General features: G+C 40.0%; 1 protein-coding gene across 1 annotated transcript; it reads right to left on the reverse strand.

Annotated features, from left to right (window-relative positions):
• Positions 1–26,372: 26,372 nt before the first annotated feature.
• LOC140201969 (rho GTPase-activating protein 11A-like) lies at positions 26,373–89,087 on the reverse strand. The gene is made up of 13 exons (XM_072266841.1): positions 88,869–89,087; positions 74,666–74,754; positions 70,814–70,910; positions 68,854–69,107; positions 57,430–57,593; positions 47,903–48,049; positions 45,627–45,698; positions 40,246–40,342; positions 37,338–37,435; positions 36,495–36,624; positions 35,271–35,376; positions 33,390–33,534; positions 26,373–30,046 (listed from the first exon to the last, which is right to left on the reverse strand). The coding sequence occupies exons 1-13, from the start codon at positions 88,980–88,982 to the stop codon at positions 28,362–28,364; spliced, it is 3,198 nt and encodes a 1,065-aa protein (XP_072122942.1). The 5' UTR covers positions 88,983–89,087; the 3' UTR covers positions 26,373–28,361.
• Between the last annotated feature and the right edge of the window lie 15,195 nt (positions 89,088–104,282).

The following is a 104,282-nucleotide window of genomic DNA, read 5'->3' on the forward strand; positions in this document are numbered from 1 at the left end:
TCTACACAAAAGTGCCGTCAATCATCAATGATCTGGGCTACTGCCTGCAACAATCGTATCAGATTAACAATTTTATTGTTCCCATGTGCTCAACATATGCCCAGGATGCTGATCGCGATGGGTATTTATATGGTCTAGTGGAGCCGTCATTAAAAATGTACTAAGCATGGTCGAACCGTTCTGAATTACGGACATTTGACGTTCGATTATGACCCTTGTATAATCGTAACCAAATGGGTTCTACAAAAAACGTAGAACTCGAATTATGCAGATCAATAATTTAAAAGTAAAACGACTTATACAAACGACTTTTACTTTTTAACTTGTATACAAATATTTTGCATTGTAACGCTCTGTCAAAGTCAAGTAATTAAAATGTTTTAAGCTATATACATCAATTAGTTGAAAGCTCTGAAGCTCTTTATATATTAAATTGGTGTATCAGTTTTGCAATATGGAGAGCTACTAACAAGTGTATCAGAAAGAGTAAGTATATGGAGAAGTATATTTGTAAAATAAAGTATAGTATATTGTGCATTTAAAGTATTAACCATGTGTAAATTTACAGAGGCTATCAATAATTCTGGGATTAGGAAGATTTTTCCAATCAGTGGTATGGTATGAATTTTATATACACATTTTGGACAGAGAAACACATAGATATATTTTCTTCTAGTTTTTTTTATGTAGTACAGTATAAGTTAGCTGGAGTTGGCAGCAAGGCAGCTGGGATCCTGGTGAATGGTAGGGTCAATATTTTAGTTTAGAAGAGAAACTAGAGTATATGACAGAGGAAGAAACTGGATAAATTGGAATAAAATTAGAATTAGCAAAGTAAATAAAGAAAATGAAAATTGGATTAAGAAAAGAAATTGGAAGTCAAAGCAAAAAAATTGAAACAACTAAAATTTAAAAAGTTCTAGCAACAATTCACTAACTGCAAGAGTGAAGCATCAAAGTGTGTGTGTGTGTGTGTTTTGCTTGCTTATTTTCTGAGACTCCAGCATTGAGTAACATGTTAAGACTGTAAATTGCTTTATTAACAAGTCCTTATCACTCAACATTTTCAACTCTAACTGACTGTACACCTGAACAACTAACCAATGGTGGGAAAAGTCATAAACTCACTGTAGTTACCAAGACAAGATGTTCAGTAAAAATTCGTGGAAGCACAATCTCACCTTTGATACAAAGGTTACAAGGAGAAAAAGGTCATGAAGGAAGTGTGGATTGCACTGCTTCTAATTTCAAATTTTGGAAAAAAACAATCAAGAGTTTAAAACTATTCATAGCAAATAGAGACAGTTATTACAGGTTAACCCGCATTAAAGTCATTCAGTAAATGGAAATTCATCCTTGTAGAATTCAGAAATCACTCCCCAAAGCATTGTGATACAGAATAAAGTATGCTGTCATGGAATTTACATGGGGAAAAGTGAATAAGGTAAACACACATTTGTAAACTTGTGATTCTTGATGTACATGCAGATGATACAGCTTCACAGTGCAGAAAATCATGATGTTTTCCAGGAAGGCACATTTTGGACAGGGTTGAGAAGGAATTCCATGAGTGTCATGAATCTCTGGAATTTTGTACCCAAGGCATCAGTGCAGGTTGAGTCATCGAATATTCATGCTTTCAAAGCTGGGACAGAGTTTTGAACTATAGAAAAAAATGAGTTTTACTGAGGATCAGGATGGAAATTTCAATTCAGACTAAGATCAGATCAGCCACAGATTCAGTGAGTGATGAATCAAGCATTCTTGCTTCTAGTTTATATGTTTTTATGGCAACCAATAGAGGAAGAAGAAACTGACTCTGAAGCAATAATTGATAGAATTTGGCAATTCATCGCTAAACAGGACAGCCACTAATAGTGACTATGCTTACAACACCATACAACACTATTATTAAGCATAACTGTAAAACTGGTATTGGTTTATTATTCTAACATGTACCAAGATACAACAAAGAAATTTGTTTTGTGAACCATTCAGACAGCTAATGCCATACATGATTGCATCAAGGTGGTAACAGGAATACAGAATTCAGGAAGTATTGTTGCAGTTACAGAGAAAGTACAGTTCAAATAGACAAATAGAGTGCAAGGTTCACAGCGAAGTAGAGTGGGAGATCAGGAGTTCATCTTTTGGTGAATGAGAGGACCTTTCAAGAGTCTGATAACAATGGGATGGAAGCTCTCCTTGGCTCTGTTTGAACTTACTCTCAAGTTTTTGTATCCTCTGACCAATGGGATAAGAAGAGAAGAGAGAATGACTGGGGTGGGAGGGGTCTCTGATTATGTTAGCTGTTTTCCCAAGGCAGTAGGAACTGATGACCAACATACTTGTGCTTTGCAATTTTGTTTATATCGCAAACTATCTTTATTAATGAGAGAAACCATTTTCTGGATGCAATTCACAATGCAATTTCTGATTAACAGAGGAAGTCTTATAGTACACAGAGTTTGTAGAGAGAGTGCTTGTAAACTGAACTTTCTCCTGCATACTGATATATCCGTAGAAAGTGTAGGATGAATAAAATTCTCAGAGAAGCCAAGTTTAGAATACTGATAAATGTAATTGAACTATTTTGTATGACCTATTTGCATCTTCCCTCTGAGGATATACAGTAGATTCCGGTTAATTGGGACACATCAGGACCTGTGCATTTTGGCCCAATTAACTGGTTGCCCCAATTAGCTGAGTTTTACGGAAATAGTTAAAAATGTATAAAAAAGACGAACTACCATTTAACTATGTAACAAATTATGTATGTAAATAAAATGCAGAATATATTAGAACATTACCAAAATTACTACAGTACTATAAAACTCTGTATTAGTTCCTACAAGTTACTGATGGAGGTATACATTCAGTACATGCTGACAGGTTCTGTTTATTGACTGTAAATGAACAAAATCAGCGCAGAAACCTAGTGCAGATAGTATACTGACTTCAAACAGTGCTTCCGACAGTTGGATCCTCTAAATCTGCATTTCAATTGTAATTTTCAAGATGACTGTCAATGCTTTCAAATATTTTGAAGTTCCTAACTTGTTGAAGTAGTGAAATCATTTCATTTTCACTCCCGGCCATTTTTGGCATCTCCAAGCCTGAATGTTTGAAGCCACAGTGAGCAAAACAGTTCTGAATTGTCTTGCTGTTTATTACTCACCGAGTATCAGTGACAAAGTTCACTGCTTTTTTGAACACAAATACACAAGTGATGCTATTTAAAAACTGTGCACTCCAAGCAGAATATAGTGTCTAACTGCAACACAATGCGCACGTGACTGATGCTAGTTTAAAATGTTCAGCGAAGTTCTCCTATCCCATCTAAGTGGCATATTGTCCCAAATAAATGAATGGAATCCCATCTATTTTCTTGATTTGTTTTTGTTCTTTAAGAGATAAGTAATCAGATGCCCTGCTTAACTGATGCCCCGATTAACTGGACTTGAATGTATTCCTTTTTTTGATACATTATTCATCGATTATGTGTATTACAAATAACGTTATATACATTGGTTGATTGGGATGTAGAAACTTTCAGTTTTTTAATACATGTTTCACACAAATATTTCATTAAAAATGGTAGCAGATTCAAGGATATTTGTACTGATGATTGATTTGGTCACCTGCACTCCTAAGGGAATTCATTATTATTTTCTAAACTACTGGTTGCTAACAATGAAATATGTTTAACTCAAGCAATGTGGACTTCTAATGGCATTCATATTCATTTGTGCCCGTGAGTAAGAAAACAGATATACAAGTTAAAATTATTATACAGCTTGTTTTAAACAGTGACCAAAAGGATTTCGCTTTTTTAAAAGACACCCAAAAGAATTCAAAGATTGGTTGCATCATCACTTTTTAAATTTCAAATAAAAAGGTTGTTATATTTTCGACTTGCAGACATAAAGATATGTTTGGTGAGTTACTGGGCGTTATTTGTGCAAAACATGCAGTATACACACTGCTTTAACTCTCCTGATACTTTAATAATTCATATTTATTGCTCTGACAAATGAAATGCATTATGGCACATTGACAGGAAACAGTGGTAAATAACAGAAAGTGGTAAATACTGTGAGACTGAGCTGCATGTTTTAGTGAAGCAATATGGGGAATATATAACTTAAAGTTTCTTAAAGCAAAAGGACACAATGGAGAGCTGCCATTTGATGCAAGCAATGTAATAAATGTGAGTGATCGCCAAACCTTTTGCTGAATACTGCAGAAAAGGAACTATTGATTTTAAACATGTATTTAAAAATCCACACATTGTAAACACCAGTATAATGATGACAATGTTTCTTCACTATCCCCAGCCTTAACATTGTAAAGAAATTGGATTTGATATTCATCTTCTTCCTGAGAAAGGAACCAAAGTATGGTTAAACTTTTCCAGTACTCTTTCTTTCTTACTTATTTTATTTATTTATCAATTACTTAATTAATTTATCTATCTATATATACTTCAGTTTATTTATTAATTTATCTGTCTATCTATCAATGTATTGATTTATTTCGAACTGCAGTGCAGAATAGGCCTTCCAGCCTTTCAAGCGGCACTGCCAGCAACCCGCGATTTTGCCCTAACCTAATCACAGGCCAGTTTACAACGACCAATTAACCTACTAATTGGTACTGTACATACATGTCCACAAAACAATTATGTATAGAGTCTTAGGCTACATCCACACTAGACCGGATAATTTTGAAAACGCCATATTTGCGTAAAAATAATAGGCGCCCACACCAGGCGTTTTTGAAAATACCTCTGTCCACATTAAAAGGGATATTTGGGTGAATCTCCTTCTACTGGGCATGCGCAGGACACACAGAAAACAAGCGAAGACGAAACAGTATCCTTGGTGCGCGTTTGTCCAGTTACAGACTAGAAAAACTTAAAAGGAAATTGCCAGATGAAAGACTTGGTGCACGTTTGTCCAGAAACATTTCCTACAGCCATAGTCTCTTCACCGATGAAAGGGACAACAGCTACAACTAAATGCAATAAGGCTTGTTACTGAGCAAAAGTGAAATTTGCTGTTAACCTCATTTGATTGCCTTTACTTTTGCCATGTCTTTCTGTATTATTTTGTTGTATTTACATGTGCAATAAAATGAGTTACTGGGCAAAAGTGACAATTGCATCTATTGTATGTTTGCACAAGCAGTATGTTAATAAAGTACCTTGTTAAATGTATAAAACATGTCTGCATCAGTGTTATCTTGTATTTCCATACAATGTTACATTAGGATGTTACACATCTATTGTCAGATATTGTTGTTGTGGTGTTGGAGGTTGCGTTCAAGAAAACAATGAAATGTCGCGCTGCCGCCACCATTTGTTCTGGCACGTCATGATAGCGTTTTTTAATTAGCAGGTTACCCTGTACACACTACAATGGCCAACCAGTGGTTTCAGATTTACACACTCTGGAGAGTGTTTTAGAAAAGCTCCATTTTCAGGGGAGGAAAATGCCGTTTCAGTGTGGACGGAGGGTCAAAACAAAGAGAGAAAGCTTTGGTTATGGATTTATCTCGTCTAGTGTGGATGTAGCCTTAGTGTTTGAGCAATGTCCTCCAACATTTCCCCTCTCTACTGCTTGTACATTGCAATGGCGATGCAACATAAAGGTTTTTACTCCATTGGATGTAAGAAATAAATACAAACAAATAAATAAGTAGATAGGTACATCTTTGGACTGTGGGAGGAAGCCAGAGCACCCAGAGGAAATCCATGCATTCCACAGTGAGGAGATAGAAATTCCTTACAGGGGACGCTGGGAATGAACTCTGAACTCCAACAACCCGAGCTGTAAAATAATGTTGTGCTAACAGATATGGTATTGTATAAATATATATCTTGAGATATATTTTAATGTGAACTCTGAAATAATGAGCAACAAAGCATATACTAGGGGTGATTGATAAGTTTGTGGCCCAAGGTAGAAGGAGTCAACTTTAGAAAACTTAGCACATTTATTTTTCAACATAGTCCCCTCTTACATTTAGACAGTCCAACATAGTCTCCTCCTACATTTACACACTTAGTCCAGCGGTCGTGGAGCATACAGATCCCTTCTTTGTAGAAGTTGCTGTCTTGGACCTCCAGAAGTGGTCCACAGCATTGGGTGATTGATAAGTTCGTGGCCTAAGGTAGCAGGAGATGAGTTCTACAGCTGTCGTTACATGCACATACAGTGCAACTCTTTGAGTGATTATGCAGAAAGTTTGAAGTTAATAACTCATCTCCTTCTACCCTAAACCATGAACTTATCAGTCACCCCTGCTGTGGACCACTTTCTGGAGGTCCAAGACGCCGACTTCTACAAAGAAGGGATCCGTATGCTCCACGACTGCTGGACTAAATATGTAAATGTAGGAGGGCACTATGTTGAAAAATAAATGTGCTAGGTTTTCTAAAATTGACTCCTTCTACCTTAGGCCACGAACTTATCAATCACCCCTCATATTAGACAAGATATTTAACAATAAAATCATAAAGAATAATGTACAATCTATCTATCTATCAATGTACTGATGTATTTAGAACTACTGTGCAGAATAGGACATTCCAGGCCCTTCTACGATTAACACATCAATGCGTTTAATGAAATACAAATTATTAAATCGGTCATGTAGGTTTACACTCAATGATGATTAGCTTACATTTGGCAAAATATTTCAACTTGTTTGAGTGGTGTTGGTCTTTTTAGTGACATATAGAAATTAAGCCCACACAGTCAGTCAGTTGGGACTTATTTCTATGAGTTCTGAAGTGATTGAGTGATCTTTAGAGGGTCTGTGCTCTCCTTTACAGATAAAGTGGGAGTAGTTTGGTAGGACAATGGATGGGCTGTTTACAGATTGTCCCCTTTCATTTTGCTCGAAGACTTGAGGTGCGTTTCAGATATCCTTCCTCCATTTTGAGGGACTCTGAAAGGCCTGTGGAAGTTGCATTTGTTTAAGTAGCCTTTCTGAACATGTATGAAGCATCTTCTCCATTATCCTCAAAATCCCTTCCTATGAGGAACTCAAAGTAGGTACTTGATTGTCTTGTGACAGGGGTGCAAGCAGAGTGTCTCATGCACCAGAATTGTTCAAGCGGGGTTACTGCCTTGATGTTCAGGAAGCTGATCTAGGAAGGACACCAATATTGGTTCTTCTTTCCTGCCCATGGATTTGGAGGATTATGTGAAGTTAACATTGATCATAATATCCCAGTGCCTCAGTTACCGTGGGTGGGTTTTCTGTGTCTTAACTGCATACAGGTCAGAGATGAATCAGTGGTACTTGGTAAACTAGGAGCTTACTGCCAGGCTCAGAACGTTACCTTTTAAATGATCTTTTTCTCATTTGGTCAGTGGTGAATTTTGTCATTGATTCTGCCTTCACTGTGAGCTGGCTCCTAAAGGTCTTCATTATTGTTATGTGCAAAGGGGGTATTGAGATGTTGTGTGGTGAGGACAGATTGGTAGTGATCTTTTATGTGGTAGACAATCAATATAGACCCATCCATTTCTCAACTTTGGTGACGGAATCAATGATGACTTGAAATGCATCACCAACTGTCCATAAACAAGCATGTCTGTCTTTGGAGTGAAGATGATTAACTTTGAGCAGTTGCCTGAGGGGGCGAAAATTATTGTGTTCAATTTGGGACAGAGTACTTGTAAGAAAGTGTGCAGCAGATGCTAAATGGTGTTAAATTTCTGAGGAAAGGCAGGTTTTTGGATGATCCTATTTAGCTGATTGAGTTAAAGGCATTTTGCTATATTTTCCATGTTCTTTTTGCATTGTGAAAATCTTACCCATTTTGCCCTTCGATGAGCAGAGTCCACATTGTGATTCTGGGAGGAGTAATTCAGCTACTGGGAAGAGGATGTTGAGGATCTTCCTCATGACAGACTACATGCAAACACCATCCCCATCCTTCGAAATTTAATATGCCATGCCAAGAGTTCCCTGGCATGATGTTCTGTCCCAGGCTGAGGGAAATGAGATCATGAAAATAATAATTTGCCACATTTTAATCTATCGTGTGGGATTTCATCTGTTCTGTTATTTTTGAACTGTTGGGTGGCTTTTTCAGCTTCTCATCAGGCCAGACCAGCATTGAGACAGCGGCAGATGTTGGATAGAGGGTTGAACTCAAAGTAAACTCTCTGGTGAGCAGTAGCACCCACCCTGACCTTGACAAGTTCTTCTCCATTCTTGGATGATTGCGTGATGGACATTAGATGTTCAGATTGCAAACAATTTTGACAACACTTGGGTATTCATGCACATTGTGATGGTTATCCTCATTGCAATCCTCTCCATCAATAAGTCAAAGATGGTGCATACCACGTTAGTCAGACACAGGAGATTGTGTGACCTCATAGAGCATGCTTAAAATCAACCCCCTCCATCCTCCAACTCCAAAATTATCCAAGTGAGTATACAGCAGAATTTATTAACTCTGATCACTTGTTCTCTTAATGCAGATCAACACAACATCATGGGCTGAAAGGCCTGTATTGTGCCATACTGTTCCATGTTCTTCGTTCACTGAGATCACCACACTGTTACGTTACAAGTCATCCTTTTATACCAGGGACGATTCTTCGAAGGGGGCCCAACTATTTTTCTACACCCAATCAAGATTATAAAAAATTAATTACTGTACATTTTCGCATTTTATTTTGTAATGTATCTCCATGCACAAGTACTGCAGAGTATGTCCTATTGGAAACAAAACATACAATTGTACACTGCCCGAATCAATGCCTGTGGACTACAGCAGAATAAATAGATGCTTTTCTCTCAATTAGCTACAAGGTATAGATCACAACATTCAGTAACTTAGTAAACATAACCTTTTCTCCTTGGAGTGACAGAGGGTAAGAGGTGACCTGATAGATGTGTTCAAGATAATGATAGGCATTGATCGTGTGGATAGTCAGAGGCTTTTCCCCAGGGCTGAAATGGCTAGCATGAGAGGGCATAGTTTTAAGGTGCTTGGATGTAGATACAGAGGAGATGTCAGGGGTAGGTTTTTTACACAGAGAGTGGTGAGTGTGTGGAATAGGCTGCCGGCGACGGTGGTGGAGGCGGAAACGATAAGGTCTTTTAAGAGACTCCTAGATGGCTACACGGAGCTTAGAAAAATAGAGGGCTATGGGTAAAGCCTAGGTAGGTCTAGGGTAGGGACATGTTCGGCACAGCTTTGTGGGCTGACGGGCCTGTATTGTGCTGTAGGTGTTCCATGTTTCTATGTAAAACTGAAAATGGGAATTTTGATAAGAGCTGACAAATTGAAACTGGAACTTAATCACAGCTGTTAGGCACAGCAAGTTGGAACACAAAGAATTATTTTGTCGCAGTGTAACCAGCGTGAGAACTTTTGAAGGCGGAAGTGCAAAACAGACACAAAACCTGTTCTCACCTGCTACATTTCACACTCACGTCCACCCCCCACCAAACCTCAAGGCTAGAATAGTGCCTTGCAAAATTTCTCCTATGGAGAGATCTGTTCATTTGAACAGATTTAGGTGGTTAATTGCTCAGTGGCTGCTCCCTCTATTTCCATTCCCAGTTGATTCTCTGTCATTGTAATTTTTCCCCCTTGGTGATATTTTAATTAGCTAAGTTGCAGGCTGCTCGTCCAGATGCAAGAGTTAGATTACAATACCTCAAATCCCACCACAGTAGTTACCAAATTTTACTTTAGACAATAATATGTTTTGGTGGCGGGTGAGAGGATGGGTTGGGGGGGGGGTGGAGTGAATTAATTTTCATAATCATGACCATAAAAATCATTTAACAAAACCATGTGGATCACCAGTATTCTTCAGAGGACTGCTGTCTGTCACATGAATGCTGAAGCACCATCTCAGCTTCCTCTTGAAATCCCTACCAACCAAGAACCCAAATTCCAGCCGAAGCAATCACTGCTCGTGAAATGAAAGAAAATGCCCACGTGCACTGAATCCAGTATCAAGACCTTTTTTAATACTGAAGACATATTATTTGCACTTACTAGCCCATTATTGTCAAGTTGAACATTTTGTTGAAAATTTTCTCCTGTGGCCAGAACTCAATTCATAAAAGCATGCAGACATGGTCAAGAGGTTCAGTTGTTGTTCAGAGCAAACATCAGAATGGGGAAGAAATGTGATGTAAGTGACTTTGACCGTGGATTGATTGTGGGTGCCAAACAGGGTGGTTTAAGTATCTCAGAAACTGCTGATGTCCTGGGATTTTCATACACATTTCTCTCTGGAGCTTACAGAGAATGGTGCAAAAAAAAACATCCAGTGAGTGAGAGCTCTGTGGGTGAAAACTCCTTGTTAATGAGAGAGGTTAGAGGAGAATGCCCAGACTGGTTCAAACTGACAGGAAGGTGCCAGTAATTCAAGCAACCACATGTTACAACAGTGGTGTGCAGAAGAACATCTCTGAACACACACCTCGAACATTGAAACCCATGAACATACACTCAGTGGCCACTTTATTAGGTACAGGAGGAACCTCTGAGTGAGTGTATGTTCTTCACTATTCTATCCACATAGGAGAGAATTAGGTCATTCGTCCTGTTGAGTCTGCTCTGCCATTCCATCAAGGCTCATTAATTTTTGCATTTAACCCTATTCCCCCAGTAACTTTTGATACTCTTACTAATCAAGAATTTATCAAAATCTATTTTAAATATAGTCTGTGGTGGCCAGTGCGATCATATTTGCTGTTGTGTGCTGGGGCAGCAGGCTGAGGGTAGCAGATACCAACAGAATCAACAAACTCTTTCGTAAGGCCGGTAATGTTGTGGGGATGGAACTGGACTCTCTGACGGTGGTGTCTGAAAAGAGGATGCTGTCCAAGTTGCATGCCATCTTGGACAATGTCTCCCATCCACTACATAATGTACTGGGTGGGCACAGGAGTACATTCAGCCAGAGACTCATTCCACTGAGATGCAACACAGAGCGTCATAGGAGGTCATTCCTGCCTGTGGCCATCAAACTTTACAACTCCTCCCTTGGAGGTCAGACACCCTGAGCCAATAGGCTGGTCCTGGACTTATTTTCTGGCATAATTTACATATTACTATTTAACTATTTATGGTTTTATTACTATTTAATTATTTATGGTGCAACTGTAACGAAAACCAATTTCCCCCGGGATCAATATAAATATGACTATGACTAAATGACTTAGCTTCCACCATGTTGTGCAGGAATAAATTCCACAGATTTGCCAGCCTCCAAAGTAGGGGTTCCATACCTGGGTTCCATGGACCCCTTGCTTAATAGTCTGGTTCACAGTATAAAACGTTTGGGAGCCCCTGCTCTTCACTTCCGTCCTAAAGAAGCATCCTTCTATTCTGAGGCTGTGCCCTCTGGTTCTAGACTCCCCTGCTATAGGAAACACCCTTGTCAGAGCCACTCTATCTAGACTTTTCAATATTCAATAGGTTTCGATAAGCCCCCCCGCCCCACTGTCTCCCCAGTTCTTCTAAACACCAGCAAGGACGGGCCTAGAGCCATCAAATGCTCCTCATACATTAACCCTGTCATTCCCTGGATCATTCTTGTGAACCTCCTCTGAAACTTCACCAATGCCAGCACATTTCTTCTAAGATAAAGGGCCCAAAACTGCTCACAATTCTCCACATGCCATCTGACTCATGCCTCATAAAGGGTCAGCATTACATTCTTGCTTTTATATTCCTGTCCTCTCAAAATGAATGTTAACTTTACGATTGCCTTCCTTACCACTCACTCAGTCTTTAAGTTAACCTTTAGGGAATCCTGCACAAGGACTCACGAGTCTCTTTTTCACCTCTGATTTCTGAATTTGCTTCTTGTTTAGTACATAGTCTACACCTGTAGTCCTTCTACTACAGTACATAACCATACACCTCCCTACACTGTATTCCATCTGCTAATTCTTTGCCCATTCCCTTAATCTTAAGTCGTTCTGCAGTCTCCCTGCCCCATCTACCCATCTTTGTATCATCCACAAACATGGCCACATTATCAGACAAATGTCGACCTCGGCCCTTGGTCCCTACTGTTCATCAATATTTCTTATTACCCTACTATTTATTGTATATGTTCTACCCCTAATTGACTATCCAAAATGTAATTCACAATAATCATTAAAATTTTGTTTAATCTTTTCTGACACTGGTCAGTTTGTATATCCATGTATCAATTTAGTATGTTCCTTATTCTTTCAGTTCAAATCAAATGCTGTAGACTGTGTTTGTAAGTGATTTACTAAAAAGGTCCCCAGATTTGCAACATAGGTGTAACATTTCCTGTTTCTTCTTGCTGTGGTATACGTTTGTAACCAATGGAAAATGTTTTTTTTCGTAACTATAAAATAATCAGCATGCTGTGAAGTATGAAACAGCCTCAGGGAGAGAGGAATCATATCAGTTTGTGTTTTATGGTTTAATTATATATACAAAAATAGTTTTTTTAAATTGGACTACTTTCTCATCCAACATTTTCAATGTACTTTTGCCAGTTATTTTTCCACATGATTTTGAATCAGGCTTGTTGGTACATTTGAATTTTGTTGACCTTTAAGTTGGTCTCTACACACATTATTTTCTAAGACCATTTTAATTTTTCCTGTTTGGGTCTGCCCCAAAATTGGCAATTTTCTACCTTCCTTAATTTGCCCCTCAAAGTTAGAAAAGATTCTTTTAGAATAGAATGAATAATCAGAGGAGATTAAAATTCCTTTTGGGATTGTAAAAAAAATCCTGCAAAGGAATGCCTTAAAACCATTCCCCTTGGATTTAGCAACAGAATCAATGTAACTAAATTCAAGGAGTAATTTGTCTGTTTTACAATGGGTAGAACCTTGACCAATTTCAGTATCTGCAATTTACAGTTCGTATCATCAGACAATCCTTGTGTAACGCTCCTGTCTTTGAAAGTAAACAGTGTGTTATGCCCATAAAAGTAAGTGCTCCACTTAAATATGTTTGTGGCCGGTGTCACTGGAGAACATACCTAAAAAGAAAACAGAAATGTGTATTATTATGCTCTAAGTACAATACCAACATAATTAATGAAGGGATTTTAAAATAAGCTCTGTTGCATATGTGTTAGAATTATTTAGAGAATCACTGCTCAATGTATAAATATTGATTTAAATAATTGAATTTGATATAATTTCAAGGGTCCAAACCGACTTGACAGATACTTTGCAATTTGATGAAAATCTAGGTTTGCAGATTACACCAAAATTATTGGTGTGGTGGACAGTGAAGAACGTTGTGCAAGGTTAAAACAGAATCAAGATCAACTGGGAAAATGGGCCAAGGAATGGCAGATGGAATTTAACTTGGACGATTGCAAAATGCTATGTTTTGGGAAGGGAATTTACAAAGTTTGGCAAAGCCCTGGGAGGTGTTGTAGAACGGAGACCAGGAGATAGAAGTACAGTGGATTTTGATTAATTGAGCCAACAGATAATTGGTGCATCCACTTATTTTGGGACAATTCTTAAAGAACAAAACCTAATTGAGAAAATGGTCAGGATTCCCTTTGTTTATTTGGGACGTTATGCGACCCGATTGGGATAGTGGACTGTTGCTGAACAGTTTCTAACTGGAGTGATTTGAATGCACTTGCATGGCAGTTAGACAGTTCACTATGCTTAGAGCAACCCATTTGTAAATAGCTGCATGTATTTGTGTGTGTTCAAAAAACAGTGGGTTTTGTCACTGATAATTGGCGAGATATAAGCAGTAAGACATTTTCAGAATTGTTTTGCTCACTGTGATTTCAAGCGTTCAGGCTTGGACATGGAAGAAACAGCTGGGAGTGAAATTGAAATAATTTCACTACTTCATTAAGTTAGGAACTATGAAGAATTTGAAGGTATCAACAATCATCTTGAAAGTTACAATGAAAATGAAGATTTGGAGGATGCATTCGTCGAAAGCATTGTATGAAGGCAGTCCATTATCTGCTGTAAGTGTCTGCACTGATTTTGTTTATTTAGAATCAATCAAAAGAACAGGGCAGCATACACTGGGTGAATTCCTCCATCGCTAACTATTAGGAAACAATACACAGTTTTATAGTACTCTGGTAGTATGGGTAATGTTCTAATTTGTTCCGTATTTCATTTAAATACATAATTTGCTACACATAAACCCTTCTCAGGCTTTCAGCTGTGTCAAGGTGTCAATTTAAACTGATGTTTGGATGGCAGTCTCTGCCTGCTTCATAAAGGATGATGCCTAGGCATGTTTTAATGGAGTGTACTGCAAATGCATTTCATATATTCTAAATGTTTTAAAAATCTTGTCGATTGTTTTAGTAATCAGAGATCATGTAATTTCATCTTTAAAGCAGTTAACTTGACTTTAACCTTTCAAAATAATGCATAATTACATTGTTCCATCTGGAATCCATTATTAATACAAAATTACACAAGTGTAGTTATTCTTATTGAAAATATTTTGTAATCTCACAGTTGCTGCCCCCTACAGTAAATTATGGATGTGTACAAGCTGCAATCTGCATGTATGGCAAAATTGATGTAATAGTCTGCTTAGGTTCATTTCAACACTGGTCTAAAAAAGGTACTGATATTCTATAAAACCTGTTTTTGATTATAATAAGCCAATACTGACAGCAAAGAAAAACAGAACATTGCTACCGATGTTGTTTAGTTACATGCACTGTCTTACAGACAAGGCTTTCAAAATACTCCCATTTCTTAAATTTATATCAAATCTAACGTGTTAAGGTGCAAGACTAGGCAATGTTTGAAGTCATTTCAAATCAAATGTGTGGTTCTTCAATGGATTGTATTTCTGCCAAAATCTGAAAAGTATTGTCTTTTTCTTTATTTTTCAAGCACTTTTTTCTTAAAACAAGTCTTATGCAATATGTCTAAAGTTGTTAAGAGCTCCTATGAGTTGATTTTAAATTGAATAAAATTGACTTTTCAATGAAAGGTTCCTAATAAGTTCTCATTAGGTTACCTTCATCAATGATTTTAGGAACCTGAATAACTGCAAACCTGAGCTTTGTTGCTATGCATTTACAAGTATATAAAGCATTATACCTGAGTAATAAGTTGCTAAAATGTATGTTTTAAAGTAATACAAATACCTTAATTGTAGCCACAAATGCCTATTACCCTGTACCAACATATTAATACTGAATGCTACTAATACAAATTATCATAATGTAGCAAGGACAGAAATGCTGGAGAAATACTCAACAGGTCAGGTAGCATCTACAGAGAGAAGTGTAGTTAATGTTGTGGGTGATGACCTTACATCAGAACAGTACAGAAGCTGGATGTCATCACCTGCCCTTCATTAAACATTAAACACCCTGAATTCTAGATTCAGGATGTTTAATGTCATTTCCTGTACACAAGTGTAAAGTCGAACAAAATCTGGATCCGATGCAGCACAAAAAGAAACACAAAAGATAAATATACAATATAGTATTACAAAAACACAATACACATAAATACATAAGATAGCTTATATACATAGATTGATTGGATGGCCATAAGGTGCCACTTGGCACAGGAGTATAAGTACATAAGGTGACTGACAGGAAATAATAAAGCAGTGATGCTTGGGGCCATGAAAGGGTGGATTAGTATGAGGAGGGGTTGATCAGCTTTACTGCTTGGGGAAGGTAACTGGTTTTGAGTCTGGTGGTATTGGTGTGGATGCTACATAGCCTCCTCACTGATAGGAGTGTGACAAGCAGTCCATGAGCAGGGTGGGTGGGATCCTTCATGATATTACTGGCCTTTTCCCAACACCTTTCTGTACATACAGTATGTCCTTGATGGCAGGTAGGCTGGTGCTGTTGATGCATTGCACTGCTTTGACTACCCGTTGTAGAGTCTTCCTGTCCACCACAGCGCAGCTTCCGTACCAAGTAGTGATGCAGCTTGTAGTATACTCTCTACTGTGCTTCTCTAGAATGACGTGAGTATGGATGTGCCAAGTCCAGCTCTCACTCAGCCTCCTCAGAAAGTAAAGGCATTGGTGAGCTTTCCTGACTCTGTAAGATACGTTCTGGGACAACGAGAGGTTGTGCAAGATGTGCTCTCCCTTCACTTGCAGTTTCCACTGCTATGCTACTGACGTAAAGGAGGGTGTGAGCGCTGAATCCAACTGAGTCCAGCATTCGTACTGAAACCTATCTCCTGAGGGATGGGACACACAATAAAAGGTTATCTTAGCTAAGTTTTGTATTTAAGTATAGATTTATTTCAATTAGATAATCGTTGTTATATGTGAATGTATCACCGAACTACCTTTGTAACCCACTTTTGTTTTTAACATATTCTATTTGACTACAAGGGATGTGTCAAACATAGAACATGGAACATAGAAAATTCACAGCACATTATAGCCCCTACAGCCCACAATATTGTGCCAACCATGTAACCCACTCGAGAAGCTGTCTAGAATTACCCTACAGCATAGCCTCTATTTTTCTAAGCTCCATGTACCTATCTAAGAGTCTCTTAAAAGACCCTATTGTATCCGCCTCTACCACCTTCGCTGGGAGTGCATTCCCCGCACCCACCACTCACCCATTACACGTCAAGCCACACAGTTGTGCTGGGACCTTGGAGGATGCATCAGCAATTGCAAAATCAAACGAACAACCATTAATTTACTGTAGAATTATCAATGAAATTTCTCTAAGCTCCATTGAACTTTGAAAGAAGTCCTTGGCGGAAGGCTTCGGGTTGCGCAACTTGAGGCGTGAACTCTAGCGGTGCTCTGGTGAGCCCAGCTGCAGGGTGGCGGACAGAGAATCTCCAGCACACCCCACTTCTCCACCACACAGAGCCATCGCAGGCCGTGCTTTGGACTGAGCTCCACCCAGTCCATTGTTAGACCAGATTTATTTGATAAATGTTTCCCCCAAAAGTCATTGATTACTAACTAGTTGTGTTCCAGTACAGTGACACCAGTTGTACTGATGAAGGTTAAAATGCTTTATTGACGATATACTGATTGTTCATTTAAATGGAAACTAATTCCATTGTTCTTTTGTATGGTTTTTGCTACCCTAAACCTTAGTGGCGTTACAGGCCCCAACTAGCTAACAAACTTGTATGGTTTGTTTTTATTCCAACAGTCTCTCTCTGGGAACAAAGTCAAGGCTCAGCCATCTGAAACTTTACTAACCAGAAAACTATTAATTTGCATTTAGGAGTGAGCACCCTGGACATCAAGTTCGTTGGCATATTTGATTAACTGCTGCTTGCCAAGTCTGACACCTGCTGTATTTTGATCTATTTTCTTTCCTTTCCTCTTTCTTTATGTGCGTCATTTCTGAAGTGACTATTTCTTATTCTGCTTCCACCATTGTCACAGGAAGGTATCGTGTCTCCCAAAAGTGAATATGTGTGTGGGGGGTGAGGGTGGGTGGAAATGGTAATTATTGATCATTATTTAACAATTATACCTGGAGAAATTCATTTTTGTTCTGATTGACCTCAAAGCCAATCATTTTTCTGTTGCATGTTCTCTTAACCATCCCTGCTGTTTACCTAGCTTCTCTACATGATTAAACTCGGTAAGATTAGTAAGTCTTTTTCCTGGATCGCCTTAATAGCCATGACCAAAAGGACATCTAAAACCGTTAACAGTATTCTAACAATGGTTTAACCAGTGATTTTAATGACTTACTGTTAACTTTGCTTTTGTACTCTTTCCCTTTATATGTATTGAAAATGTTCCACAAACTTTGAAAATGTATGCATTTAAGTGTTTGAGTCTCTACACTTTTCAATTCCTTTTAAAGTTATAAATATAAATTAATCATTTCCTTTTAATCTTCTCAGTGTTTTTAGGACTAACTTTCAGCCCACTGTATTAACCTGGCTGACTTCCAGAAATTATAAATTAAACTGCACTCACTTATGTTATTTTTAAGCTTTGATCAGGCCCATTAGCCAAATTTTAATTTTTTTTTCATTCTATTTCTCTACTTTATAACAACAGTTGTCTCAATACTGCTATTTAAATCAGTTCCAGACTGGAAAATGCATTATGTGCTGCCTGTTTTACTGTTCTAAAACTAACTTCATATCTATGCTGACTCAACTTTGTCAACAAAGCTACCATCAGTATCTTATCAAATGTTTTGGAATATCCATACATCAACATGCTCTGCAGTTCCTGTTATGGTAGGACTTGGAAGATAGTGAGAAACAATTTACCTCTTTGTGCTGTGTAGTGTCATAGAGAGATGCTACATAGAAACAGATCCTTTGGCCCATTGAGTCTGCACTGATCGTCAACCACCCATTTTACATTAACCTATACTAATGCAATCTATATGGTCACAAGGTGAATGTGCAAACTCCACACACACACACACACAGAGACACAACACCCGAGGTCAGGATTGCACATATGTCTCTGGCATAGTGAGATAATATCTCTATGAGCTATGCTGCTCATAAATGTTCTTAAATAACCCACATCTTCCTAAGTAAGATTTCACTTTATCTTGTTTTTCGGATGTTTACCATCTAGTTACAGTATTTGGAATTTTACCTTTTTTTAAACAGAGGTTCATTTTGACAGCTTACCAATTGTACGAAAAAGGGCCTTAGGCCCACTAAGTCCACGCTAACCCTCAGGCGCCTATCTGTCCTTCTCCCATTCCATTTTGTTCTCTTCACAGTCTCCTTAGTTGATGGGACTGTACATTGAAGCTTGCCTGCATCTAAGGCCTATTTACTGAGGCCAGTGAAATTGCCAATCTTCATATCTGTGGGGTAAGGCGAAGAAACCAAAAACATGTGGCCAAAACACACACAGTCATGGGGAAGAGTTGCAAGTTCCACACAGCACTCATGATCAATATCGGACCCAGGTCACTGGGGTCATGAGGGAGCAACAGTGCTATCCATTTTCAAAATCAATGGTTGAATGGTTGGAGGGTGGGATGTCAAAACTTCTACTGTTTCTCCTCTGCTTTCCTCAGAACACTAAGATGCGGGTACGTAGAGGTCAGTGATTTTTTTATTTTAACTCTCAACAACATCAGTTCTAGTCTCTGATCTTTAAGAATCTATTTAATTCATCCATATTGAAATTAATGCATTTTATTTTCACTATTATGCATTTGTGAGCGGTGAATTAAAATACTTTGACATTTTCATGTTTCCTCCCTCCTTAATGAGATATTTTCCACTTTAATTGGCCCCAGCTCACTTCCTGCTCTTGCTCTAATTAATTCCGAACAACCGATGGTTGCACCCTTGGTTACTTGCTCTTCCTTGTCCGTCCATTGATTCCTGATAGTGTTACCTGTTAACAGACGAGTGCTGAGGAAAGGTGCTGCTGAAAGGACAGAGGGATCTGAAGAGATGATCATATTGAATGGTGTGTTGGTTTGAGGGGTCAGGTGACCTATGCTGTTTCTATTCTCTTGTGACTCAAACTGAGGATGTCTCTGGGATGAGCTGAACTGGAGGAAGAGAACTATAAGAAAAAGCACATGCCTGAAGGATTTATATTTTGGTTACATATGAGGCCCTAACATGCTGGGTTGAGTGGAAGATTATGGACAACATATTTGAGATAATTATATTTCCAATGATGATCAAGTCATGATAGGTGGAAAAATTGTTAAGTTCTCAAGCTTAGATTGGATTCAGATTGTCTGTCATCAGATTCGGTTCTAATTTGTACCCATCCAAGTTGTTGACCTCAAAGATCTTAGGCCTGGTACACCCAAGATTGCATCCTACTCCCATCAGCTTTCTCAGTTCTTGAGATCTTGACCATGGCTGAGCTAGCAGGGAGTAAAACAAATTGAGTTCTGGGAAAATAAGTCACAAGTAGGCAGCAGAGAATGGTGACAAACACTGAAAGATTATTGTTACATCTGGAAGGAAAATAAGTGATGAATAATACAAGGAAGATATTTGTTTATATCCAATATAGTAAAACTCTGACAATTCTTTTTTAAGAATTGCAAAGAATTGCATCTGGCTCATCAGGCAGTGTTTGCTGAACTGTTTTTCTCCCGCAGACATGAGTTCCTGCACTCCATTTTGCTCACTGGGGCCCTGGTTATCACACTCCTTTAAACACAACAGGACCCTGGTTCCTACCCTGCCTTTCAGCCTGGCTGGTTCCGTGGAACATTCATTAGCATGAGTTTGGAAAAGTTACAGGAAAGTAACTACCAACATGAAGCAAAAATAAAATGAAAGAGTTTCATCAGCTGAAATGCAAACTCCCTTTCCCTCTCCACAGGTGATGCCTGACCTGTCGAGTATTTCTACAATTTTTGGTTTTCTTTCAGAGTTCCACGATATGCAGTTTTTTTTCTCTTTTGCTTTTTGATCCCTTGTCTCTTAAAAGGTTATTGTAGTGCTTCTCCTTAAATAGCATTAAGTTATTTCAGACTCAAAAGTGGACCAGAGGAGATGAAATGTGGAGAATTCTGACCAAATTTGCAGTTTCTTTTTAATTTCACCTCTTAAGAAAGCACATAAATTTGTGCGCCTGCTGCATTAATGATGGACAGGCATATCATAACAAATTTAGATTTGTTTCACCAGAATATACTGCTGCTTTGTGCTGCAAATTTGCTAAGGAGAAGGAACCACTTAGACTGGAACCTGAGATTGTCATTTCCAAGTAAATGAGGATATGCTAGTCTGGAAGGTTCCTAGCTGCTTTTGAAGTTAATGTAGTGACAGAGAACACTTCTGAAGGAGACGTTACCATCTACTGGTGCTGTTCCACTATAAACTGAGCTGGAGCATGGAAATACCGATTGAACTTGTAAATAAGGTGTCAGTCTTACCACAGATACTTCCCTGACCTGGAACATCTGCAGTCAAGTATCAGCCATTGTATCGGCTGAGGGAGTTTTCCACCATCTTCCTGGTTTCAGTGTATATTCCACCCCTGGTCAACATCAGGCTGGCATTCAAGGAGCTGAGCACCATGACAGGCAGTCAAGACAGCACACCCTGATGTCTTCCTCATCATTGTAGGGAAGTTCAACCAGGCCACCTCGAGGAAGTCTCTTACCAAACCACCACCAATATGTTATATGTGGAACCAGAGGAGCAACACACATGCCCACTGTTATGCCACCACAAGAGCACTTACCTTGCTCTGCCATGCCCTCATTTTTGCAAATCTGATCACCTGGCTGTACTTCTACTCCTGACATACAGAGACTAGGTCAGCAGCACCAGTGGTGAAGATCATGAAGGTATGGTCAAGGGAGGTGGAAGAGTGTTTTCAGGACTGCTTTGAATCAGTAGACTGTACCATATTCAGGGATTTGTCTTCAGATCTGAATGACTATGCCACAGCCGTCAGCAACTTCAGTGGATTAGTGTGTGCCTTCAAGAACATACTGGACATAAACCCAGAAGCTCTAGATGAACTTCATGGCCTGCTGGGGGCTAGATTTGAAGCGTTCAAGACCAATGATCAAGAACACTACAGGAAGTCTAGGTATAACCTATGGAAGGCTACCTTAAGTGTGAAAAAGCAATTCTGAGTGAAGTCAGAGATGAAATTGGATGCATGACAGTTATAGGAGAGTTTGCAGGCTATTACTTCCAACAAGTCAACATCTAACATCATAAATGGCTGTGATGTTGCCTTTCCTGATGAGCTGAATGCCTTTAATGTAAGCTTTAAAAGGCAGAATAAACTATATTATGCGAATTCCTGCTGCATCTAGCTACCATGTGATATCTGTCTCCGAGGCTGACGTCAAAACACTTTTCAAGAGGCTGCAATGTGAAAGGCCCCAATGGTGTATCTGGCAGGGCACCAAAAATCTGTGCTGACCAACTGGCTGGAATGTTCAAGGTCATCGTCAATCTTTCATTGTTGCAGTCAGAGGTTCCACCTGTTTCAAAAGAGCATTAATGATACTAGTGCTTAAGAAGAGCATGGTGAGCTGCCTTAGTGTCTGTCACCCAGTAGCACTCACATCTACTTTGTTGAAGAGCTTTGAGCGGCTGGCCGACTCTAGAATTAATTCCTGCCTAAGCCCGGACCTGGACCGCTGCAATTTGCCGATCGCTACAATAGACACAGTCTCACTGGCCTTGGATCAGCTGAACATCAGTAATACCTGCTTCAGGCTGCTTTTAACTGATTACAGTTCAGTGTTCAATGCCATCATCCAATCAGTACTCATAAACAAACTTCAAAACCTGGGCCTCTGTACCTTCCTCTGCGATGGATCTTTGGTTTTCTCATCAGGAGACCTCAGTCAACACTGGTACATGGATACTGCTCTACTCTCTCTATACTCATGGCTGTATGGCTAGGCACAGCTTAAACATCATCAAGAACATCTTTAGAAGGCAGTGCCTCAAGAAAGTGGCATCCTTCGTTAAAGGACCTCATCACCCAGGACATTCCTACTTCTCACTATTACCATCGGAGAGGAGGTACAGAGGCCTGAAAAAATACACTCAGTCTTTCAGGAACAGCTTCTTCCCCTTTTCCATCAGATTTCTGAATAGTCCATGGACACTACTTCACAATTCTTCTCTCATCTTGCACTACTTATTTATTTTTCTATATATTTCATATTGCAACTTACAGTACATTTTAAAAATGTATTGCTGTGTACTGCTGCCACAAAACAACAACATTCACAGCGTAAGTCAGTAATAATAACCCTGATTCCCATTACATTTCTGAGTGTTTTAGGTGTTTATTTATTTAATGATAAGGCTCTGAACAGGCCCTTCTGGCACAACAAGCCGCATCATCAGGCAACGCACCTATTTAACATTAGCCTAATTACAGGGCAATTTACAATGACCAATTAGCCTACTCAGTATTACCATTTCGGAGGATCTGGCCTGGGTCCAGCATGTAAGTGTCATTACAAAGAAGGCATGGTAGTGCCTCCACTTTCTTAGAAGTTTGCAAAGATTTGGCATGTCATCTAAAACATCAATGAACATCTAAAGCTGTGCTGTGGAGAGCATACTGACTGGTTGCATCATGGCCTGGTATGGAAACACCAATGCCCTTGAACAGAAAAGCTTACAGAAAGCAGTGGGTACAGCCAACCCCATCACAGATAAAGCCCTTCCCACCATCGTGCACATCTACATTTTGTGCTGTCGCAGGAATGCAGCATCCATCATCAGACTACACTCCCTTGTTTGCAGATTTTTTCTCTTCTGATTTTGCCTTCAAGATCTCATTCCCTTGTCAAGTTAGTTTAAATCTTCCCCCACACCAGAAACCAGATCGTTTGTGAGGTTACAGGTTCCTTTCCTGTTGAACTGCTATCTAGCTCATCTCCACCAGAAATGGTCCCAGGTCCCCAGGAATCCAAAGCCTGCCCTAATACATCCCCTCATTCAGTACGTTAACTATTTTATTGCTTCATTTTCAGTAACATGTGGTGAGCAATAATCCAAAGATTATTAGCTTTTGATATCATACTTTTTAGTCCATCTTCCCAAACTGTACCTGCAGAATTTTATCCCTCTTTGGTCATCAAAATCGGTGTGAACCATGACTTACAGCTCTTAAGCTTCAAACTGTCCTGTGGTTATTAGTGCCACCTTTGAACTCCACCCCCCCCCCCAATCTCCTTAAGACAAGTTTGAGATCTATACTCAAGCAAAGCAAGTCTCAGACAACATTCAGGTTTTATTTGTTTACGGGGTGACATACATCACATAAATAACAGGCGAATATTTTCTTTAAAAAGGCCAAGTCTAACCAGTGTCCCTTAAAAAAAAATCAGTGTAACTACCACCTCACTTATTAAAACACAATAGAGCATCAAATTTGTCAACCAACATTGACCTCAGTATTTCAGTGGGTGCAAGCCAAGAGTTTATTTTTAATTTTCTTTATTTTAGAGGTACAGCACATTTGAGGCCTTCTGGCCCAATGAGCCCACACCACATATTAATCCATACGTCTTTGGAATAGGCAGAGGGATCCCACGTGGTCACAGGGAGAACATACAAACACCTTACAGACAGTGGCAGAAATTGAATACAAGTCATTGGTGCTATAAAGCATTAAGCTAACCACTATGCTACCGTGCTACCAGTTGATCATAAAATTTAAATAGAATAAAGAACTAGTTTAAACTGATGACCTATCAGTGCTTTAAGGACAAATTGGAATTAACAATAAATTCTGACCTTGCCAATGATAAGCATATCTCCAAAACTAAAACATAGAATCACATGTTTTACTGTGCGCCTTCTAATGGTCTGCAGGAGAGTAACTTGAAAATATAAACCCAAAAACTGAAATTATTTTCAGATCTCCTCCTCCCACTTTCAAATCTCCTACTATCTTTCAGTTAGTCCTGACGATGGGTCTCGGCCCAAAACGTCGACTGTACCGCTTCCTATAGATGCTGCCTGGCCTGCTGCATTCACCAGCAATTTTTATGTGTGTTGCTTGAAATTCCAGCATCTGCAGATTTCCTCGTGTTTGCGAACTGAAATTGTTTCTTCTTTTATAAACAAGATTCAGGATGTGAGTTTTTCACTTTAGACTTTCCCAGCAATGAAAATGCTGAAAATGTTGTGATATAGACTATGGGATTAGGTTTAATTGGCATCATGGTTAGCCCAGACATAATAGGCTAAATATCACTGACATATGTCATAAAAGTTGTTGTTTTGTGGCAGCAGTACATTTCAATACATAGTAAGTATATTTTTAACTAGTGCAAAAAGAGAGGAAAAAATACTGAGCATCAAACACAAACTGGAGAAACTCAGCAGGTCTATGGAAAAGAATAAGTAGTTGACGTTTCGGGCAGAGACCCATGTTCAGGACTTGGGACAAAATACTGAGGTAGTGTCCATGGGTTAATTGTCCATTCAGACATCTGATGGCAGAGGGGAGGAAGCCGTTCCTAAAACGTTGAGTGTGTCTTCAGGTTCCTGTATCACCTCCTTGGTGTGTGTGTTCTCGACTTTCCCCTCCTGAAGTCCCTAATCAATTGTTTGGTCTTACTGGTGTTGAGTGCAAGATGATTAGTGTGATACAGATCTATCTCACCCCTATAGGCATCCTTGAGGTGTGCCAGTGTTGATTATCAGCAAGAAGGCGATTCTGTTACCAATCTATACTGACTGTGGTCTCCCAGTGAAGTCAAAGACCCATTTGTAGAGGGAGGTACAAAAGCCCGGGTTTTGGATCTGCAGATGCTGGAGATCAAGAGCAATACACACAAAAAGCTGGAGGACCTCAGCAGGTCAAGCAACATCTATAGAAATGAATAAACAGTCGACACTTCAGACCAAGACCCTTCTTCAGGATGCTACATCTTAAATACATGTATGACAGGCTAAGAGAAAATCTACTGGGTCATTTTTCAGGATTTTGTTTAAGTATATTAAACATTAGAATTAATATCTTTATAAAACTTTGACAACACAGGAATTTCTGAAAAACTAAACACTTTTCTCTACTCTTTGAGAGTTTTATAAATGACCTGGAGGAGGAAGTGGAGGGATGTGTTAGTAAATTTGCTGATAACACAAAGGCTGGCGGTGTTGTGGATAGTGTGAATGGCTGTCAGAGGTTACGACAAGACATTGATAGGATGCAAAACTGGGCTGAGAAGTGGCAGATGGAGTTCAACCCAGATAACTGTGAGATGGTTCATTTTGGTAGGTCAAATTTGATGGCAGAATATAGCATTAATGGTAAGACTCTTGGCAGTGTGGAGGATCAGAGAGATCTTGGGGTCCGAGTCCATAGGACACTCAAAGCTGCTATGCAGCTTGACTCTGTGGTTAAGAAAGCATATGGTGCATTGGCCTTCATCAATCGTGGGATTGAGTTCTGAGCCAAGTGGTAATGTTGCAGCTATATAGGCCCTTGGTCAGACCCCACTTGGACTACTGTGCTCAATTCTGGGCACCTCACTACAGGAAGGATGTGGAAACCATAGAAAGGGTGCAGAGGAGATTTTACAAGGATGTTGCCTGGATTGGGGAGCATGCCTTATGAAAATAGGTGGAGTGAACTCAGCCTTTTCTCCTTGGAATGACAGATAAGAAGTGACCTGATAGAAGTGTACAAGATAATGAGAGGCATTGATCGTGTGGATAGTCAGAGGCTTTTCCCCAGGGTAGGAATAGCTAGCACGAGAGAGCATAGTTTTAAGGTGCTTGGAAGTAGGTACAGAAGAGATGTCAGGTGTAAAGTTTTTTTTTACAAGCAGAGAGTGCTGAGTGCGTGGAATGGGCTGCCGGCGGAGGCGGAAATGATAGGGTCTTTTAAGAGACTCCTGGATGGCTACATGGAGCTTAGAAAAATAGAGGGCTGTGGGTAAAGCCTAGGTACTTCTAAGGTAGGGACATGTTTGGCACAGTTTTGTGGGCCAAAGGGCCTGTATTGTGCTGTAGGTTTTCTATGTTTCTATTTTATCAAGGTAGTCTTACAACAAATTGTGCTTGAATAATCTTTTGCTATTCATGCACTATTGCTTGAATATCCCCACCTTCTCATCACTTTCTACTACTTAATACCATCCTGGCAACCATTTCTTTTGTAAATAATTAAGTACGTAGGAGAGAAATCACAGTATGGATTATGGGTGTGCATCAAGCTACATAGTAGGTCAATTATTAAAAACACCAGAATGTGGCTTCTGAGGCTTAATTAAATGAATCATTTATTTTCCAATATACAGGCAACTTTGTTTGTATAAATGAAAAGAACTGTTAAATGAACTGAGATTCTGAAAGACACCATCTTAAGCATTTTACAGTTAAAATACTTTAGAAATGTATTTCCCCCTTTAACAGAAAGTGAACTGTAGCAAAATTTTACACAAACTGCAGATAGTGATTCATGATTGAGTGATCAATAATGATCAGGGTATTGGTAAGAACACCATTTGCTCTTCAGAGTAGTACCACATGACCTTTAACACATAGCTAAGGGAGCAGATGAAATCAAAGTTCAGCTGTCAGTATTATACGTTGTCAGAAAAGCACTTTGCAAATCATTCACTATTCATGCATGATCTCTTTCTACTTTCCACCCATTTTCCAAAGATTTCATCTGATGCAGTTTATTAGCATTATAATCTCACTATATTTTTCTGTTGGGATTTTGTTTCCTCCTTTTGAACAGTAATAACACTGGCTGACACACATTGCCTTTATTTCACTTCTTCAGAAGCCAATGAAATAAATGTGTTTGATATAATTTTTCATTGTAGTTCCATATGGAACAGTACAGCACAGCACAGCATGATGTGCCAACCTTTTAACCTACTCTAAGTTCATTATAACCCTCTCCCCTCATAGCCCTCCATTTTCTTTCATCCAAGCCCCTAATGTATCTTTCACTACCACCCCCAGCAGTATGTTCCACGCAACCGTCACAGTGTAAAAGGCTTACTCCTAATACCCCCTTCTATACTTTCTCCCAATCACCTTAAAATTATGCCCATATGAATTAGCCATTTATTTCCACCTTGGGAATACAACAGCATAGTAAATAATAAAGCATATTTTATTTCAAATTCTGCTTCATGTCAAATGTTGTAAACACTTCCATACCATAATTTACTTTTATCTTCATAAGATTCTTACTGTTTACATTCGTTCACAATCAACTTGCACCAATCATACTAGAATTATTACAGTATTAAAATAAAGTCAAACCCAACAGAACTGGCTGTAAAAATTTGAAAGATTATTGCATGTGCTTTTCTTGAACACAATACTGCTTATGGAGTACTTATTCTATTCAAAGCTACAATACAATAAATTGCATCAAAACTACAGTATACTAAAAGTGCTTAACAGGATTTCTGGATGAGAAGATTTCAAAACCAGCAAAATGTACTTTTAAATAGAATCAGAATGGCATGACAGAAAGCCCAGCTGGTCAACGAGCTATATATATTAGTATCATTTTGGATCCAACTAAGCAGTTGAATTTGTTTTTTTTTCCCCCAAATTTTCACATAATTTTATTGACAAATGTTCATAAAATCCTAGAATTTTACTCAGCAAGTTAAAAAGTGTAAAGCTATCAACAGAAAACTGAATAAAACTATTAGCTGACTATAAGCTATTGAAGTAGTTTGCCGTAAGTCTATAGCATATTTTGAAATAGTTTCAAAAAGGTATTACCCAAATACACATATTGTGAATCATTATTTTCAGAAAATACTTATACAATTAAAATTCAGGGAATTCCAGCATTCCAAGTAATTATACCTGAAAGTCAACAATAAAATTAACTTAAGGAAAATATTTTGTGCAATTGGAAGTATTGAACAGCAGCAATGCAAATTGAAGAAAAAAAAGGTTTTCTCATATATTTATAGGTCTATGGCTTTAGTCGTTAATTTTGTTGATATGGGGCACTTTGGTGAACCTTTGTATTGATGTTTTTCTTTCTCTGAAACTTTATGCAGTATAACATTAGAAAAGGATTTTTCTGGAGTTGCAGCAGACATTTTAGTAACTAGATTATGCTTTGGCAGCACACAGTCGGCTTGGTAAACTCCTGATATTGTCTTACTAGTCCAATCCTGAGAAATGGACTGGTTGACATTTTGAGCAGAGTTCTTCGGTTTGCTGCCCAAATTCTTTTCTTTAAACTCAGCAGTATGTTTTGTATGTATTGCTAATTCAGTTTTCCAGAATCCTTCAGTAGATAAATCATTTTGACAAGCATTGTCTCTGAGCTTATTTTGTTTTATATTAAAATTTTGTTTCAACGCTAACGAATTTTGATTAAATGACAAACCACTTTCATGACTTAATGGCTTAATTTTTGGAGAACCAAATGAAATTTTACACATTCTGTTCCTGCTTGCTACTAACTTTTCATTGCCAGACGACAGTGCATTCATCCTTCTAACAGACTGACGGACTGGAGTACGTTTGAACTTTAAAGGTGACCGCACAGTTTTATATTTTGGAGTTTGATCATTTAATGAAAGACTATTAAATCGCTGAATATGTTCAACCACTTTGAAGTGATGACCATGTTCAGTGTCTGGCAGCTCTTCTACTGAAATATTTCTCAGAGGAATGTCCAAAGTAGGCAACTTTGCAGAAAATTCTAAAACTGAAGTTCCATCCGTAGAAGCTGAGCTGTCACCCTTCTTATTGAAAGTAACACCCAATTCATTAGCCAGGAATACAGACTGGTGCAATTCAAAGGGAGGATGACCACCATATATGCCTGAAGATGTTGGGGCAGTTAACTCACCAGGATCACAATTTTCATCCTGCTCTTTTTGTTTATAGCTTGATGTTACTTGCTCAGACACCAGTCCTGGTAACGAAAATACTGTAGCACAATTTTTGTCAGTGTTAGTAGGATCTTTAACTGAAGGCGAAGATGTATTCTTGCTTTGAGGAACTACAATTCCATTTTTCTCTTGCTGATCTGAACTACTAATGCAATTTTGATTATTGCTCTTCTTAGATGTTCTGCTCATGTCAGTTGGGCAGGGATTTATTTTGCCATTTGCGAGTAGTATATTTGTAACAGGTTGAGCTGGCAATTCAGAGGATGACCAATCAGATTGCCCTTCTAATGGTTGATCAGCTTTAAGGGTAGATGTACTGGGAACTTGCTGAGAAAGCAAATTACTTCCACATAAATCATTTCCAGTGGAACATTTGTGGCCAGCAATCAATGAACAGAGGTTACATCCTGATTCAGAAAATGCTTTTTTAATTTTCAATACAGTTTCTCCAGTCTGACCATCCTCGTTGAAAGAACCACCACATTTTTTGATGCTGTTGTTCTGAGCAACATTCCGATTGTGCAATTCCCCTGGCACAGCGGGTGGCTTTCCTACAATTAGTGCAGGTTCTGATTGACAGCTTCTGGAATTTAGATAACTCTCTAATGTGGTTCCCACTTCCAAATGGTCACATGTTATTAGGGGCTCTGTAGGACTAGCACAATTCCAAGATTTTCGATGAGAATCATTTTTGCACACTGGAGAAATAAGATTTTCTTCTGATTTACTTCGGCGCTTCCAACCTGAAAAGGAAATAAATAGAATAAACAAAATCAATTTCAAATCAGTACAAAATGAAGCAGAGAACTAACACTGTTAACTTTGAAGGTTACTGTCTTATGAAGCACATCAGTGACTTGAAACTAAGATAGGTATGAGAACAGAGGAACTAGTATTCAAGAGGGAAGGCATCACTTTTCCTCCTCCTCTCCTGATAGCATGAGCAACTTAATTTTCTACAAGACAGCAGGATATCTCTCAGGTCTTTGTTTATTTAGCAGAATATACAGTGGTTAGTGCAAGTATGTTTTCTTGTGCTTTGCCATCTATTCCACAGGAATACAGACTTATCAGCTCTAAAGAAGCGGCTGTTAAGCAGCTTGCACCTATTTGTAATTCAATAAAATCAGGTTTTATTTTTACCTCAGCACACATGGAATTCAAGCCACGCGCTGGCCACCATTTTCTTCTTTGGCAGTGCCTGCTGATAAAGAATGATTTGTTTCCACTCTTGTGCTGAGAGTTCTGAGGTTAACGATGTAACCACAAATTCATCCACATTTGGGTAGGAGGTACAGTATTTGATGGGCTGACTGACTGGATAGAACAAAAGTCCAATAGTCTGGCAGATTTTCTGGATCACTGGTTGTTTCAATATCTCACTTTTAAAGTTAGTTAGAAAGTCATAGAACACTACAACACAGAGACAGGCTCTTTGACCCATCTAGCTCATGCCAAAATGTTACTTTGCAAGTTCCATCAACCCGCACCTGGACTATAGCCCTCCATAATCCTCCCATCCATGCACTTAATCAAACTGGCAGCTCATTCCACACACTTGTACCATCCTCTGAGTGAAGCTACCCCTCAAATTCCCTTTTTACTCTAAACATAGGACCTCTAGTCCTATTCTCATCCAACCTGAAGGGAAAATTTACCTATCTATGCCCCATATAATTTTGTATACCTCTATCAAATCTCCCCTCATTCACCTACATTCCAGGGAGTCAAGTCCTAACCTATTCAACTTTTCCCTAACTCAAATCCTCAAGTTCTGGCAACATCCTTGTAAATTTTCTCTGTACTCTTTCAATCTTATTGAAATCTTTCCTGTACGTAGGTGACCAGAACTGCACACATTACTCCAAATTTGGCCTCAAAGTCTCATTCAACATAACATCCTATCTGTGTTGCCCTTAAGGCATTTATTTGACTTTGTTGGGTCTACATTTTAAATGATTTGTTTGTAATTACTTTCTAGTTAAAGGTTAATAATTAAGTTACAGTTTAACAAAGGTAAATTCATTGTCTATGGTATATCGCGGCATGTGATGACGCCACCTCCAGTTTTGCCGCGTCTTATGTGTAACCTCCGGTTCGGAGGTGTGAAGGTGGGTGCCATGCATGCAGCATGACCGTGAAGAGCTCCGTTTCTACCCACGAGGCAACATTGTAGAAGCAACGCTGCAAGTTCATAAGAATGTATTTGAAGTAAAAATATTAACGCGGTTTCTGTTAAGGAAGTGGCGGTTGGGGTGGCACACGTGTGCCGCCTTTTCAATTTCAAACGCGGGGTCGGCTCGAGCCCGACGGCGGTTTGACGGGACCCCCCCCCCCCCTCGCCCGCTACTCGGGGCAGCTGGAGACACTCGCTAAAAGAGAGTACGTGTGGTCTCCAGGATGAAACAGATGCTGTATATGTTTGTATTTTTTTTTTAAATCAACAGTTTTCACCATACGATGTTAATGTGGAAGAGTGAACAGTAAATGGTTAACCTTACTACGACTTTGTCTTCATTGGCTCCGGTTTAACTTGGTGTTTAGTCAAGAGTTTCAACACACTGCACGAGAACACTACACAATCTCCTATACTCAATACTCTGCATTATGAAAGCCAACTTGCCAAAAGCTCTCTGTATCTACCTGTATTGTCACTTTCAAGGAGTTATGGATCTACATTCCCAGATCTCTGTTCTACCACACTCCTTAATGCCCTACCAGTCACTGTGTGAACCTTACCCTGGTTTGTCCTCCCAAACTGCAACTCCTCACAATTGTCTGCATTAAATTCCATCTGCCATTTTTCAGCCCATTTTTTCCCCAGATGGTCCAGATTATTTTGCAAGCTTTAATAAACATTCCCCCCCCTTCCCAAAATGTCTTTGAGGGCAAACCTCAAGTTTACTCCATCTGTCTGAGAATGCGTTGTTGATACAGTGTCAATTTCAAGAATTTGCTGTCGAGTTTGTTTATTTTGAGGAGAAATATTTGCAGCATCCTTTCCACTTTAAGCTGTTCAAGTCTTAACGCTTGTATACATGGGCAGGGATCACTGTTCTCTAGAAGGCCATGAGCTTTGAGCAATGTTTGTCTGCATAATGAACCTTTACTACTCAGGTTAGTATGCAGTGTAGGCACCTTAAGGGAACAGTTCCATTTAACCCATCAGGTTATTTTCAATCCAGTGGAAAGCGTGTTGGATTATTTATTTATTTATTGAGTTACAGCCCAGAAGAGGCCCTCGAGTCGTGCCACCCAGCAACCCCCGATTTAACCCTAGCCTAATCATGGGGCAACTTACAATGACCAATTAACTGACCAGTACATCTTTGAACTGCAGACGGAAACTGGAGTACCCAGAAAAAACCCATGCATTCGACAGGGAGGACGTACAGGTGGAGCAGGAATTGAACTCTGGAATGCATTGAGCTGTAAAAGCATCGTGCCACCCGCTATGCTACTGTGGTTTTGATGAATGTAATGTTATCACAAACACAAAAAAAGACAAGTATTGAGAGGTTTTATAGGTTGTTTATAAAGTATGGAGTGCTGTTCCCCTATACGCTTTCAATTTGAATTTTTCTTTATTAAATTGTAACTGAGTACAAAAGTCAAGAAAGGTTTTTCATCTTTATATTTCAAATATACACATATCAGTAACTGGTTAATGAACCTTTTTAACCAAAGATCATCTAGTTTTGGTCTGAAAAATGAGTTAGTTCAAAAGATGGAGGAATAGATATTCTTAACATTTATTGCTCTCTCATATTAAGCAATATTTTCAACATCAATTCCTATTTTCCATTATTCTTCAATTAACATAAAAAGCAAATGGAGAAGTAATTTGTTATTTTACTACTTTAAGTCTGAATTCTTTGCAGTTATTTTGGCAAAAAAAGCAACATTTAAATCTCGGAGCTACAAGATGCTAATATACAGTTCTGGGACTTGTGTATAATAGCAACATTTAGAACCACTTCTCTGCAATCACGTTTTCATTTATATAGTTTGAACATGATATTCTTAAAATGCATGTTGTGTGGATAGAAGTGGCTTATTAAATAGCAGAACATTATTAATATTTACCCTTTGCACTACTGTCCTTCTCATCTGAGGTAAATGGGGGATCGACTGAGAACCAGTTGTGGCTGTGACCTTCACCTTGATTTGCAAGTCGGCAGCCAATGTTTTCTGAACCATTTGGTGCTGGGACTCCAAAGGAGAAGGTATTCTGCACAGAAGCATAAAAATGTGAAAAGAAAACTTGATTTGAGACAATAGGTTCAAATTACCTTGTTCAAAGTAAATTTATTACCAAAGTACATATTTGTCACCATATACAACCCTGAGATTCATTTCCTTGCAAGCATACACAATAAATCCAAGAAACAATAGAGTCAATAAAAGACTACACTCAACAGGACAGACAATGTGCAAAAGACAACAAACCGCAAATACAAAAAAACTACTAAATATAATAAATAAGCAATAAATATCAAGAACATGAGATGAAAAGTGCTTGAAAGAAAATCCATAGTTTGTGGGAACAGTTCAGTGACGGGACAGGTGAAGTTGAGTGAAGTTATCTCCACTGGCCAAGGATCTGGTAGTTAAGAGGTATTATCTGTTCCTGAATCTGGTAGTGTGGTCCTGAGGCTCCTCCTTCCTTACGGCAGCAGGAGTGAGAAGAGTATGACTTTCTCGCAACAGCACACCATGTAGATTTGCTCAACAGCTGGGAGGACTTTACCCATGATGTGCTGGGCTGTATCCACTACTTTTTGTAGGATTTTCTATTCAAAGGCATTGGTGTTTCTACACCAGGCTGTGATGCAACCAGTCTATGTAATCTGCGCCACACGTCTATGGAAGTTTGTCAAAGTTTTAGTTGCCATGTCAAACATTGAACATGTACACCAATAAAACAGAATTGTAATTTACATTAATACACAAAAGGATATTTTGATCCAGACTGAGTTATAATGAAAAAGTTAAAAGTTCTTGTTGTTAGAGTAATTTGGACATTAGCTTTTGATGGCCAAGCATGTACAAATAAACCCAGAAATGGGTTCAGAGATATTTGTTGCCAGTTCATCATATAAACTTGTATTTCAATTCTTGGATTATAGAACTTTTTGTGTGAGGGCACATAATCCAAAAACATGCCTATTTTGGCAAACTATGATTTCACCAAGTTTTAATTACATATGATTAAAAACTCAAATTTTTAGTTAATAACCAGGAGATTTGCGATGCCTCAAAACCTCCAGTTGTTTCCAATAGCTGAGAAAATCTTCAACTAATCAAGTAATCTATCTTAAAATTCTGGCAATTCCCTTCAACCATCTAGACCTTTATTTTCTGAATTCAAAACACTGAGTATTTGTAGGCAAGAGGAACAAGTTTGTATGAAGAGTGGTGTAATATGGAGGGAGGGTGATTAGCCAGGAAAACAAAACCAAAAATGGCAAGCTGTTTCATTTTACTGCTATAATCAAACAAAATAAACCAACTGAAAGACAATGCTATAAAACTGCAGACAAGTTCTTATTTCACAATTTGACTGACATTTAAGTTCTACTTTTCAATTAGTGAAAAATGGCATTAATAATATGATCTAACGAAGCTCTATATTTAATCCCACAACTTCCACCAAAGCAATTTTAATTAAATCTTTAAATAACAGCAATCGAAGGTGCTAATAGAAACATGCATCATTATGCAGATTACAGTTTACAAAAGATGTTAAATGGGATGTAAATAACACTTCTGTTTTAAGTGCAGTGTCAAAGTACTGAAGAGAAGATAGCAGAGGGAGGAGCATCAAGGTGCATATTCACAGCACAGTAAAAAAAATCAAAAACTCAAAGTGTAGCAGTATCAGGTTGGGTGTGACATTTCCAAATGAAGAAGAATATTCAACTATAAATACATTTCAAATTTTAAACTATTGCAATGTCGACTTACTGTGTCTTTGCCTTTTCCAAGGCTAAATCTCAAACGCAGGGACTTACGGACAATTTCTTTGCGATTAAGTTTAGGAGAAAAGCAACTAGTTTTTCCTGATTCCAACCTGGAAGACAAATGATTTCTAAATATTTTAAGCTGTCACAGACCTTGGATGACTCTGGATGTAATTGTTATATTGGAAACGGCAACAGCACTTTTCTCATGCTTTTGTCCAAATTTTCCTTAAAAGTTGCAGACCATATTTCTGGGTCAGAACCTTGTTACACAGATGAGATATGGATCAGAGCAAAATAAAATATTAGTATTGAGTATTCACAGAAAGTGGGTGTAGATGGAGAAAATACAGGAGCTCCTAATGTTATAGGTGACTTAGGAAATCCAACTTTACAAAAATCTACCCCACAGTTTTTTTAAAAGAATAAATATAAAACAAAGTATATTAACTTGTCAAAATACACTCTTAAAAAAAAAGTAATGATTATTTGCTATATTGTTTTGCGTTGTAGTGTTAAGTTATTTACTATTTACTATACATGGATTTCACAATCTAACTCATTCTGATCTTGCACCTTATTGCCTATCTACATTACACTTTCTCTGTAGATGGTACATTTTATTTTGCACTCTGTTATTGTTTTACATTGTAGTATTTTCAATGCATTGTGTAATGAATTAATGTGTATAAATAGTATACACATCAAGCTTTTCCCTTTCCTTCATATATGTGACAAAGCTATTTCAATTCCAGGAGCCTAGCAAATAAAAAAAAAACTTATTTCTATCTTAATGTAGTAGCCCCTATCCTCTGAAACCATGCAACCTGGTTCTAAATTGTCCCAACAAGAAAAATATTCTCTCAGCATTTACCCTTGTGAAGCCTTGCCAGACATTGCACTCTTTCTCCAAATCCAGAAGTTATTGACCCAAAAAGCTCAACCTTTCCTCATTAGTAAATACCTTTATTTCAACAAATTTACAATTTGTTTTCTGAACTGCCGCTGTTGCAGGTTTATCTCTGTTTCAATAAGGAAAACAAAACCACACAATGTTTAAGGTGCCTTGTAAATGGCTGGATGATTATAGCAAGACTTTGCACTTTTATACTGCACTCCCTTTGTATTTTAGGTCATGTCAAATACATGTGAAACAGATCTGTGAATTAATTTAGTAAAAACCTCAGGAACATTAACAATGGGACTGTTTCAAGCATTTGACAAATACCTTTCCAGCCTTTTGTTTTCTAGTCTTTTACTTTTTCGTCGATTAGTTGATGCAGATGACTTAACTGTAGCACTTCCAGTAGATAACAACAGTGGACCTTGCAATGATTCCAGCGACACTTGAGGGCTACCTTAAACAAAAACACATTGTATCTTGTCACAAATTAAGCAAGTGCATGACATCATAAATCTAACTAAATCTTAAAGCTTAAAGCTTTATTAAGTTCATTACAAACATATCTGATTACTGTAAAATTTTTTAAAAGGTCAGCAAGTGCCTATAACAAAAGCAGATATGAACAGATTAAGTTCATGGTGGATAAGCGTGCCAATCTAGGTGGCTGTTTTGTCCTCAAATGGTGTGAAGCTTTGAATATCGTTGGACTTGCTGTTATCTCAGCAAAGAATATTTCATTACACTGACATATGTATATATTATAGATGGATGGAAAGACTCTGGGTGTCTGAGGAATGTCACTTTTTTCAGGACACCCAGCCTTTAACAAATTAAAAGGTGTGATAAAATATTACCAACAAAATTTGACAACCATACAAGGCGATAATGGGAGAAACCTTAGTCAAAGTAGCAAGAATTAAGTAGGATCTCAACAGTTTAAGGAAGAAACTAGAGTTTTGTAAAGACAATTGGTTGGGAAATAGAAACTGGCCAGACAACAGGCCAGAAGGACAAAATGACTATTTCCTGCAAATCCTTTGAAACAGCATTAAAATTTGTATTATACTCTCTTCATCACCTTACTTGATAAAAAGCATGGGTTTACACCAGACGCTAAATGACACTGAACAACTGCTTTAAAAATAGACTTGTAAACTTCATTTTTACCATCATTCCTCTTGGTTCCAACAGATGATGGTGTACAATTCTGGCTAAGAAAGCCACTGGGTAATAATTCCAAAGCTATATTGTGTCTGAGTGATCGCCTGTGAAGAGGAAGTAATTTTCACTTTGCAAATTTTACAAGGGCAATTTCAACTTCAAAAGTCAAAAATATTGAAACATTAATATAGACCAGCAAATTAAATTGTCATTGAAATTGATAAATTAATTGGGAAACTAGTTTCCATATTTTTAAAAGTATGAAGGATGTTGGCCTTCTTAAGGTCCGACTCAGAAAGTTCATGAATTCCTAATTATATTTTTGTGGGGTGTGGTGGGACAAGAACTAGATGGGAAAGCAAAATTATCAGCTTGGTGGGAAGTGACAGTCTGCCTTTACTTCATGTAATTCAACAGGATGCAGGACTATATTAATGATGCAAGATACAACTTTATCTGACAGATTTCATAAGATGGTATAAAGATTATTCCAGAATATTAGTGTTACACTCATTTTTTTTTCCTCTATTAAAGTTGACATGCATGAGATTCAGAAATCAGAGTAAGGTTTAAAGTAATATCAGAAGAAACAAAATTGTGACAAAGAATTTCAGCTGTCAAACATTATAAAATTTACTGATCACGATTATTTTTGGTCTGATATTAATATTGTTACACAAGCAAAACGACAAGAAGATGATTGATTGGTTCAATAAAATTTGCAAAAGAGCATTCCATGAATGTCTGATCATTGTTTTTCAGAAAGCCAAGTATGGATACTGTTTGCAATCAAACAATGATAATTCTAAATAAATGAACACTTAACAAAACAGATTTTAAATGCAAGCTGCCTGATACATAGAATTCCCCTGGAAAGGATAAAGATGAAGAGAAAACAGGATTATATTACATTATGAATTTTACATAACAAGACACTTGTGAAAATCCTTAGGTACCATATTATAGAAAAAGAATGTTATAACACTGGCGAAGGCGCTAAGAAAATTCACCAGGATGTTGCCTGATATGGATGTGGCAGATTTGAGGAGAGACTGGAGAGACTAGGTATGTTTCTCTGGACAGAGGAGGTTAGAGGGAACGTGATTAAGACATATAAAATTGAGGGGTGTAGATCAGTTAGTATGCAGGAAATGTTTTCCATTATCAGAGATAAATTAAGTGAGAGGACATACTTAGGATAAGGGGTATGAGAGGTAGAAGAGATCTGAGGGGGTCCTTTTACACTTCAGGAGCAATGAGTACCTGTACTGTACTGCTGGAGAGTGTGTGGAAGCTGATTCACTATCAGTATTTAAAAAGCATCTTAAAACACTTAAATTGGCTAGGCGTAGAAGGCTTAAGGACATGTACTGGAAGATAGGATCAATGAGCATACATGCTAACTAGTCAGCTGAAAGCGGCAGGCTGAATTACCTGCTTCCATTCTGATGGACTCTCCATTACCCTTCTTGTATAACTTGTTATATAAAATATTAGGGAACCACTTCATTGAACACCTTTGCTCCATCCGACATTAAAAGCTGAATTTCCCACTGCTCCCATTTTAATTCTACTTCCCTATCCCATAGCCTTCTCTACTGCCAAGATGAAGGCACACTCATGTTGGAGGAATACCCCATCTTCCATCTGGATAACCTCCAACTTGATGGCATGAACATCAATTTCTCTTACTTCCAATAATTTTTCCCCTTCCCTCCCCCCCATTACAGCTCCCATCTTAACCCCTTCTCTTCTCACTTGCCCATGACCTCCCTCTAATGACCCGCCTCCTTCCCTTTCTCACATGGTCCATTCTCCTCTCCATCAGATTCCTCCTTCAGTCCTTTATATCTCTTCCACCTATCAAATCCTGGCTTCTCACTTCATACCCACCTCCCCCACCCACCATTCTCATCACCTGATTTCACCCATCACCTGCTAGCTTGTATTCGTTCCCTCCCCCAACCTTATTCTGACTCCTTTCCAGTTCAGAAGGGTCTCAGCCCAAAGTTGACTGCTCAATCTCCTCCATAAATGCTATATAACCAGCTGAGTTCCTCTGGCCCAGGAGCTCTGAACCTTTTTATGCCATGGACTCCTACCATCAACCGAGGCATCCATTTGACCCCAGATTGGGAACTCCTGCGCTTTTGTGTTTATTACGACATATTTAATGTTTTTTGATGTTAACCTCTGTAGTGAACAGAAATTCTTATCCAGACTTCAATGGAAAATAAGAAATAATTGACCTGAAGTCTAATCCATAGCTTTTTTTGTCATAATGCTCAAATGCATCAAATGATACCAATGACACTTAGAAATATCTGAGATCTATGATTTGATCAGTTTGCATCAGCAGTGAAATAAATATTCAGCAGAAGCCTGTGGTTTATTGGAGCAAAACTCTCAAAATGAATTTTCCTCTTTATAGCACTAAATCAGTTCAGATTTGATTAGAAGTCAGAAGAATGATACCAATCCACGCACTTAGCATTTAAATCTTAGGTTTATAATCTCAGACAAATTTTAATATTTTTGAAAGATCAATGAAAAACCTACAGTACTGAGCAAATCTTAGGCATCCTAGATTTTACATATGGTATGGCCTCCACAGAGCCCTAATCTCAACATTATCAAGGCTGTCTGGGATTACCTGGAGAGACATTATTTGAAAGCATCTTTGCTTTACATAATTATTTTACATGTGCCTAAGACTTTTGCACAGTCCTGTATTGGTAGTTGTAAATTATAAAAATACATTCATTCCTGCAGCCCTCACTGTTTATGGACTTATCCAGCATTCTTTTTTAAAAGTGATCAGTTTCTCAATCATGTATCTTCAAGAATGAAAATACCTTGATTTTGAAGCCCCTCCTCTCCTCTCCTCAGCAGTATACTATAGGGGGAAATGTACCTTTTTTTGTTTGAAAATCCAAGGCTTTGTGAAGAATCTACCAGTAGTTTCCGTTTCCATGTTGGAGTTTTAATTACCGGCGTTCCCGAAGATGTTTCTAATCAAGTTTATATAAAAAAAATTATATCGCTGTTTATTTGATATGTAAACACACCAAAAAATCAAAATAAGTTTAAAGCTCTAATAATGAATTTTATCAGATGATATAGAATACAAAAAAAAGATGCTGTTTCAGACATTTAAGGTCATAGGAAATCTGTTGGAGAGTTTATCTGAAATGGCTTATCAGTTCAGAAGAAAACAAAAATGTTTGGACAGACCTCATTTTAACTGAAGACTGGCCAAGTCAATATCCTCTCAGCTTTACAGCAATGTGCCATTTGGAAACTTCATATAATAACTTGCAGCTTTGTTTTTTGTGAGCTCCAATGGTACAATTCCTGAACATCTCATTGATTTCATGAATTATCCCAGTAATGAGGTAGATACAAGTACATATCAGAGTATTGAGTACAGGTGTTGGGGTGTTATGCCGAAGTTGCATAAGACATTGGTGAGGGGAAATATGGAATATTGTGTACAGTTTTGCTTACTTAGCTACAGAAAAGACATCAATAAGATTGAAAGCGTACACAGAAAACTTACAATGATGTTGCCAGACATGAATGCCTAAATTATAGGGAAAAGTTGAATAGGTTGACTTTATTCCCTGGCACAGGAGAAATAAGGGAAGTTTTGATGCAGGTATACAAAACTATGAGTGGTACAGATAGGGTTCTCCCCCTCTCCCCCCACTGAGCTTTGGTGAGACTGGAACAAGAGGCTAAGGGTGAGAGATTAAATATTTAAGGGGAAACCTGAAGGGGAATGGTTTCACTCAGAGAATGGAACAAACTACCAATGGAAGCAGTAATTGTGGGTTCAGTTGTAACATTTAAGAGAAGTTCGGATAAGTACATGGATTGGAGGGGTAGGAAGGTCCAGTTGTGGGTTGATGGGACTAGGCAGAAAAGCATAGACTGTATGATCTGCTTCTGTGCTGTAGTGCTATATGATTCTAAATAAACATCAATATAAAATTAAATGGTTTAGAGAGGGGCGAAGAATGCATTGAATATAAAAAAGTACTCTACTCCATTTTTCTTATTTTGATACCCCATTTATAATGTTTTTACAGAGTATTTTATTTTACTTCAGTAATACCTACCCTACCTATCAGCGATTCATACTCACTAAGTACCCAAGGATGCCTTTAACTGCTCAGCTTGTGATTTTAAAGAGACTTGGAATTTGATCAATTTGCTGTATACAATGCTGTTGTCTTAATGCTATTCTATAAATCATAATACAGGTTTATTGAACAATTAAGTTCAATTTAATTATTTAAAGCAATCAATATAAACAATATACTTCCGAATCATTAGAAACCTCTCTACCACTCAAATTGCTAGAAAAAATACCATTACTGGCTAACATTAGGATCTCTAAAATTGATGCAAAAAGTTGTCCAACTTTGTGTGTACCAATTTACAAGACTTCAGTAAGCCAAACGGCAGAATGAACAGACTCTTGATGTTAAGGAACTTATAGTTTCTGTGGTCATAAAGGTGACTAGATTAAGTATAGGTAAGAGAACTATGGAAGAAATGTAACCTGATAATCTGACCCTTGGAGAAATGATTGTGGTCTAGGGCCTGCCAGAGGTAGGAATTGTATAACCAGATGAAGCCCATGACAACGGCCTTGGCTTAAAACCAAATGCAAAAAAAGAGTCAGGTAGAGATAGTGAGCCTGCTGACCATCCAGAAATGAAGAGGAAGGCAAAAAAACCAGCCTGGCATGATGACAGAACAATTCCGTTGTGTATGTGGCCTGTTTACACAACTAAGTTGTTAATAAAAACACTGGAGACGGGAACTAAGTTTCATGGTTCTTTACTGGTAGAGTCTGAAGTTTTACTCACACACATACAGATCTATATGTGCCTAATACCGCATGCAACGGCATGTTACTACAACATAAAGTAGTCCCTTATTATAATGTAGGCTATACAGTACAAATTCCATACATGCAAATTGCTGAATCTTCACCTTTTTAATGGGCTTAATTGGGATATGAGAATAGAATATGACTAAAGATTAGGAGAAATTATACAAAACACTTAAGGTCATGAGCAATAATAACCCAAAAACAACAATAATAAAAAGAGGACCCTGAATTTGGAATACAAGGCAGGCTACAACCCACTGAATTGAGCCTGGCCAGTTCATCTTCTATGCATTACATCTAATTACCCACGAGATTTTGTGGTTCAATATAAATAAACAGCAAATGAGAAAAGTTAAATGCAAAGTCGTTAAGAGTTAAGGATGAACTGAATGCCTGCCTACTTTAAGTGAATTGAGTTCCAAAAGTCTGAGTTGTACTAAACTTTATATATACAAAATAATCTGCAGACGCTGTGATCAAAGCAACACTTTCAGTATGCTGGATGAACTCAGCAGGTCGGGCAGCATCAGTTAGAAATGATGAGTTGACGTTTCGGGCCGGAACCCTTCGTCAGGACTGAAGAACGAAAGATGGGGAAGGATTTTAAGAATGCTTGTAGCTTCAGTTGAAAGACCAGTAATTTGAAAGACAAAGGGGTGGGGGAGGGGAAGCATTGATGTCATAGCCCTGAAAACAATGGGTAGTAGAAGAAGGAGGTGGAACCATGAGGGAGCTGGTGCAGGGGGGGGGGGGTAGAGTGAAATAGGGATGGGGGGGTGGGGGAGGGAGTTACCGGAAGTTGGAGAATTCTACGTTCATACCAAGGGGCTGGAGACTACCTAGACGGTATATGAGGTGTTGCTCCTCCATCCTGAGTTTAGCCTCATCATGGCAGTAGAGGAGGCCATGTATGGACATATCTGAATGGGAATGGGAAGCAGAGTTGAAGTGGGGTAACGGAATGCTGGCCTTCATTGCTAGAGGGATTGAATTTAAGAGCAGGGAGGGTATGCTGCAATTGTACAGGGTACTGGTGAGGCCGTATCTGGAGTACTGCATGCAGTACTGGTCTCCTTACTTGAAGAAGGATATACTGGCTTTGGAGGTGGTGCAGAGGAGGTTCACCAGGAGGATTCCAGAGATGAGGTGGTTAGACTATGAGAAGAGATTGAGTCACCTGGGACTGTACTCACTGGAATTCAGAAGGATGAGAGATCTTATAGAAACATAAAATTATGAAAGGGATGGATAAGATAGAGGCAGGAAAGTTGTTTCTACTGGTAGGTGAGACTAGAACCAGGGACATAGCCTCAAGATTTTGGGGATTTAGGATGGAAATGAGAAGGAACTGCTTTTCTGAAAGAGTGGTGAATCTGTGGAATTCTCTGCCTGATGAAGCAGTGAAAACTACCTCAGGAAATATACTTAAGGTTGGATAGATTTTTGCATAATAGGGGAATTAAGGGTTTTGGGGAAAAGGCAGGTAGGTGGAGATCATAGTCAGATCAGCCATGATCTTATAGAATGGCGGAACAGGCTAGATAGGCCAGATTGCCTACTCCTGCTCTTATTTCTTATGTACTCAAATCTGGATCTAAATTTACGTGCAAAACTATCAAACATTTCATAGAACTCAACCATATAATGACTGCTAAAATAAATATTGACGCAGCCAGATTGTTAATTAAATCAGACTTATTACTTTTCATTTAATTAAGTAGTAAGGCTCCTTCACTGCTTTTTTTCTGCAACTTATTTGCAGAATCACGAAGTGTTTGGAGCAGAGAAGGAAGCCATAGAATCATTTGAGTTCAACTTGTTCTACACAAGAGCCATTTGGTTAGTCTCATTTCCCCCTCCCCAACTCTGCAAATTATTCATTCCCTTTTGAGCCGCTAAAATTAAATCTGGCTCCACTACTTTGGTAATGTATTTCAGACTTTATTCACCTGCTGTATAAAAGTAGTTCTCATGTTAGCTTTGGTTCTTTTGCCAATCAATCTCATTCAGTGTCCTCTGCCGCCGGGCATGGCTTCCTTCCACCTTCTCTATATTTCTCTCTCCTAATCCACTCAGGTTCTCTCAATTATGCCTTCTTTTCAACCACCCAGCCCCACTATTATCCAGTTTATAGCCCCCCCCCCACCATTCCATATGATTCTCACCCACTGAACTTGGATATCGTAATAATGATGAGTCAGAGTACATGAAGGAAACAGAACCTTGTGACTTGGTGTCTTGACAACAATCTTGCCCTTAATGTCAGCAAAACAAGAGATGGTCACTGACTTGAAGCAGGGCAGTGCCCATGCTCATGTTTACAACACTACTACTGAGGTTGAGAGGATTGAAAGCTTCAACTTCCAAGGAGTGAACATCAACAACAGCCTGCCCAGTCCAAAAAGGCTGATACCATGGCCAAGAAAGTTCACCAACGCCTCTACTTCCTCAGGCCGCTAAATAAATTTGGCATGTCCTCTCTGACCCTCACCAATTTTTATCTGAATACATTACAATTTGGTAGAGCAACTGCTCTGCCTGTGACGCCAACAAAAGTGTCAAGTTCTGGATGCTGTTCAGCACATCACAGAAACCAACCTCCCCTCTATGTACTCCCTGTCTCAGTAACTCAGCCACCATAGTCAAAGTCCCCACCCACCCCACATATTCCTCCTCCTCCCATTGGGCAGAAGATAGAAAAGCCCGAAAGCATGTTTATCAGGCTCAAGGTCAGCTTCTAACCCACTGTTATCAGAGACTTGAACAGACCTCTTATACAAGATGGATACTTCACATCAATCTTGTCATGACATTGCAATTTATTATTTAAATACACTGCACTTTCTCTACAGTCTTTCCATTTTATTCTACATTGCTATTGTTTTACCTTGTTCTACTTCAGTGCACTGTGTAACGATTTGATCTGTATGAACAGTACGCAAGACAAGCTTTTCACTGTATCTTAATCCATGTAGCAATAATAAATCTGCTTCTTAAATCTTAGATAGAGTAGCCTGGGTAAAAGCCAAACCACATCCCTGAATGAGAAGTACATGTGTTTGGCTGTTAACCTAATAATAACACAAGTATATGATTTCTCTGTTCTTCCATAAATACCTCTATTTTAAATGTATTTGTATTTATTTTTATATTTCTTTTGATACCATTGAAGCAAATCCAGCAACCATTTAAAATAATAAGTTTAGTTATTATCCATTCATTATTTCAGTGAATTTGGTTTGGAGCAAAGGGACAAGATACAATATTAACAGATAGACTTTAAAAAAATTACTAAATCTTAATAGTTTGCTTTTCCTGGAAGTAACTTTTTTTTGTACATTGCTTAGGATTTTGTACAAATAGGTCACGATTACAGTTCTTGTTCCACCTACCAGATGTATCGGTGTGAGAAGTAGCAGGTGTTCTATTTGATTTAAGTTTACTTAGTGCTCCACTGACGATATCTGAAATGCAAGAGAGGGAGAGAAATTAAAATCCACACACATTTTTAACTGATATGAATTTCCAATTTGGCAGATTCACAGTTCATTCCAAAACAATTCACTTGTCAATAAAATGGTCTGTACTTTTCCTTGTATTTAATAATGTTTAATAGCTTTAGGAAATAAAAGAATTTGAACAGCTAAGCACAAATATATCCCAAACTGCACGTCTGAACTTTACTAAGTTTACTTGAAATCCGGGATTAAACAATTAAACATCTTAAGAATATATTCATATTGTATTTGTATTCAAAATTTACTCTATACTAGAAAAGATTTCTTGGCCATACCCACAATAGTTTGCACAAATTTAGTCACTGGGCTTTTATCTTGGTTCAAATCTGGACTTTCAATGAGGTTACTGCTTGATGGCTACAAACACTGTATACAAAGTTTGGGGGAAACAGCAAGCTATGTTTAGTGAATTGGGTTTTCATTCCGTAGCCTATTACTCAATGGTTTGTGAACTTTGATCAAATATTTTTCTTTCCAGAGATTTAGTTTAAATGTCCTGGAGAGTGTCTATTAATTTTTGTACCTTTGACCAATTTCACATAGTCTTACCCAATGAAATGTTAAATATTTCCCTCCATAGATGGTGGCTGAACTGCTGAGTTCCTCCAGCATTTCCTGTGTGTAGCCCTACACTTATTGTAATTGGATAGAATGATTCATATTAACATGGGAAAATGTAGTAAATCTGCCAAATCAGATATCAAGTCAAGAATGTACAATCACAGAATCAGGCCTTTTGGCCCACCATGTCCAAACTGACTATCAAGTATTTGCTAGAGGAAGCACCTGGGTCCAATTTTCCATGAGGATTCGGAGCCACCAAAGATTCTAATAATGACCACTGCTGAGAAATTTTTTTAAAAATCATCACTGGATAACTGACAAGTTTGAATTTCAGCTCTCCACAGAAGGCAAGAATATTAAGAATATAAATACCAAACACAGAGGGTTGAATGCTGAAAAATGTAATGTACTCTAAAATATGTAAGTGCGTGGTAACTATTTTACAATGTTATTAGCGAAGTATACTTAGCCAGTATAAATTCCATCAAAATAGATTCAAAGAAAATTAAATGCATCTTTTTTAATTATGCCAATGAACTTGTATTTTTTTTTTTTAAAAAAAGCCTATTCACTCAAACTGAGAATTACCATCTGGCATTTTTCATCACAAATTTCATTTCTTTTTCAATGGCCAACTGACAGACATCTGTTCTCAATTTAGGGAAGGTTCTACTGGAGACAACTAACAGTATGCCAGCCCTTTGATATTCTATGCACTCCTGTCCAAGGGTACTGATAAAGCAAGGTATTCACAAGAAATGCTTTAGCCAAGAACTACTTGTTATGGCCAACTTGATTCAAGGTCTGTTGTAGACAGTCAAACAACATATCCAGCCATACTTCAGACAAAAATGCAAAAGCTCCAGTTATCTCTACAAAGGTATTGCCATTTAACACAAAAACATTTATTCATTAACAAACACCATAAAATGAATCAATTCAGATTACTTAAAGATAGGTTTTCATATATTTTAGAAAAAGCCAAAGAACTGCATAACCAAGCAGTAACATGTTACTTTTAATGGCTTGTGTGTAGTCTATTGACAGGTAGTTGAGGTTGGCAGCAAATTAAAGAACTTTTTTGGTCACCTTGCTAATAATTGCACAAAATGGAAAGCAGGAAAATACACGGAAACATCCTTTGCTTAAACCGCATTATATCTTTCAATTATATTTTTATTAGATTAGATTATGAAGACACACACAGTCCTCTTTTATTGTCATTTAGTAATGCATGCATTAAGAAATGATACAACATTTCTATTTCTATTTTTATCATGGACAGAGAAAAATAAAGGTTTGAAAAGACACATATGACTCAGAATTAAAAATAAAAGATAGAAAATTATCAGCCTTAACTTTCTATTCAATATGTTCAAGTAAGACTTCAGAGCATTTTTAAATGCTGTATTCACTGCCAAGGGCTGTAACAGTAATGTGCATGGAAAACAGATTATGATTAACAGAATTAAGTGTCAAAAACATTCCATTAAATATTGTAGGCTATAAAAGATAGATTTACAATAATCTACAAAATAATATGAAAACATTTAGAAAATAAATGACATAGAAAAAATTTTATTAACCTCCAACACTTCGACGCCTTCTTCTTTTGCTCTCTTCCACTCTTGAACCATCTCCATCTTCCAAGGTTTCTAATGAAGGCGTTTTAGATGCTACACAATCACCAAGCATTGCTGGAATTTTTTCCAAGATAAACTCTGGAACACAACCTGAAGAAATAGGAGTGTATGCTCAATCACAAATAAGAGAAAATCTGCAGATGCTGGAAATCCAAACGACACACACAAAATGCTGGAGAAACTCAGCAGGCCAGGCAGTATCTATGGAAAAAAGTGTACAGTTGATGTTTCGGGCTGAGATCTATCATTAGTCCTGATGAAGGATCTTGGACTGAAAGATCAACTATATTCTTTTCCAGAGATGCTGACTGACCTGCTGAGTTCCTCCAGCATTTTGTGTGTCTGTGTTGTTAGCAGTGTATATTATTGACTTTGTGACAATCACATTATTTTTCCAGATTAACATATAAAAGACAATAAAGTGCAAAATGAAGCCCCAAATGGACCAGCATGTATAATGTTACATACATGATGCCAGAATGACTACCATATTTGCATAAAGTTTCAATGCATTTAAAAATGTCAACTTGTGAACACCTTTGTGATAATTCAAAGTGTTTATGGCATGCATTTGCAAATTTTAATGTCAGTTTTCAATATTATTTAAAGAACACGTTAAAATGGGGCAGGGCACTTAGCAAAAACCTGAACCGGCAAAAAAAAAACCCACTAGAGATAAGAGTGTATTTTGGAAGGATGACTAACTACCGAGTTGAAGAGGTGAGTTTGAAGTTAAAAAAAATAGAAAAGAGGCAAATAAAGGCATGATATGAATCAAATGCCAGGAAAAGGGGCTTTGGGAGGCACAATTGAATGGAAAAAAAGAGTTGAGAGTTAGTTGAGTTCCGAATTGGAGGTTAGTCTGTTGTGAGGAGGTGGTTACACTGATAAGCAGCAAACCAAGTAAAAAGATTTGAGCAACCAAATTTCTTGTAAGCAGTATGGTTCAATTAAACAATACTTCAGTTGGCCTGATAGTTAATAACAAAGTAATAAAAGCTTGATGTTTATGATTATCTGCAAGGCTACCTGTGCTCGTGGTAATCATGCTGAACCTTCTGCAGCTTCACAGGTCAAAGTGAGTTCCAGTCTTCACTATTATAGCTCTTCCATGAAGCAGACCAGACTACTCAACATTAGCTAGGCTTTTGCTATAACAACTGTTATATACAACTAATAACAGGTTGTGTTTTATATTTAGAAGCATTTAAAGAGATCATAACTTCTGAATTAATAACCACAATAACTATTTTAAATGATATTCTTGTAGAAAAATAATCCCTAAATAAGGTAAGATACAATAAAGAGAACAAGTAAACTTAAGGATGGCAAATTTCCACAAATTTATAAGAATTGCTCTTTTTAATTTTGTAGTACAGGTGTCCCCCACTTTTCGAATATTCGCTTTATGAAATATCGCTGTTACGAAAGACCTACATTAGCTACCTGTATTTGCTAACAGAAGGTGTCTTCACTGTTACAAAAAAAAGACAGCGCGCGAAAAAAAGCTCGCGCCCCGGGCAGCCAAACTCCTCCCCCAGAACTGCATTCTAGCCGGCATTGTTCAAACATGTGCCTGTAAGCAGCCATTAGCAAGATGAGTTCTAAGGTATCAGAAAATCCTGAAAGAGCTCATAAGGGTGTTACACTTAGCGTAAAATTAAGCATTTCAATCGTGATGAACGAAGTAAGGACAAAGTGAGTTTGGCTTGTGGAAGCTGAGGAAGATGATGTTGAAGAGGTTTTGGCATCCTATGACCAAGAACTGATAGATGAAGAGCTGATACAATTGGAAGAGGAAAGGATAACAATCGAAACTGAATGCAGTAGCAAACTGACCAAAAGTGAAGTTGTCTAAGAACTGAGCATGATGTAACTGCATGAGATGATAGAAAAATACGCGAGGCTAACAGACAAGCATACTGTCGTTTCTCAAGCCTTCCACATCAGCCGACGAACCTCGACCTTCGACATCAAGGCAGGCAGACATAGAAGATGATGACTTGCCTGCCCTGATGGAAACAGATGACGATGAGCTGACACCCCAGTGTCCCACCACCCCAACCCCGGGCCGCAGAGAATGCAGCAGTAGCCGGGACACACCCAGCACATCTTTAAGAGAAAAACCAAAAGAAACAAGCTAATTAATTAGGTGCCCCCCAGCACCTAAATGTGGGCCCAGATCAGAGGTGATTGTGATCGGTATCGGTTCGCTGCCCGGAGGTTGGGTACCACTGCACCACCCCAACCTCCGATGACTCAGCCTAACACACCATCATCAGTGTGCTCGGCGCTGACTTCCAGATTCCCATAAGTGATACTACACTGTACATACGTTATTTCTACTTTATATAGGCTGTGTATTTTTATTGGTTATTTGGTATGATTTGGCAGCTTCACAGCTTAAAGGTTACTGGAGAGAATGTTTCCGCCGAGAGCGCTTGTGTGAGATTTTCGCTATGGAGAGCAGTGCGGCAATGATTGTAGAAAAGTATTTCTACTTTATATAGGCTGTGTATTTACCATATCATTCCTGCTTTTACTATATGTTACTGTTGTTTTAGGTTTTGTGTGTTATTTGGTATGATTTGGTAGGTTATTTTTTGGGTCTGCGAACATTCACAAATTTTTCCCATATAAATAAATGGTAATTGCTTCTTCACTTTACGACATTCCAGCTTACCAACCGTTTCATAGGAACGCTTTACCTTTGGATGGCGGGTGAAACCTGTACAAACTTGGGATGGAAGCTTCAGCAGCTAAACTTACAACTGCATTTTATTTTGGGGGTCAGATTGAAAAGAAAGTCTCATTTCTTAAAGATAAATTGGTTAAATGATAATTGTTGGAACTTGACTTCCAATACAGGCCGTCTCAAGTAATGACTAGATTACAAACCTGGGAAATGCTCATAACCCGAATAGTTTGCAAGTCAGAAATGCAGCCACAAACTGAGTTCTCAGGTGGCAGAAGATGCTCACAGCCCCACAGCAGCTGACAAATCCATACCGCTAATCTTCTATACTTTCCCTTGTATGTACAGGCTATACCAGGGGTCGGCAACCTTTTTGCCTCTGTGGGCCAGATAAATGCCATCAAAAAAAACTTGAAATATGGGAATTATCCATTTAAATACATCTAGTTATGTTTTGCCTCAAATTAATGAATAACACATGCTAGAAAATCATTTGTGCTTAACCAAGGATGCCAATTAGTAATCAAAGAACTCAGTTTAGTTTTGCTGTCCCACCACTGCTGGTGCCCCATCAGTTGTGATGCCAATTAGCTTCAACACATTAAATTGCATTTCTGACATTATTTTCAGCAAAGCTGAAACGTCTGCTCCAGTAACTGTGTCCTTCATAGGAACTAATTGAATAAAATCTTCAAAAATTTGAAAAGTTGAGGTCACTTCTCACACGAACACTGCAAGTTGAGCAGTGTCTCTCAAGTCTGTACTCTCATCAAGCGCAATTGAAAAAAAAATGCAATTCCTTGCAGGCATCCCTTAAACAACTCTTAACACCTGCTGACATTTCTTCAACTTGCCGTGTGATCGTTCTTGCTGACACGCTGATAGATGCAAATAAAGATTTCAGGACAAACAATATCCACTACTGCCAGTAAACATTCTTTGATAAATTCTCCATTTGTAAAAGGCTTCATCTTTTCTGCAATACATTTTGAGACTTCGTAGCTGGCATGGGTATTTCCTTCATTTTCACTGCTTTTTTGGCATTCAGCGTCTACCTTCCTGCGTTTTGCATTCATTGCCATTGGAATTTTTTTCTTTGATTTTATTTTGAAACGCGAGTTATTCAACAAGTATCGTAGCACATGTAAATATATCTGGATATTTAGCGTGGATTTCTTGTTAAAACACAGTGACGTTGTTTCTGTTTACAAATTTGAACAATCCCATCTGAAAACCTGCGCGTGCATGGAGAGTATCTAATACATATTAATAAGGTAGTCTGTCTTCCCATTATTTGTATATATCAGTGTTTGGTTTGGAACAAAACGGAACCTGGGACCAGTGTAACAAGACGCCATGCATGTCCATCAGTGTGGTCACATGAAACACTCAGAATAAGGAAAAAACCGCTCGCAGGCCGGATAAGCATAGTATTTCAATATTTGCTCGCAGGCCATATCTGGCCTACCCCTGGGCTATACATAAGCTGGAGAAGGACCTATACTAGCTTAATAGCAAAATCACTAAAAGTCTAAGTGAACCCTCAGGAATAGATATCATTCATAAAATGTTGGCTGCCTGGTCTACCCTTCACATCCACTTTGAATCTAACTCTCACCTTTAACACCTGCCCTGATATTAAGCATTTTTACCCTGGAAACAGATACTCTGTGTCTACTATATTCACACCACTCAATCTTACAAACCTCTATCAGATCTCCCCACCAAAGAAATCAACCCACATTTGTCTCGCCTCTCATGAAAGTACATGCCCTCTAAATCAGATAGTATCCTAGTAAACCTCTTCTGCACCCTCCCCAAAGCCACAACATCTTTCCTATAGTGGGGCAACCAGAACTACGCAGTACTCCAGATGTGCCCTAACCAGTTTTATAAAGTTGCAACATAACCTCTTGTCTTTTTAGCTCAATGTCTTGATTAATAAAAACAAGCATTCCGTAAGCTTTCTTAACTACCTTATCGACCTGTGTAGCCACTTCCATGGAGCTATGAACTTGGACATCAAGACCTCTCTGCTCAGCAACACTGTTAAGGGTATCCTTGCATTTGCTCTACCAAGGTTCAACACCTCACGTTTATCTGGGTTAAACTTCATCTGCTATTTCTCTGCTCATATCTGCAACTGATCTAAATCGCACTGTATTCTTCCCCAGTCTTCTACACCATCCACAATTCCATCAATCTTGGTATCATCTCCAAACTTACTAACCCACCCATCTACATTGTCATCAAGATTATTTATATACATCAGAAACAGCAGAAGTACTAGCACAGATCCCTGCAGAACACCACTAATTACAGACCTCCAGCTCATATAAGTCCCTTTGACCACTACACTGTCTTCTACATGCAAGCCAGTTCAGAATCCAAACACTCAATTCGCAGCAGACCCCATTTCATCTTAAATATTCTGGATTAGTCCCCCTGATGGACTTTATCAAACACCTTACTAAAATCCATATGAACAACATCCACTGCTCGACCTTCATCAATCTCTCTCATCACCTTGTCAAAAAAAATCAAGTTGGTCGGACACGCTCTGACCTGCACAACACCGTGCTGGCTCTCCCCAATTAGGCCATGAGTTTCCAAATGCTCTTACATCCTATCCCTAAGAATTTTCTCCAGCAATTTCCCCATACTAATGTGAGACTCACGTTTATAGTTTCCAGGATTTTCCCTGGTTCCTTTCTTAAATAGAGATACATTAGCCACTCCCCAGTCCTCACCTATGCCTAGACAGGTCACAAAAGATATTAGTCAAGACCCCAGCAGTCGAGTCGTTTGTATCCTTCAGTGACCTGGGGTAAATTCCGTAAGCCCCTGGGGCTTATCCACCTTAATACTCATTAGGAGACCCAATGCTTCCTCCTCTTTGACCTCTAAGTGCCATAACATATTTATACATTCAGCACTGATCTCTTGGCCCTCCATGTCATTTTCCTTGGTAAAAACTGAAGCAAAGTATTCAAGTACCTCACTCACATTCCCCACATCCAAGGAAATGTTCCCTTCTTTATCCTTCTGTGGCCCTACCATCTCCCTGGTTATACTCTTGCTCTTGATGCAGGTATATACAAACGTATATTAAATATACAAAATATTGAGATTTAAAGGGTGACATAATACCACCATAATGATGAAGCACATATACTAGAATACGTATTTCAAGAAAATAGTCAACATGTGACAAATTTTATGCTCTTTTTAAACTAACTACAAATATGAAAAAAATACTACAGTGGGACTTAAAATGGTCATAGAAATGCAGAATTCTGACAGTTCTGAATTAATAGAAGGTTAACCGAGAAAAGCCAAGATACTTTTCTACAGGTGGAATGGAAAAGAGTTACATTTGAGTCTGATTATAAACCTAACTCTATTATGTAAGGAAACTTGTTTGAAGTGATTTTAATCAAGCAAGCTCTTCTTGTTTAAATGAAACATACAAGGCAACTATTTGTAATTATTACTATATTAAGTACAATTTAGGATAAGACAAAAATCCATTTTTTTCTTTAAAAATTCCTCCAAAAACTAGTTCATGAGTTAATTTATTAAACAAACTAAAAACTGATTATATAACCAGAGTAAAAACATTACTAGAGGGAAAAAAAGCACCAAAGCTTTGAACTTTCTTCAATGAAGTTCCCTCATGCACACATTCCAGAAGAAAGCAAATGATTGATACCACCAGTGAAGAATTTAATGAATTCTTCTTGTCCAATGGTAGAGCACAAACATTAAAACATAAATTATATACACAAACATATGTAGGATCAAACAATTCAGGTGTTAATGGCTCTTCAATAGTACTACTTTTCTGCTGATCCGGTGAGGAGCTAACAATAATTGGTCTCAAGTGCTTATTATTAAAATACATTATTTCTAGTACTTTTTACTTCATGCTCTCAATAATTATTGCTTACTTATTATCATTTCTTTTTGTATTTATATAGTTTTGGTTTTTTTTTTTGCACATTGCTGTTGTCCACCCTGCTGGTTGTGGTTTCTCATTGATTCTATTGTGTTTCTTGAGATGGCCCAGAAGAAAGTATATCTCAGAGTTGTATATGGTGACATTAAATGCACTTTGATAATAAAATTTACTTCGGCAGTTGTGTCAAGTGATTCACAAAATGCAAAGTTGAGTTCTCAATTTGAAACCCCTATAACATTTCCCAGCGGCCTCAATGACTACAGACTGGTGGCATTGACCTCCCACATCATGAAGACCCTAGAGACTTGTTCTGGAGCTGCTCCGGCCTATGGTCAGGCCACACTTAGATCCCCTCCAGTTCACCTACCAGCCCCGACTAGGAGTTGAGGATACAATCGTCTACCTCCTGAACCGTGTCTACGCCCACCTGGACAAGCCAGCGAGCACTGTGAGGGTCATGTTTTTTGACTTCTCCAGTGCGTTCAACACCATCCACCCTGCTCTGCTGGGGGAGAAGCTGACAGCGATGCAGGTGGATGCTTCCCTGGTGCATGGATCCTTGATTACCTGACTGGCAGACCACAGTACATGCGCTTGCAACACTGTGTGTCCGACAGAGTGATCAGCTGCACTGGGGCTCCACAGGGGACTGTCTTGTCTCCCTTTCTCTTCACCATTTACACCTCGGACTTCAACTACTGCACAGAGTCTTGTCATCTTCAGAAGTTTTCTGATGACTCTGCCATAGTTGGATGCATCAGCAGGGGAGATGAGGCTGAGTACAGAGCTACGGTAGGAAACTTTGTTACATGGTGTGAGCAGAATTATCTGCAGCTTAATGTGAAAAAGACTAAGGAGCTGGTGGTAGACCTGAGGAGAGCTAAGGTACCAGTGACCCCTGTTTCCATCCAGGGGGTCAGTGTGGACATGGTGGAGGATTACAAATACCTGGGGATACGAATTGACAATAAACTGGACTGGTCAAAGAGCACTGAGGCTGTCTACAAGAAGGGTCAGAGCCGTCTCTATTTCCTGAGGAGACTGAGGTCCTTTAACATCTGCCGGACGATGCCGAGGATGTTCTTCGAGTCTGTGGTGGCCAGTGCTATCATGTTTGCTGTTGTGTGCTGGGGCAGCAGGCTGAGGGTAGCAGACACCAACAGAACCAACAAACTCATTTGTAAGGCCAGTGATGTTGTGGGGATGGAACTGGACTCTCTCACGGTGGTGTCTGAAAAGAGGATGCTGTCTAAGTTGCATGCCATCTTGGACAGTCTCCCATCCACTACATAATGTACTGGGTGGGCACAGGAGTACATTCAGCCAGAGACTCATTCCACCGAGATGCAAAACAGAGCATCATAGGAAGTTATTCCTGCTTGTGGCCATCAAACTTTACAACTCCTCCCTTGGAGGGTCAGACACCCTGAGCCAATAGGCTGGTCCTGGACTTATTTCATAATTTCCTGGCATAATTTACATACTACTATTTAACTATTTATGGTTTTATTACTATTTATTATTTATGGTGCAACTGTAATGAAAACCAATTTCCCCCGGGATCAATAAAGTATGACTAACATTCAGAGAACAGATGCCAGCTGGATTCTTAATCTCTCATATTCCATCTGGTTATGTCCAATCTGATGGCATGAACATCTATTTCTCTAACTTCCGGTAATTTTCCCCCTTCCCCTATTCTCCACTCTTGACTTCCCTCCTCGCTTCTTTTCAACCTGCCCATCATTGCCCCCTGGTACCCCTCCTTCTTCCCCTCCTACCATGAACCACTTCTTCAGCCCTTTGCCATTTCCATCTAATACCTTCCAGCTTCTTGCTTCATTGCCCCTCCCTCACCCACCTGTTTCACCAATTACCTTCAAGCTTGTATTTCTTCTCCCCCCACCTGCTTCCCCTTTACTCATTTCAATAGATGCTGCCCGACCTGCTGAGTTCCTCTAGCATTTTGTATATGTTACTCTGGATTTCCAGCGTCTGCAGAATCTCTTGTATTTGGGATTCTTAATGTTTTTGACTGAAATATAACATTCATTTGGTTAAAAATCTGCATTCTGCATTTTTATTCTCTGTGGAAACAGTGAACAGCATGGTAAACTGCTCTTGAAAGACCATTAGTAGTTCAGCCAGATCATCTAAAATGTTCAAATAGCTTCAGATTTTATTTTTCAGTGGCTTAGAAATATTTGACATTTTGATCCAGAACTATGGGTTTGGAAGAGGTCTATAAAAAAAGAAATTGGCTTCAATGGAATACTGCAAGCCAATATGAATTTATCATAGTACATGATTTACATGGAAAAGATTCCTAACATCAAGTTGGTTAATTTTTTTTAAAATAAAACTTTATATAGATTTTAAAAACGAGAAAGTCTGCAGATGCTGGAAATCCAAAGCAACACACACAAAATACTAAAGAAACTCAGGTCAGGCAACATCCATGGAAATGAATAAAGTCGACGTTTTGGGCAAAGACCCTTCTTCAGGACTGAAAAGGAAGGGGAAAGATACCAGAATAAAAATATAGATATAATTAATTTCAAATTAAACAAACAGTTCCTAGCTTCTGTTTATTGGTTACAAGTATCAGTGTTACCTTTGTTAGCTTTTTAGTGGATTACAAAAAAGAAACACTGACATGGCATGCCAGGAGTCAGCCACATTGTGTCTGTTCCCAGCTACAGTAATGAGAAGTCAGCAGCAGCACCACTCACAGTCAAGACAAAATAACATTGACTGAAAAATCCGATGGTAATAAAATTAAAAGAAAATCACAATAAAACACAAATTACATACCAATGCCTTCAAAGTTTTCAATCAGTGTGTGCACTGTTGCAGCTTGAAGATGAAGTTGCTTCTCTGCCAATGAAGTTACTTTTTCACTTCCATCTCCAGAATGGAATAGATTGGGGGCAAACACCACAGCAAGGTTATTAGCATCCATTTTATTATCCTTTGACCTAAGTGGGAGCAGGGAATAAATTTCAACTCACTATATTGACTTTAAAAGTTCTTTTCACCTCTACTATATTTATGCGCTTCGGTATTTATGACTGATTACCTCTCCACAACTGTAACTTAAATTTGAGAGAGCAAATGTCAAGTAGTCTCACAACAGATAATACTTCATAACTGTTCACAATAAGATAGAGAAAATCCAGTCTAATGTGCCTTCCCTTATTTAATTGCGGCATACACTCATACATAGAAATCAAGAATTATTGGAAAAATAGATGCCAATGCACCAACTACATATAATTGTGCATAATCCCAATTTTTATGTTTTACAGAATAATATAGTGAGTTTTCCTCAATTTGTGCAATTGTGCAAATTGATCCACGATACAAGTGACCACAGAAAAGATGACATATTCTAACTGTTATCTTTATACTCAATGGGCTAGAATTTGCTGACTTCCAGCAACAGCTTCAAACATAACTGTCGATACATGCTGTTGAACATAAACATCTTGGCTCTAATGAAGGATCTTTAAACTGAAATGGTTTATCTTCCTACCAATGCAGCCTAACTTAATGACTGTTTCCAACGATGTTTTTCAGATTTCCAGTACCTAGTGCTTTGACTTTCTGAAAGAAAAAGTGAATGCAAGTAATGAAACCCAAGGCAAAAAATAAACTGCTGGAGGAACTGAGTGAGTCAAGATACATCTGTAGAGGCAAAAGGGTAGTCAACATTTGAGGTTCCAAGAGCCTTGATACAGCTCTTGACTCAAAACACTGGCTACCCCTTTACCTCCACAAATGATGCTTGACCCAGAGTTTCCACAGCAGTTTGTTTTTTTAACCTCTGTACTATTCACTGATTGTCAAGTCTGGCAGGTCATTCATCTACTGAACTCCATGTAGAAAATGATCTTGCTAAGGTGTCCCAGTTTAATTACATCTTTCACAAGCTTAAGGCAAGCCCACAATTGGAAACTCCATTTCTTTCAGTGGAGGCTGTGTGAGCAAACCCCTACCAGCAGTGGAAGGAACATTCCTTACATTTTACACAAATTTAGTGCTTTTAGATGGAGAACAAGCGTGTTTATGTCTTCATTTGCTTTAATATTTTAAATTATTTTCATGTATAATAAGAGTTGTTGCATCTCTGACATGTAAAGATGTGTATTCTGGTTAACTGGGCCATCAATTAATCAGGGCAGCCACTTATTTGGGACAACTCTTAGACAACAAAAACCGATCAAGAAATTACCCGAGATTCCCTATGCTTATTTGGGACACTATGCTGCTTAATTCGGACAGGAAACTGTTGCCAAACAGTTTCTAACTAGCATCTGTCGAGTGAACATGTGTGACCATTAGACAGCACACTGTGATTAGAGTGAACAGTTTTTAAAATAACATCAGTTGGGTGTGTTGGTGTTCAAAAAACAGTGATATTACCCCCCCCCCCACCGCCCCAGATAGTTAGCGAGAAATAAGCAGCAAGACAATTCAGAATTGTTTTGCTCACTGCACTTTCAAACATTCAGGATTGGAGATGCCAGCAAGAGTCGGGAATGAAAATGAAACAATTTCATTACTTCAATAAGAATTACAAAGGATCTGAAGGCATTGGCAATTACCTTGAAAGCAGACCATAGGTCTGTAGCAATTTCAGTTTTACTGACTCTCCACTCCATCTTGGATCACCTGCACAATAGTAATACCTACAGTACTGTGCAAAAATCTTAGGCACATATATAGCTACGGTGGCCAAGACTGATGCACAGTACTGTATCTGTCAACAAGGAGCAGAGAGGGAGTTTGTAAATCTGGCAGGAGCAGAGGATGTTGGAAATGGCAAGGATGGAGTGCTGGAGGGGCATGGGACAAGTAGTAGAGGGGAATGCGAGGGGCAAAAGGTGGCATGTATGCAGATAAACCCAGCCCTGAGACACCAGGCAAGATCATTTAATTCCAAACAATCGGTTTATTGATCATTAAAGAATCTCTCTCTGGTGCTTCCCACTCCCTCCCCTCTCCCACCATGATTTCCCTCTTCCCACTCTCAGTCTGCAATACAGAGCCATATCAGAATCAGGCTTATTATCACTCATGTCATGAAGTTGTTTTTTTTTTCCCCTCCAGCAGCAGTGGTATAGTGCAGTACATAAAATTACTATAGTACTGTGCAAAAACTTTATATAAAAAAAAGACACATACAAGACTTTTGCACAGTACTGTATGTCAAGCTGCTGTTTATTGATTACAGCTCAGCATTCTATACCCTCACAAACAAAAGAAGATCTGCAGATGCTGGAAATCAAAGTGTCTCTCCCTCTCCCCCTCCCTGCCTCTCTCTCCCCCCCTCCCCCCCAGAGTTCCTCCAGCATTTTGTGTAATTATACCCTCAGTTCTAATTGACAAGCTCCAAAACCTGGGCCACTGTACCTCCCTCTGTAACTGGATCCTTGACTTGCTGATTTGCAGTGTGTGGTCTCCTGGTGAGAAATAACATCTCCTCACTGACAATCAACACTGGTGCATCTCAAGGGTGTGTGCTTAGCCCACTGCTCTGCTGTCTATAACCACAACTCCGTGGCCAAGCATACCCAAAATGCCATCTAGAAATTTGCCAATGACACAATTACCATTGGCAGAATTTCAGATGGTGACAAGGAAGAGCACAGAAGCAAGATAGATCAGCTGAGTGGTGTCACAACAACAACCTCGCACATAATGTCAGTAAGACCAGGGAATGATTATGGACTTCAGGAAAGGGAAGTCAAGGGAACACACACCAATCCTCATCGAGGGATCAGCAGTGGAAAGGGTGAGCAGCTTCAACTCCTGGGTGTCAACATCTCTGAAGAATATATCCTGAGCCCAACATCCTGATGCAATTACAAAGAAGGAATGGGAGTGGCCATATTTCATTAGGAGTCTGAGGAGACATGTTACGTCACCAAAGACACTTGCAAATTTTTAAAGATATGATGGAGAGCATTCTGACTGGTTGCATCACTGTCCGGTACAGAGGGGCCACTGCACAGAAAAAGCTGCAGAGAAGAAGGGCTTTGGTGATAACTGGAGGTTGGTTATCTGTTTAGAATACAGACAATGTGTGTGAGAGAGGCTGATTTTCTGTGCTCAGTGTCAGATGTGGGAGGTCCTGAAGACTCCCAGCCTCCCAGACAGCCACATCTGCGCCAGGTGCGTCGAGCTGCAGCACCTTAGGGACCATGTTAGGGAGCTGGAGATGCAGTTCGATGACTTTCGTCTGGTCAGGGAGACTGAGGTGATAGAGAAGAGCTATAGGCAGGTAGTCACTCCAGGGCCACGGGAGACAGAAGTGGGTAACAGTCAGGAGAGAGAAGGGCAAGAAGCAGATACTATAGAGTACCCCAGTGGCTGACCCCCTTAATAATAAGTACTCCTGTTTGAGTACTGTTGTGGGGGGAGACAGCCTACCTGGGAGAAGCTATAGTGGTCGCACCTCTGGCACAGAGTCTGGTCCTGTGGCTCAGAAGAGTAGGTAAAGGAAGAGGATGGCAGCAGCGATAGGGTCAGACAGGCAATTCTGTGGACGCAGGAACGAAGCATGGATGGTAGTTTGCCTCCCAGGTGCCAGGGCCCAGGATGTTTCTGATCGCGTCCACGATATCCTGAAGTGGGAAGGAGAACAGCCAGAGGGCGTAGTACATATTGGTACCAACAACATAGGTAGGAAAAGGGAGGAGGTCCTGAAAACAGACTACAGGGAGTTAGGAAGAAAGTTGAGAAGCAGGACCTCAAAGGTAGTAATCTCGGGATTACTGCCTGTGCCACATGACAGTGAGTATAGGAGTAGAATGAGGTGGAGAATAAATGCGTGGCTGAGGGATTGGAGCAGGGAGCAGGGATTCAGATTTCTGGATCATTGGGACTTCTTTGGCAGAAGCAACCTGTACAAAAAGGACAGGTTGCACTTGAATCTGAGGGGGACCAATATCCTGGCGGGGAGGTATGCAAGGGCTATTGGGGAGAGTTTAAACTAGAATTGCTAGGGGGTGGGAACCGAACTGAAGTGACAGAGGAAAGGGAGGTTGGCTCACAAATAGAGGAAGCTTGGAGACAGTGAGAAAGGGAGCATAGGCAGGTGATAGAGAAGGGACGCACTCAGACCGATGGTTTGAGATGTGTCTATCTTAATGTGAGGAGTATTATGAACAAAGCGGATGAGGTTAGAGTGTGGATCAGCATTTGGAGCTATGATGTTGTGGCCATTACAGAGAGTGGGATGGTGCAGGCGCAGGAATGGCTATTTCAAGTACCAGGCTTTATATGTTTCAGAAAGGATGGAGGGAGGCAAAAGAGGTGGGGGCATGGCACTGTTGATCAGAGATAGTGTCACAGCTGCAGAAAAGGAGGAAGTCATGGAGGGGTTGTATATGGAGTCTCTGTGGGTGGAAGTTAAGAATAGGAAGGGTCAATAACTCTACTGGGTGTTTTTTTAAAAAATATATATAGGCCACCCAATAGTAACAGGGACATCGAGGAGCAGATAGGGAGACAGATTCCAGAAAGGAGTTGTTGTGTTAGATTTTAATTTCCCAAATAGCGATTGACATGTCCTGGGTTTAGATGGGTTGGAATTTGTTAGGTGTGTTCAGGAAGGTTTCACAATTTATGTAAATAAGCCTACAAGAGAGGCTGTACTTGATCTGGTATTGGGAAATGAACCTCGCCTGGTGTCAGGTCTTTCAGTCAGAGAGCATTTTGGAGATAGTGATCACAATGCCATCTCCTTTACCATAGCATTGGAGAGGGATAGGAACAGACAAGTTACGGAAACGTTTAATTGGAGTAAGGGGAAATATGAGGCTATCGGGCAGGAACTTGGAAACATAAACTGGAAACAGGTGTTCTCAGGGAAACATACGGAAGAAATGCGGCAAATGTCCAGGGGATATTTGCATGAGGTTCTGCATAGGTACGTTTCAATGAGATGGGGAAAGGATGGTAGGGTACAGGAACTGTGGTGTACAAAGGCTGCTGTAAATCTAGTCAAGAAGAAAAGAAGAGCTTACAAAAGGTTCAAAAACCTAGGTAATGATAGATATAGAAGATTATAAGCCTAGCAGGAAGGAGCTTAAGAATGAAATTAGGAGAGCCAGAAGGGGCCATGAGAAGGCCTTGGCAGACAGGATTAAGGAAAACCCCAAGGCATTCTACAAGTGTGTGAAGAGCAAGAGGGTAAGACATGAGAGAATAGGACCAATCAAGTGTGACAGTGGAAAAGTGTGTATGGAACCTCAGGAGATGGCACAGGTACTTAATGAATACTTTGCTTCAGTATTCACTACGGAAAAGGATCTTGGTGATTGTAGGGATGACTTGCAGTGGACTGAAAAGCTTGAGCATGTAGATATTAAGGAAGAGGATGTGCTGGAGCTTTTGGAAAGCATCAAGTTGGATAAGTCACCAGGACCAGACGGGATGTACCCCAGGTTACTGTGGGAAGCGAGGGAGGAGATTGCTGAGCCTCTGGCAATGATCTTTGTATCATGAATGAGGACAGGAGAGGTTCCGGAGGATCGGAGGGTTGTGAATGTTGTTTCCTTATTCTAGAAGGGGAGTAGGGATAGCCCAGGAAATTATAGACCAGTGAGTCTTACTTCAGTAATTGGTAAGTTGATGGAGAAGATCCTGAGAGGCAGGATTTATGAACATTTGGAGAGGCATAATATGATTAGGAATAGTCAGCATGGCTTTGTCAAAGGCAGGTCAAGCTTTACGAGTCTGATTGAATTTTTTGAGGATGTGACTCAACACATTGATGAAGGTAGAGCCATAGATGTAGTGTATATGGATTTTAGCAAGGCCTTTGATAAGGTACCCCATGCAAGGCTTATTGAGAAAGTAAAGAGGCCTGGGATCCGAGGGGACATTGCTTTGTGCATCCAGAACTGGCTTGCCCACAGAAGACAAAGTGGTTGTAGGCGGGTCATATTCTGCATGGAGGCCAGTGACTAGTGCAGTGCCTCAGGGATCTGTTCTGGGGCCCCTGCTCTTTGTGATTTTTATCAATGACTTGTATAAGGAAATCGATTAGTAAATTTGCTGATGGCATAAAGGCTGGGGGTGTTGTGGATAGTGTGGAGGGCTGTCAGAGATTACAGCGGGACATTGATAGGATGCAAAACTGGGCTGAGAAGTGGCAGATGGAGTTCAACCCAGATAAGTGTGAGATGGTTCATTTCGGTAGGTCAAATATGATGGCAGAATATAGCATTAATGGCAAGACTCTTGGCAGTGTGGAGGATCAGAGGGATCTAGGGGTCAGAGTCCATAGGACACTCAAAGCTGGTGCTCCTGTTGACTCTGTGGTTAAGAAGTCATCAATCGTGGGATTGAGGTTAGGAGCAGAGAGGTAATGTTGCAGCTGCATAGGACCCTGGTCAGACCCCACTTGGAGTACTGTGCTCAGTTCTGGTCGCCTCAATACAGGAAGGATGTGGAAACCAGGGGAGATTTACAAGGACGTTGCCTGGATTGAGGAGCATGTCTTATGAGAATAGGTTGAGTGAACTCGGCCTTTTCTCATTGGAGTGACGAAGAATGAGATGTGACCTGATAGAACTGTACAAGATAGTGAGAGGCATTGATCGTGTGGATAGTCAGGCTTTTTCCCAGGGCTGAAATGGCTAGCACAAGAGGGCATAGTTTTAAAGTGCTTGGAAGTAGGTACAGAGGAGATGTCTGGTGTAAGTTTTTTTTTAAAAAATGCAGAATGGTAAGTGCATGGAATGGGCTGCCAGCAGCGGTGCTGGAGGCAGAAATGATAGGGTCTTTTAAGAGACTCCTGGATGGGTACATGGAGCTTAGAAGAATAGAGGGCTATGGGTAAGCCTAGGTAGGTCTAAGGTAAGGACATGTTCGGCACAGCTTCGCAGGCCGAGGGGCCTGTATTGTGCTGCAGGTTTGCTTTTTTTCTATGTAAGCTCAGCTATCTCCATAGGGGCAGTAGACTCCCCAGCATGGAGGACACCTTCAAAAGGTAGTATCCATCCTCAAGGACTCCAACTGCCCTCTTCTCATTGCTACCATCATACTGGTGATACAGGAACCTAATAGTGGTAAATAACACTATTCTTTGCACTTCTGGTTAGATGCTAACTGCATTTCATTGGCTTTGCATCTGTACTTGGTTCAATAATCTAATCTAATGACACACTGAATGCATCAGGAACAGCTTCTTCCCTTCCACCATCAGATTTCTGAATGGACAGTGAACCCACGAACATTACCTCGATAGTTCTTCCCTTCTTTCTGCACCATTTATTTAATTTGTATACAAGTTTTCCAGTGATAATAAAGCTGATTCTTGCTCACATGCCATTAAGCATTGTTAGAAATATCAGTGCTTGGTTTTGTACAATTAAAATTAAAACATTTCTTTTGATCAACCCTTAGAAGAATATTGAATTTTAAACTTTGTCTTTCCAGCAAAATAGTTGTACACTATTGTATTTTAATTTCTAGAGTTACCCATAGAACTCCAGAGATCATTCAAGGAATCTAGATTAGTTACTAAATGCTATAAGGGCCAAGATGGCCTGTTTCCGTGCTGTAATTGTTATATGATTATAATGAAATAGCTGCTTTATTCTACTGCTATCGCTACATGTCCAAAGGAATAGATATACAGCTGAAAACTTGTAATGTAGAATGGCTATAATTTATTCTCTCATTATTTACAACAAAGACTGATTTAGTAAGGGGCTCCTTTTCAGGATATATGCTCTTGCCTATTGTTAAAGCAATTTTATCATCACTCCCTATCAGAGCATGATGCTGATTCATTTTATTAATGGAGTTCTCAATAATACTCAACAAAAGGCAGAGGATTAACTTATTGGGAGAAATCAGAAGCCCAAGTATAGAACAAAAGTAAGGGCACACAAATTGTACCATTATCCAAATGAACCAGAATTGCTGTTGCTAACGAGCATTCAATTCACCTTAATACCTCACACTTAGAGGTATAAAATCTTGATGCCCAGTTGTAACATCAGGCATTCATTGGGAACACAATGTACCAACCTTAGAGCATATCAAAATACTTAGTATTTTGCCCTGATGTCAGAAAAACACCTCTTTTGCATCAGTAACTGCCGTACACTATGAAGGCTCTATTTCTCTTATGGATTCACATAGGCAATTTTATTTTTTTTCCTGTACAAATCACAACAAAATATAAGATTTCTCAGTTAATTATTTCAGGAAATAAAGATAAAGAATTTAAAGATCAATTTTGCTTTTAAAAAAAAAAAGGATCTAGCATTTTCCCAGCATATATAACAAATAAACTTTTCTTGGGCTTACAGCCAAGTATGGCTGTCTATTATAACAGACGTTTCGATACTCTACGAAGAGTTTATTCATCAAATTTACTTTTGTCCTAGGGAAGTACTAACCATAATTCTAGTCACCCCATCCCACAAGGGATGTTAAAATTAACAGGAATAATTTACCAATGAAATAGCAAGAGAGCCAATAGTCAAAGATGCTTGACTAATTATAAATGAAAGAAGAAAACACTAGAAATGTTGAGCAGGTCTCAAGGTATCCACTGAGTGATAACAGAATTTAGATCACTTTAACATTTCATTTCAGAAATAGGAAAAGTTAGAGTAAAATTATTTTAAGACACGAAGGGCTAGAGGAGAAGAAAAACCACAAGGATGTTTACAAAAATAAAGAAACCAGAAAAAAAAGGGCAGTAAAAACTTAAGGAATTAAAAAATATAGTTTGAAACTTGTATTCACCGTGAATGACTTTCCACCATTGTAGACAACCACATCTGTTCCATTACCTGGTGTTGTGTAATTACTTTGCCTCCTGCTCACGTCCCCCAATACTAATCTTTCTATATCAGCCTCCGCATTTAACAAGTCATCCTCCATAATTACCAACACCTGCAATATTCCCACTTTGAAACCATTTCTGCTAGTCCAGCTGTTCATTTTCCACTCCCTTCTCATGACACCATTCTAAGCATCAGAAGAAACTGCCCAACCTTCTCCCCTTCTCTCTTTTCCCCCCATTGGAGATCAAAATACTCTTAACTGCAAGTATTCCATTTTAGACATTTGGTGACTTTAAAACAATCTCTTCCATACTGGAGAAACTAAACTACTGGCCACTTCACGGAGTATCTCCGTTCTGTTGGCAAGCACAAGCACACTCATCCAGTTGCCTGCAACATTAATTTTTCACCTCATACCTCTGCCCATTCTGAGCTCCTTTCCCATATCACACTCTTCCGACAAAGCCCAATTTAAGCCCAAGAGACACCATCTCATTTTCCAACTTGGCACTCAACAACTTCAGAAAATCATTGGTTGCAGTCTTTGTGTCTTGTACCTCCAGTATTGTTGTTTTTTCCTTTCAGCTAGCAATTTCAGATAGTTATTCATTATCTCCTATTTATGTCTCTTCCTAACTTACATTTCATTTTTTTGCTTTTACTACCCTTTCATGCTGCCCCATTTACTTCCATCAGCCATTTAATCTCATCTGTCCATCAGTCTTTTGTATTCTCCACTGTCTTTGCATCTTAAGTTACTAATTCTTATAAAAGACCATCAAACCAGAACAATAACTCTATTTACCCTGCTGCATTTGTTGACTGTCCTGAATACAGCATATCCAGTAATTTAAAAAAAGCCAAGTGCAGTTGCCAAAAATCTGAATGGTGACAAATATTTAAGAGAGTACACATTATTGGAGAAGGAAACAGAGTTAACATTTCAAGTCCTTCATTCAAACTTACCTGAAACATTAACTCCATCCCCAAGTGCTAAATATTTCCAGCAATTTTTGTTTAATTCCAGGTTTTCAGCATGTACAATATTTTGAATTTGGCCTTAAGCTAGGCTCACTTTCACACCAAATAATAGTTTACTAGTAGGAATACAGCAAATAATTTTTAATGAAAATAAAGGGAACTGAGGTAGAACAAAGGAAGAAATTAAAACATCATAAATACAGAACTGGAATGAAAAGGGTAGCATATAGTTATACATGCTGTTACTTAAGTGAAATTGCTTTAAATTTGATCATTTGAAAAGGTATTTCAAAATAAATGAAGAAATAGAAATGCAATATATGCAGAACAAGGTACGAGACTGGACTGGAAAGCTCTCACACAGCCATTCATAAAGGGATACACATTTATGTTCTATGAGTTCGCATAAAAGCTAGGAATTTAATAAATCTGGAATTAAATGACGATTAGTCTTACTAACAGTAACCAAGAAACTATTGAAGTTAAAACAATTTGTCCCTCTACTATTCCTCAGGGAAGCAAATCTTTCATAATTCAAGTCTGGCCTGCATGTCTCCAGATCCACATCAAGGTGATCAATACCTAACTGCCCTCAAAAAAGTTCCACTTAGATAAAGCAAAATAACTGGGGACTGGACAGATTGCTGACAATGACTCAGACAATCTACCTTATTGTAGCTAGGCAGAAATAATGGAACTTTTGAAGTAGCGACATCACAAGTACCCAAACTAAAAACATGGGATAAGGAAGAGAAAATGAATTAAACCTCAAAATATAAGAAAATGAATAAACAAAATCATCGATTTGATTTGACAAATGCCCTGTTTTTATGCTGCAAGGTTCTGGAATTCCAGACAACATTTTCAAGGTAGTCAGTGCAAGTGGAAATAATATAAACCTACTCACCATTGGATTGGAATGTGCGGTTCTGAGTTACATGCTTCTAAACATAGCATCTTACAAAATGTTCATACACAAGTTAGAAAACTTGTAAAAAATTTTCATCTTGCACACATTCTTGAAAATTATGTAATTATTTACCTCAATAGAAAATAGCTAAATAAAAATGCAGAAACTATTTTAGGATAAGGTTAAAAAAACACGAAAATCAAGACAAATTAGACACAAATAAGCAACAGAATGAGCTAAAGACACTTCCTTTTTTGTGAACAAATATATACCATATATTCCCTAAAATCTATATAATGAAGATTAAAAAAAACTTCAGGCGCTGGAAATCTGAAATAATGACAGAAAATGCTGAAAATAACTCTGTGGGTCAAGAAACATCTGTGGAAAGAGAAACAGTGAATGTTTCAGGTCTGCAACCCCCTTTCGAGATTAAATTACATATTTTTGATACATTGAAAACAATTTTGATACAAATATAAATTAATCTATTTGTCAGCAATTTACCACACAATAGACCAGAATACGAACCTGAGGGACACGTTATTAAGGAACTTCAGGAAATAGTGCAATGTATCAATAGTTTTCTCAGGGAGCAAACAGGAAAGAAGAATTGTGGCAGAAATCTTCTCATCATTTTGCAGCTGTTGTGCTCTGAAGAAAGCTTCATGCAATTCCAGTGGAAGTACGGGCTCAGGCAGCTCCCGAAAAAATTGTTTAACCAAACCTGCCACATCACAGGGTGGCGACAGAGTAAGCCATTTTTCACCCTGATCCACTTTGGCCTAGAGAAACAAACATATTGCATTCACATTAGTAGTGTACACTCCAGACAGGGATGTCAATAGATATAAATGCAGAACAACCCTCATGATACCCTACCAAAATCATACAGCACAACCCCTCAGATTAGAGCAAACTTCTTAAACATGCGAAAAATTTTAAAAAGGCTGTGTTTGAAAATATTACATCCAGTGAAAGAACTAAATGCAAGCTTTAATTTCATCAGTTTATTACTTCCTTTGACAGCAAGACTGACCGGTATTAATATGATTTGAAAAATGTGAAAAAAGTTAATCACTTATCAAAATTAATCTATCCATTTTAAATATTGTCTACCAAAATAAATGCACCTGACATTCAATTAGCAGGCTATATTTTTACAAAAAAAAAGCTTGGAGTTTAACAAAGGAAAATTCATTACTCTTTAAAAAGCAACAAGTAGAACTAAATGCAAGAAAAGGAGGAAACATAAAAAAGTGTAAAGACAAGTGTCATCTCCTCAGTTTCAACCTGATGGGGGGAGAGAGGTATACAAAAATTGGGCATTCAAAGTGAAGGTGAGGCAGATGGGACAGCAAATTAAATGTTGACAAAATGGTGGATTGCACATGTGGTGTCCAGGATATAGGTGGGAAGGAACCAGCCAAATAGGATCAGGTCAAAGTATGAAGATACAAGTTCAGTGGAGCTACAGCAGGCAGAAATAATGGACATACCAGGACAGTTCAGTTTATAGATCTTGGGTAGGAAATAAAAGTGGGAAGTGTGGGTTTGAGGCAGTATCAAGTGCAAGGCTCAGGAGAGATCCGTGATGGCATGTGAGAAAGTGGCCTGGTGTACATTGGTGGGGTCATAGCCCAGGGGAATGAGGTGGTGTCCAAGTGCTGCCACCTGGCCTCTGCAAGGTAGAAATCAGTCCATCAGACTACAACAGCTTCACCCTTGTCTGCAGGTTTGTTGACTAGATTGCGATTGATACAAAACAAGTAGTGTTGAACATTCAGACAGGATGTGGCAGAAGTGGGTGAGGGGAGTGGAGAACATGAAACAATTGATGTTGTGACAGCAAGATGCCTTTTACATAACTTAAGTAACTAAGTAAATATCCCAATGTGCTTGATAGTTGCCTTAATTTTGACTCTGGGTGGTATAAGGAGATATTAGAATTTTAACTCTAAATAGGCAGGTTGAGGGGTGGGGGTGGATAAATTCAAAGACAAAACTCCAGAGTTTGCCTTAAAATCCAAAGTACAGCAAACAATGGAGCAAAGTTGACTTGCAAAGACAACTTCAAGAGGTCATAATTTTTAGAAAGTAGGAATCTCAAGGGTAAAGGGAATGTAGAATTTTATGTGGCAGGGATCAATGGTGGTGGAAGAACATTAAAATGAGGATGAAGATGTTAAAAATTTGAAGTTCTCCATAACAAACCAGTACCAGATGAAGTAATAATTTACATGATAACCAATCAAATTATATTCAGAATCAACAAATGAGCAGAATGAGTTCGCTCTACAACACTACAAACTATTGTGACATCTGGATTCTTTGGATATTCCATTGAGAATAATAGAAAAATGTGCCACGAAGGTAGCATTTGTGGTGCCAACAATCCACTTCTATGAAGCAATGAGGAAAGTGAAACTATCCTCATGTCACAGTAATAGAGACTCAGGGTTAACAACAGAAATTAAGTATTGCTCAGTACCTTTAAAATTTTAAGACGAGTCACAGATCCTGATTTTCTGAAGAGTCCTTCTGTGTGAATGTGCTTTTCTAAGTAGCTGCAGGCATCAACAAGAAACCTAAAAGTGCAGATCATGAACAAAATGTCAGTTAGATGTTGGTTAATAATTTAATTATTTCTAATCTATTAAAATAATGTACGGTTAGCTCTGGCTTAACATTTAAATGAGCTACAACCAGTGTGAAAGTGGTGTAACAGAACAATTTTCACTGAAAGGTTACCATTAGGAGACTATGATTAAAATATTATGTATCAGGTTCAGTTCGAGACTTGATATCTGATGTTATATATTTTACAATATTTATTTCAAAAATAGTCAACCAGACCAATTAGTTGTTTGTGAATTAATACTATCACCTTGGAAGCAAGTGTAGGAGGGATGAATAGCAAGTTTGCAAGCAAAACAAAAATCAGTGATGCCGTAAATAGTCAAGAAGATAGGCTACAACTGGGAAGTTGAACAGAGCAAGTAAATTTAATCCTGGTAAGTGCAAGGTGCATTTGGGAAAAGTGAAATAGGGGTAGGACATGCACAGTAAACAAATAGGCATTGAAGAATGCTGATAAACAAAGAGACTGAGGGGTCCAAGTGCATTGTTCCTTGAAAATAGCAATAAAAGTCAAAAGGCCAGTGAAGGAATATGACACATTTACCTTCATTAGCTCGGTATAAAATACAAGATAGGGTATCATGTGGGAGATCAGGGAAACTCCTAGCAAGTGGGAAGTGTGCCCAGCTACAGCTCTTGACTGGCTGCATTAAAGAACTGGAGTTGGACGTACTTAGGACCATCCAGGACGTTGAGATAAACATGATTGGAGAATTTCACTGAAGTGGTCACACCTAAGGTGCAGGCAGTAGGTTGTTAGGTGAAAGACAAAAGGAATAACCAGACAACATAGGGTTCCCCTGAGTCATTCCCTTTAGTTAACAGGTATATTCTCTTGGTGGAGGTGGGGGGGGGGGGGGGGGAGAGAGGAGGGGGTGGAATTGACATTTTTGGGCATAGCAACAGCAGGCAAGCCAGCAGTGTGGCTTGCTCTGAGGCTCAGCAGGGAAGGGCATGTTAGCAGTGATGGGGGGGAGACAGTAGATTTAGACGGTGTGTTGCTTTCCATGTGCCAGGGTCAAGAACATCTTGGAAGTCATGGTGCATGTTAGAAAGAAGGATGTCCTGTGCATTGAATATAGGGAATTAGAAGAGGCTGAAAAGCAGAGCCACAAGGGTAATAATCTCTAGATTACTCCCAATATTACATGCGAATGTGGACAGGAATAGAAAGATAAAACGATAAATGAGCGGCTGAGGAGCTGGTGCAGAATGTACGGTTTAAATGTGTTTATTTTCATGTAAGAAGTATTAAGGGTAAGGGAGGTGAACTTAGAGGATGAATCAATATATGGAACTATGATACTGTGGACATTATAGAGATGCTTTAGTAGATAGAGAGGGAAGTAAAAGAGGGTGATGAGTCATACTGCTAATTAGTGATACTATCACAGCTAACTTAGAAAGGACATAGTGGAGGGCCCATCAATTGCCTCTGTATGACTAGAACTCAAAGTAAGGTACAACCACATATGGAATCAGCTATTGGATATGAAAAATTGAATGAATAGATTGTTAGTTTGCAGATGACACAAAGATTGGTGACATTGAGGATAGTATAGAAAATTACTTAAGAATCAGCGGGATATAGATCAACTTCAGATATGGGTAGAAAGATGGCAGATGAAGTTTACTCTGGGCATATTTAAGGTGATGCACTTCAGGAAATCTAATGTAAATGGACTTGGGATCCAAGTTCATAGTTCTCTATAAATGGCCACACAGTTGATAGGGTGGTAAAGAAAGCGTATGGCATGCTTGTTTTTATTAGTAGAGGCACTGAGTTCAAGTGTTAGGAAATAATGCTACAGTTTTATAAAGCTGTAGTGAGGCCTCATCAGGAATATTCTATAGAAATCTCATCACCCCAGTACAGGAAGGATGCAGAGGTTTTGGAGAGTGTGCAGGTCTACTAGGTTGCTACCTGGATAACAGCGTTTGTGCTACAAGGAGAGGTTGGATAAACCAGAGCTGTTTTCCCTGGGAGTGACGGAGGCCTGACTGAAGTTCATAAAATAATGAACGGCAAAAACAGAATAGACAGCTGGTATTTTTGTCCCAGGGTCAACATGTTCAACACTAGGGAGCGAATATTTAAAGCAAAAGGGAAAATTCAAAATAGAAATGCGGGGCAAAATTTTTTTGAAAAAGAAGCAGTGTGTGGTGGATGCTTGGAACTGCTGCCAGGGATGGTAGGTGGAGGCAGATGTGATAAAAGCACTTAGGAGGCTCTTGGGTGCATGAATGTGTAGGCAGAAGTAATTAGTTTAATTAGGCATCATTAACTTAATTAGTTCAACACAACATCATGGGCCTGTTCCTGTGCTCTGCCTTTCTATGTTCAATGCAGCAGCTTTATAAAATACTGGTCACTATAGTAAAGGAATTTGCCACATGTACATTGAAACATAGTGAAACTTGTGGTTTTGCGTCAATGACACAAGATCTGACGATTATGTTGGGGCTGCCTGCGAGTGTCACCACGTTTCCAGTGCCAACATAGCATACCCAAAACTTAATAACCTTACTACATGTCTTTAGAATGCGACAGGAAACCAGAGCACCCAGAAAAAACTCATGCAGCCATGGGGAGAACACATGAATGCGTTACAGACAGCGGTAAGAATCTAACACCAACTGGTAATTGTAAGCACTAAAAAGTGACTGTGCTAACTGCTAGGCCACCGTGTCACTCCAAGGAAGGATGTGATTTTGCAGCAGAAGGTGCAGAGCGCTTCACTAGGATGTTGGAGGACTTTAGATTTACTGAGACTAGATAAGCCGGGGATTTTTTTCCCATGAAAGGAAGGAAGTTCAGGGGTGACATGATAAGACTATATGAAATTATAATTATAAATAGGATCAGAATCTTTTCTATGGTAGGTGTGTTAAAAACGAGCAGGCATAGGAGGTTTAAGGTGTAAGAGAGGAGATCAGCATGAAATTAGTGGAAGGGCCCATTTCTCTGCTGCACATCTTCATAATTCTCTATGACTCAACTGCACTTCGTACTGAACAAACCATTAAATCCTTAGGAATAAAAGCAACTTACTAAATCCATCCAAATGTATTTTACCTTTGTAACCAAAGAAAATATAGCTAAACATCTCCAATATACCACATTCAATTGAAAACTCATATGCTCTAGCAACTTATCATAGAAGTTATAAGCTAGCTTATATTAACAATGATTATTTATCAACTGTTTCAATTCTTGTACTCCAAGCAGGGCAATAGCTTGTGCCTTGCACTAAAAGTACTAGATCAACTCTCATTTGACTATTAAAGTTCCTCCAAGATTAACAGATCCTTCAGACAAATGTGGGCTACTCTCAGCTGCCAGCACACCCTTAGGCTGCATTGTTTGTTGAAGCAAACGACACATTTCACTCTATGTTTCAATGTACATGTGATAGATCAATGAATCTGAAAAAATCATGTTTTACTCACTCATATTTCAGTCATTGTTGCTCAATACACTGAATTATCCAAGTGAATAATGGGAAGCTAGGCTAAAATACCTTAAATACCTAGTAATTTAAATTAAAATTGATTTTTAAAGGCGTAGTCCAAAGCAGAAAAAGTTTGATCCAAAGTATCCTAGTTTACTGCTCTTCCAGTTTCAAACATCAAACAAAATCAAAAAAATTAATACTCTAAGCCTTTCAACAATGTGAAGAATCATTTAGACCTGACTACTTACTGAGGAATGCTGGCACGTTCAAGGAGAATGCATTGTGGAAGAGCATGCAGAGGGGTACCAAACACACCACTGTACGTTATTTTCTTGTCCTAAGTCCAAAACAAAAATAAACTGATTCCACAATTTGCTTCAAATTAAATATTACTGAATACCAAAATTCCCCAAGATAGCACGTATAATAAAAAAAACACATAACATACAAAATTATAACTCTGGTTAAATTCCAGGTGTATTCCTTTACACACTTGACAATGCATTTGATTTGCAAACTCCTAAGATTTTGAGCATAGTCTATGGAAAAAAAATTATGCGCTAGCCCATAGGACTTTAAGTTGCTTTACTTGACAAGTACAGTCGGCCCTCCTTATCCGCGAGTTCTGCATGCGCGAATTCAACCAACCACGAATCGGAAAAACCTGGAAGTGCTCTTCCAGCACTTGTTGTTCGAACACGTACAGACTTTTTTTTCTCATCATTCCCTAAACAATGCAGTATAACAACTATTTTACATAGCATTTACATTGTATTAGGTATTATAAATTATCTGGAGATGATTTAAAGTATACGGGAGGATGTGAGCAGGTTATCACGGGTTGGGATCGAAAAAAAATCAGAAGTTCTCTTACTCAGTAAGTGGGAACAGGTACATACGGTATTATTTAGCGTCAGTTAGTCAAACATTTGTCATAGTATATAGTATATATTTTACCTTTCTATGCATATAAGACACTTAAGAAACGTATGTTTCAGCACTGGGCTCGGGAACGGAAATTCCTGAGTTTGATCCAGTGACAGACCGTTTCCGAGCACACTCTCCATCCGTGCCGGGTTGATGTGGAGATTCAAAAACCCAAAACCCAATAACTAAACTACTGCGTTGCTTAGTAATAATTGTAGCTTTAATCGGGGCAGGGCTTTTCTCACTTTGTTCTTTAAAATTGTTCCGATCATTGACCAACTGTAGCCTAACGCTTTTCCAATGACTGATGGTGTTTCACCCCTTTCCGATCGCTTTATTATTTCCACTTTATTTTAAATTGCGATCGTGATTATTTTCGTGAACAGAAATACTGCTGATTCAGAGCTCCGCCGCTGAGTCCTAATGTCCACCACACTGAGAAAAGTTAAATAAGGTCCGGGGTTCCACTGGATCCTAAGGTCCACTGCATTTAGACAGGTTGAATAAGGCAGCGGTCCCCAACCACTGGGCTGCAAAGCATGTGCTACCGGGCCATGAGGAAACGATACGAGTCAGCTGCACCTTTCCTCATTCCCTGTCACGCACTGTTGAACTTGAACATACGGTTGCCAACTGTCCTGTATTTGCCGGGACATCCCATATATTGGGCTATATTGGTTTGTCCTGTATTTCCCCCGCTATGGTAGAACATTCCTATGAAACTTTTCGTGCCAAAATGGCATGAAGCGAAGAAGCAATTACCATTAATTTATATGGGAAAAATTTCTGAGCGTTCTCAGACCCAAAAAAACCTAACATATCATATCAAATAACACATAAAACCGAAAATAAATAACACTAACATACAGTAAAAGCAGGAATAATATAAATACACAGCCTATATAAAGTAGAAATAATGTATGTACACTATAGTTGGGAAGATGAAGGCAAAACCGATTTGTGGGAGGAAAAATTGGCACGTACGTGCATGCGCACATCACGCATGTGCACACAGGTGCCCGCGCAAGGCTTCATGGTTATGGTAGTCTTTCCTGAGGTAAAGTGTCCCGGGATTTGACTGCTACTTTTGTCCCTTATTTGGGAGTGAGAAAGTTGGCAACCCTAACTGTAAAAGACATGTTGACTTCTGGGGTTGACTATGGCGTGAGTCGGTGCATGTGAGTGTGGCTCACGATTTTTATTGAAAATCTACCTGTTTATCTTTGCTGTATGCTCAAGATAACTGAATATTTACCATTGTGAACAATGCGGGACATAGCTGGACATTGAAATGGCAAGTAGAATGTACCTTCGAAGTAAAACTGGGGAATAAGATAGCAAAGCCTCGAGCAAGAAGGCTGATGTTACAGTAATGGCGCCGTTGCACGCTGCTGGACCTGGACCCGGACCTGTGCTACCCGATGACTTGGAGAGGCTTCGTTTAGTGCTTATTATTGACATGACGCAAGTGGTGCATTCTGCCCTAAAAAGAGAACTTTGAAGATGCTTTATCACCAGTGAATGCTACCATGGAACAAATTATGTCTTCTTACGAGTCGCACGACGAACGCATTCGTGAGGTTGAAGACGGCCTGAATGATTACAGTGACCGACTGGTGAGCGCCGAAGCCGCCATTGCAGCGTTGCAGAGCGAAAACACATTTCTGAAGGGAAAGCTAGATGATCTCGAAAATCGGTCGCGGAGATCCAATTTGAGAGTGGTCGGTATTCCTGAAAATTTGGAAGGTTCAGACCCTGTTAAATCTATGACCGAGTTTTTTGACGAAGTGCTGGGGACAAATTTTTTCCCAAGGCCTCTTGTACTTTCACGTGCTCACCGAGTCGGATGTAACCCATCCGGTGTCTCTGAAGCCAAGCAAATGAGACCAAGAACGTTCCTGGTTTGCTTTCACTCCTTTCAAGATAAGCAACGCATCATCAATAGACGGAAGCAGGAGCTATATTTCCGCGGACACCGCGTGTTTTTTAATGAAGATTTTAGTGCGGAGCTGGGTAAAAAACAAGCAGCTTTCAAGGAGGTGAAATCCCTGCTTTACAAGAAAGGGGTCAGGTTTGACCTCTTGTATCCTGCCCAGCTCCAGGTCATGTATGAAGGTAAAAAGCATTATTTCGAAACACCAGAGGCGGCCAAAGAGCTTTACCATGCGCGCTGGGGAGGAGAAGAACGAGAAGAGCAATAACTTTATTTTTAGGTTATTCACGCAGCATTGAAGGTGCTTCATGCCAAGGCAAACTGTTAATTTTCACAATCCACTTCTTTGTTCATTTTTTCCAGTTTAATTTGTGGAACGCGATGGGGTTGAACTGCTATGCTGCCGAAACTGATTAACAAAAACTTTCAACCAGCAAAATGTAAATATCTGGGATTTGTATCTAGGGCGTTAAAGTTGCCTAGTGTTTTTTTTTTTGTCTTTAATGCTTAGCTTGACCTGTGTCATCTTTAGCCTATATGTTATATTAAATGTAGTATAAGTGATAGGATAAATTTTAAGGAGGGGAGCCACCCTATACTAGATTGAAAGTTGGGCTGTACGGAGAACGCCTTGGAAGTTTTTTGTTGGGTACTGCCTGCGATCATCCTCAATTGGGGAGGTAGATCTAGGTTTTGGGGGTTAATTGGGTTTTTTTGTTGTATGCGTAAAGGGGTGGGGGAAGTGTTTTGGGGGATTACCATGGCAGTTTATTCTTTTGTGTGTTACAGATTGATCAGACTTTCTTTTCATTGTGCGTTATTGTGTGCAATTTATGCCCTCGCACTGTTTTGGATTGTAAGCCCTGTGTGTCTTTTAATATGGTTAACGTGAGTGCTGCTGATGGAGGCCACCCTGTGAGGTTTATTTCTTGGAATGTAAAGGGGCTCAAATGGTCTGGTTAAAAGAGCTAAAGTTTTCTCTCATCTGAAACAATTAAAAGCAGATATACTATTTCTACAAGAGACAGATTTAAGAGTGGAGGACCATAATAGACTTCGTAAAGCATGGATTAGTCAGGTTTTTCATTCCAGATTTAATAGTAGGTCCGGGGGGGGTGGGGGGGGGTGGCAATATTAATCACCAAAAGAATGCAGTTCACACCATCTGATGTAATCAGTGATCCTAATGGTCGCTTTATTATAGTTTCTGGCTCTCTCTTTCAGATACCTTTTATTTTGGTAAATGTTTATGCCCCTAATTGGGACGATGTCCAATTCGCAAATAAGGTTTTATCATTAATACCTAACCTGAATACACATAAGCTAATCTTTTCCAGAGATTTGAACTGTGCTATTGACCCACTGCTTGATAGGTTTTGCCCTAGGGAAACATTTTCTGGTATGGCAAAGGCCTTCTCGATGTTTATGCAACAAAATGGTTATATGGATCCTTGGAGATTTTTGAATCCATCAGTTAGGCAATTCTCTTTCTTTCCTCATGTTCACCACTCCTATTCCAGGCTAGACTATTTCTTTATAGGTAACTCCTTGATACCAATGATTAGACAAATTGAATACACTGCTATAGTTATATCTGATCACTCGCCCATGAAACTGGACCTATGTTTTCCTTTAAACGTTAGAGAACGGCCTCTGTGGAGGCTTAACCCCCTTTTGCTTTCTAATGAGAAATTTTGTAGTTATACATCGGCTAACATTGACACATTCTTCGAGACTAACAAAACTGAGTCAGTATTGTACTCTTTACTTTGGGAAACTTTAAAAGCTTACTTGAGGGGTCAAATAATATCTTATACTTCACACGCCAATAAAGAGCGTAGGAAGGAAATGCAAGTGTTATTGCAATCTATTTTGGACCTGGATAGAAAATACTCTGAGGCACCCACTGTGGAATTATATAAAAGCTGGGTTGATTTGCAAGCAAAGTTTAGTCTTCTATCTACAAACCTATCAGAACAATTAATTCTTAAGACACGTGGCCTCTATTATGAATATGGTGACAAGGCGAGCCGTCTTATGGCTCATCAGTTGAAACGTCAAGCTGCATCACGACTTATTCGCCAGATAAGAGACACACACCAAAACTTGACAAGCAATCCAAAAGAGATTAATAACATCTTTGCAACTTTTTATTCCTCTCTGTATGCCTCAGAGTTCCCCTCAGATAAAACAAATATGGAACATTTTTTTTAAGATAATTTGGAAATACCAACTCTTGAACCAGAGGAGGTGGAGAACCTAGATCGGGCCCTTGGGCAGGATGAGATGAATAATGCCATTATGGCTATGCAGAGTGGCAAGTCCCCAGGTCCTGATGGTTATCCAATAGAATTTTATAAGAAATTTAAGGATGAGCTCATACCGGTCCTTCTAGAAGTGTTTCAGGAATCTTTGGAGAACAGCTCCTTATCCCCTTCCCTTTCACAGGCAGCTATTTCACTACTTCTTAAAAAGGACAAGGACCCGACTCAATGTGGATCATATCGCCCCATCTCACTTTTGAATGTAGATGTGAAAATTTTGGCTAAAGTGCTTGCATACCGTTTAGAATGTCCCCTTCCCAAGATAATTTCACACAATCAAACAGGTTTTATTAAAAATCGCTATTCTTTTTTTAATGTCCGTCGACTGGCTGATGTGGTTTATTCACCCAGTGATTCTCCAAGTCCGGAGGTTGTTATCTTTTTGGACGTGGAGAAGACATTTGATAGAGTGGAGTGGGTATACTTGTTTAGTGTTTTGGAGAAATTTGGATTTGGCAGAATATTTGTAGCTTGGCTTAAGCTATTATACCACTCGCCTTTAGCATGTATACAGACAAATTATTTTCGATCTGACTATTTCCCCATTAACATGTGGCACTCACCAAAGCTACCCATTGTCCCCTCTTCTTTTTGCAATTGCAATTGAGCCTCTTTCTATTACACTTAAGCCAACATTATTTCAAGGTGTTAGAAAAGGGGACATGGAACACCGTGTATCCCTATATGCTGATGACCTCTTACTTTATGTTAGCGACCCTGTAGGTAGTAGTCCTGCTATTGTGTCATTATTAGGTCAATTTGGAGCCTTCTCTGGCTATAAACTGAACTTTCAAAAAAGCAAATGCTTTCCCATTAATAACTTGGTCTTACAGATCCAACAGGAATCTTTGCCTTTTCCTTTGTCTCAAGATGGTTTTTTATACCTAGGAATACATATTACTCGCTCTTTTACATCTCTGTTTGAAGTTAACTACAGGCCTCAGGTTAGCCAAATGAAGACTGATTTCGAGAGATGGCACAGTTTACCCCTTACTATAGCTGGGAGAATTCAATCAGTGAAAATGACTAAATTTCTTTATTTCTTTCAGTGTTTGCCAGTTTTCTTATCTAAGTTATTTTTTAAATCAGTCGACCAAGCTATAATCTCCTTTATTTGGGAAAATAAGGTCCCAAGGGTTAATAAGCACACTCTCCAAAGAGGTCGTGACGTAGGTGGAATGGGTCTTCCCAGCTTTATTCATTATTACTGGGCATTGAACATTCAAAAAGTATTATTTTGGCTCCACCGGCCAGATATAGTCTGGTGCCTGCTTGAGTCACGGTCTTGCCACACCTTGTCTCTCCCAGCTTTGGTGTATTCTTCCTTACCATTGAAATCCTCTCAATTTACATCTAACCCAGTCGTGCTCTCCACCCTCAAAATTTTTAATCAATTTCGCCGCCACTATAAGTTCATATCAGCTTCAGTTTTGGGCCCCATTCATAAAAACCAATTATTTCCTCACTCCACATTTGATTCAGCTTTCAGACAATGGGGTTTGAACGGTCTTACATGCATTAAGGATTTGTATACTAATAACATATTTGATAGTTTTGATAACCTGCACGGTAAGTATGGCCTTCCGCATAATCATTTTTATTTATTTATTTATTTAAATACCTGCAGATTCGCCACTTTGTCAAGGAAAAATGTCCCTCTTTTCCTGATCTACCACCTACTATGTTATGGGAAAAGCTCACTCTTAGCTTTAACAATAAAGGGCTGATCTCTGAACTATACTCTCAGCTGATGTCTTTGGGAGTTCAAGATCTAAACAAAACTAAGAGTAGGTGGGAGGATGACCTCGGTATGGATCTGGCTGAGGAATACTGGGCAAAAGTATTGAATAGGGTTCATTTCTCATCATGTGCTAGACTGGGGCTCATGCAATTTAAAGTTTTACACAGGGTACATTTAAGTAAAGCCAAACTTGCAGACACATACCCTGGGACAGACGCTGGCTGTGACAGGTGTTCCTTCTCTCTGGCTGGTTTAATACATGCATTTTGGTCATGCCCTCACCTTGATGACTATTGGGCACTGGTTTCTAAAATTATCAGTGAGGTTTTGGGGGTGACACTGAGACCTTGCCCACTTATAGCTGTTTTGGTGTGGCAGATAATGATTTGGGTTTAAATGCAAGCCAGTCGGATATCATTGCATTTACATCGCTATTGGCCCGTAGGAGAATTTTGCTGGTTTGGAAATCTGCCACTCCCCCAACTGCTACTGCTTGGTTAGAAGATGTAATGTTTTTTCTGAAATTAGAAAAGATTAAATTCACTTTGAGGAGGTCTGTGAAAAAGTTCTATTCGAAATGGGGACCTTTCTTATCATATTTTGGGAGTCTTAAGGAATTACCTACTAGTTGAGGGCATTTGATTGTACTTGGGAAGTTGCCTCCCATTTAACACGCTTATAATTTACCTCACAGGGTGGTTGATGAATTGTAAATATGAGTGTATTTTGGATCATCTGACATGTTGCAGATGTGCGTGAGCCGTCGTCTCGAAGTAGTGTGGGGGTATGGTTGTGAAATGTCCGTACTTGTATTTGTGAATTGTTGTGTTGTAAATATATTAGCTGCCATGATACGTTCGGGGAGGGCGGGTGGGGGGAGGTTTGTTTGGGGGTACGGTACTAAAGCAAAATGGAGGAAAATGTAATCCATTATATATTCTGTATTGTGTCATTCCTTCAATAAAAAATCACCCCCCCCCCCCAGTTGGCCGGTCCGCAAGAATATTGTCAATATTAAACCGGTCCACAGTGCAAAAAAAAAGGTTGGGGAGCCCTGGAATAAGGGACTTGAGCATCCGCGAGGGGTCCCAGAACCAATCCCTCACGGATAAGGAGGGCCGACTGTACAGTAAACAGTGAAGGGAGTTGCATTTATGGTAAGTAATGCAAAGACTAAAGCCATTGATCAAAATGGGTAGATCAACAAAAAGTTGCAATCAAGTATCTGTAACTGAAGATTTTGAAGACTGATTTATAAGTTTATAAAGTCCAAACTCTTATCAATTTGATCCAATTGCACTCTATGGTAATGGAGGGGATACACTTCAAGTCATGATAAATGAAAACTACAGTTCACTGAACACCAAAAAAAAACAAACTGTACAGAATAAGGCAAACCTGAGAAATTCAAGCCAAAATGATGGATGGTGCTACCTTATCAAAGAATCTGTATGCCAGGAGCTCCTAATAAAGCCACAGCACACAATGAAATCTGACTAACTGAGATTCTAAGATAAGCCTACATCATATTCAAGTCATTACTAATAAAGCCATCACTTAGCCCCTAATTTAGAATGATATTTGATTTGTGTTAGTAGCATTGTTTGAAGGACAACAACAAAAAAACTACAATACATTGCCACAAAATAACCATTGGGCTAAGATTACTCTAGTCATAATTATATTTTTAATTTTATTTAGTGCAGATGCCATCTTGACTGGAAGTTCATGCATAATCTACATAAAAACATTTTTCTACCAAATGGCTACAACAGCCATGATGAATCATTAATACGAATCTGATGCCTGCTCAAGTTGTTTGTGGGAACTTGTAAGGCCTTGTATTGCCATCAGATCTATCACCAGTTCCATTTACAATGATGGTTCTTGCTGCATACCGAAGACCATCTCTAACATAAAAAAAACAGAAAACACTGGAAACACTTAGCAGGTTGGTTAGCATTTATAAGGGAAGAAAAACATTTGGATGGGGGGGGAGAATGGGGAAGCAGACTACTGGAAGAACTCAGTAGGTCAGGCATCTATTGTGGAGACAAAGAGACAGTCAATTATCCCAATGCCTCTATAAATGCTGAGTTACTCCAGCAGTTTGGTTCTTTTATGACCATTATTGTTTTAGATTCAGTATCTATTGTTACTTGTCTTTCATGTTTTAAATTGAAGGCCCTGTTTCAGAAATGGACTAGAGAGGGGTAAAAAAAAATGCCATTGTGCCCTGCCTAAAATACTTCCATATTTATACCACAAGTAGCCAAGTTTTACTTTCAACCTGCATACATGTATCTGGATTTTTATATTCTGTACACTGCTAAGAAATCCTGCTCATTGTATTGGCTTCTTTGGTGACTCCCTTGGAGATGTGTCTGTCAGTTGATGGTAAGGGTCCATGGCATAAAAAAGGTTGAAAATTCCTGCCTTAGAGGATGGTGGACTCTAATATATCATTAGTAATAATTTAGTAAATGCCAGTACGACATTTCAAGAAGGGCAAATAGAAACAAACCAAGTTATAAGCTAGTGACCCTTACATCAGTCGTAAGGAAATTATTAAGGTTCTTAAAATAGGATTTATTTGAGTCTGAGAAAAGCAGAAATTTATTAGGGATAGTCAGCATGTGGTGAAAATCACATCTTACAAATTTGAATGAGTGTTTTTTGAAGAAATGGCATTCTGGGTAGTACAGTGGATGATATCAGCATGGAATTTAGTGAAGCATTACACAAGGGACCCTCATGGTGTGCCGATCCAGAAAATTAAAGCACAAGACCCATAGAGGTTTGGTAGATTGAACTTGGAACGGTTTTGGTCAAATGGGAGCAGTAAGGGCTGTTGACTGGAGGTCTATGACTAGTGGTTTTCTGCAAGGGTCAATGCTGGGATCTTTGGTTGGAGAGGATGCAGAAGAGGCCTTCAATACCCATCAACAAGCTTCAAAACCTGGGCCTCTGTACCTCTTCAATATAGATTTTTTTTTTTTAAAATTATGTACACATTCAGCCTGTGACTAAGTGTGGGCCATTGACAGTTCCAATTTGAAATTAAAATGAATTTGAAGCCTATTCCTAAACAAATCACAAAATCAAAATTAAAGAAAAAAGCTGTAGAAGCTGTAAATCTAAAATAAAAAATGCTAGAAATACCAAACAGTTGAGCCTACATCTATGGGAAGAGAAATAGAGCTTGTGTCAGGTCAAAGAGCCTTTTTAATGGAACGGGGAATGGGGCTAAATAAACTTATTAAACTGCAAGGAGAGTGGGGGAGGGTGATATTGCAGACTGGATAAAACCAGGATGACCATGGTCAATTAGTGGTAGATAGACAGTGAGAATATAGACAAAAGACCATACGAGTTGTGAAATGCAGAGTAAAAAATGCACCAAACAGGTAAGTTTGTGGCCTATAGTCCTTGGAGTCACCTGATGCCGGTGGCCAGAGGTAGGGACGTCGTAAGCAGTGTGCGAGGAAGCGGAAGTGAGGCAAGCGGGCAGGAGTCCATGCCAGGCAAAAAGCAAACCCTAGCCGGCGGGCTCTGCCGTCCATTCTGCTCTCCAGTGTCTGTTCTTTGGACAATAAATTGGACTACATCCGACCCCAACGAAATACTCAGCGGGAGTACAGGTTCTGCTGTGCGTATGTTTTCACGGAAACGTGGCTCACCGACAGAATCCCGGACGCCACCATTCTGCTGGATGGGCTCGACAAGTTTTGAGCAGACAGAGATGCAGCTCTTTCCGGTAAGACTCGCGGTGGTGGCTTGTGTGCTTACATCAATACGGAATGGTGCAGGAACTCTGTGCTGGTTTCCAGATACTGCTCATCGCTAGTGGAGTTTGTGACTGTTAAATGCAGACCATTTTATTTACCATGGGAATTCATCACTGTCCTCATAGTCAGTGTCTACATTCCCCCTAGCGCTAATGCTAAGGAGGCGCTCTGTGATCTGTATGGGGCTATTAGCGAACTGCAGATCACAACCCTGATGGACTGTTTATTGTCGCCGGAGATTTTAACCACGCGAACCTTAAGTCAGTGCTCCCCAGATTCCATCAGAACGTGGACTTTGCAACAAGAGGGGAGAATGCGTTGGACCTTGTTTACACAAATATTCCTGATGTGTACCAGGCGGAGCCCCACCCCCACCTCAGTTACTCAGACCACATCTGTTATGCTAATACCAGCATACAGACCGCTCATCAGGCACTCCAGACCAGTTCAGAAGCAGGTGAAAACCTGGCCAGCAGGACCCTTCTCTGCTCTTCAAGACTGCTTTGAGCACACTGACTGGCACATGTTCAGGGAGGCTGCAAACGATGGCGACTCTACCAACTTAGAGGAGTACACGGCATCAGTGACTGCCTACATCAGCAAATGCATCAATGACGTCACTGTGGCCAAGACCATCACTACATGAACTAACCAGAAGCCATGGAAGACCACAGAGGTGCAAGCTCCGCTGAGGACCCGTGACTCCGCCTTCAGAGCAGGCGACAAGGCAGCCCTAACAACAGCGAGGGCCAATCTGTCCCCGGCCATCAGAGAGGCAAAGCGTGTACACGGCCAGCAAACCCACAGCCAATTCCAGGGCAGTGGTGACACGCAGCGCATGTGGAAGGGCATTCAGGACATCACCAACTACAAGGCAACACCACCTGCCTGTGCTGGTGATGCCTCCTTTCCAGATGTGTCGAACAACTTCTACGCTGACTTTGAGGCGGAAAATGACGTGGCGGTGAGGAAGACCACCCCTCCTCCAAATGACCAGGTGCTGTGTCTTACTGTGGTCGATGTGAGGAGAACCCTGTGCACGGTCAAACCACGGAAGGCTGCTGGACCAGACAGTATTCCTCGCAGAGTGCTTAGAGGACGTGCAGACCAGCTAGCAGAGATTCTCACTGACATCCTCAACATCTCCCTGAGCAGTGCCATCATTCCTATGTGCTTCAAGGCCACCACCATCGTCCCCATGCCGAAAAAGTCTTCAGTGTTCTGCCTCAACAACCACCGTCCCGTTGCACTCACATCCATCATCATGAAGTGTTTCGAGAGGCTCATCATGAGGCACATCAAGACCCTGCTGCCCCCCTCACTGGACCCCCTGCAGTTCGCGTACCGTCCCAACCGTTCAACAGACGATGCCATTGCCATTACCCTCCACCTGGACAAAAAAAGACACATACATTCGAATGCTGTTCATAGACTTCAGTTCAGCATTCAACACAATCATTACTCAGAGACTGATTGGAAAGCTGAGCCTACTGGGCCTGAACACCTCCCTCTGCAACTGGATCCTAGACTTCCTGACTAGTCAGTCCGGATTGGAAGCAGCATCTCCAACACCATCACACTGAGCACAGGGCCCCCCCAGGGCTGTGTGCTCAGTCCACTGCTGTTCACTCTGATGACCCATGACTGTGCTGCAACACACAGCTCGAACCACATCAAGTTCACCCATGACATGACCGTAGTAGGTCTTATCAGCAAGAACACTGAGTCAGCGTACAGAGAGGAGGTGCAGCGGCTAACGGACTGGTACAGAGCCAACAATCTGTCTTTGAATGTGAACAAAACAAAAGAGATGGTTGTTGACTTCAGGAGGACATGGAGCGACCACTCTCTGCTGAACATCGATGACTCCTCCGTAGAGATCGTTAATAGCACCAAATTTCTTGGTGTTCACCTGGCAGAGAATCTCACCTGGTCCCTCAACACCAGCTCCATAACAAAGAAAGCCCAGCAGAGTCTCTACTTTCTGCGAAGGCTGAGAAAAGTCCATCTCCCACCACCCCATCCTCACCACATTCTACAGAGGTTGTATTGAGAGCATCCTGAGCAGCTGCATCACTGCCTGGTTCAGAAATTGCACCATCTCGGATCACAAGACCCTGCAGCGGATAGTGAGATCAGCTGAGAAGATCATCAGGGTCTCTCTTCCCACCATTACAGACATTTACACCACACACTGCATCTGTAAAGCAAATAGCATTATGAAGGACCCCACGCACCCCTCATACAAACTCTTCTCCCTCCTGCCATTTGGCAAAAGGCACCGAAGCAGTCGGGCTCTCACGACCAGACTATGTAACAGTTTCTTCCCCCAAGCCATCAGATTCCTCAATACCCTGAGCCTGGACTGACACCAACCTACTGCCCTCTACTGTGTCTATTGTCTTGTTTATTATTTATTGTAATGCCTGCACTGTCTTGTGCACTTATGCAGTCCTGGGCAGGTCTGTAGTCTAGTGTAGTTTTTGTGTTGTTTTACGTAGATCAGTATAGTTTTTGTATTGTTTCATGTAGCACCATGGTCCTCAAAAACTTTGTGTTGTTTTTACTGTGTACTGTACCAGCAGTTATGGTCAAAATGACAATAAAAAATGACTTGACTTGATGTCCTCTGCTGCCAGAGGAAAGAGAAACAAACAAACCAAGCCAATATCACAGATTGACAACTGATGGACAGAAATTAAGTTAACTGAAATTGAAGAATCCAGTCTTAAGTTTAGAAGACTGCACTTGCACACATTGTAACTGCCTTCTAAACATACAAGTGTCTGTACCATCAGAAAGGACAAAGGCAGCAGATGTAGAGGAATACAGAATGCAGAGGATGCATTCTGCAGAATATGAGGCTGAACAGGAAGCCCTTGAAACAGGATGAGGTCTGTTCACGTTTCAAAAAAGCAGGCAATCCAAATTCAGGAAGATACAAATACGTTGAAAATTTATGAAGGTCATACCCAAGTTACATAAAAGAACTATAAAATTGAAATTGCAGATAGTCACACAGCCTTTAATTCCTCGTTGTATTATATTGCATGGTTATAAGTAGTAAATTTGAGCATTTCAGTGAGAACCTGGATAATGACATTCTTCCATTACTTCACTTCAAAAAGTACTTATACTTCCTGACAAGAAGAGAGAGGTCATTTATTCCATTAAGTCTATCCTGGTTCTCAGAGCATTTCCATTCTCAACTTGTAACTGATTCTCTCCCGCATGGACACGAACTCCACCCTGATTCTCTTAACATTCTCGACACAATTCTTATACAATCATTTCAACTACCAGCACAAGTTGGGATGTAGGAAGAAACCAGGGCATCAAGAAAAAGTCAAGCGCATATTTAAAGTCAGTATTGAACGCAGAGGCCGGAAATGTTTAGGAGCAGCACTAACTGCTACACTACTCTACCGCTGCAAGACCACCTTTTAAAGGGTCTTGCCACCGATGCACAGATTCCCCCCCCCCCCCAAATATACGCTTGTATGGATATGCCCTAATAAATAAATGTAGCAGTGCTGAACGACCCTATCCCTTAAATGAACACTTAAAATAACTCGTTTTGAATCCCAATACAATTTTGTGCATTTAATACCCACCTCTGTAAACTATAGTCATTATATTCCCACATATATAACGTCAACATATACCTCCCCTACCCACACCTTTCGTAATGGAAATAGCATGATACTATATAACTGTAATGTTTTGGGCATCTCTTACCCGGCCTTGTGGCCGACTGTTAGAGTTGATCCTGTTCCAGTGTTTCACTTTTATCCCGTAGTCTCGGAGGTGCTGCACCACGGCGAGCCTCACCATGTTTCTTTCAGCCTTCATTCTGGCTCTACTCCTGTCTTCAGGGCACCCGCTGCCCCTTCACCCACCGCTCTCCGTCTCCCGTTGCCCCTTCACCCACCTCTCTCCCTCTGCCCCTTCACTCACCGCTCTCCCGTTGCCCCTTTACCCACCGCTCTCCGTCTCCCGCTGTCCCTTCACCCACCGTCTGTTTCTCACCCCTCCTGGCTCCGGACGCATTCGCTGTCTCCCACTACCCCTCCCTGTTCTTCCCCCACCCCTCGATGCCCTCCTCTTCTTCCCCCACCCCTCGATGCCCTCCTCTTCTTCCCCCGCCGCTCTTCGCCCCACCAACACCGTCCACAACACTCTCCTCCTCTCTTCCCCTCCCCCACCCGTTTGCCTCTTGCGCGATCTTCACTCGAACGGTGGCGCTCTCCAAATACGCCTCTTATTGGTTGAAGCTATTTCAAATGTGGGGTCTTCCCACGTTCGGGTGTCTTCGATGCTGCCTGAGGTGTAGTGCGCTTGCGCAGTTATCAACTCTCCAACGGCCGCGGAGTGACTGACTATGAGGCTCGAAGCGGGGGAATCCTGTTCTTGTTTTTAAAAGGCGGGCATTCCAAACTCAGAGGTACGAGTGTATTAAACATAGAGGAAAGTCGTGCCCAAGTTCCAAATGAGGCAATAAAACACAGCCACAAACCTTTAATCCTCTTTACAACATTCGCAGGGTTATTTATCAGAATTAGATCACAATATTTAAAATGAGTTAACTGTTCCCTTTCCTCATTAACTCGTTCTTTGGGTTTAAGGAAAACAGACTTCTCGACCATTTCTACAGTGGTAAAACTAGTACCCCGCGTCTCGGCTTTAATTGGGACAGGTGGTGCTCCATGAAACTGAAATTGTCGAGAAGTCTTGTGCCCTATTTTCGCTTGCCTCTGTTGATGAAGAGAGCTACCGTTTTAATTGCCATAGTGGATTTTTCCTCTGTTTTAAGTGGTCATGGAGCGGGGAGTCTCCCCAGTGAATGAAGTATGACGTTTATTCAAAGGGAATTTGAGAATGTCCTTGAATCATTTCTCCGCTCAATCTCTTCGAGTGCGTGAGTTTGGAATAGTGTGACTGATTTGGGAATTTGATGTTGAGGATGTAAATAATGTGACCCTGCTAATTAGAGCTAACTGAAAGCCATTGTGATCTCAATATTAGGGATGTTGACCTAAGAGAGGATTTAGAAGATTTTGTAGAGATGGCTTTAATGGTATCTTTCTGGTGCTTTGTGGTGGTTGCTGTAGGTGGACCAACACGGTAGCATGGGATCTGCCTAATAAACCTAGCAGCATTATGCTTGATTTGAGTTCTTGATCTTCAAGTACAACTTCAGGTAAATAAAGGCTGATTTACACTTACAGGAAAGATGTCATTGAGCTGGAAAGAGTATAAAGAAGATTTACAAGAATGTTCTCAGGATTTGAGGACCTGAGTTTTTGGGAAAGGTTGGGCAAGCTAGGACTGTAATCCCTGGAGTGTCAGAGACTGAGGGGTAGCTTTTATAGAGGTCGATAAAGTTATGAGGGACAGAAAAAGGGTGAATGCACATGGTCTTTTTCCCAGGAACCGGAATCAAAAACAAGGTAGCATAGATTTAATGTGAGAAGGGAAGTATGTAAAAGGGAACTGAGGAAACTTCTTCATGTAGAAGGTGGTACATTTATAGATCAAACTGCCAGAGAGTTATAGAAGCAGGTACAGTAACTATTTAAAAAAAACTACTGGACAGGTACATGGACAGGAAAGGTTTAGAGGAATGTGGGCAAAGGAACTAGCATAGATGGGCACCTTGGCTGGCATGTAAAAGATTCAGATTCATTTGTTTATCACATGTAAATTGAAATATACAGTGAACTATGCCATTTGTGTTAACAACCAACACATCCACAGATGCTGGTGCCGGAATATGTGTGCTCCCAGCAAATACATAGTATGCCTACGATGCTCAGCAGAACAATATGGAACACAAACACAGCAGAACAGAACAAGCAACAAAACAAGCCCCTTTCCTCCTTTCCATCCACATGAACAGCCCTCCAATCCTGGACCTCCAGGCTTCGATCATCAGGCTTCTACCACCTCACTTCCTATTGACCTATCAGAACTGGAATGGGAAGTACAAGTAACCCATTTTAATTCTGCTTCCCATTCCCAGTCTGACATGTCAGTCCATGGCCTCCTTTGCTGCTACAATGAGGCCACACTCAGGTTGGAGGAGCAATACCTTGTATTTCATCTGGGTAGCATCCAACTTGATGGCATTTACATCGATTTCTCAAACTTCTGGTAATGGATCCAACCCCTCCTTCACCATTCCCCATTCCCTCTCTCACCTTATCTCCTTACCTGCCCATCACCTCCCTCTGGTGCTCCTGCCCATGGCCTTCTGTCCTCTGCTATCAGATTCCCCCTTCTCCAGTCCTTTATCTCTTTCACCAATCAACTTCCCAGCTCTTTACTTCACTGCCCCTCCCTTCCGGTTTCTACTACCTTGTATTTCTTCCTCCCCTCCCCCCACCTCCTTACTCTGACTTCTCATCTTTTTTTCTCCAGTCCCAATGAAGGGTCTCGACCCAAAACATTGACTGTTTACTCTTTTCCATAGATGCTGCCTGCCTTGCTGAGTTCCTCCAGCATTGTGAAGGTGATCAATTCTTTCCTTTTTTGTTCCTCAGTTCCACCCATAAAGCCCCACTGAATGATGTCTCAGTAAGTTCATCTGCTATAGATTATGTATTTCTGTGGTATTAACTTCTTTTTTTCTCTTTGCAGTATTTCCAGCCTGATCTGCTGGAAATTTTCTAAACTTTGACTGTTGTCCTGTTGTTTATTTTCTCTCAAAGTACCCTCACCATTTTATGAAACAGATAGGCTTAATCAACAGCCTATTCTCCTGTACTCTATTGTTTTATTTTTTCCTCCCCTCTCTGCATTTAAAATTTACTTTATCTTTCTTCACAGCTTTGACAAAGGCCCTTAGACCTGAAAAATTAACTGTTTTCCCTTTCTCCAGATATTTCCCCAGGGTGACCAAGGATGGGAGCTCAACGTTCAGGGATATTCAATATTCAGGAGGGATAGACATGAAAGAAAAAGAGGTGGGGTGGCGTTGCTGGTTAAAGATGAGATTAGCGCAATAGAAAGGAAGGACATAAGCCGGGAAGATGTGGAATCGATATGGGTAGAGCTGCATAACACTAAGGGGCAGAAAACGCTGGTGGGAGTTGTGTACGGGCCACCTAACTGTAGTAGTGAGGTTGGAGATGGTATTAAACAGGAAATTAGAAATGTGTGCAATAAAGGAACAGCAGTTATAATGGGTGACTTCAATCTACATGTAGATTGGGTGAACCAAATTGGTAAAGGTGCTGAGGAAGAGGATTTCTTGGAATGTATGCGGGATGGTTTTTTGAACCAACATGTCGAGGAACCAGCTAGAGAGCAGGCTATTCTAGACTGGGTTTTGAGCAATGAGGAAGGGTTAATTAGCAATCTTGTCGTGAGAGGCCCCTTGGGTAAGAGTGACCATAATATGGTGGAATTCTTCATTAAGATGGAGAGTGACATAGTTAATTCAGAAACAAAGGTTCTGAACTTAAAGAGGGGTAACTTTGAAGGTATGAGACGTGAATTAGCTAAGATAGACTGGCAAATGACACTTAAAGGATTGACGGTGGATATGCAATGGCAAGCATTTAAAGATTGCATGGATGAACTACAACAATTGTTCATCCTAGTTTGGCAAAAGAATAAATCAAGGAAGGTAGTGCACCCGTGGCTGACAAGAGAAATTAGGGATAGTATCAATTCCAAAGAAGAAGCGTACAAATTAGCCAGAAAAAGTAGCTCAGCTGAGGACTGGGAGAAATTCAGAGTTCAGCAGAGGAGGACAAAGGGCTTAATTAGGAAAGGGAAAAAAGATTATGAGAGAAAACTGTCAGGGAACATAAAAACTGACTGTAAAAGCTTTTATAGATATGTAAAAAGGAAAAGACTGTAGGTCCTCTACAGACAGAAACAGGTGAATTGATTATGGGGAGCAAGGACATGGCAGACCAATTGAATAATTACTTTGGTTCTGTCTTCACTAAGGAGGACATAAATAATCTTCCAGAAATAGTAGGGAACAGAGGGTCCAGTGAGATAGAGGAACTGAGTGAAATACATGTTAGTAGGGAAGTGGTGTTAGGTAAATTGAAGGGATTAAAGGCAGATAAATCCCCAGGGCCAGATGGTCTGCATCCCAGGGTGCTTAAGGAAGTAGCCCAAAAAATAGTGGATGCATTAGTGATAATCTTTCAAAACTTGTTAGATTCTGGACTAGTTCCTGAGGATTGGAGGGTGGCTAATGTAACCCCACTTTTTAAAAAAGGAGGGAGAGAGAAACCAGGGAATTATAGACCCGTTAGCCTAACGTCGGTGGTGGGGAAACTGCTGGAGTCAGTTATCAAAGATGTGATCACAGCACATTTGGAAAGTGGTGAAATGATTGGACAAAGTCAGCATGGATTTGTGAAAGGAAAATCATGTCTGACGAATCTCATAGAATTTTTTGAGGATGTAACTAGTAGAGTGGATAGGGGAGAACCAGTGGATGTGGTATATTTGGATTTTCAAAAGGCTTTTGACAAGGTCCCACACAGGAGGTTAGTGTGCAAACTTAAAGCACACGGTATTGGGGGTAAGGTATTGATGTGGATAGAGAATTGGTTAGCAGACAGGAAGCAAAGAGTGAGAATAAACGGGACCTTCTCAGAATGGCAGGCAGTGACTAGTGAGGTACCGCAAGGCTCAGTGCTGGGACCCCAGTTGTTTACAATATATATTAATGACTTGGATGAGGGAATTAAATGCAGCATCTCCAAGTTTGCGGATGACACGAAGCTGGGCGGCAGTGTTAGCTGTGAGGAGGATGCTAAGAGGATGCAGGGTGACTTGGATAGGTTGGGTGAGTGGGCAAATTCATGGCAGATGCAATTTAATGTGGATAAATGTGAAGTTATCCACTTTGGTGGCAAAAATAGGAAAACAGATTATTATCTGAATGGTGGCCGATTAGGAAAAGGGGAGGTGCAACGAGACCTGGGTGTCATTATACACCAGTCATTGAAAGTGGGCATGCAGGTACAGCAGGCGGTGAAAAAGGCGAATGGTATGCTGGCATTTATAGCGAGAGGATTCGAGTACAGGAGCAGGGAGGTACTACTGCAGTTGTACAAGACCACACCTGGAGTATTGTGTGCAGTTTTGGTCCCTTAATCTGAGGAAAGACATCCTTGCCATAGAGGGAGTACAAAGAAGGTTCAGCAGATTGATTCCTGGGAGGCAGGACTTTCATATGAAGAAAGACTGGATGAATTAGGCTTGTACTCGTTGGAATTTAGAAGATTGAAGGGGGATCTGATTGAAACGTATAAAATCCTAAAGGGATTGGACAGGCTAGATGCAGGAAGATTGTTCCCGATGTTGGGGAAGTCCAGAACGAGGGGTCACAGTTTGAGGATAAGGGGGAAGCCTTTTAGGACTGAGATTAGGAAAAACTTCTTCACACAGAGAGTGGTGAATCTGTGGAATTCTCTGCCACAGGAAACAGTTGAGGCCAGTTCATTGGCTATATTTAAGAGGGAGTTAGATATGGCCCTTGTGGCTATGGGGGTCAGGGGGTATGGAGGGAAGGCTGGTACAGGGTCCTGAGTTGGATGATCAGCCATGATCATAATAAATGGCGGTGCAGGCTCGAAGGGCCAAATGGCCTACTCCTGCACCTATTTTCTATGTTTCTATGTTTCTATTTTCTGATCAGCTAAGTATTTCCAACGTTTTTTTGTTTATTTTGCAGTTTTCCAGTATTTTGCATTTCAATGGTCAGTTTGGTGATGGCCACTGTACAGCTAACATAGTCATACAGCACAAACAGCTGCTTCAGCCCAACTCATCCATGCCAGGCACAGCATCACAGAACAGTACAGCACACTATATGACCTTCAGTTCATGATGTTATGCCAACTCTTTAATCTACTCTGCAATCAATCTAACCTTTCCCTCCGACCTAGCCTTCCATTTTTCTGTCATCCAGGTGCCTATCTAAGAGTCTCTCAAATGTCCCTCATCCATCTCTGCAGTGCATTCATGCACTTACCACACTCCGTATTAAAAAAATACTATCTCTGACATTTCCCCTACACTTTCCTCCAAAAACCTTAATAGTATGTCCTTTTGTATTAGTCATTATCAGAAACGGTGCTGACTGTCCACTCTGTTTGTCTCTTATCATTTTACACACATTTATCAAGTTACCTCTCATCTACCTTCACTCCAAAGAGAAAAGTCCGAGCTCTTTCAGCCTTTCCTGATAAGGCAAAAGACATGGTCTCGAATCCAGGCAGCATCCTGGTGAATCTCCTCTGCACAGTCTCTAAACTTCCACCTCCTTACTATAATGAAGAGACCAGAACTAAACACAATGTCGGTGTGGTCTAACCAGAGTTTTGTAGAGCTGCAGCGTTACTTTACTGCCCTTGAATTTAATCCACAACTAATATATATATATATGATTATGAAGACACACAGTCCTCTTTTATTGTCATTTAGTAACGCATGCATTAAGAAATGATACATTATTGCCTCCGGTTTGATATCACAAAACACAGGACAAACCAAGACTGAAAAAACTGACAAAACCACATAATTATAACATATAGTTACAAACAGTGTAACAATACCATAACTTGATGAAGAAGTTCATGAGCACAGTAAAATTCAAAGTTTCTCAAATGTCCCACATCTTACGCAGACGGGAGAAGGAAGAAAAACTCTCCCTGCCATGCCGACCACAATCCGACTCTGAGTCATCCAAAAACTTCGAGCTCCGACTAACTCTGACACTGAGTACCGAGCACCATTTCTGTCCGTACGATTCAACCTCCTTCTCGGTTGCCAAAAGCAGGCAAGGCCGGGGATTTTGAGGCCTACCCTCCGAAAGATTCCCGACCACACAGTAACAGCAGCAAACGGGCGTTTCAGAAATTTCTCCAGATGTTCCTCTGTGCTTTCACGTCCATCCTCCATCAAATCAGAATTGTCCACAGCCCCTATTTAACAGATACGATATCATTTTTCACCGGAGGGCTGCACACACGCAGGCGCGCCGCTATCTTCTCTCCTAATAAAGGCCAATGCAACATATAAGAGAAAATCTGGAAATCCAAGGAACACACACAAACTGCTAGAGGAACAGAGCAGACTAGGCAGCATCTTTGGAAAAGAGTACAGTTGATGTTTCGGGCCAAGACCCTTCAGGAGAACTGAGTTCCTCCAGCAGTTTGTGTGCGTTGTTCCAATGCAACATATGCCTTCTTAATCCTCTATCAACTTGTATGGCAACTTCAAGAGATCTATGGATGTGGACCCCAAAAATCCCCCTAATCCTCTACATTGCTAAAAATTTTGCTGTTAAGCTTGTACTCTGCCTTCACGTTTGACCTTCCAATGTGTATCACTTCACACTTTTCTATCTGAGTGCTATCTGCCACTTCTCAGCCCAGCTCTGCATGTATTATATTCCATTACATTCCATTATAACCTACAACAATCTTCTTCATCATCCACAATACCACCAACCTTTGCGTCATCTGCAAATTTACAGTCCCTCTTTCAAGTCATTAATAAAAATCACAAAGAGCAGAGTTCCCTGAACAATAACTGTGGAACACTCCTAGTCATTGATTTCCAGGAAAAATACACACCATGCCTTATGTGAACAAGTAAATTCCAAATCCATGTATACAGATTTTCCTAGATAACATGCGCCCGACCTTGTAAATGTTCCTATTGGGAACCTTGTCGATCTCCTTACTGGAATTCATGTATTATATCCACCCCGCTCTACCTTTATCAATTTGTCTTGTCACTTCCTCAAAGTCAATCATGTTCAGAGGTATGATCAGCTCCTCGCTAGACCGTGCTTACTACCCTTAATCATACTATGCTCCAAATACTCATAAATCCTCTCTCCAAGAATCCTCTCCAATAATTTGGCTGCCAATGATGTAAGGCTCTTTGGTCTATAATTCCCAGGATTATCCCTCTCACCGTTCTTGAATGAAGGAATAACATTTGCCAGCCTCCAATTTTTGGTACTACTCTTTTGGTCAGTGAGGATGCAAAGATCGTTACCAAAGGTGCACTTGCTTCCCGGTGTAACCTGTGGTATATCCTTTCCAGCCCCGGGGACAGAACTTGGACCTTCAGCCTATGCTTTGCCATTCCATAAGATATTGTAGCAGAATTAGGCCACTGAGTCCACTCCTCCATTCAATCATGATTGATTTATTTTCTCATTTTTGTGGCTTTGCTCCGTAACTTTTGATGCCGTTACTAATCAAGAATCTATCAGCCTCTGCTTTAACTATACTGTACCCAATGACTTGGCCTGCACAGCCATCTGTGGCAATGAATTCTACAGATTCACCACTCTCTGCCCAGAGAAATTCCTCATCTCTTCCAAAGAGACATTTGAGGCTGTGCCATTTGGTCCTAATGGAAACACCCTCTCCACATCCACTCTATTAATGTATTTCAATATTCAGCAGGTTTCATTGAGATTCCCCTCCCAGCCCCTTGCATTCTTCTAAATTCTAATTAATATATACCCAGGGTAATCAAATGTTCTTCAATGTTAACCCTTTCAATCCTGAGATATTCTCGAAAACCTTTTCTGGACCCTCTCCAATACCAGCACATCCTTTCTTAGATATGGGGCTCAACATCGCTCACAATACTCCAAATGTAGTTTAACAATGTCTCAGCATTACATCCTTGTTTTTATATTCTGGTCCTCTGAAACTGAATGCTAACATTGCATTTGCCTTCCTGACTGCTGTCTCAACCTGAAAGTTAACCTTTAGGAAATCTTGCACTGGGACTCCCAAGTCCTTTTGCACCCTGATTTCTGAATTTGCTCCCGTGTACAAAACAGTGTCTGCCATTACCCTTTCTACCAAAGTTTGTGACCATACACTTCCCTACAGACGGATTCGGAGAATGGGCGAGGTAATGATAGATGGAATATAGTGCCAGGAAGTGTATAGTCATGCACTTTTCTACAAGAAATGAAAGTATCGCCTATTTTCTAAATGGAGAGAGGGTACAAAAAACTGAGACGCAAAGGGTCTTGGGAGTCCTTGTGTAGGATTCCGTAAAGGTTAATTTGAAGGTTGAGACTGTGGTGAGGAAAGCAAATGTAATGTTAGCATTCATTTCAAGAAGATTAGAATATAAAAACAAGAATGTAATGTTGAAACGTTATGAAGCACTGGTGAGGCCTCACTTGGAGTATTGTGAGCAGATTTAGGCCCTTATCTTAGAGGAGATGTGCTGAAACTGGAGAGGGTTCAAAGAAGGTTCACGAAAATGATTCCAGGGTTGAATGGCTTGTCATATGAAGAGCGTCTGATGGCTTTGGGCCTGTATTCACTGGAGTTCAGAAGAGTGAGGGGTAACCTCATTGAAACCTATTGAATGGTGAAAAGCTGTTATAGAATGGATGTGGAGAGGATGTTTCCTATGGTGGGAGAGTCTAAGACCAGAGGACACAACGTCAGAATAGAGGGGCATCCTTTTAGAACAGAGATTAGGAGGAATTTCTTTGGCCAGAGAGTGATGCATCTGCAGAATTTGTTGCCACAGGTAGCCATGGAGGCCAAGTCTTTATATATATTTAAAGCAGAGGTTGATAGATTCTTGATTGGTCAGGGCATGAGCATCTTGCTAGCCCCTCCTAACTCCCATGTGACCTAAGCTTCCAGATGAGCCTGTCATGTAGGATCTTAAGTCCATGTGGACAACATCTACTGTCGTCTATCTCCCCTCTTTAAAAAGAATTCCAGAGGATTGGTCAGAAATGATCTCCCACGTACAAAACCATGCCTGATCAGGCCTTGACTATCCAAATGATAGCAGATTTTGTCCCTCAGAATACCCTTCAGTAACTCCCCTGTAAATGAATTCAGCTCCTTGACTTGTCTTTATTACCCTTTTTGTACAAAGGAACAACATTAGCCACCCTCCAGCTTTCTGGAACTTCACAAGTGACTAACGATGAAGGACTATCTCCACAAGATTTTACTTTTGTCCCTGGCCTCCTATAAGGTCTAGGAGTGTATTTGATCAGGCCCTGTCGATATGCCCACTTTAATGCACCTCAAGTTTGCAATTACCTCCTTTTCTGGTGATATGTGTATGTTCCAACACTTCACTACTTATTTCTCTTATTTTTTTGGCATCCATGATATTCTCCTTAGTAAACACAGAGGAGAGAAAAAAAAACACTAAAAATCTCAGCCACCTCGTACGGCTCTACACTTTGGTCTTTAAGAGGATCTCGTCTCATGCTTGTCACCCATTTACTGTGAAGACATCATGGAGTAATCTTTAACCGACACTAAATCCTTCTCATATCATTTTTTTGCCCTCCTGATTTCCTTCTTAAGCCTGCTCTTAAACTTTTTATATTCATCAAGGGACTTATTTGTACACAGCTACCTCAAAGCAATGTACGCTTTCTTTTTTCTTACCCTGACCAGAGCCTCCAATTCTCATCAGCTAGGGTTCATTGAACTGTCTATCCTTCACCTTAACAGGGACAAGCTGCCTGTGGACTCTTGATATGACCCTTTTAAAAGCCTCCCACTTACCAACTGTTCCTTTGCCTTTAAATAGATTCACCCAGTTAGCCCTGGCTGGATCCTGTCTAATGCCCTCAAAGCAGTAAAAGATTTTTAAAAAGCAGGAAGCTTTTCGATGGAAGTCATTGATCGCAGACAGAACAGAAGTGTTCACGTGCAGGTCCGGTGAAGATCTTTAAAAACCCAGACTCCATAAAAGAGGGGTACTGCCTAGCGGAGTGGTCGTTGTCAGAATAGTCTGAGGTAGAGTAGTAAGGCTTTGGGTCAACAGGGCTTTAGCGAGAACAGGTGGAGGCAAGGTAAGCAGGTAAGTTCATTCCTTACTTCTTATTTAAATCTTGAGAGAATAGGGTGTACAGAGCCAGTGTTCTGCTCTGGGTGTCAGATGTGGGATTTCCGAGAGACTTCCAGCCTCCCGATGGCCACATCTGCACAAGGTGCATTGAGATGCAGCTCCTTAGAGACAATGTTAGGGAACTGGAGCTGCAACTTGATGGCCTTTGGCTTGTGTGGGAAAGTGAAGCAGTGAAAGACAGGAGCTACAGGGAGGTAATCACCCCCAAGGCTACATGAGACAGATAAATGGGTGACTGTGAGGAGAGGGAAGGGAGAACGTCAGCACACCTATGGCTCTCCCCCTCAACAATAAGTACTCCATTTTGAGTACTGTTTTGGGGGGGGGGGCGTGTGGAAGGACCTAGCTGAGGGAAGCAATTGCGACCGTGCCTCTGGCACCGAATCTGCCCCAGTGGCTCAGAAGGGTACGGAACTGAAGAGGATGGCATCTGTAATACGGGCTCCATAGTCAGGAGGACAGATAGGCGATTCTGTGGACGCAAAAAGGAAACACTAATGGTAGTTTGCCTCCCAGGTGTCTGGGCCCGTGATGTTTCTGGACAGTCCACAATATCCTGAAAAGGGAAGATGAGCAGCCAGAAGTCGTGGTACATATTGGTACCAATGACATAGGTAGAAAAAGAAAACAGGAAGTTAGGAAAGAATCTGAGAAGCAGGACCTCAAGGGTAGTAATCTCTAGATTGCTGCCTTTGCCATGTGACAGTAAGGATAGGAATAGAATGAGGTGGCAGACAAATGCGTGGCTGAAAAATTAGAGCAGGGGTCAGGGATTCAGATTTCTGGATAATTGCGGCCTCTTCTGGGCAGGTGGGACCTGTACAGAAGGGACGAGTTGCACTTGAATGCAAAGGGGGACCAATATTCTTGGGGGCAGGTTTTACTGGAGCTGTTGGGAATGATTTAAATTAATATGGCAGGGGTTGGGAACCAGTACAATAGAGCTGAGGATGAGTCAGCAGGTTTACAAGTAGATGATGGATGTAACATGAATGTAAGGAAGGATAAGCCAGTGATTGGGTACAAATGCAGACAGAGCAAAGAGTTAAATTGTACCACACAGGCAAAATTCAAAAGGGCAAAGTGTACTTAAATGTGCATAGCATTAGGAATAAAGTGGAAAAGCTCGTGGTGTAATTAGCGGTTGGTTGGTATGACATTGTGGGCACCTCTGAGTCATGGCTAAAAGAAGGCTGTAGTTGGGAGCTTAACAACAAAGAATATACTTTGTATTGAAAGGACAGGCAGGAAGGCATAGGTGCTGGTGTGGCTCTGTTAGTAGGAGATGGAATTACATCTTTAGAAAGAGGTGACATAGGGTCAGAGAATGTTGAATCTTTGTGGGTGGAGATAAGAAACTGCATGGGTAGAAAAACCATTATGGGAATCATATATAGGCTTCCAAATAGTAGCCAAGATATGGGGTTGAAATTGCAAAGGGAGGTGGAAAAGACATGTAACAAAGGTAATGACACAATTGTAAAGGGTGACTTCAATATGCAAGGGGATTGGGAAAATCAGATTGGTGTCAGATGGCAAGAGAAGGGATTTGTTGAATGCCTACAAGATAACTTTTTAGAGTAGCTTGTGCTTGAGCCTACTCGGGGAAAGGCCATCTCAGATTGGATGTTGCGTAATAACCCAGATCTTGTTAGGGAGCTTATTGCAAAAGAACCCTTAGGAGGCAGTGATCATAATATGATTGATTTCATACTGCAATTTGAGAGGGAGAATCATACGTCACAAGTATCAGTATCGCAATTGAATAAAGTGAGTTACAGAGACATGAGAAAGGAGCTTGCCCGGGTGGATTGGAGGAGGATATTGGCGGGGATGATGGCAGAGCAGAGGTGGCTGACGTTTCTGGGAATAGCTCACAAAGTGCAGGATAGATATGTCCCACAGAGGAAGAAGTTCTCAAATGGCAGTAGTAGGCAACAGTGGCAGACAAAGGAAGTTAAGGACTGTGTAAAAGCCAAGGAAAGGGCATATAAAGTAGCAAAAATGAGTGGGAAGTTGTATGATTAGGAAGTTTTTATAGTCCAACAAAAGGAAACAAAAAAAAGCTATAAGAAGGGAAAAGGTGCAATACAAGTGCAAACTAGCCACTAATATAAAACAGGATACCAGAAGGTTTTTCAGTTATATAAAGAGTAAAAGAAAGGTAGAAGTTGATATTAGACCACTGGGAAATGATGCTGTTGAGGTAATAATGGGGGACAAAGAAACGGCAGATGAACTTAACGAATACTTTGCATCTGTCTTCACTGTGGAAGACACTAGCAGTGTGCCAGAGATCTGTGAGTATCAGGGAGCAGGAGTGAGTGCCATTGCTATAATAAAGGAAAATGTGCTAGGCAAACTCAAAAGTCTTAAGATGGACAAGTCACCTGACCAGATGGACTACATCGCAGAGTCCTAAGAGAGGTTGCTGAAGAGACAGCAGATGCGTTGTTTATGATCTTACAAGAATCACTTGACTCTGGCATGGTCCTGGAGGACTAGAAGATTGCAAATATCAGTCCAGTCTTTAAGAAGGGAGGAAGGCAAAAGAAAGGAAATTATAGGCCAGTTAGCATAACCGCAGTGGTTGGGAAAGTGTTAGAGTCTATTATAAAGGATGAGATTTTGGAGTACTTGGAGACCAATGATAAAATAAGTCAAAGTCAGCATGGTTTCTGTGAAGGGAAATCTTGCCTGACAGGTCTGTTAGTGTTCTTCGAGGAAGTAACAAGCAGGGTGGACAAAGGAGAGGTAGTGGATGTCATTTGCTTAGATTTCAGAAGGCATTTGATAAGGTGCCACACATGAGGCTGCTTACCAAACTAAAATCCTATGGCATTACAGGGAAGATACTGGCAAAGATAGAGGAATGGCTGACAGGCAGGGAGCAGCAAATGGGAATAAAAGGGTTGGGAAATGTATGATAATGCATTTTGGTAAAAGGAACAATAGTGTGGACTATCATGTAAATGGAGAGAAGGTTCAAACATCAGAGGTGCAGAGGAACTTAGGGAGTCCTCATGCAAGACTCCCAGAAGGTTACTTTACAGGTTGAGTCTGGTAAAGAAGGCAAATGCAATGTTGGCATTTATTTCAAGGGGAATGGAATATTAAAGCAAGGAGATAATGCTGAGCCTTCATAAGACACTAGTCAGGCTGCACTTGGAGTATTGTCAACAGTTTTGGGCCCCGTATCTCAGAAAGGATGTGTTGTTATTGGAGAGAGTCCAGAGGAGGTTCACAAAGATGATTCCAGGAATGAAGGGTTAACATATGAAGAGAGTTTAGCAGCTTTGGGCCTGTAGTCAGTGGAAGTTAGAAGAACGTTGTGGGGGGGGGGGGGTGAAATCTCACTGAAACCTTCGGAATGTTGAAAGGACTAAATAGGGTGGGTGTGGAGAGGAAGTTTCCTATGGTGGGGGTATCCAGAACTAGAGGGCACAGCCTCAAAATTGAGGGGTGACTTTTTAGAACTGTGGTAAGAAGGAATTTTTTTTTAGCCAGAGAGTAGTGAATCTGTGGAATGCTCTGCCACAGACAGCAGTGGAGGCCAAGTCCATGGGTATAATTAATGTGGAAGTTGATCATTTCCTAATCAATCAGGGCATCAAAAGAGGTGTTGAGAAGGCAGATGTATGGAGCTGAGTGGGATTTGGGATCGGCCATAATGGAATGGTGGAGCAGACTCGATGGGCTGAATGGCCTAATTCTGCTCCCGTGTCTCATGTTCTTATGGTCTAAAGCTTGCCCTGCTCTAGTTCAGGGCCCTAACCTGTGGACTTGCTCTATCCTATTCTGCTATAGAGTTATAGTCACCAGAGCCAAAGTGACCAACAGCTGTCACTTTAGCTACTTTGTTCCCCAAGAGTAATTTCAGCATTGCATGAGGAACTTTCTTGAATGCACCACATGATTTCCACCCCACCCAGGCCTATTGCACTCTGGTGGCAAGTTGAAACCTGGAAGACTGAAATCTAGCAGTACCCTACTATTCTCACAACTATGTGCAATTTGTTACTATATATCTGCTCCTCAAGCTCCAACTGCTATTGGGCTGTGTGTCTATAATGCAGCCCTGCCATGGTGACCGTCCCCTTCGTACTTATAAGTTCTACCCAAATGGTTTCATTAGATCCCTCTCTAAGAACTATTTTCCTGTTGAAAAGGCGACATCTCCACTTCTACCTGTTCCTCTGTTACAACTAAAGCATTAGTATCCCAGAACATTGAGCTGCTAGTCCT

The sequence above is a fragment of the Mobula birostris genome, chromosome 1 (genome assembly GCF_030028105.1).
Source record: "Mobula birostris isolate sMobBir1 chromosome 1, sMobBir1.hap1, whole genome shotgun sequence".
In the NCBI taxonomy this organism is placed as follows: Eukaryota; Metazoa; Chordata; class Chondrichthyes; order Myliobatiformes; family Myliobatidae; genus Mobula; species Mobula birostris.

Excerpts from the sequence above, each read along its gene's own strand:
- LOC140201969 (XM_072266841.1), bottom strand. The coding sequence starts at position 88,982 with ATGAAGGCTGAAAGAAACATGGTGAGGCTCGCCGTGGTGCAGCACCTC. Across the intron at positions 69,108-70,813 it reads CTCGTCTTAAAATTTTAAAG|GCCAAAGTGGATCAGGGTGA; the intron begins GTACTGAGCAAT and ends TTGTTTCTCTAG. Across the intron at positions 30,047-33,389 it reads GAAGGACAGTAGTGCAAAGG|GTTGGAAGCGCCGAAGTAAA; the intron begins GTAAATATTAAT and ends TTTCCTTTTCAG.